The sequence below is a fragment of the Gorilla gorilla genome, chromosome 7 (genome assembly GCF_029281585.2).
Source record: "Gorilla gorilla gorilla isolate KB3781 chromosome 7, NHGRI_mGorGor1-v2.1_pri, whole genome shotgun sequence".
NCBI lineage: Eukaryota > Metazoa > Chordata > Mammalia > Primates > Hominidae > Gorilla > Gorilla gorilla.
Window position 1 is genome coordinate 60,112,668 of NC_073231.2, and position 144,179 is coordinate 60,256,846.

The 144,179-nt window shown below is 38.9% G+C and overlaps 1 protein-coding gene across 3 annotated transcripts; it reads left to right on the forward strand.

The window, feature by feature from the left end:
• The first annotated feature begins 1,927 nt into the window (after positions 1–1,927).
• On the forward strand, positions 1,928–93,937 carry CA8 (carbonic anhydrase 8). 3 transcript variants are annotated; one of them, XM_004047070.5, is made up of 9 exons: positions 1,928–2,513; positions 3,691–3,882; positions 17,487–17,611; positions 51,126–51,221; positions 56,558–56,620; positions 58,915–58,963; positions 60,737–60,849; positions 74,589–74,758; positions 93,458–93,937. In XM_004047070.5, the coding sequence occupies exons 1-8, from the start codon at positions 2,414–2,416 to the stop codon at positions 74,721–74,723; spliced, it is 873 nt and encodes a 290-aa protein (XP_004047118.2). In that variant the 5' UTR covers positions 1,928–2,413; the 3' UTR covers positions 74,724–74,758; positions 93,458–93,937. The 3 variants fall into 3 exon arrangements, with proteins under 3 accessions (XP_004047118.2, XP_055205390.1, XP_018887398.2); XM_055349415.2 differs by lacking the exons at positions 74,589–74,758; positions 93,458–93,937 and adding an exon at positions 61,141–61,209 and having other exon boundaries at positions 2,101–2,513; XM_019031853.4 differs by lacking the exon at positions 51,126–51,221 and having other exon boundaries at positions 2,105–2,513.
• The last annotated feature ends 50,242 nt before the right edge of the window (positions 93,938–144,179 follow it).

A 144,179-nucleotide genomic window follows, 5' to 3' on the forward strand; every position in this document is an offset into this window, starting at 1 on the left:
TGGCTCATATGTGGCTGGACAGGGAACCCTAGGCTTGCACACAGGAGTTACATTCTACAAATAATCATGAACAATTTAGAAGGAGCAAATATAGGCCAATGCTAGTAGTCAACTGCATATTTGAATAGTAATACATTGCTGGCTATATGCAAAATTGTCTTTTTACTGTAAAAGTAAATACTAATAATTCAATCTTTCAGCCTATCTTTTGTAAATATGGCACAGTATTTATTCATGGAAAATTCAGTTTTTTACCATGGTGATTGTACCATCCTCTGGTTTGATAAACATCTCTATGATTCACCTGATATTTTAAACACAGTTGGTGGTCACACAATGGCTACAATGTCATACTTAGGCACATTTGGCGGACAGAGGAGAAAGGCCATTGCTGATGAGCTCAGAGTGGCAGTGCTTTTATTATCCAATTCCTTCATAGCCTTTGTATGGGCTTCCTTAGCTGTGGCATTTAATTAACGTGTGAGCATAGTTCTAAAAAGAAACTTAAAACAAATAGAAGATTACAAAAAAGTTTTCAAGAAAGGAAAAATAAATGTTCCTTTTAGGAGACCTTCAGTGAAAAGTAGTTAATATTTTCAGTAGTGCTTATTATTTTTAATAGTTCTGGCTTTGGGGTAGGCTTCTGCTTCTGCCAGTCCCAGGCTTGCAAAGATGCAAACGACCGTCCACTAAAGAACACCCAGAATGCAGTGAATGAAAAATGAATTTAGTTTCTCAAACTGGTTCAGTCCTCTGCACAGTTAAGGAAAAGAGAAATTATATGAATGCTTAAAATCCACCGGTTATCCTCCAAGCTAATGTTGGCCAGTAGTTTTCCATATATTTGGTTAAACCTTCCAGAATGTGGCAGAATTGAGCGAGTTGCGGGTTCCCCCCACTTCTTTCCATCTCAGTGTGCTTTCTGGAGCAGTTTGTAATAGTTTTTTTTTTTTTTTTTTTTTTTTTTTAAAGGCTATGAAGTGTCTTTTTAAAAAGTGGAGGTGCTTAGCAGGCAGTAAAGGATATGAGCACAGAAACTAAACATTCCCAAACGGATCATTTCCATCCTTATTTGAGGAATTATGCATTCATAAGGCTGGTGTGATTTAGGAACAGGTTATTCAAACTGCAAATAGACATCTTCATGAATGACCAGAGCATATAAAAAACAAATTGTACGTAAGGTCCTAACTCGAGTTTATTGTGCACATATATCTTCTAAAAATGTGGAGTTAACCTACTTAGGGGTTACTGACCAGGGCTTTTAAAAGGCACAGGAACAGAGGGCTGAAGTCGTTAACACTAGACTGAGAAGCACGTTTAAGGGTAACAATGCCACCTCTTTGGATCAGAAGAGTTCCTGTTTGTTATGCAATGTGTGCACTTCATTATTTACACGATTTCACTAGGTGACTGGGAGCTGTATATACAGCCAGGTGAGCCTGCAGCAGCGCCCCAGACTCTGACAGCGAACACCCTCTGTCTACTGCCTTCTGCTAGCCCTGCTTTGAAACAATACCTTTTTCTGAAAAAAAAAAAAAAAAAAAGAAATCCCTAAATCATAGCTACTTCTCTAGATAACAACCATTTTCTTTTCTTAAACGTTTTTAGGAATTAATAGAACTTTCTTGGAAAAATTTCCATACTCGTTTCCACTGTGCTGAACGGACGATTAAAAAAGTAAATACTCAGAAGATACTAAGAAGATTCCGCTGGAGAGTCTCTTTTTATTGTGTTACGGGGTCTCCTAGCCCTCTCCTTTCTCCTACCCACGGCAGCCCATCTCTCTCCTCCAGGACCCCTTCTTTTTGGTATTTCCTGGAGTACGGATGAAAATGAATAGGTGAGCAGCCTCTGGGCTAGGCCAGGCACACAGGGGTCCCGAGTGACCTTGGGAGACTTGCGGGCTTCTGGAAGGAAGGCACGGGAGGCCAAGCAGGAGTCGCCGCCGCGAGGAAGCGCCAGGAGGCGGCGGGGGCGACCCCGGGGGAAGGGCGGGCGGGGATGCGCCGATGTTTCCGTGACTTGGGACTGGTCGCCCCGAGGCGCATTCTAACTGTCGGCTCCCCTGGCCCCAACGGCCAGAGAGAGAAGGGGGCGGATCCTCGCGTACCAGACACGCCCCGGTAGGGTATAAAATTCGCCAGGCGCTCGCTCCCCAGGCCACAGCCGCTCCCTCGCTCTGCTGGGGCCTCCGGACGCGCTCCCCACGCGGGTCTCTGGAACACTCGGGCCGAACGCACGCCCGCTTACACTCACACTGCGGTTCACACCCGCAGGCGCTCTCGCACCCACACTGCCGCTCACGCGCGCTCACACTCCCCCACGCGCGCTCCGCTCCGGCTCCAGCCCCGCGCCCCGCGAAGGCGCAGGCACTGCTGCCGAGAGCGCCGAGGGGCCCCGCGGCCTTCCCATGGCGGACCTCAGCTTCATCGAAGATACCGTCGTCTTCCCCGAGAAGGAAGAGGATGAGGAGGAAGAGGAGGAGGGTGTGGAGTGGGGCTACGAGGAAGGTAAGTGGCCGCGAGTCGGGGTGTCCGGGGTCCCGCGGCGGCGTCAGTGTCTCGCCGAGCGCGGGACTCGAGTCCTGCTGCTGCCGCGCGCTCCGAGCACCCCCACGTCCCCTCTTTCCCGCGGGGGTCTCCGCCACTTTCCCACTCTCCTGGCGCGTTTCGGGCGGGAGGCGCTCCAGGGAGGCGTGCTCGCCGCCTGCGTTCTTCCGCCGCCTGCACTCTCGCCCGGGAGCCTTCCGCAGGGCTGGCGTTCGCACCTGCTGCGGTCCGGAGGGCGGGCTAGCCTCCAAGCCGTGGCTGTACCTTTTATGTCTTCTGAGTAGTCAAGAAGAGCAGCGGTACATTTTACTAAACACCTGAGGAAGACGACAGTGTTAGCGTTAAGAATTCGTTTTTGGCTTGAAGACTTGGGGAGAAAGTGTTTCTGCCTCTGGTCTTTTCGTGAAGCCTGCTAGCAACGCTCAAGTCTTTCTAAAACATGTCCTAAATTTCAGACTGAATCATTGGGTTTGGCGAGAAGCGGTTGACTTTCTGAAAAACTCGAGTTTCCTAGATTTATTCCTAAAGACCTAGGGCTCCTATTAGAGCCAACCAGTAGTGCTGATGTTTACTACATATGTTGAAACCAATATAGAATATATAATTTTAATTATAAAAAATTTGGAAAGACTATGGGTATATGTATGTACACAGATATATACATATCACACTTTAAAATACTACACTTGCATGTCTGATAAGGGGCGTCTATTCACTAGCATGAGAGTTAGGGTTCTGACTGTCACTAAGTATGTTGAAAGTTACAGCTGTTTCCCAGGTGCTGAACGTAATTGAACTAATAAGCAGAAGAAATTGTTCTGGTATTCTTTTTTTCTAATCACTTAAAGATGACCCAAATTTCCTAGAATCATAAATTATTATGTCTTTGTTGACAAATACAAATAGAATATTTTGCTAGTCCGGGATTTTGTGTATGGTATTTGATAATAACAGATCATTCAAATAATGAATGCAAAAACAAATAGAATTACCATATTTCATCTGTATAGTGATGGTATCATTACTCTCTTCATAATATCAAGGGTTCTAAGTGTTTAGTTTTTACATGTTAAATTTTACTTTTTAACCTGTAATTTATTTTTTAACCTGTTTTTAATTTATTTCATTTTGTTCTTAGGTGTTGAGTGGGGTCTGGTGTTTCCTGATGCTAATGGGGAATACCAGTCTCCTATTAACCTAAACTCAAGAGAGGCTAGGTATGACCCCTCGCTGTTGGATGTCCGCCTTTCCCCAAATTATGTGGTGTGCCGAGACTGTGAAGTCACCAATGATGGACATACCATTCAGGTTATCCTGAAGTCAAAATCAGGTATTTTAGAAAATATGTTTGTGTGGTCTTTTAAACTAGAAGTCAGCGTAGAGTTATTGAACTGTGATTTAACTTGCACAATTTAAAAAGTACAACTGACGTATCTCTATTTTCAGGATACCTTTGTATTATAATATAAAGCATTTTTGGGAATTACCTTCTGAAACAATTTTGAAAGGACAAAAGAGTGAAATTATGAAGATTATCAGTCGGTTTTTCTGCTTCTTATGATGTTACTAGAAAAACCTTAGTTTGATCACCTTATACCTTGTGAAATATGAGGACAGGTACATGCAGGTGCAGTAATCTGCATTTTGTCCAAAATTGTTGATTAGCTTAAATCACTTAGATAATCATAATTCTCTGTTTTGCTACTTTGTGAAACCAAAGATTAGAATTTATTGACATAACGTGGCATTCAAGGTAGACTTCTCAGGTTAATTTTCTCTACTATATTAGTTTGCCAAAAATAATTTTAACTAATAACAATAAGAAACACCCTCTAAACTCAGCCAGAGATTTAAATGGTAAACAAACCTCTTCCTTTTATTTATTTATTTATTTATTTATTTATTTATTTATTTATTTATTTAAGTTCCATCCCATGAAACTTCTCCTACCCCTTGCAAGCCTATTTGAGATGGATCTGAAATGTTCTGTGCAAAAGTTGTTAGGTAATTACCAAGGAAATCATTTTTTGGCTTTATCCTAGGAAAGAGGAAATCAGATTTTTAAAAAACGTAGCATTAATAGCATGCATTTCATAGTGAATAATAACTATCTTTTTCTTTTGGGAAAAATTAAAGTATGTTGAAATATTAGGACGTACTTGATAAATAGAGACTGTGCTCGAAAATTAATTCCAAGTTGATAAAGTTGATACCTCAAACTATAAAGTCTTTAGGTTTGTTATTAATCAAGGCAGTTGTTGATTTCCAACTATGGATTTATTTTATTCATTGTAAATGTTTCTAAGCTTTAATTTAGAATCCATGAGATAGTCATAGATTCATGTAGTCTCCTTCGCTGTTCTGAGTTTAGTCAGCATGTGAGCATTGCCCAAAAGAGTTACTGGGCTTTGTATGTACTTAGTCAGAGTCAGTTTAAGATGGAAATTTCGACTTGAATTTTTTGGGGGGTGTGGGTTTAGCTTTGATGGGACATTACTTACTGTTTTTTTAAAGGATATTGTAAAATTATTGAATGCTGACTGTTCTGGCATATAAAAAGCAATTTAAAGAAGTACATGTGTGTTGATGTGTTGAGATGCTTTGAACTTCCGGAAATAAATGTTTATATATCCACAAAACAAAAATACATTTCATGTCAGGTGCCATGATGAATATTGGTTGCATATAAATTTATAAGACAGTTCTTGAGGATTCATAGCCTAGTGAAAAGCCAGTTCTTTAAAGTACTAGTGTACACTTGATGTGGCAAGTGTTACAAAGGGTTGTGGGAGCAGAGAGGAATGACTAAGCACATATACTCCACTGCATCTGTGTGTGCCTAGTCCTGCTCTGAGATAAAATTTACTTCATCAGTTTGAATTTACCATTTTCTTCTGCTACCTTCTCAAACACTCACAATTTTCTTTAATCTTTTGCCTCACTTTAAAACAGAGACTATGGACCAACATCTGGGCCCTCTCACCATGAAGTGTATTTCTTCCTCACCTAGCATTTTGTGCTTTTCTCTTCCTCCTTCTTCCACCCCTGCCCACTGAAGAAGAAGTGTCTGCACTTCTGTCTAGGCCTGATTTGGATACTCATGATCCAGAACCCTTTTTTCCTGCCTCCCTGGAGACCTTCCTCCTTAGATTCCCCTTATCCTCTCTGTCATGGTAATAATTTCCTCCTTATTGTTCTTTCCCTTCCAATATTTCTGCAAACTCAAGAAAAGTAACCAAAATACCATGTCTTGAGTAGTTGTTTTTTCCCCTAGGATATTTAAGCTCCTCAGAGGAATCGTTTGTAAGCTCTATAAACCCTGTCATTCGCTTATTTAATGTTTTATCTTTATCAAAATAGAATATATACAAAATAGTTGAATAGGCTGGGTGTGATGGCTCACAAGTGTAATCCCAGCACTTTGGGAGGCTGAGGTGGGCGGATCAGTGGAGGTCAGGAGTTCGACACCAGCCTGACCAACATGGTGAAACCCCATCTCTACTAAAAAATCCAAAAATTAGCTGGGCATGGTGGCACACGCCTGTAATCCCAGCTACTTGGGGCGCTGAGGCAGGAGAATCACTTGAACCTGGGAGGCGGAGGTTGCAGTGAGCCGAGATTGCGCCATTGCGCTCCAGCCTGGGCGACAAAAGCAAAACTCCGTCTCAAAAAAAAAAAAGGGTGAATAATACTCTTTCTGCCTGTGGTTCTTTCTGCCTGTGGTTATCCCGTACTCTTCCCCACCTACGGCTGCTGTTCCCTAGTAACAACTACTTTGAAACTTTCTAGCTGTTTCTCCTGTGGTTACCTCCAAGAATGTAAGAATATAATAATGCTGTTATGCTTTGATATGTAAGCTATGTATGAACTCTCTACTATTGAAGACGAGGCCAATTTTCTTTCCTTTTTTTTTTTTTTCTTTTGAGACAGAGTCTCGCTCTGTCACCTAGGCTGGAGTGCAATAGTGCGTCTTGACTCACTGCACTCACCACCTCCCAGGTTCAAGTGATTCTCTTGCCTCAGCCTCCCCAAGTAGCTGGGATTACAGGCGCCCGCCCCCACACCGAACTAATTTTTGTATTTTTAGTAGAGACGAGGTTTCACCATGTTGGTCAGGCTGGTCTCAAACTCCTGACCTCAGGTGATCCGTCCACCTCAGCCTCCCAAAGTGCTGGGATTACAGGTATGAGCCACAGCACCTGGACGAGGCCAGTTTTCTTATTGCCCTGTTTCTTATGATTTCACTCTCTTATTATCGCTGTATACTTAAATTAATTTTAAAAATCTGTATACATTTAGGGGGTACAAGTGCAGTTTTGTTTCTTGGATATATTGCATAGTGGTGGAGTCTGGGCTTTTAGTGTAACTGTCACCCAAATAGTGTACATTGTATCCATTATGTAATTTCTTATGCCTCATTCCCCTGGAGTCTACTTAAATTAATTTTTATTTAAATTAATACTCATTATTTTTATTATTACAACTGCAACTGTTGTTTCCAGCTGAGATTATATTTTGTCTCACTTAAACAGTGTTTTGTATTTTCCTGGAGTTAATGCATTTTTGTTAATTGAATTTTTTATCTGTCGGTAATTAATTTGCAAACTCTCTAACATATGACGGATCTTCTCTTAGGACATTCGCGTGCATCAGGTTGTCTTCCCTCCCTCGCTCCTCCTTGTCCTTTCTTTTTCCCTGTGGAGGCTGCTTTTCCTTTCTGCTCTCCAGGCCTCTCTTAACAGCCTCTTCTTGCAGCTCCTTGGACCTCACGCCTGGGAAGTCCCCTTGTTTGTCTCCTGTGTTAGATCGGATGTTTCCTGGATGCCGTGCCATCCTCTTTTTTGAGTTGCTCCCTCATCTCAGGGAATTTCTTGGTTTATTTGCTTGTACAGTTCATCTTCCAGGAACTTCCTGAGAAAAGGGGCAAGTGAGGGCTACATGCTTGGATGCCTATGTGTCTGTAAGTGTCTTTATTATACTTCACACTTGATTGGAGTTAGCCTGGAGCGGCAGTCTGGGTTGGAAGTATTCTTGACTTCGTTTGATGTTTGACATCATGATTACATTGCTTGAAGCTTCCAGCATTGCAGTTGAAAGATCTAGCGCCATTCTGCTTCTCAATCCCCTCTATGTGTCTCTTCTCTTTTTTCCTTTCTGGAACCTTTTACAGTGTTTTCTTTACTACTGTTGTTTTGAAATGTTACAACCATATGCCTTGGTGGGATTGTTTCTGCACTATATGCTGGGCACTTGGTAGGTTTTTCCAGTCAAGATAATTGTGTCTTTTATTTACCAGCAATTTTCTTATATTTCTTATATTATTTCATTGATAAATTTTGTATTTTTATTTTTTCCTCCTCTTTCGGTAACTCCCACTTTCTTCTTCCCTTTCTCTTCTACTTTCTAGTAGATTTCCTCAATTTTTAATCATTTAGTCTTTTGATTGAACTCTTACTTTCTGCTTTCTTGTTTTTAATTTCTAAAACATTGAACTTACGCTGCAATTAAAAACCTTTTTTTAAAAAAATACGACATCCAGTATTTATTTCATGAATGTATGATCTTTCTTCATTCTTTTCTATATTGCTTCTTTTCTATCCCTACCTGTCTCTGTTTACTCTGGGTTTCTTTTTCTATTTATATTGGCATCCCTTTTTTATTTCGGAGGTTCTCCTCAAAAGTCCAGTGATCTTTGGCTCTTCGTTCCTATTTAAGAATGAGTCTAGGAAGCAGATCAGAAGCTCTGTGCACCTGGGCAGGGGTTGAGGGCTGTTGGGCTTCACAGTACCATGATCAAGAAAGGACCTGGCCATGTTGTTGGAGGAGTCTTTGTTGCTTATATTGGTTTATCTGGAATATGCTTGTTTCCTGTTTGTGTTTTTGTTTTGGGGTTGGGGATGGCTCAGGTTGGCCACCAGCTTTCTGGTTGTTGGCAGAGACAGGAGACTATCACCATTTAGCAAGTCCACATTTCCTTCATCTTCTGCCAGGGATCTCGTCATCATGCCTGACCATGCATGATGAGGTTTAACTGCTCCTTTTAAAAACTTTAAATCTGTTTTTCTGTTTTCAGTTTCCTACTTTGCACTGCCACATTCAGAAGTATCTCTAATGCTTCCACCTCCTGAGTCTTTTCTCGTGTCTTAGTCTGTTTGGCTACTATAATAAAATACTGTGGAGTAGGTAATTTATAAATAATAGAAATTTATTTGTCCTACTTCTGGAGACTCGGAAGTCCAAGATCAAGGTGCTGACAGATTTGGTGTCTGGTGAGGGCTCTTCCTCTGCTCTGTACATGGTGCTTCGGTGCTATGTCCTCACATGGTGTGAGGCAGAAGGGTCAAACAGGCTCCCTGGAGCCCTTTTATAAGAGCCTCATCCCATTCTTAGAGCAGAGCCCTCATCCGATTTACCTGATCACCTCCTGGACATCTTATACAGTTGCATTGGGGATTCAGTTTCAACATGGATTTTGGAGGGGGATGCAGGCATTCAAACCATAGCATCTGGGTTCTGCGGTAGGAATTGCCTGCCTCTTGTGGCCTTCTTCCTGTAGTTACTTAGCTTTTAGCTTTCTCTTTTTGCTGAATCACTCACTACCTTTCAGTCTGCTTTCCAGCACCACCCCCCTACCGCCGCCCATTATTTTGGGCATTTCTCTTTTGCTGTTGTTCTCCAGTCTTGTTCATGTTGCTCTGGCAAGTTGTGCCCTCTTCATTTAGTGAGAATTGAGGAGGGAGGACAGATAAATGTTTGAGTACAATCTTCCTTGTCTAACTGGAGATACCCCCTGCAAATACAGCGGGCTGTCTTCTTAAATTAAAAAAAAAAATCCACACAAGAAGCACAGTTCTTTTTAGAAATTAAAGCTGACTTCACACCACCACTGTGCTAAAACCTCAGCCCTCCCTGAGGCTGTCTTTGGCCTGAGTTATTTTGTTTTATTCTTTATTTTTGCTTAGTTTATATTAACAAATCATAAAGAATTGCCAAAAAGGTTTAGAACAGTTGTAGTATAATTTAAATGCTTAGACTTATCAAACTAAAACTTTTAACATAATCGTAATGATATTGTTCCTGTATATATAATCCCATCTGGAGTTACTGCCTTAATATAAATTTGATGGTTTTCAGGGGCATGAGCCCCTGCCCCCATCCCTCTCTGCTGGAACTTCTCAAGCCAAGGTCACTGATGAACTCATCATCCCCTAAATCCAATGGGCGTTTTTATATTCTTACAGGACTTTAACTCTGCTGCACTGGAAATGGAATTTTTGGAAGTTTTCTCTCCTGTTAGACTCTGGGCCACACAGTTAGTTCCCTGACACTTCTTCCTAATTTTGACTGCCTTTTCTCTGCTGGTGCTTCATCTTCCACTGTGCTTAAATAACAGGGTTTCTTAAGGTTTCCTTCTGAACCCTCTTCTCCTGCATGTACCCCATGAGCAGTGCATCTGCATAGACTGTGTGCTACTTTGTTCGTCTTCTGTTTCCCCATAAGACAGCAAAGGAGCTTAGAAAAGGAGCCACAGTGATAGGCTCTCTGAGTGGCATGGGCCAGTGCAACCTCCCATCTCAGACCCCTGGCAGGTGGGTGGGCAGCTTGAATAGCTCAGGGAAGGAAATCCATCTCTCACAAGAAAACCCATTTTGCTTTTGAGCAATTCCAAAAGTCAAAAAGTTCTATGATCTCCGCCATTGTTTCTCTTTAAGTCTCTGGACCTATTTGGAACAAATATAATTATACTTCCACTTTCAAATACTGCAGTCATAACATGCAGTTGCCATTTTTCTTTTCAGACATTCTTAGTTCTTTCAGCTGTTGCTCACGTGACAGCCTTTCATCCCTCAATACTTACTTATTGATAATTTACTATGGGAGTTATAGACTCACTTGTCTTTTAGACCCAGGCAGATATAATACTATACATGAGAGCAACCAGGAGAGCAAGAGATTGTAAATAGCTACTGATCCTCTGCTTCATCTGCAGTGTCAGTAGACAAGACAGTAGGGGCTGGTGGGGACTGCAGGAACTGGCAAGCTGCAGAGAGCAGGCCTACTTTGCCAGATGTTTAATGTGTCAGGAGAAACTGGAGATGTGCACGTGTGAACTAAACATACGTGTTCACTGGTTTCCTCTGGCCTGCAGAGTGAGGTTGGCAATCTTTGTTTCATCTTTTGCAAACAGTTACATGCTTTGGATAAGGTAAGTATAAATCAGAGCCAAAGCCTGCCCTCAAGGAGGACACAATGGTAGGTCATGGATTATATTATAGCTATACAGGGAGAGATTATTTTTGGTGGAAATTCTTAGGGAAGGATTTGTGGAGGAAAGAGCATTTGAAATAATCCTTGATGGATGAATAGCATTTGGGGAGCCTGGGGTGTGTGGGAAGAAGGGACAGCTTGCACAAAGGATAAGATATGGAAAGTTCTAGAGGTTGTATGAGGAAAAGCCAATCCTTCAGTATGTCTGGAAGAGAAGATTTGTTCATGATAAAGGGGGTTAACAGGAAATAGAATAGAGAGGGTATTTTGGAGCAAATTCATGAGGGACTCTGCACAGAGGCTAAAGAGTAGAACTTTTTTTTTTTGTAGGATAAAGTCATAATTAGAACATTGCTTTAAGAAAATCAAGCTGGCAGCACTGAATGAGATGGGATCTGGGAGAGAGTGTGAGCCAGTTTGAAGGTTAGTACAAAAGACTCAACCAAAACCACAGGCATTGCAGTGTCAGTGGAAAAGGAGGGGAAGACACAGGAGTGATCTCTGCGATGCAGTCTACAGAATGTCATGGGTCAGTTATGTGGAGCAGGGGAGTGGAGGAGATCAGTGGAGAGAGTGGCTTGGATGGAGCCCCCGGTTTCAGATCCTGTCACTGTTCTACCTCTGCTCTGGGCAAATTTCAAGGTAGCAGAGTCCCTCCCTCCTAACATGGAGTTGAAGCAAGCATCACATTCCAGGGTGATCTGACCAGACTATTGGTCCTATTATCTCCTAGAGTATGGAGAATTTTATTAAGGCTGCCACATGTATCATTTAGCTTCTCAGCAGGACAAGTGGGTCACTGTCCCTCAGGAATCTTAACATTTAAGGTACACAGGCAAATTAAAATTAAACATCTTTGCAGTGGTATAAAGAGGATTGTAAGCGTAAAAAATAATTACAGATTTCTAGCCTGAGTGGCTTGATACTTAAGTAGTGAGAAAATGTGTGAGACTGCCCACACTTGTGCAGTAGTGTCACTCCAGCTGACTACAAGCAATGTCTTAAGGGTAATGACATTTTTAATGAACCATCATTATGGGAGAAATTGCTAATCAAGATAGGTCATTTGTGCCCTTCACTGTTACTTATTATAGAAACTTTAATTAGGATATTTTACTTCTGGGTCTCTTATAATTCTCAATACTAATTTTAGGATAGATGGTGATGATTATTAATCCTACTTTTCCCCCCCAAACATGGCAACTTTTTAACAGTGTTTCTTGGCAACCTTGCTGATTTAAAGATGAAATTGTCAAAAATATCTTAAAAATTATTTTCACTGAAGAAGAGGCTCTATGTTTTTTATTTATATGAAATGTCAGGGCTGAATTTCTTTTTCCTTCTTTCTTTTCTCTCTCTCTGTCTCTCTTTCTTTTTTTTTTCAGGCTCTCATTCTGTTGGCCACGCTGGAGTACAGTCATAGCTCACTGCAGCCTCCAAGTCCTGGGCTCAAGCAATCTGCCCACCTCAGCCTCTCTGGTAGCTGGGACTACAGGCCTGCCACCATGCCCAGCTAATTTTTAAATTTTTGGTAGAGACAGGGGTCTTGCTATGTTACCCAGGCTGGTCATGAACTCCTGGGCTCAAATGATCCTCCCGCCTTGGCTTCCCTTAGAACCGGGATTACAGGTGTGAGCCACTGTACCTGGCTGGATTAATGACTGTATTTATTATTGGCTAACTTTGGTGCATTTGAATTACTTGGTTAGTTCCTGTCATCTGCATCATTTTGCATGTGCTTCACTTTGCCCGGCCTGCTCTCTGTGCTGTTGTTATGATCTTTACCCTTAAGAGCTGAAGATATTTAATAGAGCCATAGGTTAAAAGCCAAAGACAGTTTAAAAATATTGAAAAATTTTTGCTTTTAAGGCCTCAAATGTTAAAAAAAAGAACTAAATAATACTATTTTGGGGAAGTTTTAGAGATAACATTGGAATTTCTTAAAAGTTACTTTGAGGTTATAAAGTCTTTAAATCCATTAAGAATGAACCCTTTGGAGCTGGGCATGGTGGCTCATGCCTGTAATCCAAGCACTTTGGGAGGCCAAGGCAGGTGGCTCACTTGAGGTCAGGAGTTCAAGACCAGTCTGGCCAACATGGTGAAACCCCGTCTCTAGTAAAAATACAAAAATTAGCCAGGCATGGTGGTGCACACCTATAATCTCTGCTACTGGGGAGACTGAGGCAGGAGAATCTCTTGAACCCGGGAGGCGGAGGTTGCAGTGAGCCGAGATCACACCACTGCACTCCAGCCTGGATGACAGAGCGAGACTCCATCTCAAAAAGACGTATATAAATAAATAAGTAGGTAAGTAAGTAAATAAAATAAGAATGAATCCTTTGGATCCTTCGGGTGGTGTACCAGGGACCCACTGGTGTGGGGTTTCCTCTGTGTTGACGGTGTGGCTCCGCAGGCTTCATCTCCTGGCCTCACCATCTGTAACTGGGCGTGATAGCAGCTTTCTTACTGGTTAGGCTTACCCTTTGTTATTCTGTCATCTGTGCAGGTACTGCACGAATAATACTTTAAATTGCGGATATGATCATGTTAGTCCCCTGATTAAAAGCCCTCAATGGTTCTGGACAGGAGAAATCCCAGCTCGTAAGCATAGGCTGCATGTCTCCTCCTCATGCCCACCTTGACTGTAGCTAACTTTTGATTTTATTCTCCTAGAACACACTTAAGCTGCTTCATGTCTCAGAATATTTCTCAGGCTCTTTGCTCTACTCTCCATGCGCTTTTCACCTCTCAGCTTATTCAAGACTCAGCTGAGCTGGTATCTTCTTGGGAACATCTTACCTGACTTTATGGTTCATGCTTGTTATTGGCTTGTCCATTGCTGGATGCCCTCCTGCTACCCTTTCCTGCTCTTGATGTGTTCTATTTAGACTATTCAGTTTACTTTTTTAACCACTGAGACTGCCCAGTCAACACCAAGGCTGGATCTTCCTTGCTTTATACACTCAGTGGCCAGCACAGGGCCAGGTGTCGAGTTGATCTCAAAACTTAGCTTTGAAGTCAAATGAAAAGGAATAAGGCTTGAGCACTAGCCTTTGAATTATCTGGTAAATTTGTTTTCAGCAAAGGATTGTAGAAGCTTAGATAGATTTAGATAAATGTATATACATCATGTCTTTATAGGGTTTTCATATCTTACAAAAGCTTCCTCAGGGAGCTCTTGTTTATGTCTTATAAATGCAATTGCCAAGCGTATTAAAGAGCATTAAAGAAAATGGAGGCTGTGGCAATGGCATCAGTTTATTTTATATTCTTTTCACAAGTTCCTTTTCTAAAAAAATTCAGCATGTCATCAGTAGGAGTTTCATGTTCTTTCATTGTAACTTTATTGAACCAGATGACATCATAACTAATAAACCTGCCATGTAGTGACCCAATATCACTCAGCAAAATTTGATTTTCATAAATGTAGGAAAAGGCTACCCCTTCTGAGATGATTTGTTTTTTTATTTAAAAAAATGTAAGCAGTAAAAAGGGAGAATAATGCTGGAAGAGGGTTACCAGATGGATAAAATAGAAGCTGCTATTTATTTTTAGTCCATAAACACAATCATTCTTGGGGGATGAACAGGTAATGCTCTTACCTGGCACCTCGTAAAACTCTGAATTGAGAATTTTGTCATTTTTTTATGGCATTGTATGGCTATGTGACTTTAGTGTGGTTTATTTTGGATTATTCATCTGCAGCAACAGTGAAAGGTACCCAGAGCCTGGTTCCTGGCTGACAGCCACCTCTTTGTCACCTCTCCCTGGAGAACCAGGCTGGGGCAAAACACTTCCCTTCTCAGTGTTCCTTTCATACCATAGAATATAATTACTTTATTGTAATTGTATTGACTATCATGACATGACAGTTAATAAACCTGTGTAGTAACCAGATAGTACTCAGAAAAAATATGATCTTGATAAATATATGAATTTACACTTCAGGATAATAGAATGTAAGATCTACAAGGCCAGGGAATTTTGTCTGTTTTGTCAAAATCAATGTATTCTAAATACTTAATACAGTATCTGGTACAAGATAGTAGATGATCAAAACAATATCTGTTGGAAGGATTAGTAAACTTCCCTGGATTTTGAAGTTCTCCCTATCAAAACATGGGTCTGTGCAGTTTGAATTTCCACAGTGTTTCACTTAAACTGTCTCCAAGTTTAAGTGAAAGGGTTCATTGCTGTTAAGGAAGTTTTGAGCATTGGTCATGCGGGGAGTATATTTTTGAAGCATGGATCTCTTTGTGGTTCCCTGAAATCACTGTCAAGACCAGCTACAAGCTGTATCATTCATTTCCATATGACAGTACTTAGTAGACTGCTGTTTACTAGTAGAACTAGTAAGCTGCTTTGTAACAGAGCAGTTTTAGAAATGCTGTGTGCCTTTGTGTGTGTGTGTTCTGAGTGTATGTGATAAAGGGGTTTTGGGGAAGGAGTTTTAAGAATCCTCTTTCCCATTTCACATGTGCTTCATTTCATGACACTCCTCTTTCTTTTTCCTTAGCCACGTGGAGCTGAGCCTTTTCTAGGACAGTTTTATCACTTTGTTTTAGAAGTGGAGTTATAGAGCTCACCTGTTGAGGCCTTGGGTCTCACTGTTGCTGGGGGTGGCAAGGGGTGTATTTTCTCTTTCTCTTTTTTCATTTTGGTTTGGGAGGTGGGATACACAGTGGGTAGACTCCTGGTCTCCTTCCTGGTTTTTCTTAAGACCAAATTTGGACAGCCAATAGAAAGGAATGAGTTGTGAGGTTGTTTAGAAACGTTTCATACATTCTTAAATCCACAGAATGGATGTTTATTGAAGAGGAAGATGAAGTGAGCTTGCACTGTGGTTCTGAATATCTACAAACCTTTCTGATCCATATATTAAAAGTTTTTTAGATTGTTCTGGGAAATAGGATGAAGTGCAGTTCTCCAAGGAGCAACTTCACTTTATAAATCTAGGCTTAGATAATTCATTGTTTTTTAGTTCATGCTCACACATACTGAAATTTGGGTTTCCCTATCCCTGCCTCAACCCTGGGATGTGGGTCAGAAGATTTGAGTTCCAGATCCTGTCCTGGAGCCTGCTAGGAGGTTGACTGTGGCAGGTCACATTCAGCCCCTCTTCATCCCGTTTTTCTGCCCTGTCTGTGGAGTTGATGATGAGACTATCCCCTTGGATTTGTTGTGTGACCTAAATCAGACCAAGCATGAGGACAAACACTAAAATCTAAAATCATACTTGACAGTGTGATCCTAAGGGCCATGAATCTCACTTCCCTTTCCTGTTGATGTGAAGTGTATCCACTCAAAAAATTAAAGTTACTTCTTGCTCTGGATGTTCCTTGTCTTCGTTGTTTGAGCTGGTAGAAAGCTTGAGAGTAGATTTGTAGGGCACCTTTATCAAGGACTCCATGACCTCCATTGTGTCTAATAGCCGCATTTCTCCATCTATTTTCTGCCTCTTTCTTTGCTTCCCCTTGTTCTTCTTCCTAATTTATGCTGTTTGACTGTATTATATGTACCTTGACATAAGCAGCCTTAAATCCTTTTTGAAACAAGTCATTAGATGAAGAACCAACCAAACAAGTAAATATTGTTGCACCAATTTGCTTTCTTCTCCTTTGAGTTTTTGGGTAAGGATGAAAGACAGAACTCTTCCTCGAGAGAGGTGTGGAATCTGTTATGTCCTCCTCAAAGGCAACCCAAAAGGACAATCTGTTTCAAAAAGTCTACTTCTAGGAAAGATGAAGGTGTTGAATTTTGTTAGCTAAATAACCTAAAATTCTTAGCTGATACTGTTCAGAATTGGGAGTTGCTAGAGGAAAAATGCCCTGAGTTAAACAACTTTTATTTGTATTGAAATTGACCATTTGTTTGTAGGAAACTTTATTTCAAGTTTGTACATATGCTGTCAGGGAGTTTTTAACTAAATAATTTTATTGTTTTAAGACAGGTTCTCATGCAAATGTATTTTTCATTATCCTTTAGTGTGCTCTTGTTGGGGATAAAGGTCTTGATCATATCCAGCAATGAGAAATAGAGACATGGTCCTGTGGGACTGATGTTAATATTTTGAGTATTGTTAATATTTTATTGCAGTTTTATTTTGTGTCGTTTGTGGTAATGAATGTCCATCAGCTATTAAAGTGTGATTTCATTATTGATTGACTTAATGCTAATCAATCCTCTTCATGGATAATTTTGTTAGTCCACACACCTGTTCGCTAAATTGGAAGCCTTCTAGTACAAGTGGATGATCTGCAAACGTGGTTTAATTTATTTAGATGTCTACAGAATATTATTGGTCAGTCAGAGAGTCAAACCATATTTTTGTCTCCTGATCAGTGCTAAGCTTAAATCTCTAAGGGAGGAATTTGTTTTTCTTGTCTACTTCTAGACTGAAAACACACAGGAAATTAAAATATGCATATCATTATGAGTTTTTCAGAGGTTTTGAACTTCCGTGTCTGAATGGCCAATACAAGAATTTCAGCCAAGCCTAGATAGTTTAAATTCACCTCACAGTTGTGATAAATTTCTCATTTTGGCTTTGTGAATTTAATCTGTAGAGCCCATGAGAGCATTTTGGTGAAAAAAAAAAGTCTCTAATGTTTATAATGCTGAGGTAAATGTGTGCTGTAATTCGGTAACATATATTTTCTTTTTCAGTTCTTTCGGGAGGACCATTGCCTCAAGGGCATGAATTTGAACTGTACGAAGTGAGATTTCACTGGGGAAGAGAAAACCAGCGTGGTTCTGAGCACACGGTTAATTTCAAAGCTTTTCCCATGGAGGTAAGAATAACACATCATCTTGTAAAAATCTTGTTTTCTGAATAAAGTATTCAGCGATTTACTGAAAATGATTTAGTTTAAAAGTAGATGCATAGCTCTTGAATTTTATCAGTTTATACTAAAATTTAAAAAATGCTTAATGCAATGGAAGCCTAGGGCAGCACATGAAACCTCCCGTCTACTCTCGTGGCTTGGCGTGTGCGCATGAGCACGTGGCCAGAAAGGCAATCTACAGTATTAAATTTCACCCTAGTGTTACTATTCTTGTAAAAATTCTGCCTCTGCAAATTCAGTAGGTCATTTTTGTGGATGCTTTGGATAGGTGACGAGCTGAAGACAAACAACCATTGGAGAAACCTCAACAGTAATGAAAAGTGTAGGTTTGCTAGTTTAAAATTGGTAGGTTGGTTTTATTCACCCCAAGCCACTTGGGGAGGGAGGGAGAAAGAGAGATTTTTTGAGAGTGATTCTTTTGTCCAAAGAATTCCCTCCCCGACTTGCGTTCTTAGTTAACTTCTGCTGTTTCTTTGATACCCAGTTGAAATCTTATGTCTTCTGTGGGACTTGTCTCTAGTTTTTTCCCTAGGCAGAATTCATCTCTCTCTCTCTGCTCCCTGTATGCTTGATAGGGCACTGCCATGGCGCTGGCCCCATGGGTTGTACCATTTAGTCTCCACAGCGTCTTTCTTGCTGCCTGTGAGCTCCTGAGGACCGAAGCTCCCTCTCACCCCCTTTTTACTCCCATCATTTGCCCACTGCCAGGCACAGTGGAGATAGACAGTTCACACTGGTGAAAGTGAGGGGATGTTGGATTCAGTCCAGGTCTTGATGTTATTTCTAGAAGGAACCTCAGTTTACCCCAGAAAATAGCCCTTTGGTGTCATGTAAGAGTATGTTCTGGGGGCTGCTGGTCTTCCAGTCTTTTTTTTGACATTCACAACTGTGCATGTGCTTAATATTAAATATAAAATTGCTCATGACCAGATGCAATATCCAGTACCACTTCAGTGGCTGGAAATCATGGCTGTATAATTTTATGTCAGTGATACATGTATTTTAGAGGATTCTGTTGAAGTGTTTGACAGCATTACTGTAATTATAATAAAAAAATCTCTGGAAGCTCAGGATATCTCTTTCATTAAAAATAAAAGACGTGAACCTTAGAAGTGAAATGTTCCATGTTTTAAGGCTGGAGAGAAGAAAACCAAACCAGCATGTTGAAGAGTGGAGGAGGTGTGCAGTGGTGTGGACAGTAAGGAGAAGCACTTTCTCAAAGGCCTTGATGGGGAAGGCCCCCAGAGCTTACCTGTCTAGGAGCTGTTTGCTCAGTGCCTATAGACATCCTCTCCTTTCTACTGCCTGTGACACTTCTGTGTCACCTCTCTCTCCTGTCCCATCCTCAGCCAACCTGACAAGGAAAAATTCATACCAGAATGCATCAAAAAGGAAAGAAGACACAAAGCAATCCAAGACAGTTAACCCCACTGGGTCGTGGGTCACAAAGTGAGGGGCAGGACCACCCTGGACTGTCAACGCCTTTGCCCTGCCTCCCTCTTTGGGTTTGAAAGGCCGTTTCATCATTTCATCTCAGCCCCCAAAGACAGACTCTAGTAACAAAAGTTCTGGGGAAAGGTAGCTGTAAATGGGGAGGCGAGAACTTCTAGATGAGAATTCCATGGCTTTGCTTGTGACATGCAGAACTTAAAAGCTGTAGGAAGCGTAATTAGCGAGCTGTGCTCTTTGCTCTGTACTGAGATAGCATTTCTGGACCGAATGTCCAGACTGGTCCGGTTACTTGGTGGTGTTTCAACAGCTCCGGTCCATTAAGCACAGGTAATGGTTTGTTTTGAATGAAGATTAAATCCTGGTAGTGAGGCTTTGTTTCTGCAGAAATATTTGTATTTAGGATAATGGAATTGCTGACTGTGATTTTTCCAAAGTACGTGGGGAATAATATTTATATTCTTTTTTATCCCAGATTATCCCTGATCCAATTCCAGAGAAAATACTTGTATCAGTCATCCAGTGTTCACTTAGTGCTCTATCCTGTTGAGTGCATAAATGCTATGGTTATGCAGAACTAGAAGGAGATCTCTGCAAGCCAGGATTGTTTATTGATTTATTTTTGTGGAGACTATGAAAACTGAGGTGGGTTCTGAGGAGGAGAGGGCTCTTGTGGTATGGTGAAAGAGAGGAGAGAGGGTTTCCACGTGGAAGAACGTCCTGGGACTGGGGACGAGTTGGCTCATACGGGGACTACAGGTCCCCTGGTTCTGAACTGCCACCAAGGGCCACCTCAAGCACAGGGGCGTGGCCAGCAGCACAGTGTAGAGTAAGACCAGGTACGCTTTTGGGAACATGGTTTTTTTTCCAGTGTTTTTTGTTTTTTGTTTTTTTTGAGGTCATGTTCCGTATTTTACTTACATTTTAAGACTGACTTTTTTCCTCAAAATCACATATCCATGCACCTTTTTCTTTTTTGTTGATTTCATTGAAAATTAAATGGCTGGCTTGTTAAACAGACAGACACTATAAGCAAATACTTACTCTGTCTGTTACATGGAACACACAGGAATTACCTTTTTTTTGTTGTTGTTTAAGATGGAGTCTTGCCCTGTCGCCCAGGCTAGAGTGCAGTGGCACAGTCTCGGCTCTCTGCAGCTTCCATCTCCCAGTTTCAGGTGATTATGTGCCTCAGCCTCCATGGTAGCTGGGATAATAGGTGCATGCCAGCACACCAGGCTAAATTTTGTAGTTCACCGTGTTGACCAGGCTGGTCTCGAACTCCTGACCTCAGGTGATCCACCCGTCTCAGCCTTCCAAATTGCTGGGATTACAGGCATGAGCCACCGTGCCCGGCCAGGAACAGCTTTTAATAGAAATCCATCGAGCTGTCTTCCCTCACCTTTTAGAAATTATAAATACAGCAACAGCCCTAAAGAGATTTTTGATACTCCCAGCAGTCAGCACTGACATGGTTTCAAAACTTAACACAATTTGGGACTTTAAATGGTTTAAACTGCTGCTCTACACTAAGCAAGATGTATTTGTGTTTTTCCTTCTTGATACCTGTAGGTTTCAGAAACACACATCTTTCCACAGCCATCTGACACACTGCTTATCATGCTCTCATCTGGTAAATCTGAATTCTATTGTGAATACTCCAGGTTTATGCTTAAATGACAGTGCCTTAGCAAGAGAACGATATAATCATGCTGCATTTTTCCTCCTGTTACCTGAAAGGGTCTCACTATGTTGCCCAGAGTACATTTGAGCTGGTCTCAAGGGACCCTCCTGCCTCAGCTTCCTGAGTAGCTGGGACTATATTTGTGCGCCACTGCACCCAGCACCAGCTGGAATCCTTTTCCATAATGTGTGGGTGTTTTGCATTGTGATATTCAGTCAAGACATTAATGTGAGTAGAAGATTATTGATTTAAGACAAGTTTGAGTTCAACTAAAATTAATTCTTGTGTGTTTGTTCTTCTGGTGGCTGTGGAAAGCTCCTTATTTTCTTTGAACTTTGTTGGATGTCTTAGCTTGTGAAGTCTAACTTTAATGCTATATGATTTTTTTTTTTTTTTTTTTGCCATTTTGCTAACACACCAGTACACTCCATGCATTCACCATTCCACTGGAACTGTTTATTCCCTTCACATTAACTTCAGATTTAAGGCTCTTGGGTATTTAGGCTCACAGGTTCACATTCTGCTTTCAGGCTGTATATTCTATGTGTGTCATTTGTGGACACTGCCATCTTTGCTGCTTCAAAGTAGCCTAACTCTGTGGTCTGTGTAATTTTTGGTAAATTAGGATGAATTTTTATACACGAATAGCTACTCTCATAATTCCAGGGAGGAGAGCTTCTCAGGCATTTAGATTTTTCTGGATCAGTGCAATTTACAAAAAAGTGGGGCTGGGCACAGTGACTCACACCTGTAATCCCAGCACTTTGGGAGGCCGAGGCGGGCGGATCACGAGGTCAGGAGATCGAGACCATCCTGGCTAATATGGTGGAACCCCGTCTCTACTAAAAATGCAAAAATTAGCTGGGTGTGGTGACGGGCGCCTGTAGTCCCCAGCTACTCGGGAGGCTGAGGCAGGAGAATGGTGTGAACCCGGGAGGTGGAGCTTGCAGTGAGCCGCGATCACGCCACTGCACTCCAGCCTGGGCGAAAGTGATGGGGAGACCAACAGTGTGTCAAGTTTTAATTTTTCCAGTTAAGAACATTACTCTCTGCTGTCTCCATCATTTTATAAAGAGAGGATCTTTAATAGCCAAATGTAGGAAGGATGTGATCTCAAAATAAGGCATGGACTCATAAATTGGATAGATTTAGGTTTTTAAAAATGTATATTATTTCAATTTTTCTTGCATCACTACAGATGAATGATAATTTTGTCAGGGATAGGCACTGATCCTGCCCACAGACTAGCAGGAGATCATGTATGGGGAGCCTGACTTTCTTGCCTTCCAGGCCTAAAAGCTATGATTGAAGAGTGAATTGCCAAGAAGGAGGTCTAGCCATATTGTATGTTGGACCATTATCTTTCTTTATATTGTATTTAAAGAGCATCTGTTGCTCTGTGTACTCTGAAAGGACTTAGTGATGATTGTGCCACATACCAGCTGTTGATGGAAAGTTGGGTGCATTAGGTAAATAGAAAAAAAATTCATCGTACAGAGCAAGATGCTTTAATTGTGAAGAGTCCAGGCCTTGGTTGCAAAATAGGCCAACAAAAATATTCTGAAGACTTTATCTCATAATATATTGCTAATCCTTAAACTATATTTGGCCCCTGTGCCAGGTCGCCAGATATCCCACATTTCTTCTTCTCTTTCCAGGCGGCACATGGTAGCATCTAGTATTTAGTGTTCTCTTAGTAAAAGTGAATGGTCTTTAAGATTGCTGCTCCCCAAGTCATTTGCATGTTCACCTCACAGAAAGATTTATTTTTATTCATGTATTTTACTATTCTAAGGAGATCCCAGGAAGAGTTTGCCTGGTTAATAGTGAAATTATGACCTTTCAAGTTATTTAACTTTCAGGAACATCTCAAATAGCGCTTCATGTTTGTTGAACCTCTTCTAAAATAAGGGATTTCCATTGATTTTCCAAGGAAATGTAATGGGATGACTTTAGTTTGAGAGTGAACATTCTGAAGATTAGATACAAGATATATCACTAAAGAAATATAGATTTAAAAGGAACTTTCAAGGTCATCTAGTCCAAACTCCTATCTAGCAAAGAAGAAATCTAAGAGTTCAAAAGGTTAAATTGCACAGGATCATTTATAGGAAACCATATGTATGGCCTGGATGAAGAAGAGTATCATCTGGTTAATTAAATATTTCATTTAAGGATTATCCTCTATGGTGCTCTTTTTGCTTATGGTTTAGTTGCAGAGAGACAACACAATGGGCTTTGTCCTTGCACCCCCTAATGATATAAGGAGTTTTGATGTCTGTAAGCACCCCACATTCAGAAGGGGACTGCTTTCACCTTCCACAGGAGGGTGGTAGTGAGGCTGTGGCACCCTGCCCCTGCCTTACAGGCTGTGAAGTTAGAGTGGCTTTGTGACAGCAGAGGAGGGGTGTGTGTTGCAAAGTTGGAATCCCTGCTACCTCCAAGAATGGGGTCGAAGGGGTGGTGGATTTAGTAGATAGCCTACTCCTGCCCACTTTACAGAGATGCTTACTGCGGTCTGGGGAGGAGGGAGGTTAGCTCAGGGCCACAACCTCAGAAATGGCCCATGAACTGACTTCTGCTCTAGGCAGTGCTTTTTTTCACCTTCCACAGCCAGTTATTATCAGGAAAATCAACTCTAGTTTGAAATTTTATTTGCAGCTGTAGTTAATACTTTGGATTGAGGTTGCTTTGGGAGTAAAAAGAAAGGTTTGTATTAAGAGGAGTTAGGACTGACACTAAAGGAAATGATTTGAAATTTGAATGTTCAGCTTTTCTGGCAAGTCTCATTATTTTGACCAGAAAAAAGGAACAACTTGTCTCTAAATGTAATAATTATTATTATGATGATGATTTGGTATCCTGGAATCTCCTATAGAGCTAGCAGATTGAGCCTGTGTATAAACAGATGAAGGCATTAGAGCCTTGTGCAGTGGCCTCTCCAGAAGTCATGATTGCAGAATCTCCCTCTCACATCTTGGCAAAAAAAAAAAAAAAAAAAAAGCAAACAAATTTTATGTTTCCTGAATTCTAATGAACACTTGCATTTTTACTTCATAAAAATCATGGTTTCTGCTTTGATTCAGCATATTTATTTTTACATTTCATGCAGAAACCTCACAGTTTACTGAGTAGAAAATAAATTACAATGTTGAACAAACAGAAATGTTCTTTTAGCTGTATTCCCTCTCAGAAGTGAATAAGGCCAACTTGACCTTTGAGAAGCCACTTTGAAGCTACCTTTGATTTTATATTTGTTAGTATTTCTTTTAGTAGTTCATTCTTTGCCATTGTTTGAGGATATACAAAAGGTTGTTTTGGCAAACTAAATTTGCAAAAAAGCATTTATATTATAGCTGATTTTATGATAGAAGGCAGATTTGTAGAAAAACTGAAAATTAGTTCCTATAATATGTAATTAATGTATAGGTAAGGTTATAGATACTGCAGTAGAAAATATTTTCAATTGGGTTCTGACAGATCTAAATTCTGCAGTAAAATACATTTTCTGTTAATATATTTTCAGATAATGAATAGCCTCTGATTTGAATATATAGTCCATAACTGGGTGGCCATCTAAATAACTCATATCCATGTATTCATTCTTTTATTTGTCTGTCCATCCATCCATCCATCCATCCATCCATCCATCCATCCATCCAAAGTATTTCATATTTAGGCCCTGGACTAAGTGCTAAGGAGACAGCTATGAGTACAATAGACAATTCAGGGAGTTTTCCATGCAGTGGGGGAGTTTGAATGCAATTTGTGATTTTTCTCCTACTCACTTTTTTTCTAAATGGGCGAGTATTTAGAACAGGGGTCCTGAAGTCCTGGGCCATGGACTGGTACCTGGCCTGTTAGGAACCTGGCTACACAGCACGAGGTGAGTGGTGGGCCAGTGAGCATTACCTCCTGAGTCCGCCTCCTGTTGGATCAGCGGTGGCATTAAATTTTCATAGGAGCATGAACTCTATTGTGAACTGCGCATGTGAGGGATCTACGTTGCACACTCCTGATGAGAATTTAATGCCTGATGATCTGTTACTGTCTCCCATCACCCCCAGATGGGACCATCTAGTTGCAGGAAAACAAGCTCAGGGCTCTCACTGATTCTACATTATGGTGAGTTGTGTAATTATTTCCTTATATATTACAATGTAATAATAATAGAAATAAAGTGCACAATAAATGTTATGCACTTGAATCACCCTGAAACCATCCCCTGCCCCCTGTCTGTGGAAAAATTGTCTTCCATGAAACTGGTCCCTGATGCCAAAAAGGTTGGGCACTGCTGCTTTAGAAGATACAGTAGTACCCCCTTAACTGTGGAGGATACATTTCAAGACTCCCAGTAGGTGCTTAAAACTGTAGCTAGTAACAAACCTATATATATTAATAGTTCGTTTTTTCCTATACAAACATATCTGTGATAAAGTTTAATTTATGTATTAAGCACAGTAAGAGATCAACGAGAACCAATAATAAAACAGAACGATTATAACAATATGCCAACATCACTACTTCTACACTTTAGGACTGTTATTAAGTAAAATAAGGGTTACTTAAACATGAGCACTGCCATAGTACCATGACAGTGAATCTGATCTCTGAGAAGACTCTTAAGTGGCTGATGGGCAGGGAGCGTGTACAGTGTGGAGACGCTGGACAGAGGAAGGATTCACGCTCTGGGCGAGATGTAGCAGCATGGTGTGCGATTTCATCACACTACTCAGAATTTAAAACATATGAACTGTTTATTTCTGCAATTTTCCATTTAATATTTTTGGACCAGAGTGAACTGAAACCACGGAAAGCAAAACTGTGTTACTGTAACATTGAAAAGACCTCACTCACCTAACCTGCCTGTGCAGTATGCAGATTCAGGTCATCAGAAGCTTATTAGAGGAAGATTTTGAAGACATTTCTTAGAATGCAAATACAGTGTTTGAGATGTGAATGACTGTCAACCACACAAAATATTTATCAACTACTATGTGAAAGACATTGTGCTAGATATAACCAGTCACGGGTCACTGTAGGCTAGACTAACTTAAGTAACCCAACAAAATGAGAATCAGACACAGGGTAGGAACATTTTCTTGATGGGGAAGAGTTAAGAAAGGTGTAGGTTCTGAAGAGACGCTAGAGAACCTGGGACCCCTGTGACATCCTCCCTGAGGACTCTGGCAGTGTGGGAGGAAGTCTGAATGATGTAGTTGGTGAATTTAGGGCCCAAAGTTGAAAAAAACCTAGATTTACATCTAACCTCTGCAATCTCAGGCAAGCTAGTAAACCTCTTCCAACCTGCCTATAAAACTTATCTACGAAAAAGGGCTAGACATTAGCTCAGAGGTCAACGAAGAGTAAACCCTGCTGTGTTTCCTATTTTTAGGAGGAGATGGGGAACATCAAAGGTGGGATTGGGATTGTGAGGATAAAAATCTTGTCAAAACATCTTGAAGGGGATGCAAAAAGCTTTTTGGATTGGGCGCCAGTGGCTCACGCTTTTAATCCCAGCACTTTGGGAGGCTGAGGCAGGCAGATCACCTGAGGTTAGGAGTTCGAGACCAGCCTGGCCAAAATGGCAAAATCCTGTCTCTACTGAAAATACAAAAATTAGCTGGGCATGGTGGCAGGCCCCTGTAGTCCCAGCTACCGGAGACTAAGACACGATATCGCTTGAACCTAGGAAGTGGAGGTTGCAGTGAGCAGAGATTGCACCACTGCACTCCAGCCTGGGTGACAGAGCAAGACTCTATGTCTCAAAAAAAAAATTAAAAATAAATAAATAAAACAAAAAACGTTTTGTTACTATAAATAAGAAATGCAGAGAGTATGAATGGAGAAAATAATGTAAAGTCTTCTTTTTTCTTTAAAACTTCTTCCCTGTTTAGTCGAATATATTGTATTTTTATAAGTCTAATCAATATGACATTTCCAGGTCATTTTTCCTGACACACCTTTTTATTATGATGATTATGCATGCATATACAGTAAAATTTGTTTTATCACTGTATTTTGCAAGGAAAATAAATATTGCCTTGAGAAAGATAATTGGGCAATAGTATGATAAAACTTCTATTTGAGTCGAATGATGATAGGAGATTTTAACTCTGTAAGTTTTTAACCTGTGTAAAAACCATATGTTTTGCTTTTTTTTGTTTTTTTCTGGTATTTAAGATTGACAGCTTAAAATGGCACAGGGATGTTAGTAAGATATTTGCGCCCTTGCTACTGCTTTGCTGTGCTTGAATACATTTTCTCTTTTAGCTTTGTAGGGTTCTACACACCAAAAATTCGTGACAGAAGCCTAGAACAACATACCGTGAGTCCTCTGAGATGCTGGACCTTTTTCTGACATGGTTCCCTAGGCAACAGCCTGCTCTGGCAATGTAAATTCTTAGTCAGGGAGAGTGGCGTTTTGCTTGCAGTTCACAGTGACATTTGTTTTCTGACTGTTTAACCTCAATTCCTTCATTAGTACATAAGGATATTAAAATTCTACCTACCGTTATACAACTCAGGAAGAGACTATAAAAATTAATCGTTTAGGCCGAGTGTGGCGGCTCATGCCTGTAATCCTAACATTTTGGGAGGCTGAGGTGGGCGGATCACCTGAGGTCAGGAGTTCAAAACCAGCCTGACCAACATGGTGAAACACCATCTCTACTAAAAGATACAAAAAATTAGCCGGGTGTATAGGCACGTGCCTGTAATCCCAGCTACTATGGAAGCTGAGACAGGAGAATCGCTTGAACCTGGGAGGCGGAGGTTGTAGTGGCCTGAGATCGCATCATTGCACTCCAGCCTGGGCAACAAGAACGAAACTCTGTCTCAAAAAAAAAAAAAAAATTAATAGCGTAATGTTGGAAGCACCTTGCACTGAGTTTTTCATGTAATGGTGGAAAATGGTGTTAAACAAAAGCTCATATTCACTTGAAGTGCTTTCTAAAAACATTTTAAGAGCAGTATTAGGTATATTGGATGTAAATGTTGTACCATAGGGCAGTATAGTTTTGTTCTTTAAGAAACCTGAAATGAATAGAAGAACCTGAGTTTAAGTTGTTGAAATATAAACATTAAGTACAGAAGGAAGACATTTATTCTAAGACCTGACAAATGAAAGGTAGACCCTTTTTCATCAATTAATGTCTTCACTTGGGAACCCAAAGGCAAGTAAATTCTCTAAAGTCAGCTTAATGAATCACTTAAACCTCTGGATGAGAGTTTATTCAGTGGAACCAGTTTATTTGGCTCCAGAGTTAATGCATTTTCCAGGAATATTCCTTGGGAACTATAAATTGGTGAGTTCTCAGAGGAGATCCAATAAAGAGATCCCTTCTCCCTAGCCTGAGTTCTGAACAAATTAGGAAAGAAGGTATTCTTAGAGTCATCAGATGGAGAACAAAACATCACCTCTATTGTGGCCAGAACGATACTGGAGACATAGCTTAATTCAAGAGAAGAGTGTCTGTCCAGAATTAGGCAGGGGCAGGAAAGGTAGGGCGGTCGGGGGCTGGGGGTGTTCCAGGTAGGATTTATGAGTCTGCTCCCTAAGAGTAGCTCAGATTTCACAACAGTTGAAACAGAATACAGGAGGAGGAGTTGGTTGAAGGAGCAGAGAGGAAAGCCAGCTTTGTTCAGGGAAAACCCCTCCTTACAGAAACCAGGAATAGGGAAGCAGCGGTCCCATTAGTAAGATTGATGACTCTCTCAAATTCCCCACTTACCCTTTAAAGCTCATTGGCACTGGACACTAGCAAGAGGACAAAGCTCTGGGAATCAGTAAAGGAAACGTTGTTTCTTTTCACTACAGGTTTGTTCATTTTAGCCATCTGGGATTTTGTACATCCCTTTTTGTTTGCTCCATTGTTATCTAAGAGTAACATAGTTTTCTACTTTCTAAAATAATTTAGCAGTAGGGTTTGGTAAACAGGGATTTTGAATCATCCAGGGCTTGCTTATTCGTTTTTTCTTTTCTAATTTACTTGGGTGGGTTTTTGTGCAATTTACCATCTTGGCCTGAGCTGATCACCATTTGAACCATGGATATAACTAAGGGTGGTTTATGGATGATTCACTTTTCAAAGACTGTGACCCTGGTCCAGGGCTTAACTCACTAATCCTCTTTCAAATTTGTGTTGTACAGCACTGGAAATATTTTGCAGTGATTTTTAAAAACAAATATCACTTATCCAACTTGTTGCGGAGAACAAATATTACAGATTTTTATCAGTGGGCATTGTTCCTAATTAACTTACCAGCGCTGACGTGGTTTGTTTAACTGTGTTCCCAATCTTGCTGTTTTCTATTCTAACTGATCTAGAGACTGACTATATTAAAGGGGTCTACATACAGGCAGTGGTGTGGGTCATAGTGGAATCAAGGCTGTACCGTTGGCCATGGTCTGTCACCTTCTCCTCAGCTGAGCTGCAATGGGATGTTCTGTGGTTGCTCTTTCTCTTCCACAGGCTGTTTACTGAGTTTTGAGTCTGTTAGGGAGGGAGATGGTAGAGTGGCATATACCATTCAGCAAACAAGTTTTAAGTGTCTATGTTTAAAGCCAAACCCTGTGAGAAATATAGAATGTAAAAAAACAACATTTGTGTTTAATGATTCTACAGTCTGGTTTAAAGAGGTGGAAGTAAGACAGAAACATGTGAAAAGATAACGATTAAAGGGTTAAGGGACAATGTAAATCGGTTCAAAACACACTCAGGAAGCCACTGCTGTGTGTTTGCCACTGTGGCTGGTGCTGAGGGTATGACCGTGAGAGATAATCTAGGCCACAGTTCACATTCCCATGGTGTGGCAGGCCTGTTCAAAAGCTACTGTGGCTACTATGTATGAAAAAAGCCCTAGGGAATGGGATATAAAGAACACAGATCAGAGAGTAACTGATTTTTACTGGGCTCAGAGAATACTCTAGAAGGGAATGGCTGTTGGAGCTGGGCCTTGATGACTGAGTAGGAGTTCGCTGGGTAAACAAGGCTGGGGAGACCATTTCAGGATGGGAAAGTAGCATGAGGCAGGGCAGAAATGCTGGTCTCCTCACGCTGTGTGGGAAGGGGCACGAGAGGTAACCCCAGAGGGTCCTGGAGTCAAGTTGAGGAGGGCCTAACTCCTTCCTGAGAATGAGATGCTATCTTGATGAGGCAACCGAGAACTACTAGCACTTTTAAGCAGGTAGATGATGTCAGCGAGTGGACTAGGGTGGTGGAATGTGAATGGGAAAAAAAGATGTGGATGGCAAAAGAAGAGGTGGTGTGAGAGATGCAGTTGAGGATAAATGGAGTCGGCTTGAGGAGTGTTCAGAAAAAACCAAAAGGATGCTGAGAAATGAAACTTGAGAAATGGAATATTATTGGAATGAAATTATTGGAATAATCGTGGTACACTTAATAGAAAAAAAAGGGAGTTGGAAAGTGAGGTACCATTATGAAGGAAGCTGATGAATTTTAACTATTTTAACAATAGTGTCACTTTCACTACTATCCATATTGTTTTTATTTTTATTTATTTTTTTGAGATAGGGTCTTACTCTGTCACTCAGACTGGAGTGCAGTGAAGTGATCTTGGCTCACTGCAGCCTCTGCCGTTTGGGCTCAAGCCATCCTCCCACCTCAGTCTCCTGAGTAGCTGGGACTATAAGTGCGTGCCACTATGCATGGCTAATTTTTTTTTTTAATTTTGGTATAGAGACGGGGTTTTTCCATGTTGCCCAGGCTGGTCTTGAACTCCTGACCTCAAGTGGTCTGCCTGCCTCAGCCTCCCGAAGTGCTGGGATTACAGGTGTGAACCACCACCCTGAGCCATGTTGCTTTTAATTCCATTCAGTTTCAAATTAGTTAAAGAACAATATAGGTTGAGTAGCCCTATCTGGAATGCTTGGGACCAGAAGTATTTTGGATTTTGAATTTTTTTCACAGTTTGGAATATTTGCAATATATTCATATATTCACTAGTTCAGCATCCCAAATGTGAAAATCTGAACTCTAGAAGCTCCCAAATCTGAAACTTTTTAGTGCCAACATGATACTCAAAAGAAATGCTCACTGGAATATTTTGGAGTAGAGAGTTTTGGATTTGGGATGCTCAACCTGTAGTAGTTGGGGTTGCGGTTCCTTGAAAAGTTATAAATATATCCTTAGCTCTAGGTAGGGTGAGGAGATTAAAATGTTTGAAGCTATACTATGCTTTGTATAATTTGAGTCCTACTCAGAACAGTGCTGATCTCCCTCCCCACAACAGAAGAGTGAATTAAACTAAGGATTAGTAGATTTTAGCATTTATTTATTGCTAATTGGAATTGCTTTGTATTCTCAAGGGAAAGGATTCAGCTTTGGAATTTCTATCCCCATTTAAAGTCCGATGGTCTTAACGTATTGATATTCACAGGGTACTATATGCTTCTGCCTGAGTTTCCGAGGCAGCACCAGCAGAACCTCCCCTTTTGGGGGTGTCTTTTTGAGGGACTTTTTCTTGATATCTACACTCCTTGGAATCACCACAGCTTGCTGTTGTCAATTGATGGTCCTGAAATCTCTCCCTTTCTGTCACACCCTTCTTATTGTTCATGCTGTTTTTCAGTGTAGATGTACATATCCCATCAGTGCACCTGGGGGCTCTTATAATTTTCTATATCTTTATAAATTTTTTAAAATAGAATATAAAGATAAGGAATATTGAGTATGAAACCCACAAATGAAGATGCATCAAATTACATGGGTATTTTACATTTACCCATATCTAAATTTTAATAGAGACTTAACTTTGACATTGATGTGAAAGCCAGTATTGTGTAAGCACTACATAATTCTATTTTAGATTATTAGGATTTGTCCTACTGGCATTACTGATGTGAAGGGAGCTAAAAAGCCTTGGGACAACTAGACTTTTGTTTCTTGAGTACATTTAAATTTGAGCCTTTTTTGTAGGAAAAATTATACTTGATTGCTCTACTCTAATTTCAGAAGCATTTTGAATGCATTATTGAATAAATTTTGAGTTTTATGGCGGGCGGCAGGGAGTTGGGCAAAGATTTGAAAGAATGGCAGATGACTTTGGCCTTCTCTTCTAACCTTCTTATTTGGGGTATGGACAAAGATAGGAGGTATGAAATTGGGCTGACCAAATACGATGTTATTTTTCAGAATAATATTCAGTGAGCATGTACATAGTGTTATGCATGAACTGCGATTTTGAGCATGAGGCTCAGGAGACCCGTATGTTGTTAAATGACATGGCAGTGTCGGGAGGGAAAGGGAATTGGGAGAAAGTTTTCAAGGTCAAATATGGTCATGCTGAATGCGTGAGTGGTTGAGGTTTTTATGTAGTTAAACTCAAAGCTAAATTCTAGGAATTTTATATTTGAAAGTTTGGCTTGACTTTTAATAGAATTTTAGTTCCTGGCATATAGTGGGCTATACATAAGATGGGCAAAAGAGTAGATGAGAAGGTTCTAGGCATAGTGACAGGTGTTGAGGATGTAAAGAGGACAGAGACGTCCTTCTCCCACCTAGGGGACTTTGCCTTTGCTATGTCCTGTGTCTAGAGGATTTCCTCCTCCCACCTTGCCCCCAGATAGCCACATGGCTTGCTTCTTTAGCATCTTTGAATCTGTGTTCAAATGCCAGATAATCTGTGAGGCCAACCTAAACTTTCCTTAATCTACTTGGAACCTGTGTCCACCTTCTCTAATTTGTTTTTCTCCATAGCATTTTGTAGTAATTTAATGGCATATAAATATATATGTAGCTATTATTACATGTATACCATATATGTATAAATTAAATATAACTGTTTTATAATAGTCTATTTTGGCTGGATTTGGAGGATCTAGAAATTAGTTAAGATAAATTTAGAATGGTAGGATGGGGACAAAGAATGGAAGCTCTTGAATGGAGTTGGTCAGATGTGTGATGTATATATGTTATTTGACCAAGAGCAGTGGAGCATCACTGTTCAACATTACACAGTTATGAAATTTATTTTATTCACTAAATATTTATTGAGTGTCTTCTGTGTATGCTCTAGGCAGTTTTAGGTATTAGGATAACACATTAGTGAAAAGATATGCGGAAATCACTTCCCTTACAAACTTTTCCTTCTAATGAAGTGAAATGTAACCAATTACTTTGGTCATAAGAGGTGATGCCCTTTAGGAAATCATGGCTAAAAATCAGATCTGATGTTCAGATGACGTGAAATGGGATGATGGCCTTGACAAAAGGAAAAAGAACGAGTATTAGAACCAGTGTGGGGAGAGAAGAATGTGGAGAGCTTACCGAACTTTGATTGTTTGGAGATCAGGGAAAAGAGGAGCTTTTGGTTCCTCTAAGATTTGAGTCTTGGTAACTGAAAGGATGGCAGAGCTCCTAAGGATTGTCAGAAATGGGGACTATTTTTTTGGAAAACTGTGGTATGTAATTTGATATGTTTTGAATTTGACAGTTGCCATTTATTCTGTGGAAATGCCCAGGAAAGTGCTGGAAAAGTGTATCTGTAACTCAGAAGAGAGGTCAGAGAATGAGATTTATTGCAGCAGCTGATATTTACTTATTTATCTATTTAAAAATAGTCTAGCTCTAAGTAAATGAGTTAATATAAGAACACACAGTATCTGTTCTTTATCCAATGTCATGGGGTAACGGTTGCTGTTTTAATTTGGTATCCTATCACCAATGCTTATTGGTATTACAGGAATATGTAATGTTTCTGAGCAAGTCTAATCATGCAGTACTTCACCAAAGGGATATTATATTTCTGATGCTAGGTAATGGCTATTATATGCTCCCACTTTGCGTATTATGATTGTCACTAAAATAGTAGCATATGTTGTCCTTATCCACATCAGTAATCAATCCATTCTTGAAACTTATTAAGCTACTCACAATAATAAACTACTAATAATAAGATCTACTGCTTGATTATTAGGAAATATTGATGTGAAAATAAGAGATTTGGGATTAGGTTTAGACTCTTAAAATTGCTTTAGCTGATAATACATTTTATGATCATTCATAGTTGGTTTATATTCTTCATGTCTTTATTTTTGGGGATACTGTAAAATGATGATACAGAAAATACCTTTTAGTTTTTTTGTGTGAAAAATTTTTAGATCAGAGCAAAAAGCTCTAGATCAGAGCAAAAAGCTCAATTTATTTATCGTTAGACACAATTTTATTTTTAAGAAATATTACTTTTCTGTCAGAAGCCAACATTTGGATTGTAATGAAAATACACAATGAAAATTTTATTTTATTTGTGTTTGCTATGCATACATCTAAAGGATTTGATATAAGTACCCAATGGAGTGTTTTTGCTCAGTATCGTATTTCTCCATTGTATGAGTGCATTGGTTTTAGGTAAACAATGGAAGACACCACTAAGAAATAGTAGGAAATATTTCCTCTCACATTATAGGAACTCCTGAAGGGTGGTGCCACTGTCAGTTTATGTGGCCACTCAGCCATATTTCCACGGGCCAATTTCTTTCTGTTTTTCTGCTAAGCTATTTCGGCATTTTAGCTTTTCCTCTTTGCTTTGTTTACTTATGATTGCCAGATGGCTACGTTACCTCTAAGCATCAGATCCTCACAAATTAATGGTTAAATGTAATGGAGGGATTTTACTCTCTTGCATTAAAAAAAAGCTTTATTGAGATATAATTTACCATAACATTGACTCATTTAAAGTATGCTGGTCAATGGACCAAATCTTGAATAAACTCCCATTCACAATTGCTACAAAGGGAATAAAATAGCTGGGAATATAGCTAACAAGGGAAGTGAAGGGCCTCTTCAAGGAGAACTACAAACCGCTGCTCAAGGAAATAAGAGAGGATACAAACAAATGGGAAAACATTCCATGCTCATGAATAGGAAGAATCAATATCGTGAAAATGGCCATACTGCCCAAAGTAATTTATATAGCGTTATATATATAATGCTATTCCCATTAAACTACCATTGACATTCTTCACAGAATTAGAAAAACTACTTTGAATTTCATATGGAACCAAAAAAGAGCCTGTATAGCCAAGACAATTCTAAGCAAAAAGAAAAAAGCTGGTGACATCATGCTGCCTGACTTCAAACTATACTGCAAGATTACAGTAATCAAAACAGCATGGTACTGGTACCAAAACAGGTGTATAGACTGATGGAGTGGAACAGAGATCTCAGAAATAACACCACACATCTACAGCCACCTGACCTTTGACAAACCTGACAAAAACAAGCAATGGGGGAAGGATTCCCTGTTTAATAAATGGTGCTGGGAAAACTGGCTAGCCATGTGCAGAAAACTGAAACTGGACCCCTTCCTTGCACTTTATACAAAAATTAACTCAAGATAGATTAAAGACTTAAATGTAAAACTGAAAACCATAAAATCCCTAGAAGAAAACCAAGGCAGTACCATTCAGGACATAGGCATGGGCAGAGATTTCGTGACGAAAACAGCAAAAGCAATTGCAACAAAAGCAAAAATTGACAAATCGTATCTAATTAAACTAAAGAAGTTTTGTACAGCAAAAGAAAGTATCATCAGAGTGAACAGGCAGCCTACAGAATGGGAGAAAATTTGTGAAATCTACCCATCTGACAAGGTCTAATATCCAGAATCTACAAGGAACTTAAATAAATTTACAAGGTAAAAAAAAAAAACATCAAAAACTGGGCAAAGTATATGAACAGACACCTCTCAAAAGAAGACATTTATGCGACCAACAAACATATGAAAAAAAGCTCAACAGCACTGATCATTAGAGAAATGCAAATCAAAACCATAATGAGATACCATCTCACACCAGTCAGAATGGCAATTATTAAAAAGTCAAGAAACAGTAGATGTTGGCGAGGCTGTGGAGAAACAAGAATGCTTTTATGCTGTTGGTGTGAATGTAAATTAGTTCAACCATTGTGGAATACAGTGTGGCGATTCCTCAAGGATCTAGAACCAGAAATACTATTTGACACGCAATCCCATTACTGGGTATATACCTAAAGGAATATAAATCATTTGACTATAAAGACACATGCTCACATGTGTTTATTACAGTGCAATTCACAATGGCAAAGACATGGAACCAACCCAAATACCCATCAATGAAAGACTGGATAAAGAAAATGTGGTACATATATACCGTGGAACACTATGCAATCATAAAAAGGAATGAGAACATGTCCTCTGCAGGGACATGGATGAAGCTGGAAACCATCATTCTCAGCAACCTAACACAGGAACAGAAAACCAAACACTGCATGTTCTCACTCGTAAGTGGAAGTTGAACGATGAGAACACATGGATACAGGGAGGGGAACAACACACACCATGGCCTGTTGGGGGTGGAGCGGAAGGGGAGGGAGAGCGTTAGGACAAATACCTAATGCATGTGGGGCTTAAAACCTAGATTATGGGTTGATAGGTGCAGCAAACCACCATGGCATATGTATACCTATGTAACAATCCGGCATATGTATACCTATGTAACAATCCTGCACATTCTGCATATGTATCCCGGAACTTAAAAGAAAAAAAGAAAATATGCCATGAAGTGGTCACTGTAAAAGCGGTTATTGGCTGGGCGTGGTGGCTCACGCCTGTAATCCCAGCACTTTGGGAGGCCGAGATGGGCGGATCACGAGGTCAGGAGATCGAGATCATCCTGGCTAACACCGTGAAACCCCGTCTCTACTAAAAATACAAAAAATTAGCTGGCGGGCGCCTGTAGTCCCAGCTACTGGGGAGGCTGAGGCAGGAGAATGGTGTGAACCTGGGAGGTGGAGCTTGCAGTGAGCCGAGATCACGCCACTGAACTCCAGCCTGGGGGACAGAGCAAGACTCCATCTCAAAAAAAAAAAAAAAAAAGTGGTTATTATTTTTCCCACAGAAACAATGTTTTTATTACACTTTCTATCCTTTTAAAGGCTTAACAGGAAATTAAGCCTTTAATACACTTTTATATAAAAGCAAAGATAATAACTGTACCTCTGTAATAACTTTACATAGTAAAATTTTCTTCTGAGTTACATTATGTACAGCAAAGATGGTCCTTGGCATTTTTAAGGGGCTTTTCTCAGTAAGTACATATACATATACAAATAAAGTTTTTAAATTGATATTATTTTTATCACAAGTGTGTGGCCGGGCACAGTGGCTCACATCTGCAATCCCAGCATTTTGGGAGGCCAAAGCAGGTGGATCACTTGAGGCCAGGAGTTCGAGACCAGCCTGAGCAACATGGCGAAACCCATCTCACTAAAAGTACAAAAAAAAATTAGCCAGACATGGTGGTGCACACCTGTAATCCCAGCTACTCAGGTGCCTGAGGCACAAGAATTGCTTGAACCTGAAATGTGGAGGTTACAGTGAGCCGAGATCATGCCACTGCATTCTGGCCTGAGCAACAGAGTAAGACTGTCTTAAAACAAAGCAAAACAAACTCAACCCCCCCCCAGAAATGCATTATTCGTAATAAAAACTTTTAGAAAAAATAATTTTGTTTTTGTTATTTGAATTTACATAGGTTTTTGAGAATGCTTTAGATGGCTGGGATGATAAAGGCATTGAGCAGTACAGTGTATGTACTTGTTAGGCACTTGTGACTGTGCAAACCAGGGGAATGAGCAGTGCTGGGAAGTCGAGTCTCTAGTCAGTCCTGGAGAAAGAGGTTCACGGTTAGATAAGATTGGGTGTAAGGGAAGTCCTCACTGCGTAACTGGAGCTCCCATATCTGCTCTCAACATTTAAAAGCACTTTGGCCATTGATGATTGTTCACTTTGGATTATGTTCAAAATGTAATAATGTTGTTTTAAAAATCGCCCCCCACCCCGGCTGCACCCAGCCCAGTCAGTATGAGCTGTACTGAACTGAAGTGCATTGCCTTGTAAACATAGGTAAAATTTCCTATCTGAATTGTTGCGCTTTTTTGGTTCACACCCATTGATGCCTTTCCTGTTCCTAATTGACCTTTTTGAAAACCTCACAAGCTGTTTTGGTACAAGTTCCACCTCAATCAAAGAAAATGATACTTTACCTTGTTACAACATTGAAAGGGAACTTGGGCTCTGTATTTCAGGTCACTAGTGTGTTAAAAGTCAGTTTTCTAGAATGTCCTTTAAAATAAGTTGATTGCCTATAGCACTGTTATTTTATTAACAGGAGAGTCTTACACAAATCTCAGCGAAGCATAATTCCCTTTAATTAGCACTAGAAATAATGTGGTTTATGATGAGTTTGCTAAAGAATGGTTCTTTGTGCAACTCCCTTGAGCAACAAGTGAGTTGGATTAGTTTGTTATGATTTTAAAGTAAATTACAAAACTTATATAAATAAGGAAGTATTTTATGGGAAAAGCATAGGTGTAGATTTTCACAGGGCTATTTGTCTTTCAGATTAGGGCAGTTTCATTTAGTTGTAGAGCAAGAAAAATTCCTCCACTTAAGAGAATTTTTTTTTTTTTTGTAGAATTCTGGTTACATGTGCCTTTATGTATATATTTGTTTTTTTAGCCCGTCAAAATTTACTTTTCTCACAATATTTTGAAGATATATGGTGTTTATATTGTTGGAAAGTTTTGTGTTCTTTGCATTGTCTCATGGCCGTGGAGTTAATACAGGATGCACTATACCATAATCCCCAGGGAATGGTGGGAATGATTATGAAGACTATGTTTGCCAGACACATGCCATATCTTATTTCATCATTAAAATATTCCTTAAAGGTAGATGTTATGTCTATTTTTCAGCTGAATAATCAGGTCATGAGACATTAGTTGCCCAAGGTCACTTAGGTAATGGCTGAGATTTGGACCAACTACCGTTCTCATCCCTATACACTGTATGCCTTCCCCTATTTCTAATAAACAGGTTCTGATTTTTGCTTTAGATAATTGCAATTCAAAAAGTGAAAGACCCTGAGTAAGCAGTGTTAACAGACAAGTACCTTTCCAGGTGTAGTGGGAATTAAAATAGAGTGGTTTTTAAAAACATTTTCAGATACATGCATTTTATTGTAAATTGTAATAGTTTGAATTGTAATTGGATTTAAAAAATACTCTTTCTGAAAACTGGGTTATTAGACAATCTATTAGCTATGTTAAGTTGGAGTGTGAAAATTGACAGTGGTATTTCGCGGGCAAATGAAGGAGAAATGAAATAGTGCTGAATTTTAAACCCAATTAAAATTGCTCTATGTGCATGCTTATTACTAAAAAGAGCTTATTACTCTAATTGTTATCACCAACACACCTGAAATAGTTAATACATAATAAACCAAATTTGCCATACTTATCAAGATTGTAAAAAGATATATTCATTTAGTGAATGCATTGCGTGTGAAGGAGGTTGGACTGTACCTCGTGGGCAGATAGGAGCACCTGATGAGCAGGCTTGCAGTATATAATTGCAGGGTAGAGAATGAATCGAAGCCAGCTTTGGAGGCATGGAGACAGTTAAGAGACGGGCATAAGTCCATCTATAGATTATGGATCTTGAAACTAAGGCACTGGTGATGGGAATCAGCCAAGTGGATGCATTTGGGAGATTTTTGGGAGGTGGAAAGGGCAGGACATAGCTCTTCGTTGTTTGTAGGGGAAGAGGATGATGGAAGAGATTTCTGGCTTGGGTTCCATCACCAGAGGTGGGAACTGAAGACAAAGACACAGTCCGAGGGGCGGTGGAGGGAACTCAGCTGTTAAATGCTAACTTTAAAATATCCCACTGGAGATATTTTACTGGGCAGTTTAATAAAGGGATATGGTCTCGGGACAGAAATTTTGATTTAAAATGCTGGTTTTGGAGTCATGAGCATCCAGGTGAGGATTGAAGACATGTGAGTAGATAAGAACAGCCATCAAGAACATGCTCAGAGAGAAGAGGTGTTAGGGCGGAACCCTGTCAGGGGGAGAGAACCAGTAATGGAGCCTGCGATGGAACCGCTATTGAAGAAGAAGGAGACCAGGAGAGTGTGGCACCGCGAAACCCAGGGGAAGGGGCAGTGTGAGAAAGACAGGCAAGGCTACCGGCTGCTGCAGAGCAGGTGATCTGGTCTCCCAGGCGAAAACGTGATTTAGTGGGGAACATGGTGAGCAGTTTCACTAAACTGATGGGACAAGAGACAGATTTCAGTAGATAGCAGAGGAAATGGGCAAGGAGGAGGTGGTGATGGGAGTGGAGATAATTTTTTAAACAGTTACCTGTGAAGAGAAAGTAGTAGGAGGGTATGTGAGGTCAAGGAATTTTTTTTTTTTTTTTTTTTTTTAAAGAGGAGAAACATCTATGCATATTAAATGGTGTGGAGAAGGAGCTAAGGGGAGAGAGGTTAAAGGCTCAGAAAAGAGCTGGTGGATGAAAGACCCTTGAGTGCTGTGGCAGAAAGGAGCAGATGTTTACTCCTGGAAAAGAGGAGGAGGGAGGAAAGACTGGCAGGAGGTCCTGGCAGGAAGCAGAGACAGTTCCTTCTGATGGTTTTATTTTCTCTGGGAGGCAGGTGACCTTGGTGTTAGAATATTAATGATGTGTATGTGGGGATGCTGACTGGTGGGCCTTTGGGCTGGATTTAAGGACGGCTCCAGCTGGCACTGTATTTCGTAAATTGTAGAGTTTAAACACTTGGAGGCATGGCCCCAATTCTTCAGTTTTTCACAGCTCTGCTGTCCTCACTTCTGGAGACATTTGACATTGGGGCTCTATGGCGGTGATCTGGCTTTGTATAATAGAATGCATTATTAGTTATCTTTAAACTGTAAGAAAGTAAGTAGGTGAGTTCAGCGGCATAATGAGAAGATAGCCCTACTGAAGGTAAGTGACCATACCTGTGTTTTCTAAAGTGGGGCGCTAGACCTTTCAGTGCTGCCCACTCTTCTGTCGCCAGAGAACCTCCCACTTCTCTGACTCGGATTCTGCTCTAGCCAGCACTTGCTCTATATTTTCTAAAACCTTTCCAGAGACTATTCCTTGCCCTTGTAAGGGCATCACACGATAGACAGTCTGGTCTCCCTTTTACAAAGGAGACTCAGCTCAGGTAGCTTTCCCAGGAGTTGGAGTGAGAGTGCTCGCTAACACCAGGTGTGTGGCTGGCATGCTAGCAGTGTCTTGGGTCGCACACTCTCCCTTCCTTTCCCTAGTTTTTCTTGTCTTTGCGGATAACCTTGCCATTCCTCCATGCTTTGTGTGAATACTCACACGGTGCAGTCTACCCCGCTGTCTTTTCCAACCCTCCCTCTTGGGATCAGAGATGGCATAGGTGGTAGAGCCACACTCCCTGTGTCCACAATCTGGCTCTGTCACTTGTTTGCTGTATAATCCTGGGCAGGTTACTTCACCTTCTGTACCTCCATTTCCTTCTTGTTAAATTGGGGTGTTTGATGGTGGTCATAGAATCTATTATTATAAAGATGCTAATGAGGATGGAATGAAGTAATATTTGTAAAGAACAGTTCTTGGCAGAAAATGTAACATCAGTGCCTATTAAATCAATAAAAATACCCACAGCATCCTTTAACATTTTGATTGTGCACTAATCCTTTTCACTCATCCTTTTCTTCTATTGGGCTATAAATTTCTTATTTTTGTTTATTTACATCCTGGATTCTTTTATAACAAGATTTGAGTCTTTGCATTTCCAGTGTCAGAAGCAGTGAACACTAAAACCCTAGATACTGTCGGTGCTTAATAAATGTTGAGATGAATGCTGCCATTATTTCAGAACTCTTTCATCATCATGGCTCTCATTCAGGGATGAGCAGGGAGAGGATTGCAGCCATTAGTCACTGATTCACTGTATAGAATGAGCAGATCCAATCTATAAATGACTTACATTCTATAACAAGACCCGTTGACAATCTCTTTGCTTTCTTTATTTTACAAAATAATAAATGAAGTAGGGAAGTTATAGCAATTTAATTGCAGCTATAGCCTACAATTCAGGTTTTTTTTTTTTTTTAGAAAATAAAATGTAGGATATTTCCTGGAAATCAAGAAACCAGTGTTGAAGAATCAGTTTTAATTGCTTCTGATTTTACATTAAATATAAAACATAAAAATGATGTAGTTTTTCTTTTCTTTGATGTATGACTGCACCAAGCTTTTCCCAATCTTTTATAGTGAATTTCATAAAGGAAGCTTCATTTTTGGGAGAAGAGTCCAATGGTGTTATAATGCCCTGTTCCTAAGAAGGCAGGAAATCAGTCAGCATTTAAAGAGGCAGTCATTCTGCTTTGAAATAAGATCTTCTTTTTATAAATTACATAGCACTAGTGCCTTTTAAATGGAAGATTCTGAATCCTAAGAACACTATAAATACCTTTTGATATTAATATCTTCATGGGGGAAGTTGCTCTGAAGCCCTCTGTCACATTCCCCTGTTTCTCTTCTACCTATCTGTATACAAGACATAGTTAGGTTTTGGCAGACATAACAAGTAGGTGATAGCTAGAGATAGAATTTCGAATAATTTATGTTCCATTCCATGCTTTACAGTATTTTGTCACTGTTATATCTGTCTACACCTTGAACGTCCTTCTCTGAATAATAGCCGCATAATATATTGACAATGATGACTTAAAGCGTAGCAGCATCTGAGAATAATACACACTAAATCTTGATTTATCTGCTGATGAATGGGCTGCTTCATATAATTATGAGTGGATCTGGAAAGAGATGGTGCTTTCTCTGTTAACTATTTCTCAGTTATTTAATGACCCATTTTGTGACTCAAATGTTCCACTTCCTGTTTCCTTTTTCCCCTTTTTTCCTTCTTTTTCCAGTGCTTACTATCTTCTTTCTTTCAATTTCCAGTATCATAAGAACAGCTGAGATATAACCTTTTTTTTTCTTTTTCAAAATTTTATAGCCCCCTCTGAGTGCTCTGAGAAGGGCTGTTTTGAGTGTGGTAGAGCCTGGGTGGGTGAGATACTTGGCTTCTGGAACTCAGAATCTATTGGGACCTGCTACAGTTTTCTATAGTTGGATTTTTTGGGGGCTGAGGAAGGCAATTAAGCAAAATCAGGACACAGAAATGAAGATCTGTTCTTGATGATTTTTTCCCTCTGTGAAGCTATACTCTATAGTGTCCTGGCTCAGAGGAAAGTTCTTAATGACTATACATTGGGTAGAAAGTGGTTTACAGGTCCAGTTACATCTGAGTTCATGGGCTGCATTGAATATTTATTATTCATCAAAACTTAACAGCAGCCTGTTATTTCTCTCCAGTTTTACTTTTAATAATTAAGAAAATAGATAAGAGTATTAAAAAGTCAAAGGTGAGCTTTGCTCACTCTCAACCAGTGATTTCAGCTGACTTCTAATGTCTGTTTTCTGATGATCCTGCCTACCTTATAGGCTGATTGGCCTTGCTCCACTTGTTTTATCCTGATGTCTCTGTGTTCTCCCTGTGTGCCTTTCACTGTCTTGAAACTGCCATCTCAATAATCTAAAAAATAATAGGTCCAAAGTCTCTTTCTGTCCTCATTTTTCCTTGTTTCTTTGCAGCTGTCATAGCTTTGCTGCTAGTATCTCCTTGACAGTATTGATGCCCACACTGTCTTCTAGAAAGTCTGTTCTCTTTTAATGGCACTTTGGAATTTTCTGAGTTCCCTCTTGCATATTTGATAGTCCCTCTTTCGTTATCTCACCATTTTCCAAAGCTCAGTCTTTGGTCCCCCGTCAGTTTCTCTCAAGACTTGATCCATGTATTAGTTTATTTTCATGCTGCTGATAAAGACATAGCCAACACTGGGTAATTTATAAAGAAAAAGAGGTTTACTGGACTCACAGTTCCACGTGGCTGAGGAGGCCTCACAATCATAGTGGAAGGTGAAAGGCACGTCTTACATGGCGGCAGGCAAGAGACAGAGTGAGAGCCAAGTGAAAGAAGAAACCCCTTTTGAAATAATCAGATCTCATGAGATTTATTCACTACCACGAGGACAGTATGGGGGGAACTGCTCCCAAGATTTGATTATCTTCTATAGGATCCCTCCCACAACAAGTGAGAATTATGGGAGCTACAGTTCAAGATGAGATTTGGGTGGGGGCACAGCCAAACCGTATCAATCCATGAGTGAACCAACTCTACAAGGTCACATTTCTCTAGGGCAAGCTTGTCCAACCCATGGCCCGTGGGCCACATGCAGCCCAGGATGGCTTTGAATATGGCCCAACACAAATTTGTAAATTTTCTGAAAACATTATGAGATTTTCTTGCAATTGTTTTTTTCTCATCAGCTGTTGTTAGTGTTAGTATATTTTCTGTGTGGCCCAAGACAGTTCTTCTTCTTCCAGTGTGGCCCAGGGAAGCCAAAAGATTGAACACCCCTGCTCTAGGGGTATCTGCTCCCTGTACCTTTAGCCCTTTCTCAAGGCAGCAGGAGTTCTGCACCTCTCACTAATGGGGCACTAGTTTGATTGTTCTGATGTGGGTTTACACTCCTATCTAAAACTGAATTCAATTGTGGCTCACACCTGTAATTCCAGCTCCCCTGGAGGCTGAGGTGAGAGGATCACCTGAGCCCAGGAGTTCAAGGCTGCAGTGAGCTGTGATTTTGTCACTGCACTGCAGCCTGGATGACAGCAAGACCCCATCTGTTGCAAAAACCAAACCCTCAAAACACCCCTGAATTTATCTCCCTTTTGATAAAATGATTTTGGTAGAAATCCCAGTTATCTCCCCTCTTTCTCTTCCTTTTTCTTCCTATCTGTTGGTTGAAGTTCTCTGTCTCTGTCTCCCTTCCCACTGTCCCCGCTCCTCCCTGCACCCTTTATTTCTGGCATCTCCAGCCTCCATCTTTCTGTCAAATGCCCATCAGTGCCTAGGAGGACAGGTAGGATTTGGGTGGGTGTCAGGGCAGGTTGGGGAAAGGCATTCCAGGTGAGTGGGCATAAGCAGAATGGGGAGGCTGTTGTGAGGAGTCAGGGTCATGCTTGGTTTGAGCATGTGGGGAGAGTTAGGGTGGGGAAGGATGTGGTTTGAGAAATGTAAGTCTGATATGGATAGGAAATAAAGGAAATCAGAGATTTTCAACAGAGGAAATGTGGTGAAAGTTGTGTTAAAAAGAGATTAGTTGGGCTTCATAATGTAAATGCCAGGGCCCAGGAGAGGTCTAGATGAGCTCTGGAGATAAAGGCACGGGGGTCCCAGGTCTCAAGCCTGGCAAGCGGGGCAGGAGGGGGAGTTCTATGAAGAGTGTGTGGGTTGGAAGCTCCTTTGAAGAAGGTTGATGTCAGTTGTAGAAATGTTCATCTTGAGGTGTCAAGAAGACATCTGAAAGGAAAGGTCCCTGCATTTGCAGTTAGGAGATGTCACATAATTTGTATGAGTGCCCAGGGCTGGGGAAAAGGAAATTTGTGAGTCATAATTGCCTTTTCAGTGTTTACTACTTTTTCCATTCTTCATGATTCATTCTTTGGTACTTTGCTGCCGTCGTATTATTTATGTTAGTAATAAACCTCATTTGTCGTGAAGATAGCTTTCTGTTAAGCTGCCATGAAGTCTTCAAACTTATTTTTCTCAGTGACAAATGATGATAAGGCTGTGGCATGTCGCAATTTCTTAACTTTGGACAAATTTATCTATTCTGTGAGTTAAGTGCATTAAGATGAACGTTTTGAACGTTTCACAGGTGCTAATGGTAAGGCAGCATAATCAGTTGCGGGAATATGAAGTTGTGAGTCCTGTAGCAAAAGCTAGGTCCAAGATTTTCCCTGAAGCTGTAAAAGGATGCATCATGGTTGTTTTCCTGTGGTCCAATTTTTTAACAGAAGACATAATGGTCATCATGCTGCCAGAGTAATAATGGATCTTGGCTGTTTCATGTCTTTGTAACGCTTGCCTCCTGTTGGTGGGCTGGGGGGAAGAGTTATAAGGAGTGAGGAAGGACTCAGCTTTAATTGTTACAGAAAACCACTTTCTTCTACCCTGACGTGCCCAAGTGCAGGAGGAGGCCAAACCTTTTGCCTTTGGAGGGAGAATGGCTGAAGGGAGCCTGGAGGCAGATTCTTTCAGCTGGAGGGATTCTGTTACTGTTGTTGGTAGCCATAGTAGGCCTTGAGTTCAGGCTGCAAGAGGCAGCCCCTCAGCCACCTGCTGTGCAGTGTGTTTACCAGGCAGAGCAGGTCCAGGCTCTTGAAGGCCTGTGGGGCAGGGTCCTGCCTGGAGCCATCTTTAGTCCAGTGGACCCTGGAGGAGTAAGTGACCCTATGAAGTGGCCCGTCTACTTCTAAACAGATGCAGTGCTAATGCTGCCGAACCTTGCTCTCCTTAGAAATGGTAAGTGGCATTTACATACTTGGTCTAAACTATAATCCAGTTGGCTGCTTTTCTTTGTCAGAATCCATCATCCTGCTTCCCTGCCTTTGCTGGCTATATATAATGCTAATAACAGTAAAACGTGATAAGAATATAGGAAAAAGAGTACTATGGGAAGACAGAGAAAAGCGTGAATAATCCAAGCTTTTAAGATACAGTCTCCTGTGTTACAGAGAGACATGCTGAAAGAAGTTAGTGACTAGTGAAGTTCACAGAGCTAAAGAGTTGTAGAACTGAAACAAGAATCTAAGACGAGATTCCTAGCAGAGGTCTTTTATGAGAGCACATTGCCTCTCAGAATAATGGAGCTGGAGAAGTGCACAGGGTTGCCGCCTCTGTGTCCTGCCCTCTCCATAGACCAGACACACCCCAGAGCATATCTGGGCGGTTAGGCTTTGAAGTGAGTCTTGTGAGTCCTCTCTGCTGATAATAGCTGTCTACTTGGACCTTAATAAGCCAGTTCATAAGATATACTGCAGGCCACTTCATCATTTCCTAAGCCATATCTGTAGTATCATATGCTTTTCCATTCAGACCTGTTTGTCTCCAGATGTCTTTAACCACTGCATTAGAACAAACTTTGGAGCGTGTATCCGTAATATATGTATTTGTTAATAAATTATATTCATGCACTAATATGATTTATATTATGTATTTTATGAAGCATAGAAAAAGTTGAAATAAAAAGGCATTTGATAAAAATAAATATAAGTAGAAGTTTTAATATGTTATTTCTGATAATCAGAGGATTGTTTTGTCACTTCATCCCCCCTCCCCAAAGGGATCATGTTTTGTCTTAGAAGAATAAATCCCAAATTTTGTCACTTTAATTGTTAGGGTCATTTTTCTTTATTCCCATTGGTATTAGTCGTCATCAGATTTAAACTTCTGTTGGTTGCCATACTTTTTTTTTGTTTGTTTGCATGATCTGTATTAGTCAGGGTTCTCCAGAGAAACAGGGAGAGGGAGAAAGAGAGAGAAACAGAGGGAGAAAGAAGAGATTGGGATTTAATTTAAGGGACTGGTTCATGTAGTTGTGGGGGCTGGCAAATCTGAAATCTGCAAGGTAGGCTGCAAGCTGGAAATTCATGCAAGAGTTGATGTTGCAGCTTGAGTTTCAAGGCTGGAAACGCAGACTGATTTTTATCCAGAGTTCTGGAGGCAGAATTCCTTCTCCCTTGGGGGACCTCAGTCTGTGCTCTTAAACCCTTTAACTGATTGTATGAGGCCTACTCATGTAGTGGAGGCATTCAGGTTTACTCAAAGTCTGTTGATTTAAATGTTAATCACATCTAAAAAGCACCTTCGCTACAACATCTAGACTGGTGTTTGATCAAACAGTTGGGCCATAGCCTAGCCAAGCTGACACATAAAATTAACTGTCCTGCACTCCTGTCATAGTTTTTTAGCTGGGACTTTTGTGGTATCCTCCTAGCTTATATTCCAGCTTTCAGTGTCTGCTACTTCCAATCTAGCCCCTGTACTGTCAAAAAGACCTTTGAAAGAAAGAGGTTATTATGGGGGAGTTTGATTCCAGACTGCATACATAATAATAATATTCATTGCAATAATATATTGCTTTAGTGTTTTCTAGAATACAGCTATGGTAACATTTAAAGCTCTGTGCTGTCTGACCCCTCTAGCTCTCTAGCTTCACCTCTTGTCATTGCCAGACTTATGTACCCTCTAGCTACCCACTAAGATACTGTTAGTTCTTCAAAAGCACTTATAATTTTCCTGCCTCTGTGGCTTTGCTTTGTGGAACAGAACCAGCACTAATTAATATAAGGCACAATATGATAAAATTATTGGAATAAAGAAGGGGCAGTGGCAGAACAGATGTCAATGTGAATAATTCAAGCTTTTCAGATTTGAAAAGACTTTCTTATGGTGAGCAGAAAGCAAAGGGTGAGATAGCTGGTGTCATGGGCAGAATTGTGTCCTTGCCAAATTCATGTTGAAGTGCCAATTCCTAGCACATCAGACTGTGACTGTATTTGGACATAGTCATCACAGAGATAATTAGGTTAAAAGGAGGTCATTAGGCATGCCCTAATCCACTGTGCCTGGTGTCCTTATAAGAAGAGGAAATTTGGACACAGACTCCTAGAGAGGCAAGACTGTGTGAAGATAAAGGGAGAAGGTGGCCATCTATAAGCCAAGGAGACAGGGCTAAAAAGGAACCAGCCCTGCCCACACCTTGATCTCAGACTTCCACCCTGCAGAAATGTGAGAAAGTAAATGTCTGTTGTTTAAGCCACCCAGTCAGTGCCACTTTGTGATGACAGCCCTAGCAGACTCATACAGATGGAGAGGAAAGGTGCATGGGTAGCAGAGTGAGCTAACTTGAGAGGCAGCGCAGGTGCAGAGTGCTGTGCCTGTGGGCCACGCACCTAGGTTACCACTACTAGGTTACAGCTGAAGGTTGGCCAAGTTCCAGAATGGGTTGGACATTTGCCTGGTACTTGAATTAGCCAACCTCTACTGGTGTAGAAAGGGGGTCTGTCATGATTTGTTTGGCCTGAAAATGAGAGAAAGGACCTTCAAGAGAAGAAGGTTTATCAGAAGCAGGACAGAGCTTTGTTTTTCAAAGCTTGGGTCCCTTGTTATTGTGAGGGGAGAATCTCTCCTGCCCTGGAACTGCCAAGACTCAGGTGATTATTGAAGACCCAGAAGGTAGAGTGAAGGATGCATGGGAGAGCTGCTGTTGCTGCTTTCATTTCGTGTTATTTTGCTGGACATGCGGGGGTCATAGCAACCTTCTGTTATCCTTGTTAGCTTGGGTTGGCTGAAGTGCCAGCATTTCTCTTAATTTTTATCTTTTGTTAAAAAGAATATTTTTTAGAGCAGTTTAACATTTATAGAAAAATTATAAAGACAGTACAGAAAATTCCCATATACCCCAAACCCAGTTTCTCCTATTAGTAACATTTTACATTAGCATGGTTACATTTGTTACAATTAATGGACCAATACTGATATGTTACTAATCCACATTTTATTTGGATTTCCTTAGTATTTACCTAATGTCCTTCTTCTGTTTTGGGATCTCACCTATGGCACCATACACCATATTACATTTAGTTCTCATGTCTTCTTAGGCTTCTTTTGGCTGTGACATTTTTCTCAGGCTTTCCTTGTTTCTGATGACCTTGACCGTTTTGAGGAGTACTTACTGGTGAAGTATTTTGTGGAGTGTCTCTCACTGAGATTTGTCTGATGTTTTTCTTGTGGCTAGATTGGGTTATGGGTCATTGAGAGAAAACACAGCAGTAAAGTGCTCATCACATATAGGGATACATACACCCTATCAACATGACTAATCACTGTTGATGTTGACCTTGATCAGATAGTGTTTGTTAGGTTCATCCACTGTAAAGTCACTATTTTTATCCCTGTTCCATACTTTACTCTTTGAAACAAAGTCACCACCCACAGTGCACACTTAAGGAGTGGGGACCCTCAGCTTTTTAAACACACAAAAAATGTGCAGCAGCTTTTGAAGGGCAGCTGTGAGTGATGTTGCTGAATTGTGGGGAGTAGGGAAAAAGAAAAACCCATGCTTTTGTGGTTTATTAATGTTTTGTTTAAAAAAATGCCCCGAAATATTGCTGTGAGAAGTAAGAAAAATGCCAGTTGGAATTTTGTAATTTGTGGAATAAAAATTTATTTTAACCTTGGGCCTAGACCTTCTTTGTTGGTGGTTTAATTAAGGCAATCAGTTCTTACCTCTACCACTAGGACTCCTATGCTGTTGTTGCAGCCGGAGAAGGGAAGATTAAAATTGTCTTTTATTATTGAGAGATTATAGAACATCGTTTTCTTAAAAGCAGTGCCTTTCAGTTGCATTTACTGGGTAGTCACAGTCTCTGTGAGTTTTTCACAGCCTCACAGCCTGACCTGGCTGAGTGGGCCATGGGTACAGTCTTTTCCTAGTTATCTGTTCTATTATTGGTAGAGGACTTCATTACCTCCCCCTAGTGGTCAGTTTTATAATATCAGATTCTACCTGGGTAAATTCAGCAGTGGAAAAATCCAATTTGTGGCCATCCTTATGATAATTTTCCTGAATATTTTAATATAAATGCTAAAATAAATAGTGGTTGAATTTTAGCTATGTCTTTTGGTGTTAGAACTAATTTTAAAATGAGGCGACGTTGTAAGGCGGTAAGTAATTATAATGATGAAAAGCTATAGTGATGAAGGTAATATTCTAGGCAGAAGGTTTACCTACCTACTATTATACTAGGAACCTCAGTGGATATTTGGTTTTTAATCAGGAATTGAGCTTGGCTTCTTGCAAGTGTTTTATCAGTGCTGTAGGAGCAAGTGCATATTCTAGATAAACTTGAAAGCTGCAAAGCTTTATGAGGCTAGGAGTGAGGGAGGCCTCTGAGCATTGTTTGTCATTTCTTCACAGATAAAATTTTATCGCCAGTGCAGGAAATCGCCTTCTTTTAGAGATTTACATCAGCATTTATTATTTTACCACGGCTTTAAATATGCAGCTTTTTTTTTTCCAGGATGCTATCTCTGAATATTCTTAGAAAGTTGAAATAATTTACTGGAACTAGAAGCTGGCTTTGTACATCTGCTGATGGAAATACTGGGTGATGCAGTATTTGATTATGCAGGTATTCATCCTTTGAATGAGTTCTAGTGTTTGTACCCAGACCTGGAGTTTTGTTTCATGGAGATTCAAAAGGATGACATCCAAGGAAAGATAACTGAATCAATGTGAAGTCTGTGAGTCCCTCCAGTTGTCTTCCTCCTCATCAGGACTAAAACTGGACTTAAGAGGCAGCGATCCACTAAGCACTGCTTCTGTTCAGAAATAAGAAGGAAGGAATTCATACAGAGAACTCGTATTAAGCCAGTAGTTTGTGTCTACTTGTGATCCTCTTGTGGTATGTGATACCATATAGAAATAGTAAAGAAATGGCTATATCTTTGCTTTTATGACTAGAAGTAGCACATTAAATGATGTGGTCTGTCTGTTGCCACTCACTCAGCTCCATCTGATCCACTGGAACTCCACTCTGTTTGGCAGCATTGATGAGGCTGTGGGGAAGCCGCACGGAATCGCCATCATTGCTCTGTTTGTTCAGGTAAACGGTCTGCTGTGATTATCGTATTGTTTAGAGATGCTAATTTCTAAATCATTTTGTAAAATTTTTTTATTCTCAATTTTATTGCTTAGAGATGAAATTACACACCTAGAGAGAACACCTGATAAAAACAGAAAACTTGATCCTTATGGTTTATCGGAGTTCAGCCATATTCATTGGTAGAAAATAGTTCCTTTATTTATTAGAAATTTTCTTCAGAGTAGCATTCAGGGTCTTTGGAGAAATGATTTAGAAAATGACTCCTGAAGGTAGAGTTTATTTTATGAAAAAGGATTTCAGAAAATGTCTTTAGACCCTGGTTTACAGAAAAATCTACAAAAAAACCCAATAACAGTAATAGAAGTATGTAGTAGATTACTTTAGCCTTTCTTTATTAACAATTTTCACTCTGAGATGACTTGAAATGCCTTATAGGAAACACTGATAAAAATCAGACTGGCAAAGAGCTTGGCAGATATAGTCAATATAACATTTGGATTTGAGCTCTGTGGTAGGCAAAGAAGAGTATATAAATTTACCCAAACATATGAAAGCAGGCCATGTGCTTTCAGAGGTAAAAACTTAATTCAGTTTTTAAGGCGAATCTTCTAAATTTTGTCTTATTACCTATTTGACATCGTAAAAGATTTAGAGGTGAAAGAGTATCTGGAAATTTTAGCTTTAAAGCTGCCATGAGGACCAGAAACCAGAGTTCCAGCTCTGCGTGGCTCTGGGCTGCCTGTTGGATAACCTGGGATTAGAGCATGTTAGCACAGTGTTCTTCAGAAACTTAATTTTCCAGAGATTTCGATAATGGGCCCTTTTAAACTTGTTTTTTTATGGCATATATATCAAAAATTAATTGCAACAATTTTTAATACATATCTCCTAGATAAGTCTTTATTGATGTTTGAAAGTAGCCATCCAGTTTAGGCTCTTAATATTTTAAAATCAGCATCTTGCAAATATGACACGTCATAGAAATTTAAAGGAAATCCTTACTTTTTCAGTGAGTCCTCTTACTATTTATTTCATGGTGTCACAGGTGGGGACCTATATTCCTTGTGTTTTATAATGGTGTTATATAACTGGAAAGAAATCACAAAATATTAATGAAAAATGTTTTCATTATACAAATATATTTTGATAATTTTTAGTATATTGAAGTAACAATTATGAAAGACTACTGTTATAACCCAGAAAAGTTAATAAAATATCTAAATCTGAGAAATTGAGACAGTAGAAGGTACTATCTCATTATTAAAAGTAAGAATAAAAAATAGTAAAATAAAAATAAGAATACAAATAACCACATATTCATATATAGAAGGGAAAGGAACATGTCAGTTTCATCTTTGGAATTGGTACTCAATAAATATTTGTGGATGGAATTAGGTGTGATAACTTAGTATTTTCACTTCCTGATTCTTAGCATTTAACAGGTGACCTGGATTCGTAGAGTCCCGGACTGAAAACCCAGCCCCTTAGAACTACTGCGAGTATTTCCAAGAACAAGCTGCATTATTGCAGGCAAGGGAAAGCCTGGAGAGCAAGCACACTTTTTCTAACTTTTCATAAGTTTCTGTGATGAAAAATTCAGGTTATCTGTGTGCAAATTCTCAGGAGAGAGTGAAATCACAGAACTGAGAGCAAAATTTCAGGAAGGAGGGAAGGAGGGAAGGAGAGGGGAAGGGAGGGATGGGCTGAAATCCATCGGGGGGGTCGGGTCCTCAGGCTGGAGGAGAGAAATTTGGAGGGAGGAAGTCGGAGACATTGAATAGACTTTCCTTCGAAGAAGCTTGGCCAAAGGAAGGAAGGACAGATGGGGCAATAACTAGCGATGATGTCCAGTGAATCTTTTGAGATCTGAGATCTGCCTGTAGTATTTTTTTTTCCCTGAGCAATAAGAGCTATTGCAGACATAGAGATTAAAAATACTGGAAAGAGAGGGTGTCACTGATGTGGAAAAGTCCTGGAGGAGGCAAGAGGGCATGGGATGGAGAGCTTTTGCAGGTGGACTAATCTCAGATAGGAGCAGACCCGCCCCTTCTCCAAAACAGAGGGCCAGGAGGAAAGTGTGGGCACACATGGGGCCGATTTGTAGGTGGAGAAAGGCAGGACACTGAGGGAGTTCATGCCTGACAACCTTCATTATCTCTGAGACACACAAAGCAAAATTATTTATAGAGCAAAGAAAACGAGGGTGTGGGATTGAGTCTTGAAATAGACCAGAAGGGGATGATAATATATTTGGCAGTCACTGAGGGAAACCCCCTTGGGATTGGACGCCCCAGATCATACAGGACAGGGTATGGTGGGTTGTTCTTTATCCGGGTAAAGGAATAGAGAGTTCTGGTAAGTTGTGTTGATCCATCAGAGAGCAGATGATTTAGGAGGTAAAGGATTAAAGAATGGAGAGTGGTTGGAGAGATATCATTCTGTCTAGCCAGTCCCACACCATGTCTAGGCAGGAGGGGGAAGGAGAAGCCACAAGGACCTGCCAGCCGTGGCACCTGGTGATCAGTGAAGGGGAGAGAGGAAAGAGCAGGAGAGCTGGATGGCCCGGGGCATCTGGTCAGAGAGGCCAGTCTTTCAGAGTTAAAGTTTTCAGAATGAGAGCACGTACTAGGAGTGTCCTCAGGGTTGGTTTGCTCAGGTGGAATGGGGCAGAAGGCCACAGACTGACGGGTGAAGAGACTTAGGCCAGGGAGGGGATGGGTCACCCCCTGGATGCTGAAGTCATCCATGGTGGCAGCAGGAGGTGATGCCTGGGAGGGATTGACTAGGGGGTCAGTGAGGGAGAAAGAAGGAGGGCGTGATAGCCTTAGAAGATGGTCCCCTCGGGAGGATGGCTTGAGCACGTGGGTCAGAGTTCCACCCTGAAGGGAGCAAGAGTGCACTGACCATGGACCCCAGTCTGTCTCCCTGGGGGACTGCATGGCGTCCACTTGAAAGGCCTGCAAAAGAGCCGTGCCCTTGGGCAGACTCGAAGGGTTCAGGTAGATCAGGAAGTGGTGGGAGATGTTGGCAGAAATGCAGAGTTGTTCTGTTCTAGAGAGTGCAGTGGAAGATAAGGAGAGATTGAGTTAGAAGTAAAAAACAACAACAAAAAAAACAGGTGGTTCAGGGCTGAGATGCGAGGAAAGGAGAACGGACCAAAGTGGTTTGCATTTCCAGTGGTGGTGAAAGACAGCAAAGGTGAGAGGTGAGAAATGAGTTGTTCTCAAGGTTCCTGGTGGACTCTTGGTACCAGGTTGTGTTATCTGAACAGTTGCTTGCACGGTTTTAGCAGCTGGGGTGTGGAGATTATCATCAGTACTTGCTTTTTGCTGGTCATCATTTCTTCATACACATATTTGGCAAGGAAGGAAAAGAAAGAGATGGCATAATAGCAGAGTTTATAGAATTTGCAAGATATGAGGTTTTGCCCATAAAGTAGAGTCTTTATAGGTAGAAGGAGCTAGTAATAGTCGTTAAGCGCTACTATATGGAAAAACCATATTTGATGCTGTAGGGCATCCAGATTAAGAATAATAATGGACATTAAGTGAATTATGATGACCCAAGCCTGTTCCACAGTCTTTGTTTGATTTAATCTTATCTTCAACCCTATCATTTTTATCCTCTCCAGCAAACAGCTGAGGAAGCAGAAGGATGTAGAGGTTAACTACACTTGCTTAAGGCCACACAGCTAAGAGGTGGCAGAGTCAGGATTGGAATCCAGAAAGTCCAGTGCAAAGTGAGCCTGTTCCTGAGCACCACATTGAGTGGCCTTAGGGTTCATATGTGGACTCTTCAAAGAGTTTACAACCCAACAGGAGATGCCTGAGATGAAAACAGACCCCAAGTGCAGACGTAGGCCTCCCAGTGCTATAGCATGGTTAAACCAGTAAGACAAAAGAGAAGTCCATTTCTCCTGAAGAATGGGTAATGATTTCTGCCTAAAATTTCAGGCTGCTGCCACAAGTACATATGCATTAGGTTTTAAATGTTTTTTTGTTTTTAACTTTAGAAAGTGTATTTTCTGTTTTTAGAGCCTATCTCAGGAGTAATTGTAGACTCTTGGAAAGTAGTTCACGTCTTGATTGTTTAGAGCTGACCAGCCTATCTTAGGTAGAGCGTTTCTTGTCTCTCTCCTGTCCCTTTGGATGCTCTTTCATCTGCATGTTTTACAGTTAGTTAACATTGGGAGAAACAGAGAATGTAAACATATCGACAGCTACTCTGGCTTCTCTTAGGTCATTCTCCAAATATCTATGTGGAAGGAGAAAAACTGACAAAAGCAATGATTGTTTATTTGAGGTTCTAAATGACCTCCGTTACTCTTCTCCATTATCATGGACCATTGGAAACTGGTCAGATTTCACTTAAAAGTTTTAAAGCCAAAGTCAAGAATATTAAATGTTAGAATTTTTTTTGTCTCCATTTTTTGGGAGCATTTTATACATTAATAATATATAGTGATATGTTTTTAAAAAGAAGGCTATAAAAAGCACATTATTATTTATTTAAGAATAGAAGGGTAGTTATAAAATTATGTCTAGTAGTAATCAGTAAAGGTCTTGATTTTGGTGAATTTAACATACAAAATCACACACCTGCTTTTCTAAGTTAATATAATTTTTCAGTATTGTTAAAATCTTTATAGCAATGATCTATAAATGCCAGAGTTAAACATGGAAGGGTTTGAACATGTACTGAGTAGTTTTAATTCAAAAATATCCTTGATATTTTTATATAACAGTATTTTATAATTTGATATACTACATATAGGAAAGTGAGTGATTCCTATACATAGTAAAGAGAATTTAGAATGAGTTCTTGGACATTTACGTAACTAATACTTTATTATACTAGGTTTGTTACAACTTTAATTACCTTTAGTAGACATTGACTTAGTTATTAATAAAAGGCCATTTAATTATTCCTCATAAAGGACATTCAGATGGACTAGAACCGAGTTCTGTTAGTTTTTTTTTGAGACAGAGTCTTGCTGTGTCATCCAGGCTGGAGTGCAGTGGCATGATCTTGGCTCACTGCAACCTCTCCGCCTCCTGGGTTCAAGCGATTCTTCTTCCTCACCCTCCTGAGTAGCTGGGACTTCAGGGGTGTGCCACCACGCCCAGCTAATTTTTTGCATTTTTAGTAGAGACAGGGTTTCACTGTGTTAGCCAGGATGGCCTCGATCTCCTAACCTCGTGATCCACCCAACTCAGCCTCCCAAAGTGCTGGGGTTACAGGCATGAGCCATCACACTCAGCCCTATTAGTTTTTTTTTAGTTAAAGCTAAACACTGAAAAATGTTGTGGTTGTGGTTTATGCTTTATGTTTTTCAGATAGGAAAGGAACATGTTGGCTTGAAGACTGTGACTGAAATCCTCCAAGATATTCAGTATAAGGTAAGTCATTATTTAAAATAATATAGAAATACTGGTTGTGTAGGAGGTCCCTGTGACCACCTGCGGGCTCGATGCTGTGTTAGAAGGACTCACAGATCTCAGAAAAGCTGCTTTTCTGGTTATGGTTATGGTTTATTACAGTGAAAAGAAACAGATCAAAAAGCAGAGGGAAAAGGCGCATGGAATGAAGTCCAGGGGAAACCAGGCACAAGCTTCCAGGTGTCCCCTCCCAGTGGAGTCACTTGAGGATGCCCCTAATTCTCCTAGCAATGATGTGTCACAACATGTGTGAAGTGTTGACAACTACGGAAGCTCACTCTAGCCTTAGTGTCCAGAGATTTATTAGGGGTCAATCATGCAAGCACTAAACGCATGCAACATAGCTGACCTCAGCTACTCACTCTCTAGCAGCAGCCGTCTCCCTGCCCTCTTCGCCATAAGTCACATTGTCAGCATCAGCTTATCTGTTCCAATTGGTACAGTATGTCTCAAGGCCTCAGACATATAACAACAGGAGTTCACCATAAATACAGGATGGCCCAAGGCTGCAGGCACACAGAAACAGTCTTATCAGGTAGAATATTCCAAGCTCAGAGGTTATATCCCAGGAGCAAAGAGTTAGTCCTGAAGACAGGCCTTTATATGGGATGTGCAGGGTTTGAGCAACTCAGGCCTGCTGAGTTAACCCTTTCCTACCTGCATGCTATAGGAAAGTTGTATAAATGAAACAAATAAAAATTTGGGGAATCATATTTCAAAGTATTTATTTATGTTAAATAAATTTAAAAAAAGAAAACAAGTACACATATGTGGTAAGATAATATCCGAGAGAAGGTGATCCACATGACCCTGCCATGATATGGCCTAGCATTGCTAGGAAGCCAATGCCACCACCACGCCCAGCTAATTTTTGTATTTTTAGTAGAGACAGGGTTTCACCATGTTGGCCAGGGTGGTCTTGATCTCTTGACCTCATGATCCACCCACCTCGGCCTTGCAAAGTGCTGGGATTACAGGCGTGAGCCACCGTGCCTGGCCCAATGCCAGTCTCTCTTGTAAGCAGTGCCTTCTTGGCTCACACTTAGCTGAATGTGAGTGGCCTTGGGGAGGGGAAGTAGTCTAGTCTTGTAGGGCTGCTGGAGATACAGAGCAGAAATTGAACTTGTTTAATTACAGAGGATCCAGAGACCCAAAGCCAGTTTTAAGAAAGATCAATTTGGGAATCAAGTTTGATTAGCTTTATACTAGCACAGCCCAGGGTATCCTGAACCAGGCAGAACCTCCACTGAAGATCTCCTGAGTAGGTTTGGAAGGAACCCAGCTTCCAAGGGATGCCCAGTCCAGATAAAAAACGCTGATAAAAAGACAATAAGGGCACATTTTGACTTATATTTGTACAACTGCAGTGGACTGAGAAAATTTCCTTTATTTCATCATCTAATAGGACACCAGTCATTATGGAATTCAGGGGCATCGGGGAGGCAAGTAAGCTAGATTCTTTAATGTTTGAAATAGTCCCAGGGAGTCAGGAAGGGACTTGGAGGTTATGCAATAACTTTCCCTATTGCATCTGTATCAATAGAGAAAAATCTTTTAAGAAACATCTGATTCACATGACAGGACTATTTTCCTCTAAAGTCTAAGCAATTTAAATGACATGATTTAAAATGATGATCTTAAATGTGGATTGTTGAATAAGAGCACAAATGATTCCCTTGAAATTTGTATCTAGCTTTGATAAACACTGATCGGAACAGAATATTTCCATCTATTTCAGATCTCCCTTTCCAGATGAGGAGAGCATCTAGCATAGATCCCAGAGCTGAGTTACCAAATCCAAATAGGACAAAACAGGAAGTTGCAAGCCAGGTTGTAATGCCGGAAAGGTTAGGAGCTGAAATGAAAGCAAGCAGGAGGAAAGGCATTTTGAAAATTCCCCCATCCAGGGTTCAGGCATTTTACAATGAGAATTTAGCCCAAATCTCTGGTATGAATGTGCTCAGAGCAGAAAAGGTAACTGACATGGGGCAGATGGGGCACCAAGTGTAGGTTCCACACCAGGACTTACAGGGAGAATTGAACTGTGGTAGCAAAGAAAATAGCCATAGAATTAGAGCAGGAACCAGACAATGTTACTCCAGTGAGAAGGTGGAAGGAGATACCCACAAGTCTGTGGGACCTGATGAGGCCATTCAGAAAAGACTTCATTCTAATTTTTTAGTTCTAATAGATTTTTTATTCTAAAATCTAGAAATATTACATTAACATTGGGTAAATATTTTTTTCTTTTTCAGGGGAAGTCCAAAACAATACCTTGCTTTAATCCTAACACTTTATTACCAGGTGAGTATTTACCTGATTGCATAAAATGAATTTTAACTGTGGCTATAGTCACATGTTTTCTTCAGACTATGTAAAAAACTATATATTGTTAATTAATAAAATTTATTTGCAATTTGTATTCTGTTTATCAGGTACCATTTCCAGATTACTCTAAATATGGAAGTAAACCTTTTGAAATAATAAAGAGACACTTTGCCACTAGTTCCATTGATCCATGAAGAGCTTTCGTAGGATTGTCATTTGTAAAAATTGCTACCTCTGTGTAAAGCACCAGTATAATAAAATAACTTTGGCTGGGTGTGGTGGCTCATGCCTGTAATCCCAGCTACTCAGGAGGCTGAAGCAGGAGAATCGCTTGAACCCAGGAGGTGGAGGTTGCAGTGAGCCGAGATCACGTGACTTCACTCCAGCCTGGGTGACAAAGTGAAACTCTGTCTCAAACAAACAAACGAACAAACAAAGAAAAAACCTTCATGTACTTCTAAGATTGATCAGTGGAGTTCTTAATCTTTAGAGTAAAATAAACTTTGTATCTAATTTTATAAGGTTACCTCTCTGCAGTAATACTATTATTATATATTATTCCACTTGTATTTCTGTACAGGTAACAATTATACGTTAAATACTCAGAATATGATTTAAAGGTTGTTGTATATAAAATTTTGATCTTCACATTTCTCTGCCCAAATTATGTGCTGTCTTTTAGTGTTTTAAACAAAACCAGTTGATGCATTGTATCTTCTATTTTCTACATTTAATTGCTCTACAGCAAACCAATTTCTATCATATGTTAACCATTTATCCATCATATTAGTCATAAATTCCTCTAATGCAGAGCTAAAGGATTTCATAAGAATGACTCATTTTGTTCTGTTGTAATATGATGTTAGTATTTTGCTGTTGCAGAAGCAGTATAGTGGTAGCTAGAACTGAATGGTTAAAAATACAGGCTTTCAGAAAGACATGCTTATACCTATGTAATCCCAACACTTTGGGAGACTGATCCAAGAGGATTGCTTGAGGCTAGGAGTTTGAGACTAGCCATAGCCAGACCTTGCTCTCAAAAAAAGAAGAAATAATTGCTGGCTGTGGTGGTGTGCACCCATAGTCCCAGCTGCTTGGGAGGCTGAGGTGAGATGATTGCTTGAGCCCAGGAGTTTGAGGCTGCAGTGATTCATGATCACACCACCACACTCCAGCAGCCTGGGTGATAGAGCCAGACCCTGTCTCTTAAGAAAAAAAATACAGGTTATGAAGCCAGATTGCCTAAATTCGAATCCTGGCTCTGCCAGTGGTTATTAGCTGAGTGACCTCAGGCAAACTACTACTCTTTTGAGATTCTGTTTCCCCATCTGAAATATAACATTAATATTACTACCTATCTCACTGGTTTGTTGTGAAGGTTAAATGAATTAGAGTAAATTGCTGGCACGTCATAAGCATTCAATAAATATTAGATATGAAATAGGTAAATCCTTTAATAAAGTGAAAAAACCCAAAATATAGATACACTTCTAAAGTGATTAAACTTGACAGGTATCTATAGTAATCCATTGATAGAAATCACTGTAAATAATAGAGAATTCATCATTTTTTTATCAGTTATTTTCTCCACAATGAGTAGTGTAAGACTGTGGGGCTCTAGTTTAAAAATGACATCCATCTTAGAAGCATCATTTGGACAGTTTGTAATTTTGAAAATTGTTGTTGGCGTCATCAGGATTGTTATTAATTCACTTGCCTTTTCCATGACATGTCCACGTGGCTGTGCAGACCCTCTGCTGCGGGATTACTGGGTGTATGAAGGCTCTCTCACCATCCCACCTTGCAGTGAAGGTGTCACCTGGATATTATTCCGATACCCTTTAACTATATCCCAGCTACAGGTGAGTGTGCTACTTTGAATCTTTCAGAGTGAAGTTCTGAGTTAAACATTGTTTCTGAGAAAGGAAAATGTCTGTTTTATGTTTTAGCTTCCTTTAGATCAGTCATACCTTTCCAGATGAAAGTTAAATGGCTTGAACTAGTGAAAGTGATTGAAAGGTCAAGGATGGACAGAATCCAACACTAATTTATGGTCTATATTTTAAAAGTTAGTTTTTAGAGAGTTAATAGAAATCACTGAAAGAGCAAAACTTTTTATTAGTCTAGTTATTTCCTTATGTGAATTTCCCCAGGTGTGGAGAATAGAAAGTCTGGAAGTAAAGTGGGGATGCCGGTTATTTCTGTAAGTCACTCATAGGCTTTGAAATAGTTTTGCCTTGGTGGGTACAGGAAAATTCTGCATGTGTGGGGTGAAGGACCCAGAAGGAGTGCCCTAGAAAATTCTGGATTGTTTTCTAGCTCTACTTTTGGTCGCTCAGCCCCGGCCTTTGGCTCTTCATAGGTGCCCTAAATGCTACTGCACAGTGGGTGGGAGCATCCGAGTGAATTGTCACTGGGATGTTAGCTGGTGGAACATGAGGCAGCGTCACTCGAATGTATTTAAGCCATGATTTTGATATTACAGAAGGGGCTTTAAATATCTCCTGTCTTTCAGGGATCTGTGTAAGGGATGGATATGTTCTGGAAAGCTATATTGTTTCTTCCATGATCAACCTCAAAAGGCCTGGGAAATACTCTCAGCAAACCAAGTTTTCTTTGGTAGCTTTTAAATATTTGCCATTAATTCTTGAAGTTAAAAAGCTCAAGTTCACTAACTTCTCAGTTAAGCTTTCTTTATTTTGTCCTTAAATCTTAAAAAAAAATCCTTCTTCCAACATTTAATAATTTCTCTTTATTTCTGTTTTGCTAGGGATTAATTTAAAAATTTCCCCACTCAGCCTCTCCTCCCCATACCCTTCATTATTTTATGAACTTTGATCATATCACTTTTGAACCTTCATATTTTTATGACAAATCCTAATTCCTGTATTTAGTCATTCATCTATTTGTTCTTATAAGAGACTGTTCTCCACATGATTAGACTAGGGGTATGGGTTTGAGAAAAACAACTGTGGAGGTGAAGGGCTCTTCTCATCACACTGAACAGGGGTATATGCTGCCAATACTCACTTATCACTGGTGATGTGTTCTTGTTTCTTAGTACCACTAAATGCACTTTGCTTTTAATTTAAAAATGAAGAACAAAAAGAAACCCTTCCTGAATGCCAACTGGGCACAGAGGATAACAAGATTAAAACACAGTCTTTACTCTCAAAAATTTCACCATAGAGTTGGGGAGGCAGATGACTAAGCAATTAACATGATAATAAGTAAGGTGCTCTGAAAACACATATGGAAGAAACCCAACCCAGTCCAAGAGGTTTAGGGAATAATTTCTGCAAAATATTAGAAGTTAGTCTGGTGAAGGACAGGAAAGAAGTTAGAAATTTGGGTCTAATGTTAAGCCTAGAGTTTTGGACTCACGATATCTAGATTTGGGACTTAACAGCGAAGATATTGGCTGCTACAACAGATAAACCTCAAAATGTCGGTGGCTTAACACACTAGAAATTTATTTCATGCTCACATAAAATCCAACATATGTGTTTCTGATTTGCAGTGAAGGCTTTTCTCTGTGTAGTCATTCACAGTCATTCTGTATAGAAAGAAACACTTCCATCTTCACTGTCCTCCTCCCACAGTTGCCCTCAATGAAAATAGGGTGAAGGATCTCAACAGGGATCTTTTGAGGGCCAGTAGTAGAAACAGGGAGCTCCACTTGTACTTTCTGTTAGCTAGAACTGGTCACATAACTACCCTAACTGCAGGGGAAGCTGGGAAGTGCATTCTAGCTTCATGCCCAAGAAGAAGAAAAAAACAGATTCAGTGATCAGATGAGCTAGAATTCCTGGCACCATAGCTCAAGCTGAGTAGGAAGACAAGAAGATAGCCCCCACTGAGTGCAACACTGCAGTGGAGTTGGGGGAGATGATGCCTTCTTAGGAACTAAGGACCAGGGGTCTTGAGAAGAACAGGGAGGGAGTGTTGCCAAGATGTGGAGGAGGAGGGGGTTAATACTGAGAAATGCTGTGGACGAGTGCTGCCAACCCAAGCATCAAATAACTACAGCACCTTTTAAAAATGGGCCCGGGTGCTCAGAGTTCTGAACTTCTGGCTTCCATCTGGCTTAAATTCTGGATCTCAGCTTGTTCATGTCCTCTGGTACCTAATGTTTTCCCTGACTAGGCATGCTCACTGCTTGATTCTGGTTTTAGTATCCTCCTCTGTTGCTGAGTTTTGGCTTCCCTTCTACAATACCATTCCTCCTCCATCCCTTCCACTGTGCTGTTTCTGGTTCCTCCAGGTAAGTAAACACCTTAGCCCATCTAGGCAGTTTGCCTTGAGGCCCCTACCATGATGAAAGCCTTCTTTTCTTTTCTGATTTGCCTCATCACTGCAAACAAGATTCATGAACAAGAGCTATAATCGCCAGTTAGGCCATTGTTAACCCAAAGGAGATGTTTCCGTAGAATGTTGAGCTGAATGTAGAGGGACCAAGCATAAATATGGACCATATATAGACCATCTTTGTGGAATTTTTATGGGAAAGGCAAGGAGGGATTTAGGGACAACGTTTAGAGAATTGTCAAGTGTTTTTTGTTTTTTTTTTTAAGTTAAGATTTAGGAAATACTAGAGGTTTTGTAGGCATATTGAGAATAATCTGTGAATAGAACAGTTGATCCCTTGATATGGTGACTGCCATTATCATTCCCAGGTTTCAGATGAGGTGATTGAGGCCTAGGGAGATTAAGAAACCTTTGCCTGGTTGACACAGGTAGTAAGGGTGGATTTGGGGATCCAGCCAGTCGTGTGTGATGTCAGTGCTGGGTGCTTAACTACTGCCCCTTTTGGTGTGCCCTCTTCAACACTGCAGTTTGTTTGAGACCTTCTTTCTACATGAGGCCTTGTCAGGAAGCCCCCAGCAGTGTTAGGGGAGGTTTCTGCCTTTTCTGTTATTATGTTCTGTATCCCCAGTTGGAGGAGTTTTGTTTCTCTCAGACAGTTGGAAACACATGACAAGAACTTCAGAGGCTGAGGCCTAATGTGCAGATTTAGGGATCCTTAGCATCAAAAAAAGAGCAGAATAGGTTGGGCGCAGTGGCTCATGCCTGTAATCCCAGCACTTTGGGAGGCCCAGGCGGGCAGATCACGAGGTCAGGAGTTTGAGACCAGCCTGGCCAATACGGTGAAACCTCATCTCTACTAAAAATACAAAATTAGCCGGGTGTTGTGGCAGGTGCCTGTAATCCCAGCTACTCAGGAGGCTGAGGCAGGAGAATTGCTTGAACCCGGGTGGTGGAGGTTGCAGTGAGCCAAGAATGTGCCACTGCACTCCAGGCTGGGCAACAGAGTGAGACTCCATCTCAAAAAAAAAAAAAAGGCAGAATAACAAAAGAAATGAGACACCCAAGAAAAGAATATGGACAGAGACGAGTCAAGTAGTGAGGATGGGAGGATACAGTCCCCTGAGGCACTTTCCTGAGGCTGATACTTCCTGAAGTATCCTTCCTAAGACTCTTCTAAACTGGTAGAACCCCATGCAATTCCCTCTTTTCTGTTTGCCATCTAGTTGCTCCAGGTCCCTTCTCTTGCTGACTTTGTATTTCTGAAGCAGAAAAGGGGTCTGGGGTTAGCAGGCATGTGAGGGCCATGCTCACTGCCGGCCGCCCCATCCAGGTCAGACTCAGGGACTGCAACCCGAGCAGGGGCCGTGGGTTGTATAGTCACTGTTGTTCTATGAATGATACATGTAAAACATCAAACTTTCCTCTGCATTTACTTTTCCTACAATTTGTCTCGAGGATACCTACAGAATTTTTTGTTGTTGTTGCAGATAGCCAAAATCTTAGATGCCCAAATTTCAAAGCCCCAAGGCTTAACATACAGCATGTTTTACGATACTCGCATGCGTTCATTTGCTTTTACTTGTCATTGACCCTGTTAATACAAGCAGTGTATTGATATAGTAAGGTAATTATGTCATAGTCCTAGCTTCCTTTTCTTTATCCTTTTCATAGGCAGTTTTTAGCATGTGAAATTGCTCCTTTGAGACTGATGTGGAGTCTGAAGGAATGCATGCATTCATTCCTTCATTTATTTGGCAATTATTCGACATTTGCTATGTGCCAGTTACTGTAATCAGTACTGACAAGCGGAGATAAAAAAGACACTCTCAAAGAATTCACCATCTAGGAGGAAGGCCAGCGGATACATAGGTGTACATAAAAAAAAAAAAAAAAACCCAGTCATTTGCTGTGTCCAGCGCTATGGGATGGTATGGACGTAGTCTTGAGGTAGCACATAGGAAAGGTGCCTGGATGAGAGTTAGTTATCTAGAAGGCCTTCCCCAAGCCAGGTCAAGAGGTGTTGTCTGAGTATTCATGGGAATTGCCAACAGGGGAAAAATGTCTGTATGCTCGTGTCTGGCAGGGAGGCCAGAGAGCAGAGTGCATTTGGGGAACGCTTGTGGTAAGTGTGGAGAGCCTGTGACATGAGGGGGTTGGAGAGGGAAGCAGGAGACTTCCTCAGTGAGCCTCAGGCCTGTGCCATGGAGGTTGGGTTTTCTCCTGAAGGTGGCAAAGAATCACAGAAATCTTGTAAGAAGGAGAGAGATATGACCAAATTTGAATTCAAGAAACATACTCTGTAGCTGCAGTATGAAGATGTGGGTCACATGGCAATGAGATGGAGGGAAGGGAGTAACTTTAGAAATGATAAAGAAGTAGAAGCAGAACCTGGTGGCTGATGACATAGGAAGGATTTTTGGAAGGAAAGACCGCTTTGTCACTGGACCTCCCCTGGATTTGGCTTGGTTGACTGGCAAGTGTAAGGTGTTGCTTTCTACCATGATAGGGAATCAAGGAGGAAGAGCAGCCTTCATGGAGAAGATGCCAAGTTTGTGGTTGCATATTGAGAGTTTGAGATGCCTTTAGGACATCCAAGAAAGGGGTATGGTATACAGGTGGTGGGTGAAGCTGTTAGTGTAGAAGAGGAAATCATTCAGGGAGAGAAAAGAACTGATTCAGAGAATGAGGGATTTGTAACCAGGGGTGTGCACTGTAAGAGTGTCCCCAGGAAATGTCTTGAGAAGTGGAAAAAGTCAGGAGACTCATGTGATGGTTAGAGAAGCCATGGGAGAGGCAAGTTTCAAGAAGGAGTGGAGAGATCATGAGTGTCAGATTCTGCACACACATTCAGTTAAGGACTAAAAAGTGTTAACTGGATTTAGCCACAAGGAGAGATTATAGACTTGAGAACAAAGTAGACGAGCTGGGTGTCTATAGTCACATTTGTTCAGCATTACTTTATCGAGGGTAATTTCCTAAAAGTAGATCAGATCTTTTAGTGAAACTTTTTTTTTCTTGGCCAGGCGCAGTGGCTCACGCCTGTAATCCGAGCACTTCAGGAGGCTGAGGTGGACGGATCATCTGAGGTCAGGAGTTTGAGACCTGCCTGGCCAGCATGGTGAAACCTGTCTCTACTAAAGATACAAAAATTAGTCAGGTGTGGTGGCAGGCACCTGTAATCCCAGCTACTTGGGAGGCTGAGGCAGGAGAATGACTTGAACCTGGGAGGCGGAAGTTGCAGTGAACCGAGACTGTACCACTCCACTCCAGCCTGGGCAAATCTCAAAAACAAAAATGTTCTTTATAATCACAACAAATCTTAATTTATTGAAAGGTTTAGACTTGTTGAGTGCCCAACATTCCCATTTCCACCTAGAATTCCTTTAAGGATTCCCTTGCCAGCATTCACAGTGTTAATGCTGAACTATATTGAGAATGTTAACTGATCCTGTAGATATGATACAATATTTTACTACTGTACTGGCCAGTGTATTATGCTAAGATCCAGAGATAGACCATTGTGCCTTAGGCTCTCTGGCTTCAAAGGGAACCTAACTTTGTATTTTTCCTTGAAATAGGCCAGTGACAAAGTCTGACCCTAACCTACTAAAGTCATGCTCCCTGATTATTGGGAGATAAACCATATCTTACCACAGGGGAGCCGAAGCTGAATGAATGCATATTAGAAGGAATAATCTCAACTACCCTTGAAAACAGATGACTTTTCAATTAGCTGTACTTCTCAAGGAGAAGATTTAGGTGCTGTTAGCACAGAGCTCCATCATAGCATCTGTTCAGAGGGCAGCAGAGTTAAATGTAGACACACACAGACACACATTTACGTATATTAAAATGCAATTTAGAGTGATTTAGAAAAAAATTGTAATCTTAGGGGAATATAAATCAGTCTGTCCTTGAATGTTTTACTTGGTGCTGCTCATAGAATTTCACAGGAAGTAGAGCAAAAATGGAAAAGGTCCAAAGAAGGCAGCAAAAGTGAGAGGAATCAAAAGAAGAGGATGTGATTCTAGGAGTCAGACCAAGAAAAATTGAGAAACCTCAAAAATTGAGAAGGGGAGGAGAGAGATGCTTGACATATAAAATAGCAAAAGGAACAATGAATGGCAGGTGGAGTTTCCACATAGCTGATTATATTGAGAAATTAAAAAATTTGCATTACATTAAAGAACAGTGTTTTCTTCTATACCATAAGGTTTATATATGTAATTAAGCTGCTGAATATTATTGTGGAAACAGTTGGTATCTTGACATGCATTACCTGCCATAGGATAATAGTATTGGCACTAGCAACATTGAAGAAGTTCTAAATCATAATGGTTTCCTATTAAATGCATAGTAGCTGTGATTCAGGGAGGTGTAGACTTCAGCTGAAGTGTAGTGTGGACTGTTAAGCCCATCATACATTGTCCTGAGTACTATTAATAGGAATTCTAGAATAGGAATTCTAAAATTGGAAGCCCCTTCTTAGCTGAATTTTTCATATTATTCCTGGTTAGCATGCCTTATGTAGGGAGAAAAACACAATTGGACGGATCTGAATGAGTATATATTTCTTTTTTAAAAATTATCTCTAACCATTAAATAACTTTATTAAAAATTTTTTATTTCCATAGGTGTTTAGGGAACAGGTGGTATTTGGTTACACGAGTAAGTTCTTTAGTGGTGATTTGTGAGATTTTGGTGGACCCATCACCCAAGCAGTATACACTGAACCCAACTTGTAGTCTTTTATCCCTCACCCCCTTCCCACCCTTTCCCCCTGAGTCCCCAAAGTGGGGACTCGGGGTGTGTGTGTGTGTGTGTGTGTGTGTGTGTGTATGTATATATATGTACACACACCACACACCACAGTTTTTTTATCCACTCATTGATTATGGACATTTTAACCATTAAATAACTGTAATATAAACGACAGTCTGAGCATTCGGAAGCCAATCAGCTGGATTGTCATGTTTGGAAATGAGATTCCAAGAACAGAATACAAATACCAAAACATTACCAAATCTAACAACAGAAATTTTAAGACATATTCTGATTTCACAGAGTCATTAAAATGTGAATACATATTAATCTTAGAATTGATAGAACAGGGTATTATGGTACAGTGCCATCTGTGCAAATATGTATGTACACATACAGAAATGGGTTGATAATTAAGTTTTGCTCTCCTTTTCCTGCCCTTTTCTTCCTCCTTTTTCTGCATTCCCTCCCTACTTATCTATTTCTTAGCTTATCTACATTTTCATATTAAATGTCTGTTTTTTCCTTTCAACTTAAAATAACACCAGTGAAATGAAGGAATATGAATGTGTTTATTGTTTTTTCACCCTGTGGATACATGATACATCTTCTAGAATATTGAAAACTGCTTTAAATGTTGTTTTCGTCAGTCTTTCCTCCTCTTCATTCCCTCTGCATTCCATGTTTCCTGTGGGTTGGAAAGTAGGACTCTTTACATCCTGACAGCCCGAGTTAGTGCCTGGCATGTGCTCAGCCTGTGGGATCTGGAAGCACATCTGGCCCTGGACAATCAAGGAAGTCTGACCCCATTCACGAAGCAGCAAGTCTTTCTCAGGGGTCTTCATGCTCTATATGGAATCAAAGGGGCTGTTTCCCTAAAGTCCAGGTTGCCGCAGGGCCACAGCATGGTTATGTTTGACAATCACTTCAAATGATTGGGAACATTTGTTGTAGATTTTCAATGATTGGGAACATTTGTTGGAGATTTTCTTCTCTGTCCTTTCTTCAGGACCCACCTGAATGGGTCCCCTCCAAAACTGAGGTGTTGCCAATGTGATGTATTAAGACGTGGGACCTTTAAGAGGTGTTTAGGCCATGAGGGTCCTTCCCTTGTTAATGGATTAAGGCCCTTAAGAAAGAGGCTTCACACAGCATTTTCTTGTTGGCTCACTTGTCCTTCTGCCTTCTGCTACATGAGGACGAATGGAGGATGCCCTCACCAAATGCCAAATGTCTTGATCTTGGACTTCCAGCCTCCAGAACTGTGAGAAAATACATTTCTGTTCTTTATATATCATCCAGTCTCAGGTATTCTGTTATAACAGCACAAAACAGATGAAGACATCCGTGGTTCTCAGACTTGAGCATGTGTCAGATCCCCTGGAAGGCTTGTTGAAGCACAGATTGCTGGGTTCCACCCCTGTGTTGCTGATTCAGTAGGTCTGGGGTAGTTGCTGACAACTTACACTTTTATTCTGGGAGGATACTTTGAGAACCACTGTTTCATATGTACCTGCATTCTTCTTTACGAATTGTAAAGACGTGATTGAGATCAGCGCTATAACCCGAGAATGCCGAGGTCCTGAAGGTGCGTGTGAAGGGCAGCGCTAGGCCAGTCCTGTCTAGTGGAAACATGATGTGATCCACATATTAAACTTTCTAGTAGCCGTGGTAAAAAAAAAAAAAAAGTCAAAAGAAACAGGTGAAATTAAGAAATTAATTCAAATAGTGTATTTAACCCAATACGTGCAAAATACTATCATTTTAGCATGTAGTCAAGGTAAAAAGTTATTGATGAGATTTCTCTTCTTATTTTCATACTGAGTCTTTGCCTTGCAGTGTGTATTCTGCACTTCCAGCACATCTCAGATTGGACAAGCCAAATTTCAAGTGCTTGGTGGCCGTGTGGGCCTGGTGGCTGCCATCCTGGACAGTGCAAATCAAGGATCTTCTCTCTGGGAAGACTCTTTCTTCCCTTTCTTAAAATGTGTTATTTTTAATTGCTTGTAGAGATTTTTATATGTATTTTCTCAGTGTCTTAAGTGATAGGCAGCACTTTCCCTGTGGTTGTGAGCTCTCTAATCTGTAATTCTTTAGTATGTTTAAATCTGTGTGGCTCAGAAACTCGCTTGAGGTGATGAGGGCCGACAGCGGCCAAAGTTGGGGCTCCTTTAGGCTGGGGATGGCATCAGGACCGTTGACGTCAGTGTTACCAGGGAGTGAATGTTCTTCCTACTCTTCCTCAAAAAAATTGAAAAGATCGATTAAAGAGTTGTGACAGAGTGAGAGTTGGTTTATGAATGAGAGGTTGGTAAGGAAGAGGGAGCATTGGTTTTAGATAGAACATTATATAATGGGGTAGAAGAGAAATGAGGCAAAAACAAGGTTGCAGTACATGAAAGGTGGAGAGTCCTCTCTGTTTGTCTATATCTGTCTCTGTATACATATATGGACTGTTTAAGTACAATTTGCTTTTGACTTTTTAATTTGATTAGTACCATTTGGAATTGTGTTATTCTGACTCTTGTTATTGATAATAAAAGGAAATGAGAGCACTAACTTTTATAAAGAACCATTTTATCAAGGTCGTAAAATGTCTGTCACCTCCCAAAGTTTCCTCCCATGTCCTTTGTTGTTAAAATATTTTACTGGGTCAGAACGCTTAACATAAGATCTACCATCTTAGCATTTTAAAGTGTACAATGCAGTATTGTTAACTGTAGGTACTGTGCTGTATAGGAGACCTCGAGGACTTATTTATCTTGCATAACTGAAATTTTATACCCTTTAACCGTTATATCCCCATTTCTGCTTCCTGCCAGCTCTTGGCAGCTGCCATTCTTCTCTCTGCTTCTAAGAGTTTGATTGTTTTAGATTCCACATATAAGTGAGTTCATACAATACTTGTGTTTCCATGTCTTGTTGATTTCCACTTCTGGATATAGATTGAAAGAAATTGAAGTCAGTATCTTGAAGAGATATCTGCACTCCCATGTTCATTAAGCCAAGACAGGGAAACCACATAAATGTCCATAGATGGGTTAATGGATAGAGCATACTGACTTTTATGTGTTGTATTTCTCTTTTAACATGATGACACATGAAATGCAAGTCAAAATAAATCTGTTAGAACTTGGGAACTCCTGAAAGTAAAGTAGCACTAAACTGCAAACCCTGGAAATTAGCCCTTTGAATGCATTAATAAAGAAGCAGTTTTAAAGCTGAACTTTTAGTGGATAATTTGGTTTGTGAGGCAGTGAAGATTGAAATAAATGTCTTAGACCAATTGGAGTGCACCTGTAGTTCAAAGAACAGTGGCTGTTGAATCTAATACCTTCAGAAGATGGGGACTTCTCCATGAAATGTTCAATGTTGGTGCCCCGCATTCAGTTTTCTCTTAAATTGGTTAAAAACAAATAACACATACTATGTTTAAGTGGAGTAGCATTAACAATAGATGCAGTAATACATTCAGATATATGTGATAATAAGGGTCTCTGGAAGGCCTTGACATTTGAGTTTCATTAAAGATTTCTATCCCGAAATATTATTCTATTATTCTGTTCATTTATCACAATCTCTCATTTCAGTGTGGCTGATTCAGTGTGCACTTGAAACCATTTGAAGTGACTAAAGGGTTTTCGGGGTGGTTGCTTTAGAAAAATTGGCATTTCAGAAAGACACATTTTCCCCTCCATCTCTGTTGATATTGGAAGTCTTCAAAGTGTTGCTGTGATCAGAGAAAAACATTTCTTGTGAAATAGTTTTCTCTGAGAGTACAGTGATTTGAGACTGGCTGGCTGTTGATTCAGATCATCTCTTCTGGAAGAAGTTGTTTTCACAGAATGTGCTTCAGGGTGAGGCCTGGGGCTTGAAAGGTTTATCTCCAGTTCAGAATGCATAAATATAAAATTAACCCAGCTTTAAAATAATCTTCAAAGTCAATAAAAAATGGATTCTTTCATATGTTGAGGCAGTAAAGTTCCCAGCCCACATTGCTCCTCAGTGACCTGTGCATGCTTCATAGGTTCAGGTTGCAGGTATTAAGTATGATTACACGGAAAGTGAATGCTAGGAGAGATGACTTTAAATTTCCTCAGTGAATTATTGGTTTATTATAAATACTTTCTGCATATACAACTGTAGCTAAATATCTCAAAGTGCTGAAGGTTTCACTTCAAAAGAAGTTGTGCAATAGAAGTGCTAGTATTTGTCAGACACTTCCTATGTGCTTGGAACTATGCTGAGTGATTTTCATGAATGTTCTTTCTTATTTCCTAGGCTATCCTTGTGAATACTGTTATTATTATGTCTGTTATACACATGTGGAAACTGAGGTTTGAAGAGGTGAAGTCATTTGATCGTTTGGGTCTTAGGTGGCAGAGCACGACAAGAATTGGCCTTTGGGTGCAGAGTCCACTGCCCTCACCGTGATATTCTTCTTTTTGAAAAAGCATAAGATTCTCTCACTGACCAGGTTCCTTTTCACTCTGTACTTAGGGAAAACTTCAAGGTGAAAGCAAATAATAAGGGATTCTCATGCAGCTTCGTCTCTAGAAGTTTTTCAGATGCAACAAGCAATAGATGCTACTCGTATTTTCATTCTAATAGCTGAAGAAGATCTAGCGAAAAACCATCAAGTAGATTAAACAGCTGATTGCTTATCTGACTGGCTCCTCTATGTAAATACAGCATATAGGTATAATAAAAAACTAAACAGGACAATCCCAGTTGGGTCAGACTTAATCTCATTAAGGGAAATCAATCAGTATTCAGTGACATGGAAAAATAAGACATTCGAAGCGCATGTAAGTACAGAGAGAAAAAAAAAAACCCACAGAAAAGAAGCTGGCTTTCTGACCCGGATTCTAATCAAACTAGCCGTTTAATTTTTTTCCAACTCTATGTATGAGTGTGTTGAATTAGAATGTTGTGGGATTCAACTCTTGGAGTCAGGGAGCCTCTCCTGAGGAAAATGCACATGTAAAAATTTGCATATCATTCAGGGCTTTCATGGGCCCCCTAAAGTCTCTATAGGTGTCTCTTGACTTTGTTGAAACCCCTGAATTAGTTGCTGTCTTGTGTTTCATTTCTCTTTATGAATGGCAGAATTCTATAGCTATGTCATATTAAGGATCTTTGTGGATATAATCCCTTGATACACAGATGGTGGACTTTTGGTGGATTGATGCTGCCCAAATCACGTTTGCTCAATACCCTGGGGTATGTGAAGGAGATAGATTATATTGAATTGACTAGAATTCCCAAAGAGATAGCTGTGGAGCTGAGAAAAGAGCAGGTAGACTTGGAATTGTCAGACTTACCCACTAGCTAATCTGGTAATTTTCAAAACTTCCAGCCTCAGTTTCCCCTTCTGTATATGGAATGAAGAATGTGTCATGTGACTGTGTGGCACTTAAGTGAATTAACAGACAATGAACCCTGTAGTTAAATTGATAGATGGGAATAATCCTGGGGAATGCTCATCACTTTTGCGTGTTGCTTAAACATTAGTATTTCCCAGAGAGTCACGTCTGGCAGGCTCTGGGTTCTTAGAGAAACTGTAGGGCGGCTGATGGGCAATGTCCCTGAGGACTCTGAGAACCTCTTCACTTACAGTGGGGAAGCCATGGGACCTGGAGAGCCCACCCAAGAAAGGGAAATGAACTTGAAAATCAATATTGTAAAGACAGGAAGTTGGGCTCAGACTTTTGGAAAATCATTTTTTTGGACCTGTGCTCTCCAGAGGGCTAGAAAAGTGGCAAACGTCTTTTGATGAAAGGAAACCTTGAATCTATCTGATAAATCTAAGATCTAATCAGTGTTTACATACAGTAACATAAGAATCCATTAATTAAAATGTACTTGGAAAGCATTTAAGAGCACATTCATTTGCTCACTTTTTCTTATTATGCTATAGATAGGCATAAAACCTTTTTGGGAGAGGTTTGTGTCATTGTTTTTTGGAGATGGAGTCTGGCTCTGTCACTCAGGCTGGAGTGCAATGGTGTGATCTCGGCTCACTGCAACCTCCGCCTCATGGGTTCAAGTGATTTCTCCTGCCTCAGCCTCCTGAGTAGCTGGGATTACAGGTGTGCACCACCACGCCTGGCTAATTTTTGTATTTTTAGTAGAGACAGGGTTTCACCATGTTGATCAGGCTGGTGTTGAACTCTTGACCTTGTGACCTGCCCGTCTTGGCCACCCAAAGTGATGGGATTACAGGCGTGAGCCACTGTGCCGGGCCTGTATCATTTTTACATTAACAAATGGAGCAGATTTCTTTATCTATTTGAGTTGTTCAGAGACCTTGATATGTCTACTTCTGTTGTCATCTCTTGGAAGGGTCCTCTCTAATGTCTTAGGTCTGGAAGAATTAAGTCTGTTTTTTTTTCTTTTTGAAGCTTAATTTTAATTTTCTCTTCAATAATTCTTGTAATTTATACATATTTTATGCATGTCATTTATGAAACTCCAATCTTGTTAATGTCCGATAATTGATTAATCTATTTTCTTCTGCTTTTATTTTCAGATAGAAGAATTTCGAAGGCTGAGGACACATGTTAAGGGGGCAGAACTTGTGGAAGGCTGTGATGGGATTTTGGGAGACAACTTTCGGCCCACTCAGCCTCTTAGTGACAGAGTCATTAGAGCTGCATTTCAGTAGCCAAAGAGGACAGGAACAAGTCTGTCTTCATGAGGGTATGTCCAGATTAAGTAAGGAAAATGAGGTGCACAGCTACTTAAACCTACCATACCAAAGGTACACTTATTGTGATCCTGGTAATTTAGTAATAAAAGCATATGTACTTCATCTTGATAAAATTTATGACACATTCTTGAGCTCTGTTAATTACAGGTCAAGTAGGTATTTTAATTTTATGCAGTATTGAAGAAAAACTATGATTATATTTTCCTATCAGAGTAGCCTTTAATTCCAAGTTTTGGTGGCTTTCATAAGAACAGACACCCTCAGGCCCAGAAAAAGTGACATGCATACCTCTTTAGTAACTTACCATGTTGTCCCCTTGAAGCAGCACCAGTCATGTCCCAGTGACCAAGGAGCACATAGGAGGGGACTTGGGGAGCGTGTGAGCCTCAGTGTGGACCATTCTCGTCTCCTGCAGAATTGATCCTCTTGTTTCTCAGGGTAGGGAGCATATCTGGCATGCATTGAAATACTTCTTCTATGGAAGTGCCTTTTATATGATAAATTGAGAAGCACTTATTAATTATCTGAATATGATACACTATTGATTGAAACATAATCTATGTATTTTAATATATCGAATTCAATGTATGTATTCCTTACTCTTAAGGAACTAACAAAATAAAATATCACAAACATGGAAGAGATAAAATATAAAAAAGACTATATATTGGATTATTTATTTACCTTGTAAATTGCCTAAGTGCATAGGTCATTGTACATCACTGGCAAACCACAGCTTCCCAAGGGGAAAGCATCTGTTGGAATAGAACCTAGGGAAGCAGCGAAATCTCATCTCTATAAACAATTTAAAAATTAGCTGGGTGTGGTGGCATACGCTTGTAGTCCCAGCTATTCAGGAGGCTGAGGTGGGAGGATCACTTGAGCCTGGGAGGTGGAGGCCACAGTCAGCTGAGATCACACCACTGTTCTCCAGCCTGGGTGACAGATTGAGATCGTGTCTCAAACAAAATAAAACAAAACAAAAAAAACGAAGAAGTCTGCCAGGTAGCCAGGGTGATAGATGCAGAGGCTTGGACACCAGAATAGGAACAGTGGAGGTGGAGAGAAGTTGATGTATGTGAAATAGAAATCGCAGGTTATAGCTAGTGATGAATTGGATGAGGGGTGGAGGGAGATGGAAGTGTCAAAGATAAATTCCGGGGTTTTACACTTTGGAAACCCTGGATGGAGTGCCACTGAGTGGCAGTGGGAAAGCTGCGGGGAGGCCCTGTTTGGTTGAAGATAAAGAGTTGAGTTGCAGCACAGTGAGTGAGAGATGCCTGTCAACCGCAAACTGCAACAGCGGACTCTGGTCATGAAGGTCATTAGCATTTCAAGAGTAGAGAACAGAAAACAAGTCTGGGTTGAAATAGGGACGTATTGGGTGTAGACATTGTATATGTTCATATAATGTTCTGATGGATCTAATGGGGTTACTTAGTTAAGTGTGCATAAAATCTTGTGGGAGGCTTTACAGACAAGTTAGCCAAGACACAGATAAGTTAGGTTACGGGCCAAAGTAATACAGTTATTGAGCAGTGGAGCTGAAGGAGATCCAGGCAGCTTGACTGGCAGAGCCCTTTTTCTTCACCACGACATGGGCAGAGGTTAAAGAGTTTTGCCACACTGGCAGTCGAGTGACACATCAAGAAGGGATGTGGTTGCAGCAGGCTGAAGGCCATAGGAAGGGAGGAACTGGAGACTCCAGGTCGCAGCCATCTTGGTGGGCTGGGGTGGGGCAGGAGGCCGCAGCAACAGAGAGGGGGTGGGATTGAGGAAATCTTTTTTTTTCTTTTCTTTTTTAAACAAAAGAAATAGAACTTGTCTATATGCTGGGGTGTGGGAAAGGAGCAAGTAGATGGAGGGAGGCTGAAGGTACTGCTTCTGGGAGGAGCTGGAGCAGTGAAGTCTGAAAAGTTGAAAGGGATGAAATCCTAAGCGCACAGGGAGACTGGCTTTTGCTGAGAGGATGGGCACTCTCTGTGCTGCAATGGGAAGGAAGAAAGAAGGAGGTGGTGGTTTAGAGCTGCTGTGTACCCATGACTTGCTCTTACCATTTAATGATGAATGGGGCAGGAGCTAGGAGTGGGAGAGCAGCAGCGAAGATGGGATAGGAGCAGAGGAAGAGGGAAGGATGTGTTCACAGGAGAGGCCAAGAGGCAGCGGGGGTGGGATGAGGATTGCAAAGCGTGAATTTATGCATTTCTCCAGTCTAGGTTTAGTTAGTATACTCCCTGTGAATGTCAATACCTGTAAATGATACTTTTAATGAAGGGAGATTATTCCCTTGAATGTTTGGTTTGTATCTGGTCCTAGACCAGAGTTGCCATTCTCTAAATATCTAAATGATTATTATTATTTTCTCTCTCTCTTTTACACACATGCACGCACACACACACACACACAGAGAAACGTTGTTTATGAGATTTTGTATATTTCACATACTTCATATTCTTTATATGATAGATGAATAATGTGTAGTTTTTCAAAGTTTTGAGTTAATTACAATTTAGGTACTATTTCTAAAAGGAAGATATATTTATGTTCTTATGTTGGTGGCTGAGATTACTTAAAGGGGATAATTTGCTCCCAAATTCCTAAGAATGGTACAGGAATTCTAAGGTGACTAATTCTTATTTCATTTTTTTATGAATACTTTTTTTATCCTTTTATCTTGAAATGTGTAATACAAATCTAGTCAGAGTTCTATATAAAAATTATATTGGGAATCAGACTTATGTGTGTGTACTTTTTATTTGATATTTAATAATGCCCTAAGGCAGGTAATTCAAATTTTTATTAAAGTGAAATGATTTGACAGTCAGACTTTGAATTTAATGCATGAATGTTTCATTTAAGCTCTTAGAACTAAAAAGGAAAAGACATTTCTCTGGTAGTTCTCTAAAAAATGTTTAAAATAATTCAGATATATTTTAGCTATGTTTTACTGAAATAACTTTAGTTTTAGACTTAAAATGACAGATTTTTAAAAAAATGACATGTCTGGGCACCTGGAAGACTTTGATAACCAAGCTTTATTATTCCCATGAGTAATCTGTGACTTTTTATATTACCATTTAAGAAGTATGAACTATGATTTTGTATTATACTTGTTTAAAGAATTAGTATGTAAGTCATCCAGGTGCTGGAAATTCTTTGGTTCAGCGGTGCTAATTCAGATTTATGGGTGCCTATTGATATTAAATGATCCTTTACCCATTGAATTTTCTATATGATGCAGGAGAACTAAATGTATTTTAATAACAATGAACAAATGATATAACAAGTTTAAGGTCCAGTTTACTTGTTACTTTTGGTATCATGACATTGGTACTCATCTTCCAGCAAAATGGTTATTTGATTATTTGCCTTTTTACTTCATAAAGTGTTAGCCCATTTTTAAAAGGCTATTCTGACGCTCAAAGACTGTCTCGCTTGTGACCTAAATATTGTTAAGCTGTATACATGTTTACAGTAACTATAATGAATTATAATTATTTTCTGTAAAAAGCAATGTCACACGGCTCTTTAGTTTCTCTTTTTTTTCTGCCTTAAATGTGGAAAAATAAGAATGCCCTAAATACGTTAAAAAAGAAACAAAGCCAGAAAAATGGGGTTATTCAGCAAGCATCTCCAAATAGTCCCATTGTCAAACTTGCCCTTATTTTTCTTTTGGGATCTTTGAAGTTATCCTTGACTGTTGAACTCTTCCCTACTTGTGCTTTTGCGGTTAATAATATTGTCTTCTTAGCTTTAATAAAGCTATAGCAAGTATCAATTTCATATCAGTCTTCTTTGATAACCTAAAAGAGTTACAGGTTAGAAGAGGATAAGGCATTATAGAGAAGGGGGTGCCTGTGTGAGGAAAGGAAAGTGAGAATGTTTACTCTGAATGACCAAGTAGGTGAAAGCTATTATCCTTCCAGATTAAATGGAAAGCTCAAAGCCATATTTTCAGTCAGTAGAACTTGGACTCTCCTCTGATAATTTAACATGGTGCACAGCATTAGGGTGAGGACTGAAGGCTCTATAGATGTAGCTGTTTTCTATTTATTATATCTCATAGAATTTCCTCCAACTGGAATGGATTTCCTACCAGATCTCAAAATGATTTCAGTAAAATGCCAAAACACCAAGGATGCTCAGAATACCTATTATGTTTTGATTATGTGATATAAAAATTATTAACCCACCAATGAAAAATACAAGAGCTGTATGAGCTCTCTTCAAGATTACTAAACAAAGAAAATAATTCCTGCTTTAAAATATATCTCTTCCTTTTTATGTTTTCGAAATGTTAATAATTTATCATGGATAAAAATTTCAGAATGATTTTTTCCTCCCACTATGAATTAAAACAAAATTGTGTTTGGGAGGAAGAATGTTTTGCAGTCATGGGCCAACTTGTATGTCGAATGTTAATATGTTCTGATACCCTGGATACAGTAGATTTCATGATTTTAAACCTAAAGAATATATTTTTCCATAAGGAAATCACTGTGACCAGTTTGTCATTTAAACATGTTCTTTCATGCCTTTTACCTCATGTATACTCAAAAGTGGACATTAAAAAATGGCTTTCAAGTATCAGCAAAACGCTTTGAATTAGCTAAGGAAAGAATTTATTTCTAGAGGCTCCAAGAAAGACCTTTCCTGTAAGTAGGTGGTTTAAATCTTGAGTGGGTTTTCGAGGAAGACTAAGGCATTAAGTACTTGAGGTTCCTAGGTGGTTTAGGTGGGGGAACCTGCCTGGACAGGGATTGGGGAAATGTTCCAACAGACCTCACAAAGGCCCTTCGAGCACTGGATATTATAGTTCCCTGGTTTATGATGAATATGCTTTGCTGTGTCTCTATTAGATTTATCATGGAAAAGAGAAACCAGAGAGAACAGGAAGCAGGTAAATGAGGAAAATGAAGTGAATTTTTTTTATGAATTAGGTTTTGTTAGTAAGTCTCCAACTGGAAACATAAAGCTTAAAAATTCATCTGAGGAAATTACTAAAAATGCTAAAAAAAAGTGCAGAAATCATTGGAAATCACCTATACTTTAATCAGGAGTATAAGGAGATACTTTTTTAAAAAAGCATTGAATAAATTTGTTTTAATATTTTCTGTACCTCTTAAAAGAGGGTATTATAGAAGCAGTAGTATCAAATAAAGCTTTTATGTCAGCATTTCATTATGATTAAAAATATTAAAAATAGAGGGAAAATAGAATCAAAATAGGATTTATACTGAGATTACTATTTTTTCAATTGGAAAAACTGAGAGCATTGCCTAAAAGTCTACCTCATTCAGATTAAAATAAGGGGTTAAGGAATTGAACCTTTATTAAAAACTGGATTGTTACTAGGCAGATACAAAGAGTTCATATTAGACTGTGTAAGAGTAGTGACAATTGGGGAAGTTATCCTTTTTCTTTCAATAAAATTTTACCTGACCTTCAGTTTTCTATTTGTAAGCATCTCATTTTTCTTTTTTGTATCTCTAATCTTAGCACCTTGACAATTTGTTTTAGCTGTCTGCCTTTTTTGGGTCACTCCTAGAAATCTACCAACCTAAAGTCTAGAATGTTCTCCTCTCTGTTTTCTATTTAAATGCTGTTGATATTTGAAGGACCAGGTTTTACCTCCATGAAGTCTTTTTCCCAAGTAAACTGGCCTTACTAATCCTTCTTTGCTTTCTGAGTTTAGTACCGTGTTAGTTTAGTTTTAAATTATTATTTTTTCTTTGTTTTCTACTGTACTTAGCAGTTTTAGTTTTACTCCACGAGACTATAAATGTGTATGTAGTAGAGTCGAACAAGTTTGTAACATACTTCATTAAGCAGGTTTTCTTCATGCAAGACTTCTGAGAACCTTTAATATGCCAGGGACCTATGTGAACTCCAAGAGGGTATGGTATAGTATACAGCATTTCACAAATTTATTTAACCAGATAATAATACGAGATTGCAGAATATGTTTTGGTATGTGCTTTGGAATGATCCAAAGCATTCGTTGTGATCTTGGAGGACCTAAAATAGGGAGTATGGTAGAGTCTACAGGTGGGGGCCAGAGCCCATAGATGCCCCAGCCTCTCCTCCACATGCCCTTTAGGGATGGAAGGTTGAATCCTGGATGTGTGCTGAGATCTTGTTAAGCTATCTTAGACACAGCATGAAGTCAGCATAAATTAAAAAATAGTTTTTAAATTTTATACTTGAGTTAAAGGCTAACAAACCCTTCATGGAAACCCTCCAGTAGTAATAATAATTTGTTTGTAATAAATTGCAGTGTGCCATAGAGTGCCAAGAACTATGAGGTGCGGTTCATATATGTTTCATTTCACCTCAGAACAACTCTTCAAGATGGACATTGCTTTTTGAAAATTTTATCAATAAAGAAACTGAGTCCTGGCCAGTCGTGGTGGCTCATGCCTGTAATCCCAGCAGTTTGTGAGGCCGAGGCAGGCGGATCATGAGGTCAGGAGATAAGAGCATCCTGGCTAACATGGTGAAACCCTGTCTCTACTAAAAATACAAAAAAAAAAAAAAAAAAATTAGCTGGGAATGGTGGCAGGCGCCTGTAGTCCCAGCTACTCAGGAGGCTGAGGCAGGAAAATGGCGTGAACCCTGGAGGTGGAGATTGCAGTGATCCGAGATCGCGCCACTGCACTCCAACCTGGGTGACAGAGCGAGACTCCATCTCAAAAAAAAAAAAAAGAAACTGAGTCCCAGAAAGTTTGTCTTCCCAAAGTACATAAAGCTATCAAACTATACAACCAATGAAACTGATGGAAACAGTCATTTAAAAATAATGCCCTTAAAAATTCAGATATTTATTTTGTTCTATTGGTCAATTCTGATTCTGAACAGCTTTCAGCTTTGAAGGAGATGATTATAGTTGCATTAAAGTACAACATGAAATTTAAAATTTCTAGGTTAGGAAATAATGAAGTAAACCTAGTTGACCAATCTAGAGCCTCATCTAGTACCTTACAGATAAATATTTGTCAATTAAATGGAAGTATTTACTTACTTCTGTGAACGTCATATTTATCTTGGAATTATTTGGAAATTATGAAAGTATGACTGTAGGTTGTCTTTTACATATTTTAGATATTTTATTGTTATATAGTGATGCAACAAAAGGAATGTTCATTTTTTTCCTCACCAAAAAATGATACATTTTTTAAGGGGCATTTTTAGACCTCATTTTACTGGATCTCTCAGCAGGTTCTGATACTGCCTGCCTTCTTGCCACGTTCTTATTTTGGTGTCCATATACCCAGTTTTCTTTCTGCCTGCACCACCTTTCATCCTCTGCATGCTGCACGAATGTTCTTTTAGGAGGCTACTTAATGTTGGAGTCCTCATGGTTCAGCCTTTGGGGCTGTCTCTGTAGGTGAACTCATCCATTCTCACAACTTGTCACCACTAACAACACATGACTCATTTACATTCCTAGACTAGGTCTCTTAATTAACTTCTAGAATTGAATGCCCAGCTGTCTGTAGAACTTTTCTTTTAGATGTGTCAAAGACATCTCAAACTCAACATATACAATATTGAATTTATGGTCTTCCTTCACAGACCTGCCTCTCTTCCAGTTTTCTTTGAAACCTGAGTTGTGCATGACACCTCTCTTCTTTACCTTACCCCATATTTCCAATTTATCAAGTTCTGCAGATTTGCCTTCTGATAGCTCTCAAAGCCATCTATGTGTTTCCATCTTTGTCATCACAACCCATAAAATTAGCGTCATCTCCTCATGACTGTTGCAAGAGCATCTCCCTTCTCTTCTACATAGGATTGTTATGGCAAGATTAAATACAAGATAATAAATACAAGATTAAATACAAGATTAAATAAAAAATATATAAAATAATAAAAGACAAGAAGACATGTAGCACTCAAACTTGAATGCCAGCTCTGGTTGATTTGTACCAGCTGTCTGGAGTGTGTTGAGAAGGATTCTGAATCCACATCTGAGCACAGTGGGAGTGATGGAATTGTTGGGGAGGAGTGTGGTGGTTTGTTATTGTCATCCACAAAATAAGGTAGTATTATTGGCATTTGATTTAAATATCTGAGCTATTTATATGAAGTCTTTTAAAAATGGGCCCTGGAAAACTGATCTACATTAGATCTACTGATATGTAGCTAGGTGTTAGCAATTATTGAGGAAACACAGAAACATGATAAAATTACTGACGTCTCCTGATTTACCTTCTTGTTATTATTTTTATCTCATTTATATATAGGTTATGGTTCTGATGCTTATGTATGGCAAATTGCTTACATACGGCAAAAACTAGAGAATCTAAAATCTCAGCATGGAAATGAAATTACATAAGGGTGAGGAAAGGATTATGGTAGTGTGGAGTAATTTACCCAGACTCCCTTATTGGGGGTAGAAGCCATCTCCCGAAGAAGGGAAAGGGTTACATGTCTTGCATTTGATCCTCTATAACAAAATACCATAAACTAGCATCTAAGCAACAGAAATTTGTTTCTCACAGTTCTAGAGGCTAGGAAGTCCAAGATCAAGGCACCAGCAGGTTTGGTATCTGGTGAGGGCCCACTTCTTGTTTTGTAGAATGGTGCCTTCTCACTGTGTCCTCACATGGTAGAAGGGGCCTACTGGTTTTCTGGGGTCTCTTTTATAAGGGCAGTAATCCCAGTCACGAGGGCTCTGCCCACATGATCAATATAATCACCTCTCTAAGGCCTCACCTCATCACCTTAGTGGTTAAGATTTTAACATAGGAGTTCTGGTTAGAGAAGAAACCATGTAAGAGAAAGGTAAACACTGACAACCCTCAGAAGGGTGAGAAACATGCTATTTAAAAATATTTTTAACAAGAATATACTAGAAACAAAAATTTTCATTTTAACTAAAGGTCTTTGAGATATTTTTATGTTGGTACATATAGATTGGCCTCATCCTTTGGGCTACTTCAGTTTTACTTAAACATTGCAGTTAAAACTTGTTTTCATTACATACAAAGCTAAAATAATCTAGATAATGCCCAGTACTAGATAATGCCCAGATAATCTAAAATAATCTAGATAATGCCCAGAATCTGAAATATTTATTGGATAATATGGAGATTTCTCCAGTCAAGAAGTTTGCCACCAGGTAGCACCAGGTAATACATTAATTGTTAAAACTATAAAACCACATTGGTTTCAGATGGGTCTGTTCTCCATTTCAGTGCTTCTTAAAACCCCTTCAGAATCTCTGAGTTCTTACTGCTTTTATTGCTCTGAATTCTTATTGCTCATTCTTTTATGAGTTTTATTAGGAACTCATAAATGTCTTTAGGGCTTGTCCAGAGAACATATTTTCAGAGACATCTTAGGAGCACGGAGTGGAATTGTATCTCAAGAAGTTCTTTAATCTAGTTTTTGCCTGAAGAGGTCTTCAACTAAATTATTCCAGATGGTTACTCCGCATACCTAGAAAAAAACCGAAGCAATAAACCTTTGTTGTCTGATAATATCTCCTTCAGCATTTACTCCTGCCTAATGCCCAAAGGGAAAAAAAATCTTTTATGAGATATTCTACCTGTAAAGTGTTAACTGAGTTGGAATACTATTTTGTTGGTAATATTTTTAGTTTTTTGTAAATAAACATTTTTTCATGAATATAACTGGTTGTATTTGAAGCATTCCGAGATTTTTGTTTTCCTTTTGTTAGCAGCCTGTGAAAATTCCTGCAACCTTTATGTTGCAGAGAAACTTAACGCAGTTTTTTGCAGGTATGAATGTTCATTTGGATTTTAGTAAAGATACAACCAATGTTTCTCTAATGGCATCTTTTCTTTAAATAATAATTATATTTAGCGGATCTTAGCAATAAAATCATTGTAATGAGGAATAAAGGATGGTAAATAAGAATAACAGTGTTATTAATCATCTGAATTAGTTGTGTATGGAACATTCCTGTACCTGAAATATTTCCATAGGAAATAAGGCTAAAATACACATTTACTTATAATTAGATATAATACAAACCTTCTCTTATTATAATAGTTGCCCAAATCCCAATTCAACTTAATTTCATTGACTTTGATTTCTGAACTAAAAACATTAAGCTCGAACTAGTGAAAAATGTATAATATGTGCATTCAATTAAGAAGTAATTGGATAGTCAATCACCCTTACAACACACCAGGGATTAGAGAAGAAGGAAGAAAAATGTGACTCACTGTAGTGTGTAAAACAGTTTTGCTAATTAGTTTAGTGCTAATTGAGATGGAGAAAGTGTCAAAGTATCCTAACACAGGTTTACTTCTGAATAACTTTAAAAGCTAAGTTTAGCGTTTTATAATATTACCAACTTCTATGATTTATCCTTGAGTTTTGATCAAAGCTTATTTATTCATTCTAAGTTACACGTATTAGTGAGTGATGGGAACAAAAAGAACAACTGCTTTTTAATATTTCAGACATGATGCTGTATTTTGTCTCATTTAGTCCTCGTAACAATCCTGTGAGACCGGTATTTTTATTTTTCATTTTAGAGATAAAGAAACTGAGGCTGAGATGCGTTGAGTAACTTGCTAAAGGTCACAGCCAGTAAAGTGCAGAGCAAGAATTCAGACCTAAGTGGGCCCCACTCCCAATGCTGAGCTCTTTTCACGACACCACATTTCACAACAGCAAAGTGTAGAACATTATGCACTGTGTTTATCTTTTGCCTTCTTATCTCTTGTAGATAAATTCCTAGGAATGACATTCCTGGGAAGAAAGAACCATATGTTTTCATTTTTTCATAACATATTTGCTGAAGTACCCTCTACAAGGGTTATGCTAATTTGTGCTTGCACTGTTGATTGGGTATTTTATAGAAGGCATTTTTGCCATTTTTTTAAACCAATCGTTCAATATATTCTACATCTCTTTCTCATCTTTTTACTCTTCAGTTTACATCTCCTACCTATTGAAACTGCTGTGGCAAAGGTCACCTTTGATTTCTCTGTTTGCTTTTTGTTTCCTTGTCTCCACATATAGCACATGTTCATAGTAGAATATTCAAACAATACAGAATAAAATGGAGCAGCAGCAAACATCTCTCAAACTCTCCTCTTAGTGATAGCATCCCCAGCACTGGGGGTTTTGATGGATATGGAGGCCCTGGAGCACAGCGGGGATGGCTCAGATTTCATTCAGATTCCACCAGTAATTAGTTGTGTGACCTTGAAAACGTTAACTGATAACTGTCTCTTGTTTCATCACTTAAAAGAAGGCTATAGTGGTATTTACCTCGTAGGGTGGTTGTGAAGATAACAGTGAGATAATGCAATTAAAATGCTTAACATTTTTTTTTGTCCACAGTGTAAGGATTCAAAAATGTTACCTTTATCATTATGATTGTCCGTTGACCTCTCTTTATATATGTGTCTCATAGGGTTACATATATATGTAATGTTCCTTATGAGATTATACTGTGCATGCTATTTTTCAATCAGCTTGATGATATATCTTTTCATGTCATTGAATAGTTATTTTTAAAATGTTTTTACATACATTGCTTTTAAGTATATGCCAAAATTTGATGAGCTGTCATCAATAATACTGTGGTTAACTTACCCATTTCCTTAAAAAGTTCTTAGAGATGAGATTACTAGGTCAAAGAGTTTATTGTAATCCATATGCAGATTGCTTTTCCCAAGAGTTCTATGTTTATGTTCCCAGTAACTATGTGTCAGATTACACTTTTCACCTTCACCAGTGTTGAATATTTAAAATTTTTCATCCTTGCCAATCTCATTAAAAATGGCTCCTTACATTATATCATGTCCTGTAAATACTTGGTTCTATTCTTGATTTCCCTATTCTGTTCCATTTATCTGTCTATTCATGTGCATCGACCACAATGTATGTGGCATTAGTGTATATTTCAGTGTTTGGCCAGACAAGACCCTCTTTACTAGTATCTTCTGCAGGATTTTTCTGGCTATTTTTACATGTTTAATTTTTTCAGATAAACCATAAAATCATTTTATCAGAAGGATAGAAATAAAGAGCAAAAGAAAGAGAGGTTGAGAAAAAGAAAATGAAAGACAAAAATAAAAGAGAAAAAGGAATCCTATTAGGATTTTTAATTTGCATTGTATTTATAGAGTAAGGAGAATTAATACCTTACAATATTGAATCTTTATATCAAGGAAAAATGCATAGGTCTATGCTTATTAAAGTTTTTTATGTCTGTCATGCATTTTATAATTCTCTGTTCTCACAATATTTACTCCAACTTGCATATTTGGTCTCTGGAGTCAGCTTGAGTATGGCTTTTTGGGGAACACAGCACCTCTATTTGCTGTTCCACAACTTGGGCAAACTATTGATTCTCTTTCAGCCCTAGTTTCCTCATCTATGAAGTGGATATAGTAAGAGTTATAACCTCCCAGGGATGTGAGGATTTCATGAGCTATGGTAAAATGCACATCACAGTGCTTTGTGGAGGATTAGCATTAAATGTGAGCAATTACTATTATTATCATTATAGAGTTTGACTAGCTATAGATTTTTCCATTGGTTAATTTTTTTTATTGAAAAAACAATGGATTAGATTTGTCCCTGGCTTGCTTATTAACCTTTATATAGTTTTCAGTAAGATTTCCGCTGATTATTTTGAGTTTTCCAGGTAGACACTGATAACACCCAACGATCATGACAGTTTTATCTCCTTCTTTCTGATTTTATTTCATTTCATTATCTAGTACTCCAGAATAATGTTAAATAATTAACAGTAATATCTGGCACCCTTTTAAAAATGTCTCATGTGCTTGGATTTCTGTTTCCGAATCCAGTGGCATGTTTCCCTCTTCTCTTTTGACTCTTCAAAAGTGTTTGAGACTCCTGACCTCTTCCTCCGTTTCCTTCTTTCATGACCTGATGCTGTCATGAGTGAGAAGGTTGAAAAAGAAGGTGTCTATATGCCGTTGCTTGTAATGGAAGGGCATTTATTTTTAACCTTCTGTTTGGTGTATGGCAGTATTCTAGGGGCTGAGTGAAAATATAAACATAACCAGAGATCAGATCTCCCCTGACATAGCTCACAGCCTAGTGTCATGGGTAAATCAGACACACAGCTAACTCCAGGTCAGAGCAGCATGTACAAACTGCCTGAGGAAGTGTTCCACTAGTGTACAGGACAAAGAGCCCCCTCTGAAGAGGAGAGTTCTTATTTCTAGCATATTGCTGTTTCTTAAAAGACTCTATTTTGGAGATGTTACACTGAATTACTGTACTTAAAGAGGGATACTTTAGTTAGTTATCAATGAGCTGAGCCAAAATCACTGGAACTTACATCAGTACTGTGACCTGCAGCAACCTCTGAGGAGTAAGATGTGTGTGAACACGTGATTTTTAAATTTTTGGTAGCTTTTCAGGAAATTCTCCAGTAGTAATTTGCTTTGCACTCATTCCCTTGGGCCTCTTCATAAAAGATAATTCAAGGTTAAGAAAAAGTCATGTGAAAGATGGCATCTGCTATAATTCTATTGAAATAGCTGATGGTTTAGAAGACTTCTTAGGATGTGGCCATACTTTGAGGTCATCATTATGAACACTGATCATTGTATAATAGAAAATTTCTCTTTATGAGTAAGCTTCCTTATTATTTAGATGTAGATAAATGAATATTTGGAGAAAATCCCAAAGGGAGGAGTTCAGCCTTAACTTCATGTATTCAAAGTGTTACTTCTTTAGGTTGTTTTACCAAATAAATTTGTATTCTGATTACTAACTAATGTAGTTATTGTAGGAACTTTAGAAAATACACAAAGGCATAAAAATGAACTTCTATTTCAAATAACGACCATCAATTGAAGATAGGCAATTAATTTTGTTTCCACCACAGACTGCATTAAAATAACAGGAAAGAGTTTTTTTTTAAGTGCATTGCCTCACAAGGATACAGAAGCAAGAGAGGAGACAACAGCCACAATACTTTGGAAGCTGGAAGCAGATGGTCTTGTAACAGATTTAGCAGATGTGAGGAACAGACCCGTTCGCATGATAGAATCTCTCAAATTCCCAGGAATTGGTGGCAACAGACATCACCTGGAAGCTGGAGTAAAAGGAGGCTAAAGACATCTGCATTGGTTGAAAGCTATTTAAGAAGCACTTAATGTCTCAGCCCCCTCCAAAGCCTTGGCGGACTGGAGATACTTGTCTTCTGGAGATGATTAAGAGAGAGACTCTGTACTTGGGGACACAGACACAATTGAGTGAGTAAATAACATCCTCAGGCCTCATGTCATCCTCCCATACACTGGCAGAAAGGCCCCTACTCTCCAGATGAAGCTGGAAGTATCTTCTGGGGAGGGTCTGACCAGCCCAGGTGACTTCTCTGCAGAAGTGGACCAACGGGCTTATCCAGTGGTGATGGTGTAATAAAGAGGCCTCCACGGTGCCCTCCGCCTCCACTCTGGTTTTGTTGTAGTGGTTGTTTGCCAGTCCCAGATATGAACAGTTATAGATATTTGAAGAAGAACTGTAAATGAAAGAACCCAAATCAGACAATAAAGTGAGTTAAAAGACATAAATACTTTGTAAGAAGAGAAAAACTGCCAAGAAGTTGTCACTCATATATTTGGAGAGGTAAGGAAAGAAATTGCATTCACAAAAAAACAGGGTGCTATTAAGAAAAGGAATATTTAGAAAACAGAGCTTTTGGAAACTGAAAGCATGATAGCAGAAATGAGAACTTCTACAGATGAATCAGAAGGCAGAATTGAAAATTCTCAGAAATTACAGCAAAAGGCAAAAATACAGTAATGTAAGAAAATTAGAGGACCAGTTTAAAAGGTCTACCATCCACGTAATAAGCTAGAGAGAGAACACAGAAAGTGGAGGAATCAGGCAACAAAATTATCCAAAGCATTTCCCCAGAACTCGTGAGCATAAAGTTACAAATGGAAAGAATCCACTGAATTCCCAGCACAATAGATCAAAACACACTCACACCAAGACACCATCATTGTGAAACTTCAGAACATGGAGGGAGAAATTCCAGAATGGCAAAAACCAAAGCAACAAACATGTCAAAATCAAGGAATCTGGAATTCGAATACCAGACTTCTCAAAAGCAACGCTGGAAGCTAAGGCAGTGAGCATGACCTTCAGAATTCTGAGGGAAAATTACAACCCACCAAATTCCTTACCTAGTCAAACTTTTAACCCAGTGTGTGGTTACAGTAGTCATTTATAGATATCAAAGCCACCACAAATTTATTTCCCAGAAGCTACTTGATAATGCCACACCAAAATGGAGTAAGCTAAGGAAAAAGATGTGGGATCCATGAAACAGGAGAGCCAGCAAAGGAGAAAAACCAAGGGGATGAATAAATGCCGGAATGACAGTGGAATGAGATCATAGGCAAACCAGGCAGTCAGTCCAGATGTGAGCAGGTGAGAAGGTTCTAGATGAGCTTTCTCCAGGAATGGTGAAGTTGATACAATGCATGATATATCTTCACTTCTTGAGAGGAGAGTTAGGCAATGGGTAGGTATTTGTGCATTGAATCAGTTATGAGCACATAGAACACTTAGGTGGAAAAACCCAAGGTATTTATCACTCCAGAGAAAACAAAATGTTGTGCAGGAAAGAAAAATTAACACATGTAGTTCACCTCTGAATACTTTTACATCATTACAATAATAGAAGTTGCTAATTGATTCAGCCAAATTTACTGTATAGCCATATTTGGAGGAGGGGGTGATGGGAAGATGGGAAGGGTTCATATGGGGTGGTGTGTGTGTGTGTGTGTGCATGATGTTGATGGGAGGAAAGAGGGTCAAATCTTCATTCTCCATAGGAAAAATTTATACATAATACTGAAGCAAAATTGAAAGGTAGCAATACAATCATGCCATTTAGCTCTCTAGTGTTAAAATAATCAGCTGAAAGAGTTAAGGAGAAGGAAATTGGTGACACATAGGACAAGGGACTGATAGTTTCATAACAAACATTTAAAAACTTTAAGCCTTTATATGCATGCATAATTTTGATATAAATAAAATTAGCAATTGCTACTGTCATTTTGTTGCACTTATTTATGCATGCACGCACACATTTTCTGAGTGCTTTGGGTCAGGTGTTGGGCTGGAGCTTGGGAATACAGAACAGATGAGACCAAGCATTACTTTATCCTATGAAAACTTTCTCTAAAACACTGAAAAGTAAACTTCCAACACATGGCATAAAAATAATGGGCCATACTTCCCATTTATGTTGGAGCACAGTATTGTAGTTTAATTTTTAGCTAGTGAGATGATTTTAAAATCAACCAAAATTATTACTCATAGTACTATGCTCAGCACATGATATCTGCTGTCATTACAGTCCCACACATTCCCTAAGAGGTAGATATTATCTGAGTCTCAGAAGGGGCAAGTAAATTGCCTAAAATCTTACAGCAAATTGGATAGAAGAGCTGGGATTTGGACTTGGTTCTCCCTCATTCCAAATCCATACCCCAGATTGTGATTCATTGAAACATTTTTTCAGTTAATCTGGTATTTGCAGTAAACAAGATCAAGTGTACATTTTTGAGGCAGGTAAAGCTAATAATGAAGATCATTATCATATGATCTTGGCATAGGTGGGTGTCATTTCTTTGAAAAATATATAAGTAAGAAAAGCTCAATAGCATAGGGTATTGAGTTTCCCCATGTGAGGGAGATTTTAACTGAGTGAGTGTGCAAATTCACCAGCAGATTCTACAAGTAGGTAAATTAGAATTCATTCAGCATTTACCAAGAATCCCCTGAATCATGCCCTGAGAGCTTCAAAAATGAATAGGACACCAACATGTATGTGCATCTGTCGCACTGTGGATGTATACTAAATGTTAAATTCTGCTTTGGCTTGAGACCTGACCTCGTATGATTAGAATGACTGTGTATTTACCTACCCATATTTTATTTCATGTTTTGGGCCATGGTAGCTTAATATTTAGAAAGCTGGATATATTCTTTATAATGAAATTTCATAAACTTAGGATACATGCTTCTAGACCAGCCTCTCCCACGAGTTCTGCAGCGCACTGGTCCTCCAAAATGTGTGTTAAATCAAGAGGTGACTGTTCACATATATCTGGAGAATCCTGGATGTAATAATATCCTCCTTTTGGAGATTTGCAATGCACATCAGCATATTAGAGCCTCTGAAATGGCTTTGAATTAAAGAACCATATTTTAACAGAGTTGATACAGTATTTTTTAACATGGATTCGTTTTTTTCAACCAGGTTGTTTTTTATGGAACATAGTTTGGGAAACACTGGACCCCAGGTTATTTCCTTTTGCAGAAAATTCATACATTGTGACCTTTAGGCCCCGTTAACTCTGAATTGGTGTGATTTTACAGTTTGATAATCAATTTCATGTCACTTTCTTGAAAAGTGCTAAAAGTATATTTTTAACTATGTGAGGTAATACACATGCTAATTAGCTCGATTTAGCCATTTCACAATGTGTATATATTTTAAAACATTTTGTTGACATGATAAATATCTACAATATTTTCTGTCAATTTAAAAAGATTAAAAAATTTAAAAAGATTTTATTGTGACTATCATATTTGAAATACAGTTTGGTCCTGGTAGAGTGGGAGCAGGAAAAAATATATAGTTTGGAAATACATAACCCAGCATTATAAATATTTTCTAATAAATTTTTCCAGACATTCTATATATTTGTATGTATCTATGTTTATATATGTATGCATATGTAGAAATGTATGTGTGTATATATATATATATGTATATAGTGTGTGTGTGTGCAGGTGTGTCCACAGATACATATATACTATATATGCATAATTCTGAAGTACTGCATAGTAATATAATTTATTAAGGAAAGGAGGCTATTTTGTTTTATTTTTTTCTTTTTTTCCAAAGGACATTGCCCAGAAGGAGGCCATTTAGTTTGTTTCCAGTTTCTTTTTGCAGTGAATATCCTTACACATAGACTCTTTGTATGATTGGATAATTATATGTCTATTATAAGTTCCTAGAATTCCAAGTCCAAAAGTATATGCATTCTAAATTTTAATAGAGATTTATTACCTACCTTAGGCAACTAATAAGACTGCAAGTTTCCCACTGCCATTGCTAGCAATGCTAGTTCAGCATCAAAAAGTTCAGTATCATTGAACTAAAATCTTTGATGTTGTTTTCCTATATGAGAAGCACATTATTTGTTATCTCAAACAAGTACTATTGTCATATATATATATATATATATTCTGCATTTATTATTTATTTATTTAATAGAATTGTAAGTCATTTGGGAATTAGGAATGAAGGGGTCTGTGTGCTCTTGAGTTACCATCCGTGATTATTATACGTGAAATGAATGACAAGAACTTAAAGCTTTATTTTTATTATTTGACATGATATACATATTTTTTGTTTGTAAAATAAGTTCAAGCATTATTTATTTTGGATGAAAGTATTTGCTTCTGTGAAATCCTGCATTAATAGGTCTGCCATAGAAATAGAATTATGGTAAACTTTGTGGAAAAATTGCAGAGATAACAAACTTGAGCACAAAGGTATTTTTGAAATTTCCACGTTTTCTTATGAAATTTTTAGCTTTTACTGTCTCTTGTACTGTAAAAAGACTTTTCAGTCTGCTGTGGAAGAATATCAGTAACATAATCGATTCATTTTTTTTTTTTGCCTAAAGGAGGAAGACAATGGTCCTATAATGCCCTTGGATAAGAAAAGGAAACTTTTGAGCTGCACCTTCAGTTTATCCTCAAAGCCTGCGTTGTTTGTCTTCATCTAATCCAGCTTTGATGGACATCTGTGATGGTTGCCTGTACACTTGCTGAAATGAAATATTAGAAATGGCTGTATATTCCAAAGAAACCCTATATTATATAATCCACATTACTGCTGCTAGGATTCATAGTTGCACATACTGTTTATTGCTTATGTATAGAAGGAATGAAACTAGTTTCCAGAGTTGTTATTAATATGAATATATATCATGTGTTAATATTGAGAAAGGAAAAATACATTCCCGGTGTTAGTAGTTCTTCATTTCCTGTCTCCAACAGAAAATTCACTCATTTTAGAACTAGTGTAATTCTTGATAATAAAATAAGAGTTTTGATTAAGAACAGCATAGAGCTTCAAAATGCAAAGTGAATGATTAGTAAAATTATGTCTCATTTTATTTTTTCAGCACCCATACCACAATTAATATTAGGCTGGATTGCCATGGGAAACATTTTTTGGCGTTAATGCAGCAACATAATACTCACTTTAGGTATTACTACATAGTTGAAGGATTTAACTGAATGTATGGATCAAATTATATTTATTTGACATATTCGAAGCTGTGGTTTAATAGGAATTTGAGAAAGGTGTAAGAAATAGGATAAAAAGAAGGTCAGCACCATGTACCAGGAATAGCTTTACTTTCCATAAATAGAAATATAAATTTAATGGTATCCTATATTACTTTAGTGTCGTACGCTTTGTAAGACTTAAATATTTTATTCTATTGATTCCACTTCTTTGGTATGTTAAGACATTTCTTTAAAGATGACCAAAAATATCCTTATTTTAGGTGCCACTAGCAGATGTAAGCGTATACTTAGTTGCCATTAGATGTGACAGAATGAGATAATTTATGTAAAGCAGTAGAGTACCTGGCACAAAGCAAACAATAAATATTGTTATTGTTGTTATAATTGTAAAATGAATGACTTCAAAAACATAGTCCCAGTTTGGAGGGATTTTGTGATGCAGAATATCTAAGTTATAGAAATAGAAGACAGGTGGAATAAGTATATGTTCAGAGTTTTTAGATGAATAGAGATGGTAATAATGGAAGCATTAAATACAAATGAAAATCACACCAGATATCCCTGAAATTCAAGCAAAGAAAGTTCATCATCTATTCTTGGGCAGCAAGAGAAAGGACTAGGGTTATGGCAATGTGTGGAAAAGTTGGGGCTTGCTAAGGGTTGAGATCTGTTGGTAGCCCTGGATCACATGGGGTCAGCACCAGGCAGTGCCTCTGAAAGCGGAGAGAGGTCCTGGACTTCGCTTGTGTATAACAGTTCCTAGTGTCCAACAATGAGGAAACGGTGAAGCATGGTTACAAAACTGTGACAAAAATATTTACATCTAGCACTGTTACCACTCACATGCCAAACATTGGCTGCACATGTGTAGCCTTATTTGTAATTAACATCAAAAGACTAGATCTGAAGCCTTCCATAAATGAGAGGCCATTCATATGGCATTCCTGGAACAAAACACTGCACAGGTACCAGCCTCTCCACTCCTGACTGGGTTGGTGTTGAACAGTCAGGGATTGTTCTTGAACTAGACTTCTGATGCTTCTTGCAGTCTTCTTTCATCTTTCCCTGAAATACACAAAATAAACAAATACAATAACAAATAGTAATTAAATGACTTTCAGGATAACATCTAGTTGTTCAGACTTCACCCTTCACAGGTTTTGTGTGTGTGTGTGTGTGTGTGTGTGTGTGTGTGTGTTTATGTCTGTATATTGAAGCAATTTGAATTTATTTACTGTATATTTTCTGAGTAAAAGACTGAAATGAACTACTTGGTTCACATTATGGTGTCCATTGGTGACATTGTTTGGAGGCATAATATTCTTTATATGGAAAATCCTTTAATTCCACAGTTAGTTACCTCAGATTCAGAATATGAATACTGTTTATAATACGCTTTTGTAGGAGTGAATTTGAAAGGTTTGTCGGTAAACAAAAGCGCAACAACTAATCTCAAATCTGTTTTGATGGTGTGATAGGAAAGAAAGTAAAACCTATGTGATGGACCCTGTAATTGGGGCAGGAATCTCCCAAAGAAAAAGTAGGGGAGAATTAATGACAAATGTCATAGATCTTGAAATTTAATTTAGGGTGCATTTTGTTTATGAAACAATAAGGCAACAAAGTGAAATGATTTTTCGTGTAGCTTATACACATGTAAGTGCCTCTGATTCATGGTAACTAACGTACCTGATGGTGTGTAAAGTAATACTGTTGTCAGAAGGTTTGCCAATTAAGATAATTTGAGTTTACTCTTTTTTTGTTGGTTAGTTTAGCTGAAGGCTTGTCAATTTTATTGATTTTTTCAAGGAGCCAAAGTGGATTTTGGGGTTTTCTCTATTGTGTTTCTATTCTCTATGTCATCAAACTCTGCTCAAATCTTACAAAATAGTAAGATTAGTAAGAAAGCAGACTAACTTCTGCTTGCTTTGTATTTAGTTTGTGTCTTTTCCAGTATTTTAAGGTGGAAGGTTAGGTTATTGATTTGAATTCTTTTTTGAATAAAGGCATTAACAGTTATAAATTTTCCTCTGAGCATTGCTTTAGCTGCATCCAATAAGTTTTGGTATGCCATGTTTTTGTTTTCATTCATCTCAAGGTATTAGAAAATACTTTGCCTTTTAATTTCTTTTTGATGCAATGGTTATTTAGGAGTACATTGTTTAATTTCCACATATTTATGAATTCCCAAATTTGTTATTGATTTATAATTTTTTTCTGTTGTGATCAGAAAACATACTTTATATGATCTCAGTCTTAAATTTATTGAGGTTTGCTTTCTGGCTTAGCATATGGTTTAATCCTGCAGAATAATCCATGTGTACTTAAGAGTATGTATTGTACTGTTGTTGGATGCTATGTTCTATAGATGGCTGTTAGGTCTATAGTGTTGGCCTGTTGTGTTGTTCAAGTCTTCCATTTCCTTGTTGATACGCCTATTTCTGTCTATTAGGAAAGTAGTGTATTGAATTCTCTGACTGTTGTTGAATAATCTCTTCCTTCAATTCTGTCAGTTTTTTTCTACATTCATTTTGGGACTTTTGTGCTTCTTTATCTCTAGTAACATTTTTTATTTTAATATATACTTTGTCAGATATTAATATAGCTGCCCCAGCTTTCTTATAGTTGCTATTTGTATGATGTATCTTTTTTCATCTTTTCACTTTCAACTTACTTATATTTTTGAATCTAAAGTGTGTCTCCAACTTATAGTTGGATCTTGTTTTTTTTTGAAATCCAGTCTGACAGTCTCTCTGCCTTTTAATTGGATTATTTAACCCATTTGTGCTTAATGTTATTGTTTGTATAGTTGGATTTGTGTCTGCCATTTTACTTTTTGTTTTCTACATGTCTTGTGTCTTTTTGTTGTTGTTCCTTTATTCCTCCTCTATTACTTTTTTTTAATTAGGTGAATATTTTCTAGTATATTTCAATTGCTTTAATGATTTTTTTCATTTTTTTGAGTATATTTTCACAGTGGTTGCTAAAGGGCATATCATATACTTGTTAATTTATCAGAATCTATTTCAGATTTATAATAACTTTATTACAGTGAGTTATTTAGTTACTACTAAATAGCTCTGAACTCTCTTCTCCCTTTTTGTGCTATTATTGTTATACATATTACATCTATACACGCTGTAAGCCCAACAGTACATTGTTATATTTTTTCTGTAATTGTGTGTATATTAAAGAAGCAAGCAAAGACTTGAGAACAAATTATATTTATAGAGTTTCTTCTAGTAAGCTTTTAATTTACCATTTCTGGTTATGTTCATTTTGTCTTGTAAATTTGAGTCAGCATCTGGTGTGATTTCTTACTCCAGTACTTCTTTGTTCTTATTTACCTCCTTTGTGTTGTCATTGTCAAATATGTCACATTTGTATATGTTCTGGGTCTAAAGCATAATTACATGATATTTTATACAATTGCTCTTTAAGAGAAGGAAGAAATGCATTTATACTGTCTTTCATAATTACATAATTACATTTACCAGTGCCCTTTTTTTTTTTTTTGGAATGGATTCAAATTAGTATCTGGGGTCACTTCGTTCCAGGCAGAAGTCCTTTTTTAAATATATTTTTATATAAGGCAAATCTGATACGGACAAATCTTTAGTTTTTGTTTATATGGGCTATCTTTATTTTACCTTCTTTGAGATAGTTTTGCTAAATATAAAACTCCTGGTGAAAAGTTTCTGTTTCTGTTTTTGTTTTCTCAGCATCTGCTGAGATGCCAGCTATAAAGCTTAATGAGGTTTCCTTCTACAAGACAAATCGTTTTTCTGTTTCTGCTTTCAAAAACAAATGGTTTCCTCCCTGCCCCAGATTTCGTACTATAATGTATCTGGGTGTGAGTCTGTATTTATTCTGCTTGGAATTTGTTGAGCTTCTTGGGTATGTAGATGAATGATTTTTTTTTAAGAAAAATATTAAATTTGGGATGTTTGAGCCATTATTTCCTTGAATATTCATTTCCACTTCTTTTTCTCTCTCCTTTTCTTCTGGTACTCCCATTATGCATGTATTAATGCACTTAATAGAGTCTCATATTTCTCTGATCTTCTGTTCATTTTTGCCCCATCTTACACCACCCCTCTGGGGCTTTTGTTGTTTTTAATTGTTTATTTGTTCAGTAACTTGGCTGTACTATTTTATTTAATTAATTAATTTATTTATTTTTGAGATGGAGTCTCACTTTGTTGCCCAGGCTGGAGTGCAGTGGCAGGATCTCGGCTCACTGCAACCTCCTCTACCTGGTTTTTCTCCTGCCTCAGCCTCCCAAGTAGCTGGCATTACAGGTGCCTGCCATCGCGCCCAGCTAATATTTTTGTATTTTTAGTAGAGACGTGGTTTCACCATGTTGGCCAGGCTGGTCTTGAACTCCTGACCTCGTGATCCACCCACCTCGGCCTCCCAAAGTGCTGGAATTGCAGGCGTGAGCCACCGCACCCAGCGGCTGTACTATTTTAATTAAGTCTGTTACTCTTGTAGTGTGAACCCTATAATGTGGTTTCTCAGAGAGCACTGCCCTGGGCATGTACACAGTCACTCTAGGATGACAGTAAGTTAGTAGGGCTCTCTCTGTGTCTTTCCTTGATTTCTCTGCCTAGCTCTTTGCTTCCACTGGTATTACAACTACCTGTTAGGTTCCACTAATTGCTAGCTAATTATTCTATTGTTTTTGGCAATGCCGTGGGACATAAATTGCTCCACATCTGATTCAATTATATTTGGGCCCTTTTGCAGGATTAGAGATAGAACTTCTGCTCTGTTAGTGGGGATTGGGTAAAGGAAAAGGGCTCATGACCTCTGGGTCACAGCCCCAAGAGATTTAGCCTCTGCAACCTATTAGTATCCCTTGGCTGGGAGCTGAGGGAAGAGGGAGACCCATCTTCTTGATCATATTTCCCAAAGAGTGGAGTTTTAATCATACTAAGCTGGGGTAGAAGAAGGGAGGCAGTGAATTTGTGGCTCAAATTTCAAATCAAATACTCTCACTTTTCCTACTAAGATTTAGTAGATTTTCTTGAGTAAATGTTTCTCCATTTGCTATATACCCTTAGGACAGTTTTCAGACACCTATTTATTTATTTATTTATTTATTTATTTATTTATTTATTTTAATTGCTACAGTTTTTTTCACTGGGGAGCAAGTCTGTGGAGATCCTCACACAGCTATCCTGGATGTAGTTTTCTGTCATTTAAGACAGTACGTTACTCAAAATGTCAGGCTATCAGTCCTTTTTTGGAATTTTCTCAAGTAAGCATATTTCTCAAAATTTTGTATCATAATTAAGGGTGGGCTCATGCTTTTTGATAGCTTAAAGTTTAAAAGGGAATGTTTCTTAATCTGAAAATGAAGTTGACATAACCTAATATTAGTCATTAACTTATTGAGTTAATTACTCTGAAATTTTATTTCTATATTTTAACTAAAGACAATTAATTAGAGTGCGCCAATTAATGATTTTTAAGTCTTCACAAACAACTCCAACATGGCACAGTTATAAAATAGACACCTAGAAAAACCTCATTTTCCTTAGAATGCTGTCCACTTGTTTCTATTAAAACATATTAATATAGCAAATATTGATTGATGAAAAGCAGGCTATTAAATATAGTTTATAATCTTGGGTCGTAAAGAATTATGAAGAAGATGAGGCATTATCCACCAATGATGTAATGCAGCTCTAAGGATATGTACAAGGAAATAGTCTTTTCTTTTTTTTATGTTTCCTTCCTTTGTGTGGAGCTGTTTTCCTGTAGCGCTTTTGTATGAAGCTCTTACCTGGCACTCACTGAGGATGTGAGGTGGTGAGACGTGACTGACCCTTCAAACACTTTTAGGAAACAACAACACAGAAGCAAAGGTTTTTAATTGGAAATCTTGTGCTATATCAGATTGAGATCAAGTTTTGATAAAGCATGCTAGAGGTTTTACGCTTCAGGTTATACAGAATGCCCATTTGGAAATGATGCTATTGAATTTGAAGAAAATTTTCCATTTCTGAAACTTGAGTGGAGCCTGTGACACAGCTTTTTCCTGCACTGGAACAGTGGCTGTAGTGAGTCAGTAAAACTTCAGAAAATTCTTAGAGCTGCTCCAAAGATCTAGACTGGCTTGTTTTACACTTTTTGGATCTGATTCATTTCCAGGATAACTGTATTGCCATTCCTTTGATGGACTTTAATTGCTTTCAAATTATTCTGGAATTCAATCAGCCTCAATAGGAATTTTCCTGTGAAAATATAATAGACTCTGGCCCAAAGGGACTTTTCAAAAATGCAGATGGAAGTCTATACATTGCATGAAAACATTTTATCTATTATAACATGAAGATACTTCTTTATGGCATACAGGAAATCTATTGTATTATAGCACAAGACTGGGATGAAAGCTGACCCCTTGCAATTTTAGTCATATTAAATAAATTTTCTTGCAAATGCTTTTTGAACAAATCTCACTTGAATGAAATAATCTCTTAAGATGAAACTATAATATACATGATTTCTTTTTCATTTTTTTACTCACTTATGGAAATTATCTTCATATGAAGTAGTTCCAGATACTCAAGAAAAATATTTGGAGCTCTAAAACATCACACTCAAGTCTAGTGAAGTCTCTTATGATGGTTTTGCAGAAAGGGAACTGCCTCCGCTCTTAGGCTCAGTAGTCATGATAGCCAAGCTCAGCCTCGTACATACTCAGAAACAGGAAGAAGTTTAAGAAGGACAGGGAGGAAGTAAGTATGAAGCCTGTAATTCCAAAGATTATTTTCTGAGTCCACAGAAAGGAAATGTGAGCACAGTTCTTGTGGGTAAATTGGTCTTCCCAGGAAGAGGAATTAATGCTTCTAATGCATAAGGAGATTCTTTTCTCTTTTAACAAATTTTTATTTTTAGAATTAGTATCTTGCTTTGTCTCCCACTCTGCAGTGTAGTGGTATGATCATAGCTCACTGTAGCCTTGAACTCCTGGGTTCAAGAGATTCTTCATGTTAGCTTCTTGAGTGGCTGGGACTATAGGCATGTGTTGCCACACCTGGCTACATTTTAAAAGTTCTTTTTAGAAATGGGGTCTTGCTATGTTGCCCAGGCTGGTCTTGAACTCCTGGCCTCAAGCAATCCTCCCTCCCCGGTCTTCCAAATTGCTGGGATTACAGGTGTGAGCCACCACCCCTGGCTGACTTTCTTATTTATGCAAGTATAAGGTAATGTCTAAGTGTCACTCTGCTGGAGAGACGAGTAGCAGGTGAGCAGTTAACTCCAAGGAACAGTACATGTCACCTAGGTTAGGATTGTTATTACTGTTAGTGCTTGCACAAAACTATGTATTTGAAGCATTTCATGGATATTGATTACACCTGCTATTTCTCAATGTAGTTCTGACCCTCGGGCTCCAGCCTTGTGTTCCTCTGTATCAGAGCCTCCCTGAGAAAGCTGTTAAGTCCATTGCTAACTTACACATCTTTGGCAAGAGAACACATATTTTCAGTGCCACTCTGGGAGGCCTTACTTATGTTTACCATCACATGCATTTGTATTTGTCAAATACATGCTTATTATCAAATCATTATACTGTAGACATGAGCTCAAAGGAGACAATGTTTGAGCCAGTAATGTTTTTTTTCTTTCTTTCTAAATTGTCTTTTAAAAACCGGCCAGATAAGATGACAGAATTGATCAGGGTTTCTTTTCTTCAACTTCTAAGTTCAGGGGTACATGTGCAGGATGTGCAGGTTTGTTACATAGGTAAATGTGTGCCATGGTGGTTTGCTGCACAGAACATCCCATCACCTAGGTATAAAGCCCTGCATCCATTAGCTATTCTTCCTGATGTTCTCCCACCTGCCCACAGGCCCCAGTGTGTGTTGTTCCCTGCCATTGTGCCCATGTGTTCTTATCCTTTAGCTCCAACTTGTAAGAACATGTGGTGTTTGGTTTTCTGTTCCTGTGTTAGTTTGCTGAGGATAATGGCTTCCAACTCCGTCGGTGTCCCTGCAAAGGACATGATCTCGTTGCTTTCTATGGCTACATAATACTCCGTGGTGTATATGTACCACATTTTCTTTATCCAGTCTACCATTGATGGGCATTTAGGTTGATTCCATGTCTTTGCTATTGTGAATAGTGCTGCAAAGAACATACATACACATACATGTACCATTATAATAGAATGATTTATATTCCTTTGGGTATATACCTAGTAATGGGATTGCTGGGTCAAATGGTATTTCTACCTCTAGATCTTTGAGGGATCGCCACACTGTCTTCCACAATGGTTAAAGTACACTCCCACCAACAGTGAAAAAGCATTCCTTTTTCTCCACAACCTCGTCAGTATCTGTTGTTTTTTGACTTTTTAATAATAGCCATTCTGACTGGTGTGAGATGGTTATCTCATTGTGGTTTTGATTTGCATTTCTCTAATGGATATATGGATTTCTTAATTCTGTACTCCAATTTAGCCAAAGGAAATCTTCTACTTCTTTTGACCAGAAAGAAAAGTGTGTTAAGTGTGTCTGTGGTCAAAGAACAATTATTTAGATTTTGAATTCATTTAGGATCTTTCCTATGACTTGCAAAATACTGGTAAAAAAAAACCAAAAAACAAAACAAATATCCCCCAGCATCACCAGTTCCCCCATCACCTTGAGAGGCAGGAAAATCAGTAACAGGAAGCTGTGGCACATCTCCTCCAGCTGAAATGTGAAAGTGGCGCCTCAGCACAACCAAGTGGAGGGCATAGAGTGACTCTAAGCAGGAGCCGATGTATTACAAGAGAATGTGCCTGGGGTAGGTGCAGAAATGAAAGCGGCAAGAGCGATGAGAGATGTCACAAAAGGAGTAGAGGATTTCAATGCAGCCAGAGCCCCAGTGGAGTAACAACTGGGGAAGACACAGGTCAGTACTTTAGATGAATCCGGTTGATATTTGTAACACTGTTCTCTGGACACAGTTTTGTGACTGACTCCAAGTAATGCAGTTGTGGTCACATTGTGTCATATGGTCTTATGGGCAGGCAATATAGAGGTTCAGGGCATAGACTGGAGCCAGACTCCTTGTATTAAATCCTGGCTCTGAGTCCTCCCAGCAACGTGTGCCTTGGGCAATGTACTTAATTTATTGGGCCTCAGTTTCTTCATCTTTAACTTCAAGACATGAATCTCAAGATGTTTGTATTTTAGTACTCATAGGAATATATTTGCACAAGTGTTTGCTATTATTACTCCATCACCCATAGGAATATCTAAAACATTAGAAAAGCCCTTTTATCCTACAGTTATGCTTTAGTAGTTTACAAAAATACTGATTCCACAACTGTTTATTGAGCATTTTTTCAAGTTCCAGGCACTGTGCTAGGAAAGAGTAACAGGGATGAATGGGACCGATGTAATCTCTACCCTCATGAGGTTGATAGACTTTAAGTGGGTAGGCTACCTGGATGACCTAGGCTCAGCAACCCATTCTGCACTCTTCCTGGAAACTTTACAACCTACATACTTCTGTGTTTAGCCTATCAGCATCCCAGGCTCTGCTGCACCAAAGGGCCTGATTCCTTTTATCTTCCCAGATCTCATTTCCTATCCAAGATGATTGACAAGGATGACATCCAGTTACAGCTTCTCATTCTTCAGTCAGAACACCAAAATGTGAGTTTTCTCTGATCTTCAATAGTAACATGACAAAACAGCAAACATGAAAAACTCATGACCTTAAGTAGGGCCTAAAGACTGAGGAACTTTGTGGTGCTTTCGTTACCTCACCTTCTATGACCTGTATTAATTCTGTCATGAGAATGGAAGGGACCAGCCTTGTGGTTCTGTGCTTTCCTAGTGATTGTTGGCAGGCCCACATGTTCAGAGACAGAGGAAGCACTGCCACATGCCAGTGGCTAAGAGCCCTGGGCTGCTGGAGCAAACTGCCCAAGATCCCACTGATACAACCACTGTCTTGCTTCTCTTCTTTCTCACTTTTTCTTTTTGGAAGGATAATCATTCCAGGGCCCATCGGCTCCACAGGAGCCCTCTGCACAGACAGTCATGGATCGCTGTCTGCAGCCTATGCCTGTATTGATACATGCTCAGGTACCAGGAGAGGAATATCACTCTTCAAGGCAGAGACACCTGAGGTGCCTCTCACCCTTTTTTTTTCTTTCTGCACACTAGGCATCAAAAGTAACTGCATTGCTTAGGAAGGATCAACCTAAAATAGGTGCTGGACATCAGAATTCTTGAAGGAAGATGAAATAATTCATGAAGGATAAGTAAAACCTTGGGAGTTCACTATGTGGGAAAGGCATGACAAAGCAATGCACTCACAGGAAGGGGCAGATTCTTGGGGGTAGGAGAGGGGACTGGGGACAGCTTGGGGAGTCTCTCTCCCCAGGAGGATGCTTAGGCCTCCTATTAATAAGAGTATGTGTGCCAGGCACATTGGCCCACACCTATAATCCAGCACTTTGGGAGATGGAGGCAGGAGGATCACTTGAGCCCAGGAGTTTGAGACCAGCCTAGGCAGCATAGGGAGACTCCATCTCTACATAAAATAAAATTAGTTGGGTATGGTGGCACATGCCTGTAGTCCTAGCTACTCGTGAGGATGAGGTGGGGGGATCACTTGAGCAAAGTTTGAGACTCCAGTGAGCTATGATGGAACCACTGCACTTCAGCCTGGGTAACAGAGTGACTCTGTCTCTTAAATTTAAAAAGGATATGTGGAGGTACAAGTGCTTCATTTAAAAAAAGTAAGAGCTGTGTGACCTCTTTTGATGCACAAGCTGGTAAAGGAAGTCATATCTATTATTTACACACAACAAACTGTAAAGAAGATGCAGTGGGTTTGGATGCACATCTGCAGCTCTTCCTCACGAAGGTCGTGTCACTGGCCCCGAGCCACGTGACAAGGAGAACACATGCACCTCCTCTGGGGCCCTTCCTTGTGCTGCAGATTGTTCTCTTCCAAGCCAACTCTTCTGATTTTTCCTCGTGATAATGTCTTTCTCATCACAGATAATTCTTCGGTCTCTTTTTATGTACTTGCCCCAAAGTGTAGTCTTGAAGTCCTGAGTCTTTTTCAAGAGATTTCTCCAGGAGATGTCTTTCCTCCAGAATGTTCTGTGAGGTGATGGTGCCTCATGGACTTGTTGATGAAAATGGCTGCAGGAGGCCCCACTCTCTGCCTCTGTCTGTCCTGTGGCTGCATCACTGTTCTCTGTAGCAGCTTCTTTCTCTACAGTGACACCAGCCTTCTTTACAATGTAATGATAGATGATGAAACACTTATCACCTGTTTGATTAGAAAGAGTCATTTTCTGCTTGGATCTGACTGGAATAATCTCCCACATTTCCTCACAACACACTAGACTTCCTATGCAATAACATTAAATCTGGGTGGGTGATGTGGGCTTTCTTTTTTAATCAATTAATTCCAAGTGTTGTACGTGTTACAGAATTACTGGGTTAAGTAAAAAAGAATGAAATCATGTTCTTTGCAGAAACATGGATGCAGCTGGAGTTCATTATCTTATGAAAATCGATGCAGAAATAGAAAACAAAATACTGCATGTTTCACTTATAAGCAGCAGCTCAAGACTGGATATACACAGACATAAGGATGGGAACAAAAGACACTGGGGACTACAAGAAGGGGGAAGCAGGAAGGGGGACAATGGCTGAAAAACTTCCTATTGGGTACTGTGGTCACCACCTTGGTGACAGGATCATTTGTACCCCAAACCTCAGCATCATGCAGTATACTCATGTAACAAACCTGCATGTGTACCCCCAAATTTCAAAGTTGAAAAAATTTATTAGGTTAAGAATTCCTAGCTTTTCCTATCTTTAATGGGAATAGAAAAAATATTTAGTTTCCATGACACACTTAGATAAGGAATTGAAAACACTGTGTAGATAAATGGAGTTGTTCCTATATTCACCAAATATCAACACTCATTGCTTTTACTTCCAAGTAGAGTTAGCATTTAGACCTCATCTGTGGCCTGTTCATTGCCCACAGTAAAGAGGCATCTCTTAAGGCCAGATGGCTGAATGAAAGGAAGCTCCTCAATTGCCCATCTACCTTTATAAATTTGTTGTTGTTGTTGTTGTTGTTTATATATAATAGTGGAGCTGCAAAGGCAAACAAAGACAATGCACAGACCACTTGCTTCATCTTGGTGTGTGCAAAAAACCTCTTCAACCCATACAGCCAGATTTTCAGCAGCCCTTCAGCCGCCAAACAAATATATGACATTAACAGAGCCTTCCACAGTTTCTGCCTGAAAACATTTGGTCTGTATGGTGAAAATAGGGAGATGATCAAGGTATGATATGATTTCATGAATCACATGGTATCTGGTCAAAGAGAAACTTTTTTCTTAGGTTCATAATGCTTAAAGAGGGGGAGAATAACATGAAGAAACCTCACCTGGAATACACTGGATAGATGAGGTGCATTAACCACATAGGTATGGGCTCCAAACTTTATAAAGTCAAGTTACTCAATTAGAATAGAAGCAGACTTCTGGGGAAAGTGAAGTCTAATTAGTGGTTCAGGGTCAATAACTCATATGTGGTGTCTGATAAGGTCTGAAGTCATAGTCCTGAAGAGAAGGGGGAGTTCACTCCAAGTTCTCACATATGGGATCTGATAAGAGGTCACATTCTCAAAGGGAGGAAGGAATACACTCCAAGTTCTTATTACAGCAAAACATACATCATTCACGAAGCAATGTTAGTGTTTGGAATCATTTCATAGCTATGTAACAACACTCTAGCAAGAGAATCTCAAGCAGATAAATAAATGGTCTTTTGATTCATATAAACGATAGACTAATGAATTTGATCTAGTTCTAGTATTAATATATTAAAATGCTAACAGTTTTATTTAAACTAGATTTTAGACAAGGTTCTTTCACTGCTTAAAAAATCAACAATTACTGTATGATTGAATTGCATAGTTAGGAAATGGGCAGGGTTCTTCTAGCGGCACATTGAGTACAGAATTAAGTGACAAGGAGACTTGAGGGTCACTCAGGGACTAAAACTCTCATTCACTTACACAATGGGCAGTGCTTTCTTGGACAGGATGTAGGTTTGTGGGAGGTGATCCAGAACATAAGTGTGGGTTAACAGTAGTCCCTTTAATTCTATTCCCCCACATTCCTAATTAATACCACTCTATTGAACTATTGCCTTATTTTATGTTCCTTTATTCACTTATGCCACAAAACCCCAATTTAGTCACCATTGATGTTCTGTCAGTGTACACCTTCCATTTATTTCCATACCCAGCCTCCAGTCAGGACCAGTGCAATTTTTTTGGTAGCAATGTATTCTTTGCCTTTCAATTTCAACCCATCAGAAATCCTCGACAAATGTCCCCATATAATAATTGAAACAATTCCTGAAGAAAGTATTTTTAAGAATTCATTGAATCAATGCATTGTCCTTTTTTAGAAATTCCGAGATTTCTGAAGAATGGTGCCACTATCAGGTGTCCCTAAATGCAAGCATGTAAGCGTTATTGCTTACTGAGATGCCTCCTGGAATGATGGCGAGCTCACTTAGAGGCAAAAAATAGAATAAAATCCGATTTGCAGGCTGCTTGGGATCAGAAAACCCATTAGGATGATTTCACTTAGTGCTTGCCATAAACTTTGTTGTTCTCTTTAATATGTTGCATATCCTGATGTGTATTTTATGTCTGGTGAGCAGGTGTCTGTATCCACCAGTGTAGGGGCTGTTGGACAGAGAAGGGTATGTGCGGGATGGCTGTGGATGGTGTGGAAAAATGGGTAAAGCCAAGTGCAGTCATTAAGCTCCCCCATCTGACTTGTCTCTCTTCTTCCTTTTCTATTGTTGTAAGTTACACATTGTGATATTTCTTTCTTGGCAGCGAGGGGGACAGGATGCTATGCTGTCATGTATTTATTCAACAAACGCTTATTGAATTCTTATTATGTGTAATTACTGCATTGGGGCTAAGGAAAATGCAATCCTTGCCCTACACACACCTAATTATAATTCAGAGTATCTTGTACTCTGAATTATGTGAGTGGATGGCACACGCGTGGGTTCAAAAAAGAACAAAGAATATGCTGAGGTGATCAGGGAAGGTGACATATGACTTTAAGGTTGGAGAGGGCAGGTGAGGAGAAGGGATTCAGGTGTGTAGACTAGCTGGAGGAAAGGTGTGAGGGGGAGACAGGAAACCCAACAGAGAGTTGGTGGATGGACTGAATCTAAATATATACAAGAAGGTGGAGAGAGGTGATAATAAAAGACAGGATGAAGGAATCAAACTGAGTGCTTTGAGAACTAAATTATGAAACTGGACCTTCGCCTACCTATAGAAGATAATGGATCCATTTTACAAGTTAAAGACTGAGCACTTAAGAAGCAGACATTATAATAGACACTGGAGATATTTGAGGATAAATAAGACCCTGACATTTAACCTCAAATAAAAGCAGAGAAGATCTGGCAGAATTTTAACAGAATTGATGTTTTCTGGAGGTTAGCCCCACACATTATTCATGGTGGACTGCAATGGAGAAAAGTGGAAGGCAGGCAATCCTAACTCCCAGAGGTGTGTAGGCAGATGGAAGCGAAATGGAAGAAACAGACAAGGTAGGACGGTGCCTGCTTCACTTCCAGGGCTGAGAGCTGTGTATGAGGCTGCCTCCTTCCCCTCATCCCAAGCCTTTCTTCTAAGTCACTCCTCTAACAGATAAGTCCAGACGTGAGTAAGCTGCTGATTCTCAGCTTACTTTTTTGGGGGAGTTATTTAGTTACTTGCAATTTTTTTCATTTCTCTTTAGGCTCCAAAAAATAGAAAAACATCTTCTTATCTTCAAATACCTTGCTTGTAAATTGTCCTTTAAAAACTTGATGACCATGTCTGATTCTCTCAGGTAGTGCTTAAGCACCTCCAGCACTGTTCTTTTGATCTCTTCGGTAATTCCTACAGCATATGGTTCCCCCATACACCTTTGGTGCCTGATAGATTTCCTAATGAGATAAAAGATTCTGAACTTATTACCAGACACAAACAAACCTCAGTAACAACTAAATACAAATTTACTTATTTTGTGGAAATGTAAACTATGACCTGTCTCTTTGTGTACATTTTCCCATCTTTTCTCAGCAGTCATTGCTGAATCGATGATTTCATGGTACAAATGCTTGTGATATGGAAAGTACTCAGTGGCTTCATGGCCTTTAATATGATCCTAAAGCCGTAGCACCCTTTTTCTTTCCAACTTGCTAACAACACAGCTGTTCAGGTCATACACTCAGGATGGGAGTGTCTTCTTGATAAAACCTAACGGATATGTGGTTGTCCTGTTAGTTTCTGAGCTTATTTCTGGTTTCTAAGCATTCTCTAAGAGGCTGCATGGGTCAGCTGCCCCACCCAGGGCCGTCCTCAGCTCTTCCTGGCATGCTGTAACCGTGTAGGGCTCCGTTTTCTCCAGGCCCATGCAGTCTTATCCATGCAGTGTGAGACAAATTTAAGAGGACTTTGGAGAAAGGCATTTAGAGGTCAAAGGGGAGGGGGCGGCATGGGGCAAGCTGGCGAGAGCAGCTGGTTTAATAGAAGCGCTGGGACACTGGGACGGTAGGACAGTGGGACAGTGGGACGCTGGAAAGCAGGAGCCCATCCAGGGGCGGGGCGATGCTGGCACTCGCGAGACTCAGGGCAAGCCCACTAGAGTTAGCAAGCCCTCCCTGTGCACTGCCCCGGCCCACCCGCTGCCTCGTTAGTGTTGCAGTCTTCAACCCTTTCCTTCGTTTTTAAAACAGCACTCCTATTCAATACTTGTATTCTTCTTAAAAAATTGATTTATTCTATCTGTTTTATGCCACATGAGTGATTTTTCATTTAATGTAAGCTAGCGCGCTGTTTCTCATTTTGATGGGGATTTGTCTTCAGAATTAATTTCAATCATTTCTTCTCTTCATATCTTTAGCTACAGACGGAACTTTGAAAGACAATTTAGATGATTCATTAGATCTTTAAAAATATTTCTTCCTGTTCCATAACTATTTTACTTAAAATTTATGAAGTTATATTTTTTCTTATTTGGAAGTGAACATAAAAAAAACTGTTATTCTGTTTATGTGTTAAATTCAGGGTAAAAAATTGCCAGGATTAGTTTGTTGTGTCTACATGTTTCGGTGAGTTTTCTTCAGTCTTTGCAAATGCCAAGAGCAATACTATTATTATTCTTTTACTTTGAACGTATCCGAGAAAAGATAGAGCCCCAAGTAGTTTTTCAATTAGCTTAGCGTTTTTACAAAAAAGGTTGTAACGAGAGGGTTGCCTGAAAGCCTTCTCCTTTCGTGTTGAAGAGATAAACCATGCCTGGTACATTGCCCTGCTTTGTCATGCCGTCTTTTTCTTCACAAGCATTCTGAAATGACTGGATGGATGAACTGTCTTAAAAGGACAGCCTACTGTGATTCATAATGCTAGTACTGCAGCAGTGGTCATAGCTGCGTAAAACAAAAAAGCTTTTTTTCCAGCTTTGTGTGAATCTTTACTCAAGCATTTAAAAACATGGAGTGTGTTCTTTCAGTGGGAAGAACTCCCATTAATGTTAATGAAAGTCACACATTTACCTCAAAGCCAGAAAAGATGCCTCAGTCTTTCCCCAGGAATCCTACATTATTTTTTTAAGAATGAAAAGAGTGTCTGGGCTTCTTTACTTTTTGTAGTTGGGCGGGATGGAAAAATGGAGCTGAGGCAGAACCTGGCAACATTTAAAATAAAGCTCTCCATTTGTTGACACTAGAAAAATACCTTATTGTCAGAGCATAAATGCAAATGTCTCCATCTGTGCTTGATACTTTTCAGATTTCTCACTCTTTTTCACTTTGAAGGGAAAGTAAAAGTCATTTTGACTTTAAAAAGATAAAACAGATTTTAAAAATATTTTACATACACTATCCACTACTTTTCTCACTAATTCAAATCAAGAATCCTTATAGGATAGAATCTGAGGAACGAGAGGAGATGAAACACAATAGATGAAAGACACTGAAATAGTAGCAGCATAATGGTCCTGTTCCTCATCTCTTAAGGAAGCCTATTCTATCATTCTTATTGAGCTAAACTGTCTCTGATGTTGGTGGGCTGAGTGCACAGAAAATGCTTCATTTTTAAAGTATTAGCGATATCAATTACTAAATCCTTACAACCAAGAGTAATAGAAAGCGTCTGACAATAGAGAAGTATCATGGAACATTGCTCTTATAAGAATTATCATTTTATGTTTTAATGTTTTATGTCAATCCACCTGGTAAATCCCATTCACTTTGAGAATTTTGGGGTAGTTTAACATTTTGCTCAAATGGGGGGAGGCTGCACATGTAGCAGAAAGAGAATGGGTTTTGGGATTTAGAACACAGGCTCAAGTTTATTTTTTCAGCAAATATTTATGTGCTATGAACTCAAGTGTTCAGCTTCCTAGTGGCTATGGAATTTTGTGTTTGGAACTTAGCAAGGTTGTTAATATCTTACCTTGTGGCCAGGTCTGATGGCTCACACCTGTAAACCCAGTGCTGTGGGAGGCTGAGAGCTCCCATAGCAAGACTCTGTTTCTACAAAAATAAAAACAATTAGCTGGGCATGGTGGCACATGCCTATAGTTCAAGCTATTTGGGAGTCTGAGATGGGAGGATCACTCGAGCCGAGAAGTTCAACGCTGCAGTGAGTTATGATTACGCCACTGCACTCCAGCCTAGGTGACAGAGTGAGACCCTATCTCTAAAATGTGTGTATTTGTCTTAGTCTGCTTTGTGTTGCCAGAACAGAGTGCCACAGAATGGATAGTTTATAAAGAAAAGAAATTTAATTTTCATGGTTCTGGAGACTGGGAAGTCCAATATCAAGGGGTCAGCATCTGGCATGCTGCATTATCCTATGGAAGAAGGCAGAGGGGCAAGAGATTGTGACAGCTTGAGAGCAAGAGGGGGCCAAACTTGCTTTTATAATGAGCTCACTCCCAGGATAACTAATGCACTTTTGTGATAACAACACTAATTCCTTCGTGAAGGCAGAACCCTTATGGCCTATTCATCTCTTAAATACCCCACCTTTTAATACCACCACCATGGCAATTACATTTCAATGTGGATTTTGGAGGGGATATTTGAATCATAGAATACCTCCTTCATGATATGACTCAGACAAGGCAATCTAAATATTCTATATACGTAGTGGCCAAGTGGCCATAGTGATTAGTTTGGGATGGGCACATGACCCAAACTAGGCCAATCCAGGAATTTTGCTGAAGCTTCCTGAAATGAGGAGTTAGCAAGGATCTTGGTTGGGATAATGAAAAACCACCTTCTACCAATATAATAATACATCAACATATATATACATATATATGTTGTGTATATATATGTGTGTGTGTATGTGTATATATATATCTAACCTTCAAATTTTCTTCTGATACAGTTATCATGTCTGCATATATTTAACTCAACCCAATTTTATTCATTCACTTGTCCCTAGAAAATAGAACCCATGAGCGTGATAATTTTGTGAATCCACATTTTAAACTGTGTATATGTGAATATGAATGGAGTCTGCAATTTTATATCACTTTTGAGAAAATAGTATCATACAAAGAGTAAGGGGAGCAAGAAAAAATGCAATACATACATGTATACATATATAAATGTAAATAATCTGCCTCAGTAATATAAATGTATCCAAAGTTATGACTGTTTCAGAAAGAATTCATATCATCAGGACCTTAACAAACCATACTGTTTGAAAAAAGACTAAGAGTGAACATAAAATTAACCAAAATGTAGGGAAACTATCTTTTCTTGGTGTTCTATTTCTGCATTTCTCCTTTCCAGAATGGGCATTCTTCAAAATTAAGGGAGCAGCAAAAATATCATGTATCTCAAATCGAACTCCCTTCTAGAATAGTAAGCGTCAATTTAATATGTTATTAAGAAATAAAAACACTTCATGAAAGGTAAATGTGAAAGCTAGGTGAATTATTGGCTGAGGTGGTTAAAAGCATGAAAATAAATAAATTTGGCAAAATGGGAGGGGAGATTTTACAGACGGCCTCAGGATCCATGACAGAAGCATCCACCAATGCAGAGACAGCAAGACAGATAAGAACATTGTGCGCTTAGCATTGCCCCCTGCTCATTGCCAGGTTGCCACATTAAATGCACTAGGTTGCTTCCCCTCGTACTACCGGAAAGATGTTGCTTGCAATAGTGAAATATAACCCTCTACCAACATAATGCATCGGCTGATTTAACTAAAGTTTAAATCTTTGCTTTAGGGCTTGTGTTGAGTTTGGCTTCAACCTGTTTTACTTGGCTTCAACCTGTTTACATTGCGTGGAGAATGTAGTGTTCAAAAAGCAAGTGGTATGTTCAGTAGAAAAAGTGCAAGTTTTTGATCCAAACAGATTAATCTGAGTCCTTGCTCTACCACTTAGCATTTGGAAATAAGCTTTATCTATTTTTATGTCTTTAGAAGACCTTCCTGAACTTGTGCTACCAATTTCTGTAGGGTTATTGTTTTTCCATTTATTCTAGTCATCTTACACCCAAAGTCAAAAATTCTCTATTTTGCCATAACCTGATGGGAGGAGGGTGGGTCCACAGATTATTATAAAGGGTTCACAGAATCAGAGATATTTCAAATATTACCTATAAACTAACTAAATAGTGCCATATATATATATATACACACATTGTATGCTACATTATTTTTCAAATATGTATATATTTCTTTCTTTCAATAACTACATAAAAATTTCAATAACTAAATAAAACTCATTTAGAAATATCTCACTTTTTTGCAGTTTTTTTAATCAATGGGTGATAAATATATAAATAATAGCATGTAGATTTTTTTAAACTTCAAAAGATCTCTAAAAAGTTAATATTGTTAAAAGGATTTTTCCCTGTTTATTTGCTCTGATTATTTTAATATCCTTTTAAGTCCTTATTTTCTCTTTTTCCTTCTCACCTTTCTTTCTAAGTGAGGTTCGCTATTTTGTATGTTCAAAGTCTCTATTAGTTAATACCAAAAAAATAGACTGAAGAAAATAGTTGGCCATTGCCTCTTCCCATGGCTTCTTTTTTTTTTTTTTTCAAAGAACCCTGTTCAGGTATATAAATTGTGTGAGTGCCTCCATCCCATGCTACTGAGATTTAAAAATAAATAAACTTGTATTCCTTCAGCTGAGGTTCTCCTTGGTGGTTCATATATCTCAGTATACCATACATTTGTTATACATATATATGGATGTGTAAGAGCTTCGCCTCTACAGCTTCCAGGGTGCACAACACACAGCAATCCCTCCTGGCCACAGCTGGAGAGGTAGATCATATAAAGTCACATTTACTCAACTCAAATCCAGTCCTCCTCCCACTATCCTGTCTTCATTACCAGTTTAGACAAACTACTGGAAGTTGCTGCTAAGCTCTGTGTTTGAGCCCATTTTATTTTTTCTTTATTTTGAATAATAAATTTAATAGATTTAAAATTTACAGAAAGTTAAGATAATAATAGTAAATTAAGAACACTTATTTTTCCAACATGAAGAGTTAATGACTATAAAAATTGTCATATTTGTTTAACCTGTTGTTAAAGATGTGAAATGTAACAAAAAACTAAAGTCTTCTTTAACTGTTACCAGTTGCATCCCCCAATCCATTTTTCAGAGCCAACTCCTATAGTGTGTAGCTTTCCAGCTCATTTAAATGTATAGATATGTGAATACATATTATTGCTTTGTATGTTTTTATTCAATTATTTCTTATTATATTTGTCATTTTATCTTGCCTTATTCACCCAATATTATTTTTCAATATCTATATGTGTTATGCAGTATTTTATTTTATTTTATTTTAGATAAAGTTTGCTTTTATATTTATATTTGTATTTTTTATTTTTCCATAAGTTATTGGGGTACAGGTGGTATTTGGTTACACGAGTAAGTTCTTTAGTGGTGGTTGGTGAAATTTTCATGCATCCATCACCCAAGCAGCATACACTGCAGCATATGAGTAGTCTTCTATCCCTCGCCCCCTCCCACTCTTCCCCCGAAGTTTCTAAAGTCCATTACATCATTCTTATGCCTTTGCATTTTCATAGCTTAGCTCCCACTTATCAGTGAGAACATATGATGTTCGGCTTTCCATTCCTGAGTCACTTTACTTAGAATAATGGTCTCCAGCTCATCCAGGTTACTGCAAATGCTGTTAATTCATTCCATTTTATGGCTGCACAGTATTCCCTCATATATACATATATATCACAGTTTCTTTATCCACTTGTTGATTGATGGACATTTGGGTTGCTTCCATGATTTTGCAATTGTGAATCGTGCTGCTATAAACATGCATGTGCAAATATCTTTTCTGAATAATTACTTCTTTTCCTCTGGGTAGACACCCGGTAGTGGGATTGCTGGATCAAATGGTAGTTATACTTTTGGTCCTTTAAGGAATCTCCACACTGTTTTCCATAGCAGTTGTACTAGTTTTCATTCCCACCAGCAGTGTAGAAATGTTCCCTGTTCACTGCATCCAAACCAGCATCTACTGGTTTTTGATTTTTTGATTATGGCCATTCTGCAGGAGTGACGTCGTATTGCATGGTGGTTTTGATTTGCAATTTCCTGATCATTAGTGATGTTGAGCATTTTTTCATATGTTTGTTGGTCATTTGTATATCTTTAGAGAATTGTCTATTTATGTCCTTAGCCCACTTTTTGATGGAATTGCTTTTTTTCTTACTGATTTGTTTGAGTTTGTTGTAGTTTCTGGATATTAGTTTTTTGTCAGATGTGTAGATTGTGAAGATTTTCTCCCACTGTGTGGGTTCTCTGTTTACTCTGCTGACTGCCCCTTTTGCTGGGCAAAAGCTCTTTAGTTTAATTAGGTTCCAGCTATTTTTCTTTGTTTTAATTGCATTTGGGTTCTTGGTCATGAAATCCTTGCTTAAGCCAATGTCTAGAAGGGTTTTTCAAATGTTATCTTCTAGAATTTCTATACTTTCAGGTCTTAGGTTTAAGTCCTTAATCCATCTTGAGTTGATTTTTGTACAAGGTGAGAGATGAGGATCCAATTTCATTCTCCTACATGTGGCTTATCAATGATCCCAGCACCATTTTTGAAAAGGGTGTCCTTTCCCCACTTTATGTTTTGTTTGCTTTGTCGAAGATCAGTTGGCTGTAAGTATTTGGGTTTATTTCTGGGTTCTTTATTCTGTTCCATTGGTCTATGTGCCTATTTTTGTACCAGTACCAGGCTGTTTTGGTGACTATAGCCTTATAGTATAGTTTGAAATCAGGTAGTGTGATGCCTCCAGATTTATTATTTTTGCTTAGTCTTGCTTTGGCTATGTGGGCTCTGTTTTGGTTCCATATGAATTTTAGAATTTTTTTTTCTAATTCTGTGAAGAATGATGGTGGTATTTTGATGGGGATTGCACTGAATTTGTAGATTGCTTTTGGCAGTATGGTCATTTCCACAATATTCATTCTACCCACCCATGAACATGGGATGTGTTTCCATTTGTTTGTGCCGTTTATGATTTCTTTTAGCAGTGTTTTGTAGGTTTCCTTGTAGAGGTCTTCCACCTCCTTGGTTAGGTATATTCCTAAGTATTTTATTTTACCTTTTTGCAGCTATTGTAAAAGGTGTTGAGTTCTTTATTTGATTCTCTGCTTGGTCGCTGTTGGTGTATAGAAGGGCCAGTGATTTATGTACATTAATCTTGTATCTGGAAACTTTGTTGAATTCTTTTTTTTTAATTTAATTTAATTTAATTATTATTATTATACTTTAAGTTTTAGGGTACATGTGCACAATGTGCAGGTTAGTTACATAGGTATACATGTGCCATGCTGGTGTGCTGCACCCATGAACTTGTCATTTAGAATTAGGTATATCTCCTAATGCTATCCCTCCCCCCTCCCCCCACCCACAACAGTCCCCAGAGTGTGATGTTCCCCTTCCTGTGTCCATGTGTTCTCATTGTTCAATTCCCACCTATGAGTAAGAATATGCGGTGTTTGGTTTTTTGTTCTTGCGATAGTTTACTGAGAATGATGATTTCCAATTTCATCCATGTCCCTACAAAGGACATGAACTCATCATTTTTTATGGCTGCATAGTATTCCATGGTATATATGTGCCACATTTTCTTAATCCAGTCTATGGTTGTTGGACATTTGGGTTGGTTCCAAGTCTTTGCTATTGTGAATAGTGCCACTATAAACATACGTGTGCATGTGTCTTTATAGCAGCATGATTTATAGTCCTTTGGGTATATACCCAGTAATGGGATGGCTGGGTCAAATGGTATTTCTAGTTCTAGATCCCTGAGGAATCGCCACACTGACTTCCACAATGGTTGAACTAGTTTACAGTCCCACCAACAGTGTAAAAGTGTTCCTATTTCTCCACATCCTCTCCAGCACCTGTTGTTTCCTGACTTTTTAATGACTGCCATTCTAACTGGTGTGAGATGGTACCTCAGTGTGGTTTTGATTTGCATTTCTCTGATGGCCAGTGATGGTGAGCATTTTTTCATGTGTCTTTTGGCTGCATAAATGTCTTCTTTTGAGAAGTGTCTGCTCATGTCCTTTGCCCACTTTTTGATGGGGTTGTTTGTTTTTTTCTTGTAAATTTGTTTGAGTTCTTTGTAGATTCTGGATATTAGCCCTTTGTCAGATGAGTAGGTTGTGAAAATTTTCTCCCATTTTGTAGGTTGCCTGTTCACTCTGATGGTAGTTTCTTTTCGCTGTGCAGAAACTCTTTAGTTTAATTAGATCCCATTTATCAATTTTGTCTTTTGTTGCCATTGCTTTTGGTGTTTTAGACATGAAGTCCTTGCCCATGCCTATGTCCTGAATGGTATTGCCTAGGTTTTCTTCTAGGGTTTTTATGGCTTTAGGTCTAACGTTTAAGTCTTTAATCCATCTTGAATTAATTTTTGTATAAGGTGTAAGGAAGGGATCCAGTTTCAGCTTTCTACATATGGCTAGCCAGTTTTCCCAGCACCATTTATTAAATAGGGAATCCTTTCCCCATTGCTTATTTTTCTCAGGTTTGTCAAAGATCAGATAGTTGTAGATATGCAGCGTTATTTCTGAGGGCTCTGTTCTGTTCCATTGATCTATATCTCTGTTTTGGTGCCAGTACCATGCTGTTTTTGTTACTGTAGCCTTGTAGTATAGTTTGAACTCAGGTAGGGTGATTCCTCCAGCTTTGTTCTTTTGGCTTAGGATTGACTTGGTGATGTGGGCTCTTTTTTTGGTTCCATATGAACTTTAAAGTAGTTTTTTCCAATTCTGTGAAGAAAGTCATTGGTAGCTTGATGGGGATGGCATTGAATCTATAAATTACCTTGGGCAGTATGGCCATTTTCACGATATTGATTCTTCCTACCCATGAGAATGGAATGTTCTTCCATTTGTTTGTATCCTCTTTTATTTAATTGAGCAGTGGTTTGTAGTTCTCCTTGAAGAGGTCCTTCATTCCCTTGTAAGTTGGATTCCTAGGTATTTTATTCTCTTTGAAGCAATTGTGAATGGAGTTCACTCATGATTTGGCTCTCTGTCTGTTATTGGTGTATAAGAATGCTTGTGATTTTTGTACATTGATTTTGTATCCTGAGACTTTGCTGAAGTTGCTTATCAGCTTAAGGAGACTTTGGGCTGAGACAATGGGGTTTTCTAGATATACAATCATGTCATCTGCAAACAGGGACAATTTGACTTCCTCTTTTCCTAATTGAATACCCTTTATTTCCTTCTCCTGCCTGATTGCCCTGGCCAGAACTTCCAACACTATGTTGAATAGGAGTGGTGAGAGAGGGCATCCCTGTCTTGTGCCAGTTTTCAAAGGGAATGCTTCCAGGTTTTGCCCATTCAATATGATATTGGCTGTGGGTTTGTCATAGATAGCTCTTATTGTTTTGAGATACATCCCATCAATACCTAATTTATTGAGAGTTTTTAGCATGAAGAATTGTTGAATTTTGTCAGAGGCCTTTTCTGCATCTATTGAGATAATCATGTGGTTTTTGTCTTTGGTTCTGTTTATATGCTGGATTCCATTTATTGTTTTGTGTGTATTGAACCAGCCTTGCATCCCAGGGATGAAGCCCACTTCATCATGGTGGATAAGCTTTTTGATGTGCTGCTGGATTTGGTTTGCCAGTATTTTGTTGAGGATTTTTGCATCAGTGTTCATCAAGGATATTGGTCTAAAATTCTCTTTTTTGTTTGTGTCTCTGCCTGGCTTTGGTATCAGGATGATGCTGGCCTCATGAAATGAGTTAGGGAGGATTCCCTCTTTTTCTATTGATTGGAATAGTTTCAGAAGGAATGGTACCAGTCCCTCCTTGTACCTCTGGTAGAATTCGGCTGTGAATCCATCTGGTCCTGGACTCTTTTTGGTTGGTAAGCTATTGATTATTGCCACAATTTCAGAGCCTGTTATTGGTCTATTCAGAGATTCAACTTCTTCCTGGTTTAGTCTTGGGAGGGTGTATGTGTCAAGGAATTTATCCATTTCTTCTAGATTTTCTAGTTTATTAGTGTAGAGGTGTTTGTAGTATTCTCTGATGGTAGTTTGTATTTTTGTGTGATCAGTGGTGATATCCCCTTTATCTTTTTTTATTGCATCTATTTGATTCTTCTCTCTATTCTTCTTTATTAGTCTTGTTAGCGGTCTATCAATTTTGTTGATCCTTTCAAAAAACCAGCTCCTGGATTCATTAATTTTTTGAAGGGTTTTTTGTGTCTCTATTTCCTTCAGTTCTGCTCTGATTTTAGTTATTTCTTGCCTTCTGCTAGCTTTTGAATGTGTTTGCTCTTGCTTTTCTAGTTCTTTTAATTGTGATGTTAGGGTGTCAATTTTGGATCTTTCCTGCTTTCTCTTGTGGGCATTTAGTGCTATAAATTTCCCTCTACACACTGCTTTGAATGTGTCCCAGAGCTTCTGGTATGTTGTGTCTTTGTTCTCATTGGTTTCAAAGAACATCTTTATTTCTGCCTTCATTTCTTTATGTACCCAGTAGTCATTCAGGAGCAGGTTGTTCAGTTTCCATGTAGTTGAGCAGTTTTGAGTGAGTTTCTGAATCCTGAGTTCTACTTTGATTGCACTGTGGTCTGAGAGACAGTTTGTTATAATTTCTGTTCTTTTACATTTGCTGAGGAGAGCTTTACTTCCAACTATGTGGTCAATTTTGGAATAGGTGTGGTGCGGTGCTGAAAAAAATGTATATTCTGTTGATTTGGGGTGGAGAGTTCTGTAGATGTCTATTAGGTCCGCTTGGTACAGAGCTGAGTTCAATTCCTGGGTATCCCTGTTAACTTTCTGTCTCATTGATCTGTCTAATGTTGACAGTGGGGTGTTAAAATCTCCCATTATTATTGTGTGGGAGTCTAAGTCTCTTTGTAGGTCACTCAGGACTTGCTTTATGAAACTGGGTACTCCTGTATTGGGTGCATATATATTTAGGATAGTTAGCCCTTCTTGTTGAATTGATCCCTTTACCGTTATGTAATGGCCTTCTTTGTCTCTTTTAATCTTTGTTGGTTTAAAGTCTTTTTTATCAGAGACTAGGATTGCAACCCCTGCCTTTTTTTCTTTTCCATTTGCTTGGTAGATCTTCCTCCATCCTTTTATTTTGAGCCTATGTGTGTCTCTGCACATGAGATGGGTTTCCTGAATACAGCACACTGATGGGTCTTGACTCTTTATCCAATTTGCCAGTCTGTGTCTTTTAATTGGAGCATTTAGTCCATTTACATTTAAAGTTAATATTGTTATGTGTGAATTTGATCCTGTCATTTTGATGTTAGCTGGTTATTTTTCTCGTTAGTTGATGCAGTTTCTTCCTAGCCTCGATGGTCTTTACAATTTGGCATGATTTTGCAGTGGCTGGTACCGAGTGTTCCTTTCCATGTTTAGTGCTTCCTTCAGGAGCTCTTTTAGGGCAGGCCTGGTGGTGACAAAATCTCTCAGCATTTGCTTGTCTGTAAAGGATTTTATTCCTCTTCCACTTATGAAGCTTAGTTTGGTTGGATATGAAATTCTGGGTTGAAAATTCTTTTCTTTAAGAATGTTGAATATTGGCCCCCACTCTCTTCTGGCTTGTAGAGTTTCTGCTGAGAGATCTGCTGTTAGTCTGATGGGCTTCCCTTTGTGGGTAACCTGACCTTTCTTTCTGGCTGCCCTTAACACTTTTTCCTTCATTTCAACTTTGGTGAATCTGCCAATTATGTGTCTTGGAGTTGCTCTTCTCGAGGAGTATCTTTGTGGCATTCTCTGTATTTCCTGTATCTGAATGTTGGCCTGCCTTGCTAGATTGGGGAAGTTCTGCTGGATAATATCCTGCAGAGTGTTTTCCAACTTGGTTCCATTCTCCCCATCACTTTCAGGTACAACAATCAGATGTAGATTTGGTCTTTTCACATAGTCCCATATTTCTTGGAGGCTTTGTTCATTTCTTTTTATTCTTTTTTCTCTAAACTTCCCTTCTCGCTTCATTTCATTCATTTCATCTTCCATCACTGATACCCTTTCTTCCAGTTGATTGCATCGGCTCCTGAGGCTTCTGCGTTCTTCACATAGTTCTCGAGCCTTGGCTTTCAGCTCCATCAGCTCCTTTAAGCACTTCTCTGTATTGGTTATTCTAGTTATACATTCTTCTAAATTTTTTTCAAAGTTTTCAACTTCTTTGCCTTTGGTTTGAATTTCCTCCTGTAGCTCGGAGTAGTTTGATCGTCTGAAGCCTTCTTCTCTGAACTCGTCAAAGTCATTCTCCATCCAGCTTTGTTCCGTTGCTGTTGAGGAACTGCGTTCCTTTGGAAGAGGAGAGGCGCTGTGCTTTTTAGAGTTTCCAGTTTTTCTGCTCTGTTTTTTCTCCATCTTTGTGGTTTTATCTACTTTTGGTCTTTGATGATGGTGATGTACAGATGGGTTTTTAGTGTGGATGTCCTTTCTGTTTGTTATTTTTCCTTCTAACAGACAGGACCATCAGCTGCAGGTCTGTTGGAGTTTGCTAGAGGTCCACTCCAGACCCTGTTTGCCTGGGTAACAGCAGCGGTGGCTGCAGAACAGCAGATTTTCATGAACAGCGCATGCTGCTGTCTGATCTTTCCTCTAGAAGTTTTGTCTCAGAGGAGTACCCGGCTGTGTGAGGTGTCAGTCTGCCCCTACTGGGGGGTGCCTCCCAGTTAGGCTGCTCGGGGGTCAGGGGTCCGGGACCCATTTGAGGAGGCAGTCTGCCCGTTCTCAGATCTCCAGCTGCATGCTGGGAGAACCACTGCTCTCTTCAAAGCTGTCAGACAGAGACATTTAAGTCTGCAGAGGTTACTTCTGTCTTTTTGTTTGTCTGTGCCCTGCCCCCAGAGGTGGAGCCTACAGAGGCAGGCAGGCCTCCTTGAGCTGTGGTGGGCTCCACCCAGTTTGAGCTTCCTGGCTGCTTTGTTTACCTAAGCAAGCCTGGGCAATGGCGGGCGCCCCTCCCCCAGCCTCGCTGCCACCTTGCAGTTTGATCTCAGACTGCTGTGCTAGCAATCAGGGAGACTCCGTGGGTGTAGGACCCTCTGAGCCAGGTGCGGGATATAATCTCCCGGTGCGACGTTTTTTAAGCCCATTGGAAAAGTGCAGTATTAGGGCGGGAGTGACCCGATTTTCCAGGTGCCGTCTGTCACCCCTTTCTTTGATTAGGAAAGGGAACTCCCTGACCCCTTGCGCTTTCCGAGTGAGGCAATGCCTCGCCCTGCTTCGGCTTGTGCACAGTGCACTGAACCCACTGTCCTGCACCCACTGTCTGGCACTCCCTAGTGAGATGAACCCAGTACCTCAGATGGAAATGCAGAAGTCACCCGTCTTCTGCATCACTGTCGCTGGGAGCTGTAGACTGGAGCTGTTCATATTCGGCCATCTTGGCTGCTTCCTCCTGTTGAATTCTTTTATCAGTTCTAGGAGCTTTCTTGGGGAGTGCTTAGGGTTTTTAAGGTAAACAATCATATCATCAGCAAACAGTGACAATTTGACTTCCTTTTTACCGATTTGGATGCCCTTTATTTCTTTCTCTTGTCTGATTGCTCTCACTGGGACTTCCAGTACTATGGTGAAGAAGAATGGGCATCTTTGTCTCGTTCCAGTTCTCAGAGGGAGTGCTTTCAACTTTTCCCCATTCAGTATTATGTTGGCTATGGGTTTGTCATAGATGGCTTTTATTACATTAAGGTATGTCCCTTGTATGCTGATTTTGTGAGAGTTTTAATCATAAAGCGATGCTGGATTTTGTTGAGTGCTTTTTCTGCATCTATTGAAATGATCATGTGACTTTTGTTTTTTATTCTGTTTATGTGGTGTATCACATTTATTGACTTGCCTGTGTTAAACCATCCCTGCATCCCTGGTATGAAACCCGCTTGATCATGGTGGATTATCTTTTTGATATGTTGTTGGATTTGGTTAGCTAGTATTTTGTTAAGGATTTTAGCATCTATATTCATCAAGGATATCAGTCTGTAATTTTATTTTTTGGTTATGTCCTTTCCTGGTTTTGGTATTAGGGTGATGCTAGCTTTGTAGAATGAATTAGGGAGGGTTATTTCTCTATCTTGTGGAACAGTGTCAAAAGGATTGGTACCAGTTCTTTGAATGTCTGGTAGAATTCTGCTGTGAATCTGCCTGGTCCTGGACTTTTTTGGTTGGTAATTTTTAAATTACCATTTCAATCTCACTGCTTGTTACTGGCCTGTTCAGGGTATCTAATTCTTCCTGATTTAAGCACGGAGGGTTGTATTTTTCCAGGAATTTATCAATCTCTTCTAGGTTTTCTAGTTTGTGTGTGTAAAGGTTTTCATAGTAGCCTTGAATGATCTTTTGTATTTTAGTGGTGTCAATTGTAATATCTCCTGTTTTGTTTCTTAGTGAGGTTATTTGGATTTTCACTCATCTTTTCTTGGTCAATCTTGCCAATGGTCTATCAACTGTATCTTTTCAAAGAACCAGCTTTTTGTTTCATTTGTCTTTTGTATTTTTTGTTTGTTTATTTCAATTTCATTTAGTTCTGCTCTGATCTTGATTCTTTTCTTTCTTCTGCTGGGTTTGGGTTTGGTTTGTTCTTATTTCTCTAGTTCCTTGAGGTGTGACCTTAGAATGTCAGTTTGTGCTCTTTCAGTCTTTTTGATGTAGGCATTTAGGGCAATAAACTTTCCTCTTAGCACTGCGTTTGCTGTATCCCAGAGGTTTGTGATAGGTTGTGTTATTGTTGTCATCAAGTTTGAAGAATTTTTAAATTTCCATCTTGATTTCATTTTTGACCCAGTGCTCATTCAGGGGCAGGTTATTTAATTTCCATGTATTTGCATGGTTTTGAAGGTTCTTTTTGGAGTTGATTTCCAATTTTATTCCACTGTGGTCTGAGAGAATGCTTGACATAATTTCAATTTTCTTAAATTTATTGTGTGTTTTATGGCTTATCATATGGCTTATCATATCTCCATTTCTTGGAGATATGCTGTTGAACAGAATGTGTTTTCTGCAGTTGTTGGGTGAAATATTCTGTATGTATCTGTTAAGTCCATTTGTTCCAAGGTATATTTTAAATCCATTGTATCTTTGTTGACTTCCTGTCTTGACGACTTCCTGTCTTGATGACTTGTCTAGTGCTGTCAGTGGAGTATTGAAGTCCCCCACTATTAGTGTGTTGCTGTCTATCTCATTTCTTAGGTCTACTAGTAATCGTTTTATAAATTTGGGAGCTCCAGTGTTAGGTGCATATATGTTTGGAATTGTGATATTTTCCTGTTGGACAAGGCTTTTACCATTATATACTGTCCCTCTTTGTCTCTTTTAACTGCTTTTGTTTGATATAAGAATAGCTAGCCCTGCTTGCTTTTGGTGTCCATTTGCATGAATGCCTTTTCCACACCTTTACTTTAAGTTTATGTGAGTCCTTATGTTCTAGGTGAGTCTCCTGGAGGCAGAAGACAGTTGGTTGGTGAGTTCTTATCCATTCTATGATTCTGTATCCTTTAAGTGGAACATTTAGGCCATTTACATTCAATGTTAGTATTGAAATGTGAGGTACTATTGCTTTCATTGTGCTCTTTGTTGCCTGGGTAGTTTGGTTCTGTTTTTTGTTTTTGCTTTTTAACTTGTATTTTTGTTTTTTGGCTCCTGTGTGATTTATACTTTAAAGAGGTTCTGTTTTGACATGTTTCCAGGATTTGTTTCAAGATTTAGAGCTCCTTTTAGCAGTTCTTGTAGTGGTGGTTTGGTAATGGCAAATTCTCTCAGCATTTGTTTGTCTGAAAAAGACTGTATCGTCCCTTCATATATGATGCTTTGTTTTTCTGGATACAAAATTCTTGGCTAATAAATTGTTTTGTTAGAGAAGGCTGAAGATAAGACACCAATCCCTTCTAGCTTGTAGGGTTTCTGCTGAGAAATCTGCTATTAATCTGATAGGTTTTCCTTTACATGTTTCCTGGTGTTTCTGTCTCACAGCTCTTAAGATCCTTTCCTTTGTCTTAACTTTGGATAATCTGATGACAATGTGGTTGATGACGTGGTTTGTGATGAATTTCCTGGGTGTTCTTTGTGCTTCTTGTATTTGTATGTCTAGCTCTCTAGCAAGGCCAGGAAGTTTTCCTTGATCATTTGTCCAAATATGATTTCTAAACTTTTAGAATTTGCTCCTTCCTCGGGAACACCGATTATTTTTAGGCTTGGTCATTTAACATAATCCCAGACTTCTTGGAGGCTTTGTTCATATTTTCTTATTCTTTTTTCTTTGTCTTTGTTGGATTGGGTTGAAGACCTTGTCTTTGAGATCTGAATTTCTTTCTTCTACTTTTTCAATTCTATTGCTGAGACTTTCCAGAGCATTTGCATTTCTAAAAGTGTGTCCAAAGTTTCCTGAATTATTGTTTTTTCTTTAAGCTATCTATTTCCTTTAATATTTCTACCATCACTTCTTGTATAATATTTTGGATTTCCTTGCATTGGGCATCTCCTTTCTCTGGTCCCTCCCTGATTAGCTTAATAACTAACCTCCTGAATTCTTTTTCAGGTAAATTGGGGATTTCTTCTTGGTTTGGATCTATTGCTGGTGAACTAGTGTGATTTTTGGGGGGTACTGAAGCGCCTTGTTTTATCATATTACTAGGGTTGGTTTTCTGGGTCCTTCTCATTTGGGTAGGCTCTGTCAGAGGGAAGGTCTAGGGCTGAAGGCTGTTGTTCAGATTATTTTTTCCCATGGAGTGTTCCCTCTTATGTAGTACTCTCCCCCTTTTCCTATGGATGTGGCTTCTTGTGAGCCGAGCTGTAGTGATTGTTGTCTCTCTTCTGGGTCTAGCCACCCAGCGAGTCTACCTGGCTCTGGGCTGGTACTGGGGGTTGTCTGCACAGAGTCTTGTGATGTGAACCATCTATGGGTCTCTCAGTCATGGATACCAGCACTTGTTCTGGTGGAGGTGATGGGGGTGGTGGGGGGAGGGCAATGGACTCCATGAAGGTACTTAGCTTTGGTGGTTTGGTGGTTTAATATTCTGTTTTTGTGCTGGTGCTGGCTGGCCTCCTGCCAGGAGGTGACGCTTTCCAGAAAGCATCAGTTGTGTTAGCATAGGGAGGAACTGGTGGTGGGCGGGGCCCTAGAACTCCCAGGGTTATATGCCCTTTTTCTTCTGCTACCAGGGTGGATAGGGAAGGACCATCAGGTGGGGGTGGGGCTAGGTGTGTCTGAGCTCAGACTCTTCTTGGGCGGGTCCTGCTGTGGCTGCTGCGGGGGATGGGAGTGAGATTCCCAGGTCACTGGGGTTGTGTACCTAGGAGGATTATGGCTGTCTCTGCTGGGTCATGCAGGGAAGTGGGGGAAAGCTGGCAGTCACAGGCCTCAACCAGCTCTCATGCAAACAGAAGGGCTGGTCTCACTCTCACTGTGCCCCTCCCAACAGCCCCCAGACCATTTCCAGGTGGAGAGTGATATGGCCTTGAAAACCTGCCCCAGGCTACCCACCTCCCAGCTGTGAAAGAAAAGGGCTTGGTTCTTCCCCCGCCTATGGAATCTGTGGAGTTCTGGCTAGGAGGATTCTTAACCTGTTCAAATTCTTACAGTGTTCAGCTATAGATTTCCTTCTTACTGTGGAGTTTCACCCCCAGCTCCTCTCCTCTTAGATCTGTGTGGTACCAAGCAGGAATGGTCTGCTAGGGGACCCAGTGAGCTCCCAGCGAGCTTTCTGCTGCTTTCTTTACCCCTGTATTTAGCTCAGCTCTCCAAATTGACTCAGCTCCAGGTAAAGTCGGAAACTTCTCCCACAAACAGACCTTCAGCTTCTCCAGTGGGGGTGTGTGTTCGGGAGAGGAGGGTCTCCCTTTCCCACTTCCTCAGTTGGGGCACTCACAGTTTTGGGGGTGCCTCCTGGGTCCTGTAGGAGCAGTCTGCTTCCTTCAGAGAATCTCAGTATTTTATTGCCGCAATTTGTTTATTCCTTAATTGAGGTCATTTAGATTGCCTCCATCCAAACATGTCATAATATACATCTTTGCCCTTGTATGAAAATTTTCCTAACATATGCAGTATTTCAAAATTTTGTATTATAGGAAAGATTATGACACAACGTTAAAATTTTAGAATTCCTTCTGTGGTAGTGTTATATTGATGCTAAAATTCTCTTCAGTGTTTTGGCATTGATGGTGTTTTGTTTTGCTAAGTTTTCAAAGTTTCTTTTGTGGTCTTTCCCCTCAATTCCCCCTACTCTTCCATGTGTCCCCTAACCCCTCCCACAATGGGTCTACTCATAGCTCACATCCCATTCCATTACAGCCTTCACCAGAATGGTTATTCAGAAGATACACATACATATTGCTTTCCTGTGACGCTTTCCTCAAAAATAGCAGAAATAAATCTGATGGAAAAAATCACAGAGAAAGATCTATTCTTTAAAATGTCAACTATCAGGCTGATATGAATGACTTTGATTCAGGAAGTGACAAGTAATGTATTGTCATTTGGAAACAGAATTGCTAATCTTTAACACCTGACCATCCAGACCATGGCAGATAAGATTTCCTAATTACTTCCTAAATGGGGGCAGCAGGCAGCCTACTGCATACAACACACATTCATTCCACCATGTGTCAGACCTCTCATTGAATATTTTATGATGGTAGCCAGGTAGTTAAGCAAATATTTGAAGGAGCAAAAGGGGTAATAGTGACGAGTGACAGGGTAGGGAGGGGGGAGAAAGCCTTGGATGCCTCAGTTTTTGTCATAGAATTTGATTGGATTAAAACTCTCAGACACAAATAAGCAAGGTATTTATATTTGTATCTCTACTTAACTTTTAAATTTCAGTGCTTTGTCTATATCTAGTGTGTGAAGAGGAAACTGAGGTATGCATGAGTCCACACAGATCTCACCAGTAGCAAGATGGTATTTCAGTGCATGTCAGCTGCTCTCCCCATTGTATGACTCTGAGGGTCGATCATCAGTCAATGAAGTAGGTGAGGCAGTGAAAACAAATAATTTACATTTCTATTCCTGTTGTAGGTGCTAAATGTCATTGCAATGACATTTAGGGTGGTCAGTATAGGCAGTATAGTGGCTTGAAGGATTTGAACTTGCAGTCAGAATCACAATGGCCTCTCATTAGTTATGAGACTTTGGCCAAGTACCCCTATGTTCCTATCAGTAAAGTTAGCTATTATTATACACATATGAAATCTGCAGGGAAATCCTCACATTTTGCCACAGTCAAACATCAATTTCCTTTTTTCTATCTCTTTTTCCTTCCAGAACTTCAACAGGTAGCAAATACACTGATAGAAGTTTCAGACATAAAAGTTAATGCTATTTAGAAAGGCAGTGGTTGGGTGAACAAACACAAAGCCTTCTACTAGGATATTTGAAAAGAAAGTCAGACATATTAATTCCAAAGAATACATTTGCACAAATAACAGTGTACTGTTAATATCTCTTGAAGAGATGCTTTGCTAAAATGAGAACAATTATTTGTGGCTATTACAGTCTTGGAAAGAAATACTTGTTGGTATATGCTGTTTAAATAGTTTTAAACATAGAGAACACTTGCACTATTAATTACTAAGAAAACATTAGAAAAAGATATTGCAATACCTCCACTTCTGCCCACGAAGGAAGAAATGCTTTGGAAATGGCTTTCCTTCCATAAAACCTAGAAAACCTGGGACTGTGATCTCTGAGAGAAACAAAACAATGGAATGGGCAGTATAATTGCCCCAGTTTACCACTGAGAGGCAGTTTCCACTTTGCTGCACAGGGAGAATCCAAATGGAGTGAGTGGGTTTGTGACTTGTAGAGACAGAAGTTGTAGTTTGGGGAGGCAGAAGCAGTCACTATTTGTGGCCAGAGTACCAGAGGGGAGGGACAGACAGTTGCAGAGACAGAAAGTTCTAGATATCTGCCGATGGTCCCCTTTTAGTCTTTGGCTAAATATTCATCTGCACACACAGGGGATAAACCTTTTCAGGCTAGGGGAAACACTACTACTACAAAGTAGCAAGCCAAACAATTCCCAGAACTCACATAGTGAAACGTGACAGCGTGCTGGCAGCCCTCGCAGCCCTGGCTGGCTCTCGGCACCTCCTCGGCCTTGGCACCCACTCTTGCCATGCTTGAGGAGCCCTTCAGCCCACCGCTGCACTGTGGGAGCTCCTTTCTGGGCTGGCTGAGGCTGGAGCTGGCTCCCTCAGCTTGTGGGGAGGTGTGGAGGGAGAGGTGCATGGGGGAACCAGGGCTGCATGGGGCACTTGCAGGCCAGTGCGAGTTCTGGGTGGGCGTGGGCTCCACGGGCCAGCACTCAGAGCAGCCAGGTGGCAGCAAGCCCCGGGCAGTGAGGGGCTTAGCACCTGGGCCAGCAGCAGCTGTGCTTGATTTCTCACCAGGCCTTAGCAGCCCCCCGTGTACCCCTGCCCTCCCCCGCACCCCCCTTCCCCCTCTCCCCGTCCCCTCCTCCCTGATCTCCCTTACCCTCCCACCCTGTCCCCCACCTTGGGCTCCTGTACAGCCCGAGCCTCCCCGAAAAGTGCCGCCTCCTGCTCCACAGTGTCCAGTCCCATTGACCACCCAAGGGCTGAGGAGTGCGGGCGCATGGCCCGGGACTGGAAGGCAGCTCCACCTGTGGCCCTGGTGTGGGATCCACTGGGTGAAGCCAGCTGGGCGCCTGAGTCTGGTGGGGACTTGGAGAATCTTTATGTCTAGCTAAGGGACTGTAAATACACCAATTGGCACTCCATATCTAGCTCAAGGTTTGTAAACACACCAATCAGCACCCTGTGTGTAGCTCAGCGTTTGTGAATGCACCAATCAGCACTCTGTATCTAGTTAATCTGCTGGGGACTTGGAGAATCTTTATGTCTAGCTAAGGGATTGTGAATGCACCAATCAGCACTCTGTGCCTAACTCAAGATTTGTAAATGCACCAATCAGCACTCTGTGTCTAGCTCGGGGTTTATAAATACACCAATTGACACTCTGTATCTAGCTAATCTAGTGGGGACATGGAGAACTTTTGTGTCTAGCTCAGGGATTATAAATGCACCAATCAGCACCCTGTCAAAACGGACCAATCAGCTCTCTGTAAAACAGACCAATTGGCTCTCTGTAAAATGGACCAATCAGCAGGATGTGGGTGGGGCCAGATAAGAGAATAAAAGCAGGCTGCCTGAGCCAGCAGTGGCAACTCTCTTGGGTACCCTTCCACACTGTGGTATCTTTGTTGTTTCGCTCTTTGCAATAAAGCTTGCTGCTGCTCAGTCTTTGGGTCCACACTGCTTTTATGAGCTGTAACACTCACCGCAAAGGTCTGCAGCTTCACTCCTGAAGCCAGCGAGACCACCAACCGCCTGGGAGGAATGATCAACTCCAGACATGCCACCTTAAGAGCTGTAACACTCACTGCTAAGGTCTGCAGCTTCACTCTTGAGCCAGCGAGACCACCAACCCACCAGAAGAAAGAAACTGTAAACACATCCGAACATCAGAAGGAACAAACTCTGGACACGCCGCCTTTGAGAACTGTGACACTCACCGTGGGGGTCCGCGGCTTCATTCTTGAAGTCAGTGAGACTAAAAACCCACCAATTCCGGACACAATAGGACTGGGGATGGTTAACATTCTTGCTACACCGAGTGGAGAAATCTAGTGCTGTGTGGGCTATCTACAGGACTAAGTTAGCCCTTGACTGAAGTTGGCTTTGGACCTAGCCTGATAAAGCTTAATGGCAAGCCTTGAATGGGTCAATATGATGTGCTAGTAAAAGTGCCGTAACAATGCCAAATACACATTAAAAGTGAACAACTGAGCTTTACACTTAATCACATAAAATTCACAAAGGCCAATAAATGATAAAAATAACTCTGCTTGCAAATAAGAAGGAAAATTTTCTCAATGATCAGGATGAAAGTCAAATCATATAAAAGAACCAGAAAAGGCCAGGTGCAGTGGCTCATGCTTGTAATCTCAACACTTTGGGAGGCCAAGGTGGGTGGATCACCTGAGGTTAGGAGTTCAAGACCAGCCTGGTCAACATGGTGAAACCCCATCTCTGCTAAAAATACAAAAAAAAATAGCTGGGTGTGGTGGTGTGGGCCTGTAGTCCCAGCTACAGCTACTTGGGAGGCTGAGGCAGGAGAATCGCTTGAACCCAGGAGGCGGAAGCTGCAGTGAGCTGAGATGGCGCCATTGCGCTCCAGCCTGGGCGACAGAGTGAGACTCTGTCTCAAAAAAAAAAAAAAAGCAAAAAAAAAAAAACCAGAAAAGACAGAGATGAAGGAATTAAGGAGACAAGGATCCTAAAATAACAAATATGTTGAAGGATATGAAGGAAAACATGGACATGATAAGAGAAATGCTAGACCTGATAAAGAACCAAATGCAGCATTGAGAGATGAAAAATGAAACATCCACAAAGGAAAATGAACTGAATAAGATTAACAGACACAACAGAATAAAAGAGCAATGAACTTGAAGACAAAATAATAGAAATTATTCCAAATGAAGTGCATAGAGGTAAAAAGCAAGAAAAGTGAACAAAATCTCTGTGATTTATAGTATAATGTCAAGCGGTCTAACATATATTTAATAAGAGTCTCAGAGTTAGAGGAGAAAGAGTGAGTTGTACAGAAAAAAATATTTTAAGATCCAAGAAAATCAACAAAATCACCAAGAGAAATAAGAATAAAGAAAAGCAGAGTATTTCAGTCAGGGTCCAGTTAAAAGAGAGAAGCCACACCACAATTTGACCAGGAAAATTTAATACAAAGAATTATTCATTATAACGGGGAATTGGTTAGTAAGAAGTGAAGAGAACTCTACAGACAACAGGAAGCTGTAAGTAGCTATTTCCCAAAAAGAAGAAACACAGTCCCAGTAGTCATTGTATCCAATGCTGACCACATTAATTCCTCCTCAAATTCAGTCACAGACCCATTGAATATTTTGTTACCTAAAGGTAAAAGTTGAAGTTAACTTCTAATAATTTCTATATGAAATAAAAATGGGAAGAAAAAGGAAGGTGGCTAGATTATACCAACAAGCATATGATGTACATAACAAAGAGAAAATATGCCAAGCTAATACAGTCCTCATCTCTGTAATGGATCATGAGGTTGTAGTTAATATCTGTGACATCCTTCTTCAAGAGCTTGTCCTAAATATTTTCCTTGCTTTCATTCAGAACCTCAGTTATTTTAGGCTCTTTACCTCGGGAAGGTTACTAAGCATTCTTTCCTGAATGGTGTGAGACCTCAGTCATTTTGCATTTTATTGTAATTTTAAAATAACTTTTACTATTGGGCGTGGAATATTAGTACGGAAGTGCTAAAGGGCATTACCAAGGGTCCCCTGGATACTAGAGTTCTCTTTGTCTCCATTTTATAGTAGCAATCCAGTTTTGTCTGGTAATTGGGATCAATCACTCCGGCCAACAGACTAAAACTTTAAAGAAAATCTATTGGTTCAGAGGCTTAAGAAGACCAGAATGACTAGGTGGAAATTTCAGTGCCATCTTATTGTGTCCCTTGATGAAAGCATTGTCCCCTTAAGAACCAGTGCTAAACTCTATACGTAGCAAAACATTTTTCAAAAATAATGGCAAAATGATGACTTTTTCAGACCAATAAAAGCAAGATGAGAGTCTTTATTTTTTTGTGTCATTTAATGTAAACCTACCCTTTATTCACTGATTCTCTTTAAAATTGTACATTTAAAAAAATTTTCTGCAGTTTCACTATAAGTGTGTATTTCTTTTTACATTTTTCTGCTCAGTATTCATTAGGTTTCACAAATATAGAAATTGATATCCTTCATCATTTCTAGAAAATGTTTAGCCATTGTTTATCCTAATATTGCCTCTGTTTCATTCTCTTTGTTCTCTCCTTCTGGGTTTCTAATTAAGCATGTGATAGACCTTCTTACTGTATATATGTTTTATATTTAAACAAATTGTTATCTTTTTGGTTCTCCATGTTTTATTCAGCTAATTTCTTCTAATGTGTCTTCTGGTTCATTAACTCTCTTTTCAGCTGGGTATAATCTGCTAAACCCTTTCACTGAGTTTTTAATATTAGTTATTGAATTTTTTTAGTTGTATAATTTCTATTTGGATCTTCTCCAAATCATGTGTTTCACTTTTTAATAGTTTCTATCTCACTGCTGATAATTTTAAGCTTGGTTTTTATTTCCTCAAATATAATAGTTGTTCCACAGGCTGTTCAATAATTTCACCATCTAGAATTCCTGTGGGTTTATTTCTGTTTTCTGTTATTTCTCCAAATCCTTGTTTGTAAGATCTTGTTTCCTTGTGTGCTTGGTTATCTCTGACCCTGTTGGACATTGAAATTATAGGAATAATCTGAGACTGCAGATGATATAATCCTCTCTTGAATAGCTTTATGGCTTCTAATAAATACTGTAGAATCTATGCGAGTCGATTAGTGAGCTACAAATTAATGAGATTCTATTGTATTGCTGAGAAATCTATGTGTAGATTTGCCTTAATCTATCTATTTATATCATCACATTCCTTAACTTGGGGAAGCTAACTTGTTCTAATAGCTACCTTAAAACAAGACATTAATATTTCTGTTTTTTGCATATTTGATTAAAATGGATTTAATTAACATTCTGGTTTCTCTTTTAAGCTCCTTGTGTACTGCAAACACTTTAAAAACATTCCATATTTAACACTCTGAGTCACATGGCTTTTAGTTTTAATTAGTTAGTCAATGTATCTATATGTCTGAGTTTAAAAACCATGTCTTTTTAAAAAAAGTTTATATGTGATTTTTATTTGTTCCCACTACTTTAGAAGATAATTGACAGTGAAACTAATGGGACAGTAATAATAATTTTGCAAACTACAGCCATACAGATATTACTCTCTAATTTGTCCTGATTATATTGATGGAATCTTATAGAATTAGAGAGATTTTGATCACAGTGATGTAGTCCCCTAGAGAATCTCTCCAATATCTGCCTGCCTGATACCACGGAAAGCTCTAGATAAAAGAAATAACTTTTGGAAGTTACTTTGAAATAATTTAAGTTTATTAATCATCAAGCATTGAACTCATACCTTTTCTAAGAGCTGCTGGTAATTGTTCCTTCTTAAATTCAATATTCATTCCAATAAAAAGATAAAGCCGAATTGAAGTAAGTCATAAAAATTCCTCTTTCCTTCTCACTCCCATTTCTTGCCAGTCTAGCATCCTATTCTATTCTAACTCTTTCTTCAGCTTTATTACATCTAACCATGAGCATTTTACAGTTATGCTTCTGATTGTAACCTCATTCCTTTGGGGAAAAAGAGGTTTTGAATTATGCTATTTTTCCAAGTGCTTCCAGAATTAGAAATATAATATTACACAAATCAGTAGTATATATATGAGTTTACTTAAAATTTATTTGTTTTGAAACATAAGAACAAATATTGTGTCTTTATAAATGGATCATCAGATATATTTCTCTTTTTTCCACAGGGGACAAAATCATATCCAAGCTTTAAATATAAGAGCAGAGTATATATACATGAGGGAATTAAAATTATTTTGAATCTATTATCTTCCTTTCTACTCCACACCTCTTTATCATACTAGCTTCTCCTCATAATGACTCTGTATTGAAACAAAATAAAACAAAAAGGAGAGAGTAGACGTAGGAATGTTTTTTTCCTTCATGCATACATTAAAACGCCCTGTATTTTGGCCTACTTTGGGGAGAAAGTAATTTAGCTTTCCTTTGATTGTATTTTCTTGTTGGTAGAACAGAGTAGTAATTTCTCACTTCGGTGTTTTTTAGAAACAGAAATAGTCATTATTTTTATTAGTGTTCTCAAAAATTTAAAGAGTTTTTGTCTTCTGTAAAGTTTTTATTTCAGATCATTTTAATACTTTTGTCTTTTCATGAAACAAGAATCCCTGGAAAGGTCACAGGGGTATAAAAAAGAGGAGGAATGAAAGAAGGAGGTATCTGTCTAAGCCATCTAACCAGGGGGCTGTAATTATACTTCATTACGCCTCAGAAGCTCTCTGACTCCCTAAGGTCCAGTGAAGTTTCCAGCTAGAGCCAGACCTAGAGCCTTGGGTCCGGATTCCAGATGCTATGTCAGGCAGCTGAGCCTTAACACCATGAGAAACTCAACTCCTGGGTTCATGATCTGTTCCTCACTTACAAATTCTATAACTCACAAACTTGAAACTCTTTGAGTACTTTAGCCGGACTATTAGCCAACTATATAAGATACAAAAGATCCTCATCCATTGGCTTAGATTTTATTGTATCTATAGCAATGAACTAGAAACACAAGATAGTATTTTTTTTTATTATACTTTAAGTTTTAGGGTACATGTGCACACGTGCAGGTTTGTTACATATGTATACATGTGCCATGTTGGTGTGCTGCACCCATTAACTCGTCATTTAGCATTAGGTATATCTCCTAATGCTATCCCTCCCCCCTCCCCCGACCCCACAATAGAGCCAAGTTCCTTCTCTATGTGGAAGGAATAATATTAGTCCTTTGTTTTCCTTCTGACTTGATTAACCTTCCTGTATCCTACCTATTATCTATACATGTCAATGTGTATTCATCATATTGGTACTAAAAGAATTTGGGATCCTTTAATTATATCTGTTCCCCTCAGTTTTTTCATAAACACATCACTAATTTCTCAGTGCCATTAGAGCTTTTGTTGTATAACATTTGCCTTTGTAGGATCCATTGTTATTGTCACTGTAATGCCTTTGGTACTTAAGTCTGGACAAAGTATTCCTTCTTTCTAGTGTGTTGGAGAATAGTTAACAGGCAGGAGATGCACAGGCTTCAACACTTCCTTGGCCAAAGAACTCCATTGCCCAATCCCAGTCCCAGTCAGCATAGCATAGATACAGTGGGCCATCTGTGGTCCATTTATTGCTGTGGCTCTGAGGATGGAGGAAGCAGGCCACAGTCAAGGAATGGGGGTGCATTCTCAAAGCTGGGAAAGGCAAGGCAGTGGATTCTACTCTGGAACTTCCAGAAAGGAATGCAGCCTAGCTGACACCTCGATTTCAGCCCAGTGATACCCTTTTGGACTTGTGAATTACAGAACTGTAAGATAATGCATTTGCTTGTTTTAAGCTGCTAAGTTTGTGGTCATTCGTTGCAGCAGAAATGGAAGAGAGAACTAATACAAACATCCTTCATTAATCTCTCCCTTCATTCAGCTGGATCATGAAGCCAATGCTGACAAAGTAGATAAAGCATTTGTTTAAAATTATTTTAAGTTTATTTATACCTATTTTCAGAAAGACAGCATGTACTATGCGGGATCCTGGAACTGCAATTGCTGACATAGACATTTTAAGTGACACCAGAAGCCCTTAGTGGCATTTCAAGATTTTAGTACAATTTGGGAAATTTCTGCCTCTGGAGTACTCCAGAATCATTCGGATAAAATATTTTTTTAAGTTTAAAAATAATTTCTAATTACACAGGTTTTAAAAACAGGAGTAAGACTAGAGTCAGTGAAGTGCTGGAGTCTGCTTGTATGGCTTGGAAAAGACAGTTGTTAAAATTTTAGGTATTTTATGAGCCATTAAATCATCTACAGTTGGTGTATTTACTCCCCAGAAATCAGCAGACACAGCCAAGGGAGAGCAGGTGGCTAAAGCTTTATCAGCACCCTTAGGCTGGGTTCTTCTCGGACTAGAATGCTCATCCAGCCCTGCCACTCCCAAGATTTACCATCAAGCTGGTGTGCATCTCCTATATTACTTCCTGTGTATTACATTTATTTTGGGGTTCCCAATAAAACATATAACATTGTTAGCAATTTTTTCTGTTTATTTTTTAAAGTGTCACCATAAACTTGTTGATTTATAGCTTGCTTTTTTACTCCCTCAGCAACATCTTAGAGATCTATGTTAGCTCATATCTGCCTCACTTTAAAAACTATAACATTCTATATTTCATACATATGGTATACATATACTATCATATAGGTTAATTTGTGTAATAATTGCTCTATTCATGAATGGGTGCATAGTTTTAAATTTTTTGCCACTACAAACAATGCAGCAGTGGATGTTTCTGTACCTGCCTGCGTGCCACTGTGCATCGAAAGTAAATAATGATATTGATATTAGGAATTTCTGGGTCTGAGCGTATAAGCATTTATAATTTTAATATATACTGTCAAATTGCTTTCCAAAGAGGCTGTAATAATTTACAGCTCTACCAGCAGTGCAGTTTCTCTAATTTTGACCTCGATGTAGTCAATTTACATTTGCTAACATGATGGATAAAAGGTGATCATTTAAATTTTGTTTCCTTGATCACGACCGAGGCTTACTATAATTTTATGTTTACTGGATATTTGCATTTATGTCAGCCTGTCCCAGTGCTTTTCCCACTTTTCTATTTTTTCTGGTCTTTTTTCTAGTCAATTTGTAGGCTACATTCTGGACACAAATCATTTGCCTATTATGTTGCAAATATTTTCTCCCAGATTATCACTTGATATTATTGTTTTTTTCCAACTTGAAATCATCATTTCATTTTAAAATAGTGCTTGGTTTACAGAAAAGCTGTAAAGGTAGTGCAGAGAGTTCCTATACACCCCTCACCCAGTTTCTCCTATTGTTAACGTTTTTCATTATTGTGGTACCTTCGTCACAATAAATGAACCAATATCAATACTACATTATTATTAATGAAAGTTCATGCTTAATTACATTTTATTAACTTTTTCCAGCATCCTTTTTCTGTTCCAGAATTTCATTCAGAATATCAAGTTACATTTAGTCATCAAGTTTCCTTAGCCTCCTCTCAACTGTGACATGTTCTTAGACTTTTTTTCTTTTATCATTGTTCAGTATTTATTTATATCCTCATATATATTAGGGAGATGACATAGAGCATACCACAGGAATGAATAAGTCAAGTGTCCTACATGCATATGATAAATTATTATTTATCATATATTAAATTATTATAATATATAATGGCAATATATCAATACTTTTCACCTACCTGCTTTAAAAACTTATTAAATAAAATAATTATCTTAATTTTCAAGTGAAGGTAAAGAAATGCTCAAAAGCTTACAAGTTATGGTTCAGGAACTTTATAACTTCTTAAGCCTTAATCACTTTTATATCAATTTTGGTTTTTACTACTTAAAAAAGCCATATAAATACCTGGTAATGCTAGTTCCCTACATCACTTCTTACCCATTTTTGAGGCCACTGCCACTTTACTTTCATTTTTTTTAACCTCTATGTCTGCATCTATGTGGGTGCTTTTTAAAAAAAGTTTTAGCAATTTCTAATAATTACCCCCCTGAAAAGATTAGGATTTAGCTCTCTGTTACTACTCCTTGCCACTGCCCAACAAGTACCTTCTCACACTCTTAGTACTAGTATATTGTAATTTCAGTTATGCCAATAGTCAGTATTTCTAAATAATTCAAATATGTCAAAGATAATGGCAGTTGAGTCTTATATTGTACCAACATTACTATCCTTTCTTATGCAACTTCCTCCCCACACCATTGAGGGGATAATTGCCTTTTGTTTTGTTTGCTTAGTTTTCTACATACTTATCACTAATTCAACTTTGAATTCTTTGTCAGTTATCTAAAACCCTTCATTTATCAAGAACTTTATTATTGTCATCTTCCTCAAGAAGAATCTTCAGAAACCATCTGTTACATACGCTGCCTTCTTTGCTGGTTGTCCTGGACTTTGCCTTTACTCCATTGGTATATTGGATCCCTTGTTTCTTTCCTGCTAGGTTTCTCTTTCTCTTGGCTTCCTTTCTCTTTTTGGAGGAATGTATCCTCCAGGACCATCCTGAGAAAAGCTTCATGAGAAGTATTTCTTAAGTTTTGCATATCTTAAGATACGCAAAAGGTAAACATCTGTATTCTACCTTCAAATCTGATCAATAGTTTAGGATATATGTAAAATTCTAAGAAAAAATAACTATTTTCTAAAAAGAAGTTTGAAGACAATGTTCCATGTTTCACAGCCTCCAGTGTTGTTTTTGAGAAGTCTAATGTCATTCTGATCCTTTGTGACATGACTTTTTTTCTCCATTTCTGGAAGCTTGTAAGGTCTTCTCCCTGACTCCTGGGGTGTTTATTCCATTGACCTTTAATGTAATTATTGATGTGACCACACCTATTTTCAGTTTGTTCCCTCTGGTTTTTGTTCCTTTGTTTCAACCTTATTACCTTCTTTTTCAATAGTTGAGTGTGTTTTGAAATTCCATTTTAATTTATCTATTAGCTTTTTAGCTATACCTTGTGGTTTTATTTTTAAATAATTGTTCTAAGAATTAAAATATCAATTCTTAACTTTTCATATTATAATATTTTACCACTTATAAAATGTAAGAACTTCAGTATATATATGTTCATTTACATTTATTGTTCTTCATGTTATAGTTGTCATATTATATTGTAAATTTTCCATGACAATATTATAATTATGCTTCAAACAATGTTGCAATTTTTAAATCAAATGAACCAGTCTTTTATGTATACTTAGACATTTCTATCACATTCAGTGCTCTTTTCAATTCCTAAAGATCTGAATTTCCCCTGGTATTATTTCCCTTCATCAGAAAGAATCTCCTTTAGCATATTTTGTAGTGCAAGACTGGTGGTGCATATTCTTAGTTTTTCTTTATATGAATATGTTTTAAATGCACTTTCATTCTTGAAGGTTATCATCATTGAATATACACTTCTGGGTTGACAGGTTTTTTAAAAAAATCTTTCTTTCGTTTAGCACTAAACAGATGTTCCACAGTCTTGAGCCTCCACGATTTCTCATAAAAGTATGTAGTTTTCCAAATTATTGTTCCTCTGTAATGTATCTTTTTCTCTGGTTATTTTCATGACTAAATCTTTTTTTTTAAACCAATTTGAATATAATGTGCTCAGGCATCCATTTCTCCAAATTTATCCTGTTTGTAGGTTGTTGAGGTTGTTGAATCTATAAATCTGTCAATATGTATCTTCCAACTAATTTGAGAGGTTTCTGTCATTATTTCTTGAATTATTTTCTCCTTCATTATCTTACTCCTCTTCATCTGGGTCTCCATTTACTTATGTGTTGGACATTTTGAAATTGTCTCACATGTTCTAAGGCTTTCTTCATTAAAAAAAATCTTTTTTCTCCTCTTTTTCAGATTGAATGATTTTTATTGTTTTCATTCTGCTATTTAGCTCATTCAGTACACTTTCTAGTTCTGGAATTCTGTTTTCAGTTGTAAAATGTGCATTTGGTTCTTCTTCATAGTTTCTATTTTTGTTCTGAGATTCTCTATCTCTTAATTTATTACAAACAAATTACCTTATGTCTCTTTGAGCATAGTTATAATAGGGGCTTTAAAATAGTTGCCTAATAACTCCAACATCTGGGTTTGCATGATGGTATTAATGTTTGAGAACTGTTGGGAAATTTGTAGGTCATAATCTACAATTAAAGCTCTGCAAATTGGGGGGTAACTCAGCATTCTGAAAATCACAGATTCAGCTGAGCCAAACTCTTTTTTCCTCTTCTTCAATGTTGTTTATGATGCTGTCATATTCCTCATCACTGGTGTGGTTACCATGCATCTGAGATAAAATTCTTTAGGCCTTCTGAGTCTGTCTTTTCTGAATAAGCCATTGAGGATTTTCAGGCAAAAAGAGACAGCCAAAAAACTGTATAACTGCTGGAATTGCTTCAAGTTCCAACATGTACCTATCACACCTGATTACATAATATATAACTTTGTATTCAGCATATCACCTAGTAAAGTATCTTGTACACAGTAGGCCTTTGGTAAATGTTTTAAGAAATAATACAGAAGCACCTGTGTATCTAAATTTTCTGTATTAACTAAACAGAAAATAGCTGTGCTTTATACTCATATAGCCTTATTTTTTGCAGCCTCTCTTCTGGATCCTTTAGCGCTGCAAAATTACTTGCACAATAATTCCTTCCAACCAAAGCATTCATTATTCTAGATATAACCAGAGCTCTTCTGGAACAGTCTTCAGATGAGAGTTAGAGATCAGATTTTCCTTGTTTTTAGTGACCTTGACAATTTTGAGGAGTACTGGTCAGGTGTTTCATATAATGTCCCTCAATTTGACTTTGTCTAATGTTTTCCTTATGGTTTGGCTGGGCTTGTGGTTTGAGGAAGATCACAGAGATGAAGTGCCATTCTCACCATATCATATAATAGGTACATGCTGTCATCATAAGACATGATGATATTAACCTTAACCTTAACCTTCATTTCTAGAAGAAGGGATTGTTTGAAATAGGCTGTGTTAGGTAAATCTTAGATTTGCAATCATATATTTGCTTTTTATTTTTCTTCTGTAGAAATTGACTAATACTTTAACAAAAGCTGATTGGCACAAAAGGAAAAATTGGAATATAGATAATAGAGTTTATTTAATAATCCTGAGTAATTGCATGTTAAATATTTATAAAGTCTGTTGTTTTTATGAGTTTATTTATGAAAGATGGATTTTTCCCAGGGGGCTTAAACTGATTAAACTTTTTCTGAGGCTATTTGATAAGAAAGGAATAGTTTCCTATATTTTGTTCATAAATAGTAATATTAATAAGTAATATGACAGGAGATAAACAGAATAAACCATGTTACAGCACATATTGCATTTATAATAGTATACATTTGCAATTATGTGTAATGACCAGCATTAAATACAGTGTATTAAATTATTCAAATTGCTCTTCAGTATAAATTATGCCATTGATTAGATTTATGGTGGTAGCTGTGAGATGTAAACTAAATATTGTGACATTCTTTAATTGAAATAAATGCTTGTACTTCAATTAATGGTAATTTTTTAGTTCATTAACTCTAGAAATTAGTTTTTATAGTCTATTTGGGATTTTACAGTCAAATGAATTGAGATATAGGCTATATAGGGTTTATTAAGAACAAATCAATGGTCATATAAACCTGATAATTTTTTTGATACAATGATAAGGTAGCACATAAGATGTGAAATGTAATGAAACAAAATGTCTATGTCTGTCCCTCTTAAATGTTGTTATATTAAACATGTCCACTTCTCAAAGCATGGTTTGTGGGCAAATAATACCTTAAGATGTGTGAATTTTGCTCTTCTAAGCTCATCTCAGAATTCTTCATTAGCCTTAGTGAAATGTAGCCACATTCATACCTAGCCTAAAGAGTAAGCAAAGTTAGTGTGGTTTGGCCAGAGAGAAATAGTGAGTAGACGTCTTCTAGAGGGACGGCAGTATCTTTATAAATATTTAATGAGACTTTACCAAAACCTTATAACCTCACTTTAGCTGTCTTTAATGGGTAAAATATTTGAAGGAATTGAACAATATCAATGTCTAAATGATATTTCTCAAAGTATGGTCCAAGGAGTACACATTAAAATTGTAGACCCCCTGAATCAGATGCTTAGGAATTTGGGTGGCAACTGCATGTTTACCATCTTTTAGATGTCCTTATGCAAAATGAAGTTTGAAGTCTACTGGTGTGAAGGGTACTGTTTCGTTCATAATATGTAAAGGAGAATAAGAATGAATACACGAAGTTCTCTATTAGAAAGCTCTTCCTACCAAATCAGAGGTCTGTGAGAAGCTGTTCCATGTTTCTGAGGGTGTTGTGTTCCATATAGATGGTCTTCTCTTTGTTCATTTTAACACTTCGTGGTTATTGCCTGTGTTACACTCAGCCTTGTAGTTATGATAGATCTGCAGAGTAGATCATGGTCTCCTTGAGGGCAGGAATCATGTGACTTCATTTCTACATCCTTATAATCCTATTTAGATTTGGGGGACATACATATTTCATAATCTGAATTAGGAAAACATTAGCTAATTAGATCAAAACAAAGTGTAACTGCCATCTATTTTTGTTATTGTCACGCCTAATGATACATTATGATAAGTGATACTGAAAACAACCAGCATAGTTTCTGCTCACTAGGAATGAATACAATTAGTTCTCCAGATTCTTTCCTAACATTTTCCATGCAAGCATATACCAGGATAAACCTCTTTCATTACTTTGCTTTTCATTACATTTATATAGCATTTTCTCCCCACCCTTGAGGAACATTTTTTCTGAGGTGCATATAATGTTTGTTAGGCGATGTTTGGATTAAATATATAATGGCCCTCATAAGTATTATTTATGGTTTTTAAAATAATAATAAAGATAATACAGAAAAACATGTTAAAGATACTTAATTCATTCTTACCTAGTAATAACAGGTGAACAGGTTTGATTTGCACTTTCCACCTCTTTCTTGCTAGACAATTATGAGATCTCCTTCCGTCTATTCCCTCAATGAACTCACATGTTTTTCCTGTCCCTTGGAGAGTTGGGCAGGGAGAGCAAGACTGAATAGATACTGTGGTTGTATTTTTTCTGACTTCATTAATCTGGGCTACAGGACTATCTCTGAATGGCAGGATAATAGCACCATTTTAAAGGTCACCTGCCTTCTGGAGATGTCATC

Excerpts from the sequence above, each read along its gene's own strand:
- CA8 (XM_004047070.5), top strand. The coding sequence starts at position 2,414 with ATGGCGGACCTCAGCTTCATCGAAGATACCGTCGTCTTCCCCGAGAAG. Across the intron at positions 3,883-17,486 it reads TATCCTGAAGTCAAAATCAG|TTCTTTCGGGAGGACCATTG; the intron begins GTATTTTAGAAA and ends TTTCTTTTTCAG. Across the intron at positions 17,612-51,125 it reads TCAAAGCTTTTCCCATGGAG|CTCCATCTGATCCACTGGAA; the intron begins GTAAGAATAACA and ends CCACTCACTCAG.